At 39.5% G+C, this 118894-nt stretch overlaps 3 protein-coding genes across 13 annotated transcripts; all 3 read right to left on the reverse strand.

Annotated features, from left to right (window-relative positions):
• Positions 1 to 5823: 5823 nt before the first annotated feature.
• RABGEF1 (RAB guanine nucleotide exchange factor 1) lies at positions 5824 to 42452 on the reverse strand. 4 transcript variants are annotated; one of them, XM_087927362.1, is made up of 10 exons: positions 42309 to 42452; positions 34850 to 35038; positions 31195 to 31358; positions 24428 to 24448; positions 21560 to 21726; positions 19992 to 20073; positions 18006 to 18138; positions 15450 to 15541; positions 13450 to 13706; positions 5824 to 12241 (listed from the first exon to the last, which is right to left on the reverse strand). In XM_087927362.1, the coding sequence occupies exons 2-10, from the start codon at positions 35026 to 35028 to the stop codon at positions 11843 to 11845; spliced, it is 1494 nt and encodes a 497-aa protein (XP_087783488.1). In that variant the 5' UTR covers positions 35029 to 35038; positions 42309 to 42452; the 3' UTR covers positions 5824 to 11842. The 4 variants fall into 4 exon arrangements, with proteins under 4 accessions (XP_087783488.1, XP_026564238.2, XP_087783503.1 ...); XM_026708453.2 differs by lacking the exon at positions 24428 to 24448; XM_087927377.1 differs by lacking the exons at positions 19992 to 20073; positions 21560 to 21726; positions 24428 to 24448.
• Positions 42453 to 51304: 8852 nt separating this feature from the next.
• Positions 51305 to 63504, reverse strand: KCTD7 (potassium channel tetramerization domain containing 7). Of its 7 annotated transcripts, none has more exons than XR_015742396.1 (6): positions 60620 to 61525; positions 60133 to 60325; positions 57387 to 57556; positions 56520 to 56698; positions 53745 to 54758; positions 51305 to 53139 (listed from the first exon to the last, which is right to left on the reverse strand). XR_015742396.1 is itself a non-coding variant. In XM_087927397.1 (6 exons), the coding sequence occupies exons 1-5, from the start codon at positions 60733 to 60735 to the stop codon at positions 54382 to 54384; spliced, it is 1035 nt and encodes a 344-aa protein (XP_087783523.1). In that variant the 5' UTR covers positions 60736 to 61528; the 3' UTR covers positions 51305 to 53139; positions 54346 to 54381. The 7 variants fall into 7 exon arrangements, 6 of the variants coding, with proteins under 6 accessions (XP_087783523.1, XP_087783517.1, XP_087783532.1 ...); XM_087927397.1 differs by having other exon boundaries at positions 54346 to 54758; positions 60620 to 61528; XM_087927391.1 differs by having other exon boundaries at positions 51305 to 54259; positions 54346 to 54758; positions 60620 to 61528.
• Positions 63505 to 66762: 3258 nt separating this feature from the next.
• TPST1 (tyrosylprotein sulfotransferase 1) lies at positions 66763 to 105479 on the reverse strand. 2 transcript variants are annotated; one of them, XM_026708595.2, is made up of 6 exons: positions 105282 to 105479; positions 85366 to 86315; positions 75233 to 75431; positions 73899 to 73949; positions 69233 to 69270; positions 66763 to 67687 (listed from the first exon to the last, which is right to left on the reverse strand). In XM_026708595.2, the coding sequence occupies exons 2-5, from the start codon at positions 86208 to 86210 to the stop codon at positions 69253 to 69255; spliced, it is 1113 nt and encodes a 370-aa protein (XP_026564380.1). In that variant the 5' UTR covers positions 86211 to 86315; positions 105282 to 105479; the 3' UTR covers positions 66763 to 67687; positions 69233 to 69252. The 2 variants fall into 2 exon arrangements, with proteins under 2 accessions (XP_026564380.1, XP_026564381.1); XM_026708596.2 differs by having other exon boundaries at positions 105278 to 105457.
• Between the last annotated feature and the right edge of the window lie 13415 nt (positions 105480 to 118894).

Below are 118894 nucleotides of genomic sequence, written 5' to 3' on the forward strand. Positions count from 1 at the left end.
CCGGCATGCAAGAGGTCATCCGGAAGAGCCCCACTGCACATGCGTGCATGCGCCACTGCCCGACAGCTGATTGTCAGGTATCTGGCACGCATGCACAGGGGGCGGAGGTGTGTGTGCAGGAGATGCATGTGCATGCAGAGATGCACTGTGCGTGAGGGGATTGCACGCGCATGCAGATGCGCTGCATGCAACGGGATCATGCATGCATGCGCAGATGCATGGCGCATGAGGGGAATCGCGTGCATGTGCGCAGAGATGGCGGCGCACAAGGGGGAATTGCGCTCCCATGTGCAGGCAGCGTGGGGGAAGCCAGCACGCATTGCCTTCTGGGTGCTGGCACGCTTATGCGCACAAGCGTGCAAGCCTCAATTAATGACATGGCAACCAAAAAAGTTTAGCCACCACTGGGCTAGAGCATTAGAAGAGTTTAACAAGTAATGGTTTTGGAATTGCAGTATTATATTTTGGGCTTGGTTTATGCTATTACTACTATTACTATAGTTTGAGTGTTTTGTTACTTTTGTTTGTTTGTTTGCCTATGTTTTTAACCCTAGATAAGGTTAAGGCTGGTGTCACTATTTGTGAATTAGACCACTATATAAATAATACGAACAAATAAATAGCTCCTAATAATGAATTTAATTCTAATATGGTCTAAAAGGAGGACCTGGGAGAGTGATCAAGCAAATGGATTGCTTCTGAATAATGAACTTCATGCAGGTTATCAGATGTGGTGGGATTCAAAAAAATTTACTTCCAGTTCTGTGGGTGTGGCTTGATGGGCGTGGCAGGGGAAGGATAGTGTAAAATCTCCAGTCTGAGGTGGTATTTGCTGGTTCTCCGAACTACTCAAAATTTCCACTACCAGTTCTCCAGAACCTGCTGAATAACCCCTCTGACCTGGACAAATATTTCCTAAGCTGATTAACTTAAGTCAGTGTTTTTCAACCTTGGCAGCTTGAAGTTGTGTGGACTTCATCTCCTAGAATTCCCCAGAAACCCCGACTTTGGCGTTTAAGCTAATATCCATCAAGGTATCTTATGACAAAGGGACGTCATTCTCTAAATCATTGCTGTACAAACTGCACCATCAAAGTACATGGAACTTTCACTTTAAAGTACTTTACATGTGCTTTAATTGTGGGATTAAACAGGCCAAATTGACAAAGCCCTTCCTTTAATAGCTTACATTTCAAAGGAGACAACGTGGAAGGTATTAAACTGCACATGGCTTAAATTATGAAGACAACAATTCAACATGTACTTCACTATGGAAGCCGGCAGATCTTGCAAATTTTCTCCCAGCATCACAGGAATTCTGAAATAATCTTGTTCTTCTAGGAAGTTTCAAAAGTTGGGAGAATCTGACCACAACAACCTGTTCAAACTTCATATCTGGACCTCCAGAAATAAGTGCATATACGGACCCAAGCATTGATTTCAAATGCATTTTGGATGCATTTGGCCACTATGCAATTTTCCTCTAAATGTGCCAAGTATGACAGATTGTATTGAGATGCATCCAATAAATGAGTCATCATAATTAGACCAGAATTCATTTAGGTAAAACCTGCTTTGCATCCTCAATCCTTAACTTTGAAGATGACTATGAATATTTTTATTAATAGAGGGAGGTACAGTAGCTAAGCAATCTTTTGACAATACACAGGATATTGCCAATGGGTACCAGTATACAGGGTCATCCTTATTAAGGAAAGACCTGGAAATGACAGGACTTGTCATTAAACAACTTCTGCACTCTAAGAGGTTGACAAAGTCAACCCTCCATGCTGGCAAGCTTGAAAAACAGTGCCTTAGGCTGGTGAGGCTTTCATACAGCATTTTGACGATAGGGATTTTTTTAAAGGAAAAACAGGCTCCACAGATGTGCTACTACTTGGACAGGCTGTCTACAAATAAGAAATGCGGTGGCATTTTATAGTTTACAAGTAAGGAATGTGGCGGCATTTTACCTTATATTGTATTAGGTGTTAGAAACTTGTAGTTTCTAACAGGGCTATAGGTGATTTATAAGCTCTCCCTCTGCTTTTATTGCTACTCCCAGAATCCCTGTTGCCCTAATGCCAAATATTGGAGACAAAATTAATATTTGGAGATTATTATTGTGGTTGGTTACAAGGCCAGATGTTTAAACTGTATTGCTTTTTTGTCCACCTGTCAAGTCTTTTTTGTCCACCTACCTTCCAATAGACTTCGAACAGGCAGATGTTGTTTAATAGTATTAAAAGATATCATTGCAAGATGTAAGCTGTTCCAAGTAAAGCTGTTTTTTTTTTTTGCAATTGCCTGGTGGTGAATTATTGTCATGGTTGGTTGCAGTCAGCCAGATGTTTACACTGGATGTGACTTTATCCACAGCAATAGGCAGGTGTTGTATGATAGTGTTGGAGTAAGGGTGTAAGTTGTTCTCTGGGTAAAGCTGAACTTTGTGATTGACTGGTAGTGATTTTATCAATGCTGATGATGTTCCACATGTTTTGGGATTGTAATGCAAGGATCCAAGGCACCTATTGGTACTATCTTTGCTTTCATTTGCCACAGTCATTCTACTTTTAGCATTTGCTAGTCTTTGTGGTTTTGTCATTTTCTCCAGTTCTTTCTATTCTATTCTGCTGCCTCCAAGTTCCACGTCCACTATCCAGATTTGTCTTTCTTATCAACACTTGTTAAGTCTGGGGTGTATTGTGGCAGGCATTTCTCTGTTTGACTTCAAAAGTCCCAGAACATGTTAACATCTTCATTTCCTATTACTCTGTGATCCTATCAGTTCTTGCTTGCAATATTATCATAATTATTGTCACAGGTTAGTTGCATAGTTCTCTGCTATTTTTACACAGAGGACATAATACTTCTGTTGAATTTATAATACTTGATGAATTTATTTCAAAGGAAACTCACATACATACATACAAATATCCTCAAAGGAAAGTTTCCTTTGTGTTGAGCTCAGTTCCTGGGAACTTTGTGAAGTTGTTGTTTCCTTTGCAGTGGTAAAGAGGTCATTTACCACTATCTCCTCTAGAATATACACACTCTCTCTTTCTCTCCAACTAGCCGACAGCACTGAGATTTTCTGCTGCTCTTCCACCCATTTGGCTGCTTTCCTTTGCCTCCAAACTCAGGAATCATCCTTTGTTTACTGATGCTCTATTTTATCTATTTCGTATCATTTTCCCAGACACTGCAACTCTTGAATTCCAATTAACAGCTGTTCTCAGCTGTCACACTTATAAGGTAGTAATCATGAGCGTTGCCTTACATCTCATTCAGAAGTATAACTGTTGCAGTTCACTTCCATCAGTTGGAGGCAGGGAAGTTTAACCCCCTCGAGACCTTTGCTGAGCTGCAGAAAACTTCCTTGGTCTTTGGCTAAAGTTCAAGGCTTTTTTTTGCAAGCCATTCTCTGAGCGCAGAACACAGGCATTTCCCCTAGTCTTAAAAAGGAACAGAGAAATTCTTAGAATTGCACCAAATTTGAGCCTTCTCCCTGTTCCACTATGACAGCAGGCTGTATCTTACCTCAGTATGCCTGAAGTCAAGAGATTATCAGAGCCTAGGGAAAGATGGTTAACACTTCGCAGTCTACCTTGGGCCCTTTCTGGAACTCAGAAACGTGAAATAAAGTGTTTAATTTTGGTTATAATGAGAAGTAGGCTTATGTCAATATAATTGCTTTCACAGCTGTACTTGTTCCCAGAGGTCATGGCCTAATATGCCAAAAGTCTGCAGTCTTGGAACTACGTTTTAATTGATTTTCTTTATTGCCTTGCTTGAAAACAAACACGCCACTTGATAAATTCAAATACTGAACTACACGTTGGATGGACCTCTTTTTAAAACCTCCTTAGGCACAGACTATCACACTTGGGGGCAAAGGAATTTCAGTGACTGTCCCTGGTGGAATTACTTTTGTCTGCCTTGCTGAAGCATACCCTGGCAATTAAGGCTATTCTTGTTCAGTAAGAGATGGAGAATAAAAACCACCTCTATCCAATTTCGCCATGGCAAGCAAAACATCACGCTACTTTATTTCTTTTTTCTGCAATAAAAAATAAACAACAGCCTCTTACAAAAGAGCTTTAAACCCCACCCCCCCAACAATTTAAAAGTTTCCCTACAGGATCCTTTTTTGCAATGGGTTTGGAAACTAACAGCAAAATGACAAACACAGCCGGCAGATACACAGACCTACCTAGAGTAAATGGAATATTTGTCTGTAAGGAAGACTAGTCTCTTTCTACATCTTGTCTTAAATCCAAATTTCAGAGATTTTTTTCTTCAAATGCCTCACTGCATTCTGAATACCATGTTTTGTTGTGAAGCTGGCCTTTTTAAAATCGAAACCTCTGCTTGAATTTACTTTTTTTTTTCTGTTGGTTTAAGCTTTTTCCCAATTGGCTTAGCTCCTTTAATTATAATTGATAGCTTTTAGTCTTCCTGATGCTAGGCAACTCTTATTAAATTGTAATCTCAATGATGTCATCTGGGCAGCCCTCACCCTGATGGGCTATGAATGTGTCCTAGCTGATCTCAAAAAAATGGGCCATCGATTTAGAAGTGCAGTCAAACTGATCAGTTCTCGCTTGAAATGTCTTTTTGAGCCATTCTGCACATTTTCTCCAATCAGCCAGATATCTAAGCTACAAAGTTTATGAAAAGATTTCTTTTCTATCTAATTTTTTTTGGAGATGACGCTTCCTAAATTCAAGGGCATCTTTTTTGGGGGGAGAAAGCATTTATTGCCTGCTCTTCTCCAAATATAATTTTCCCCCGTTTTTCACTGCTGCTTGAAGATGGAGTGAATGGTTTCAGTAATAGTTAACTCTTTTTTTCCCCAGTGGCCATTGCTTTACACTCATATACTGAACTTCATTACTAAATTTGGATGCCCATTGACCTAGTTGAAAGACAATGTCTTTTTGGAGCTTCTCAGACTGCTTGAGTTTTCCACAGCTGTAATAATTTAATTTTAAGTAGCAAACTTGGCCATGTTACTGCTTAACCCAAGTTTCAATTTATTTTTAAATGCGTTACATCTGTATTCCCGGTAGTTTGCAGATTTCAGCCACTCAAATTATCAGCAATGGCCACCTTATTTTTCAATAAAGGAGAATATTTATAGCTCAGGGTTGAAATAAGGGGTCCTTGGTGCTCTCTGAGCTTGGTCGGGGTTTTTTGTAGATGTTTCATTACCCAGGGCCCTTGTGATGTTACCTAGTTTGGGTAATGAAATGTCTGCAACAAGTACCCCTCACCTTACATTTCATATTGAAATAAGAAAAGTCTGAGTACTTTTATAATATAAAAAAATGTTAAAAGCCAAGTTAATATGATATTTGAATATAGTCTGAATATAATTTGAATATAGTCCAAAACTGATGGCTTAAGCAGGGCACAAATCCATCAGCTATCCATCTTTTTTGGTTTCTTATTACAGGTAGTGCTTGTTTAGTGACAAAAATATGGACATTAAGCAAAGTGCTAGTAGTCACAAATTGAAACAACTTTGGTTATATTCTTGTTTCAGCTTTCATTTGCTTTACAGTCTATGAAGGTCAAAAATGTGAAGATTGGTAGCAAAGTTACTTTTTGTGTAACTACAAATGGTCATTATATGAAATAGTTGCTAATTGAGGACTACCTATACTGTCTTTTGGGATTATTTTTCATTTCCCATTCCAGCTCCAAGAGTAGTTCCCCACCCAATCATTCCTCAAAAAGGTTGTTCACCTCTGTGATAAAACAACAATTATATAAGTAATTAGTTCTCCTTCACACTGACATAAAACTCCAAAGACGTAATAGAAACCATATTGGATTTTAATCTGAACAGTACAGTACAGGAAACCTGGCTGGTTAACAAGTGCTGTAGACCAAAATCTCTGTGTTATCAAAAGCCCCTTTCATCATCTACTACATTTAAAATCCTCATTCCAAACAGTTCGTGAATATTTAACTGCCATGAATATTTTATTTTCGAAAAGGGAGAGCTGAATAAAAGTCAGTTGAAGGAACATTACCATCATTCCATTAAATGTGGACTTTCCAGAATTCTGTTTGGGCCATGACAAAGTCAATGGTGGGCTGCACTTTTTTCTTTTTATATATTTTTTATCCCACTTTATTATTTTTACTTATTGTAATAACTCAAGATGGCAATACTCCTTCCTTCTACAACCCCATTACAACCTTGTCAAGTGAGTTAAGCTGAGTGACTGATCCATAGTCATCCAGCCAGTTTAAGAGAACCGAGCAACAACCCACATCTTGATTGTATTCACAGATAATGCACAACCAGGTAGTAACCTGTTTTATAGTTTTGCTGAAAACTACAAAACAAGTACAACTGAAGTGACCTATTTTATGATTTTGCACAAAACAGGTAGTCCTTGTTTAGTGACTGGCTTGTATAGCAACTATTTGCAGTTACAATAGTGATGGAAAAGTAACTCTGTGCAGGTTTGTAAAGCAAAAGAAAGCTGAAGATTGTAAAGTTGTGTTTCACTTAGCAAACACTTCACCTAATGACCAAGCCTCTGGTCCCAATTGTGGTCACTAAATGAAGATTATACCTGTGCTGACTCCAAACTAACCAAATAAGGCAGCTTCACCCATCGCAATAAAGCTAGGTGCTAAGGATGCTCACACCCCTGTGTACAACTGCTGATTCACCAGTACCTCTGTGGCTATTACAAGAAATAAAATATTGGGAGAGACAGATGAACAGGATGTCAGGATTCCAGCAGTTACCCCAATTAAATCATGAGTCAGGATTTGACACAGGATCTGAACCTGACATAAAATACAGATCTGCAGAGAAATATGAAAAACAAGGAAACTATTAGACCAGATCTGGATAACAGCTATGAGAGAAAAGAGGTCACAAGGAAACAATTCATCAAGATCAAATCAGGACCAAAGGACTGCAACCAGAGAAAATAAAGTTAAGAGTTAATTTCCTATACAGCGGGTAAAGATAGACTGGGCAATTTAACTGGTGAGCGAAAGGTTGATATGGAAACTGTGACAGAGGTTGTGGGCAAAGAGTAAAATGACAACCTTTGATAAAGACTCCCATTTCATGCATGCAATTATCTACAAAGCACTCTGATCTTCTCTAGTCCCTGTATAACAGTGAGTATAAGTGGGTGTATGTGTAATACTTAAGCAACAGTAATTAAGCTTATACTGGTTAATAGAGATTCCCCCACAAGCTGTGTGTCCCATGAACATTTTTTTTAACATGTGATCCCTGAACTCTTGTACGTATCTCCATTAAATGTCTGTGAGCCTAATAAATCATATTTCACTACCACCCATTCGCTGCCCCGGCTACGTGCTACCAAGACTCCGCCACACATATCTGCTTCCTGGATTAGGTAGAAAGCAAGGATAGTGGAAGAGAGCAATGCCAGGAAGAGCAAGAAATGAACTTTAAACAGAAGCGTGTAACCAGGCCATTTTCTTGCAAGAGAAAAGAAACAGCACAAGCCAACCTAAGCTGGTTGTGACTGCTGCCGGTGAAGGAATAGGATTTCCCCCCCCCAGCTCAGATACCTGATTTTGCTTCCTTATTGGCCTCTCTAAAGCTGCTTTCTTAGTATGCCACAAAGGAATAAAGACTATCTGGTTGCTTCTCACCCAGTCAGTTTTGTCTCAAGGACTAGAGAGAAAAGGGGAGACAGATAGGCAGCCGAGGGAAAGCCAATTTACTACAAATCTCAACACTTTAGATGGAGGTGTCAAAAGCTAACTTTCCACTAATGGGAAGCAATGTTTCTTGCATTCTTAGGGGGTTCATTGTTTTTAACATCCAGCTGCATTTACCCCGCCCCACTCCAGAAATGTAATTGCAAATTAAAGTTTGCCTATGAGGTACTATAGGGTGCTGGTTGTAGGCATATTTCTAAGCCCTATTTAAACCATTTTTTATGACACAGAAAGCAGGTGGCACACAATCCTTATGGAGAAATTGTGTGTGGCTTTGAGTGACATGAGCAACTTCAAAGCAGAGGATAAAACACTTATCTGTTTACTTAAAATTAACAGTTGAGGATACTTAATATGTTTATAACCCCTGATATTTAACAACACCCTTGTGGCACATACACAAATATCATTTTGTTCCTCAGCACCTTTGGGGATTGTGACAATTACTGTATATACATTGCTAATAAGTTAACTTTGCTAAGTTGACTTTGGGAGGAAACCAGAATGCCCCAAAGGAACAGAAGAGCCACGTGTAGCTTTTGCAGGTTGCAACCCCGCTTTAAAAACCTTGTTTAGCAAGTTACCCTAGGTGTTTTGAAGAACCTTTTCCATCAGTATCAGCCTGCCAGCATTTTGCCTACCACCAAGTGCAACTATTTGGGCAGGTGTGAAATGCAGGGGTGCGGGGTTGCAGTTTCCCCAGAAGTCCAGAACTGTATTTTTCAATCTTGACAACTTTTTAAGATGTATGGACTTCAACTCCCAGAATTCTCAGCCAGCAAGTTTAAAAACATGAATGTGTTATGACCTCAACGTACACTACAGTTGGGATTAGAATTTCCACTGATAAGCGAGGTGGCTGATTTTACAACCTTATATGGCACGGCTGTTAAGCAAATCACTGCAGTTAATGAAACACAGTCATTAAGCAAATCCAGCTTCCCTCATTGACTTTGCTTGTAGAAATGGGAAGTCAGAAATGTTGATCACCTGACCCTGGGACACTGCTATTGGACACTTCCGTGGACCTTTCTTCATACTTGTGGTTAGTAGAGGGGGTGTGCACTAACGTGCCTATCGTCCCTGTCATTGTATTTTTATTCTCTTATTCTTGCCCTCATTTTTGTTTGACAAATTCCAATAACGAAATAAATAAATAGTCATAAATACATGCCAGTTGTCAAGTGTCTAAATTCTGATCACATCACTATGGAGGTTATAAGTGTGAGGAGTGTTCAAAACTCTTCTTTTTAAATGCGTTATAACTTCAAATAGTCAGTAAATAAATGGTTGTAAACTAAAGACTACCTGTACCAATGGTGCTTCTTTGAGTCTCCCAGCTACAGGCTTCTAAAAAAATCCCCCAAAGGAAACTAATTTTCTCTGAACCTAAAGCTACACATGGGTCTTGTATGACATGCCAGACTATAAAATAATTTATCTCCTTTAAACATATAATGAAATGAATGGTGTAGAAAAGTCAACCTGACACCATTCAAGAAGGATAGCAGTGATCTTGGTTCTTTCCTATTAGATTACAGAAAAAAGTAACACTCAATTTTGTAATTGAAATGAGGTCCATTTTTTGCCCCCAAGAGTAATAAGGTATAATAAAAGATACTATTTGATACTATTAGCAGTTATAAGCTTTTCAGGCTTTAAAAGATTTGTGACTAAACTTGAAGCATCAATGATACATAAAAAATTGTAAATCAAGATTTCTGTTGACTAATAATGAGTCATGTCGTACATGGTTTATTTCTGTTGACAGCAATTTAACAGCAGCAGCTATAATGATGCCTTTTTGGAGTGAAATATATACCTGGAAAATCTGAATTAGCACCTAGAGTGTCAAACAATGAGGCCAAGAAACAAAGCTCTGAAAATTGAAAAATCTGATCAGCGTGGACTTTCTGCAGCCAAAGAATAGCTTGTTTACTTCACTTCTACAAATTTAATTGAGGAAGAGGAAAGAACATAAATATTTAACCTTTCAAGAAACTCCGACATTAGCTGAGTTGCAAACTGAAAACCGATATGCTTTTTAAAGCAGGTATACACAAAACATGTCAGTCTTGCAAAAGACCTTATTGCAAAAACAGATAAATACCTGTACAGCTAAAATGTTATAAAGATGGCTTTTTCATATGTTGCCCAAAATCATGGTTTGGAATGAAACACTTTGGAATCCCATGTTTCCCAGGAGTACAAATAAGACTCAGAAGAGTTGAGAAGAGCTTAAGAAAAAGAGTTGATATTTTAAAAGTGTTCTAATACTAAAAACAGGTAACATTGCAAAGAGTTTTTTTCCTTTCCCTTGAATTATGAAGTTTGTTTGAGACTTAGTGATAATCAGGTTATCCAAGATCTTGGATACATGTCCCTGACATTTAAGATTTAGCAATCGGGGAGGGAGGGGAGGACTGCATTTAAATTATATCCTTCAGGAAAATGCTAAATATCGTTTCACACAACTCAACCTGGCCTTTCAAAGAATCCCAGCTCTGCCAAGTTCAAGTGGACCTTTAGCTTAATTTGCAAAGTTAAAAGTTAAAAAAGCATCGCTCATAGACAAATTCAGCATTCCCTGGTGCCCCCCTGTATCTCCCGGACTACAGTTCTATCTCCCCATGTATCTTGCTCAGGAAAACAACTACCATAGTCTAACATGCTGGGGAAGGCTAACTAGTTCATCTAGTTTGGCAAATTCTTGCATCCACACAGCCATGCTAGATCTTTGGCCAAAGAGAGAAGATTTTGACTGGTTGGAGTCACTACTAATACTGAAAAGGTTGGAGGGGAAGGCAGCCATTCACAGTGAGATGTTGATGTGTTATGGGAGGGAGAGAGGGATTCTAGAGATATCACCAATGGGCTTTAAACTGAGAGAATTGGGAAAGCAATGGGTCCCTCCTGAAGGAGATAGCTATTCCAGCCATCATAGCAATCAAGACAACTCCTGGAAGCTGTAGTTCAACAATACAATAATATAGATTCCTATTTTTTTCAAATTCATATAAAAATGTATGTAGTCCACAAAATTGCGTAAGCCAGCTTACTGCCTTTAGGATTGTCCATATTTCTGTTTTCTGATCATTTATAATTCAGGGGATGAATCCATTTAAAAATGTGATTTAAGAAAGCAATCATAAACTTTCTTTTGAACAGCTCATTCTTTGATTTTTTTTTCCAGCACAAGACAGTCTCATGTCGTACTAATCATTTCTTGGAAGGCTCTGCACAAGTACTATGAAGCAAATGACTTTTTTTTTTAATCACTAAAGCACTTTTAGACCCATAATCTTGTATCATGTGATTTTTACAGCAATTAAAACTGGCTCCAGCACTTCACCACCCACAGCTACTATCCAATTCTGCTCTGATCTTCATAAAGGTCTAACTGTGCAATTGCTAGAGACCAGCACAGCAAAAAAGACGCTATTCCAGGCTGAAATTTCAGATAAGAAATTATAAATATTAGGAAATGACTTTAGTCATGTTAGAACTGTGTCCAAATATGTTATTTACTACAATGTAGTGTTTCCTTGCTGTATCCTATTCTAGATCAAAACTATAAACCAAAAACTTAAGAGTGAAGGAATTAAAAAACCTAGTTTCCATTCTTTGCTAAAGGTCATGCTATTAAGACATTGCTCAACATTCAAATCTATTTACAACCTTAAATATTTACTTTACAACACATCTGTTTCTGAAAACAAAGATTAAGAACCCTTTACACTTCTTTCTCAAACACAGCATTCTTGGCAAAGTGTGATAAGCAACTCTGTTTAGGGAGTGAAGATAGCACAACCAACCACCAGTTGATGTTAAAACATGTGCATGCTTCGAAGAAAGCAATCCCCAAAGCATTCCTTAAAAATTATACTGAATTTCTGTAAAAAGGAAAGGTAAATTCATTTCAGGAACACATAAAAATTCAGTCCTCATAGTAACCAACTCTGACTAAAATAAATATCATGGTACACATCTAACAACAAAAAGTACCTTTAAAATGTGCCAATTTTAAATTTGTTTCATTCCTCCCCCCCTTAGCCCATCGGCCAAGCAGAAAAAAACAGAAGGAAGGAATATCTGAGTCCTGAAGCCATTCTCATCCAGCGTAAACCTGAGGTTGCAGCGGAGGGGGCAGTTTGTCATTTTCAACATTTTCAGAGTCAATGGCCGCCAAGGCTGGGTTTGGGGCTTTAATCTCCAGAGGGTACTTCTCCACAATCTCCTGGACTTCCTTGGTGATCCCATCAGTCCAATCAATGAGGTCCCTCTCAAGCTTTTTGGCCTCACTGACAATCCTCTCCTGCCTCTCATTCAGTTGTGAGAGGAGACCAAGGTTCCTGTACATTTGGCGCATCCCCACACATACGTTAGCTGGCCAGTTCTCGGGTTCTTGCTTCTTTGGAGAGGTTTGGCCAGACATATAGCGGTCAAAGTCTTCCTGGCTCAGGTTTAAGGACTGAGCATCCAACTTCTCTATGAAGGCAACAGCACAACACTGCAAAAGCAAGAGCATTGGTTCTTTCAGGTTGCATACAGTTAACATCAACTTCATTCATATGTAAACCATCTGATGCAACTCTTAAAACCTTGATAATGAAACCTTCTGCGGAAGATAGTTTAAATTACTACTTAATAACAATAATACCAATAATAATAAATAATGTATCAAAAATTGCTCAATTTCTTTGATCAGTTTTTTGTTGGAGACCTACAAACTTAATTAGAGATTTACCTGTGCACATAGAATTCCCTTTCTAAAGCTTTTGTAATAATACATACTACAGTTTGTATGTTCTGATACATGCAAATGTTTATGCAACAGCTATGTGTGTGACAGAGTGAGACAAAGAGTGACTATACCACTCCTAGACCAACATTATCTACGGAGCAAAATCTGTAAACTACCCAAAGTCCATGACAATTGAAGTAGTAGATAAATCACACAAATAAATATAGAAAATGCACTGTTATTTTTTAAAGCTTCCATGCCTTCACCTGCTCAAACATATACCAAATGTCATGCTTAAAGGTAGGCCTGGATTAACAAAACAGAAAACTTGTACAAAGAAACTATATTGTGGGTTAATATAATGACCTGGTTTAAAAATGTTAATGTCTTGGCTGGGTTCCAATCAAACAATGAATAGCTAAGTACACAACACCACTGTAGCTCACAAACCCAATCCAAGTTTTCCTAGTTTTAATTTTAGTTCTGTGCAATAATTCAGTCACACTTGACTTGCCATTCCTATTTGGCAAACATGGCAAGAATATTGGAATAGTTATTATTGCATACTTCTTTTTTTTTTTAAAGTACATGCAGATTTTCTGGTATTTCAACAGCAAGAGGCAGAAAGTTGGTATTTTTCAATATATTTAATATATTATTTGAGTGACACACAGGATGTTAGATTTCCTTGATGTACGTGCATCATATAGCATCTCCACAGTGCCTCATAATTGTAGGTTCAAAATCCAGAAAACAGGCCAAGCACATGCTTGCTGATGTAACTATGAAGGCCACAAATAAGGACACCAAACCAGACGAGCCAAAAATTGTTAGGCGCCCAATAATTTAAATAAATAATGATGATCGTGATCTCTTCCATTAAGAGAAAACAAGGAAAATAGGTTCGGTATCTAGCAATATATTTTTCCCCAAATTCCCCTAAAAAAGAGAGTCATGATCACAGATCTACTTACCAGGTTCGTAAAGTAATATCCATCTTCCCCAGTCATCAGCCTGCTGGGATTGCAGAACCGAGTGATGTACTGAATGTTGGACTGCAGGCGAGGTGGGTTGCCCTTCAGGACAATGTAGATGAGAGTGGGCAAAAAGTCATCAGCTGAAGCTGGCTCAGCCTTTGTGGTCCTGATGGCGTTAAAGATGTGCTTGCTGCAGCTAGTGATGCAGGCCAGCTTGTCCCGGGGGACACGCTTTGAGTCCATTTCAATGATGTCTGCAAGAGGAAAACAATGTCAAGAATCAAGGGGGGGCTGCATTCATTGGCAGGGCTCTTTTCACTTTAGTTGTCCCACCCTCCATGTTTAAAGTGTTTATTAAATCTTGCATAGTATCTTTCCTTTCAAGTCTAGAAATCAGGAGACTGTGAGTTTTAGTCTCCTCTTAGGCATGAAAGCTGGCTAGGTGACTTTGGATCAATCATTCTCTTTCAGCTCACAACATTAAGTTTGGGTGATAAGCTGATTGGTCAATTCCTGTTGCAGCCAATGGATCAACGTGCAGCTGGTCTGGGGGAGGCGGGGGAATGGATCCTGCACTTGAGGGAAAATGCTAGGAAAGGAGGAGGAAAAAAAGCCTTATCAGTTAGCAGCCTTGCCGTACAAGAAGAAGAATGCAAGTTTTAATATAAGCAACCCACTAATAAGCCAAATTACCCCAAAATGATTTAGTTTTAAATAGTTTCAATTTTAAATTGTTAGCTACTTAAAAGAATGACAAGTACCAGTGCTATTCTTTGAAGAGAGAATCCTCACATGAATTAAGAAAAAAAGGAATACTTTGAAAATGCTGCTGGCTGCAATATTATCATATGTCCTTAAAATACTCTATATATGTCTGTCCTAAAACTGTTTTACAGAATATATAAGACTCTGCAGGGGGCTCAGATGATTGACAGCTGAAAGGTACAGTTACAATCAACCAGGTTATTTATTTATGACAGCTTTGAATGATGACCCCTCAGTTACTGTATTCGGCCTGCCATACGCAGGCAGTATAAAACACTGTATTAATAATGATTTTTACTGCACCAGAATAGCACAATTAAACATCTAAGTTCAGAGAGCTGCTGAATGACAATTTTCCAGTTGATGAGACAAGATTGAGAATTGCTGTGAGTTATAGATAAGCCACATCTGAATGGCCATCAATTCATAATCCCAATTCTAGAATGATTCAAGTCTCAAGCCAGAACTGCAAGGGACAGACGGCTTGATGACCCAGACTTTTGGCCTTGGGGAAATCAATTGCTATGAAAATATGTAATGGCAGAGAGTAGGCACACCATCAAAAGGAGACTTATTCTAAAATGAGTTTTAAAGAATTCCAGGCAGTTATTCCAGTGGATGAAATGAAATACAAGTAAGCAAGGAAGAGGAGAGGACAGGAAGAATTTCTTAGAAATTAGGGACACCAACTAAGTCTATACAAAGTATTCGGGTCGAATACGGGTCAAAGTATTCTTCTCAACAGTTTGTTAAGTAGTCAGTGTGAATACTTTCCATTCCCATTAAAATCCCCTTAAAAAGCCCTTCCTGGGTGGGGAGCATGGAGAGAGAATGAAACAGGTTGCATTCTCATGTCATTCTGAATTCTGGTTCTACAGCTGTTGAATGTACCAAACATTACCCTTGTAATATTATTCTTACGTGTTTTCATACTAGCATGTATAATGCTTAGCAGAAAAATTAACAAACCGTAATATAGGTTTAGATTAGTATGTATGAACCAGCCACATGAGAAATATATTCTCATGATTTTTTTTTGAGAAATCACTCCTGAACAAGGTTTTCACACAAAAAAAAGAATGTAGACACCATGGGTTAAACTCACATTCTTCTTACTAGCCTTCTGATACGAGACACGTTTGCTCCTGGGATTGACCTGATGATTTTTACTGTGGTGAAAACATTTGAGATCAATAAATATCCCCTCTCCAACCCATCAGCCCTTTACATACCTGTGATAGCTTTCACAACTACATCTGAGACTTCAGGGATTTCTTCATTGACAGGAACACAAAGCATTTGTGGAGTAACCCAGTGCAAAGCTCTGCGGGTTGATTTGAAAGCAAGGGGAGGGGAAACCACTATTACGATCTTTAAAATAGTTACAAACTATAGCACAAAACTCTGTGCCCCCAAAAATTGCTGTCAGGATTCGGGCAGTTACCCCCATGTAAATCATGAGTCTCCAGCCAAACTTCCAAAACTTCAAAAGGATTTATTGGGAATTAAAATGGCCGGCACTGCCTGGGTGTAGCCAACTCTGAGACACATAATTCATTGTTACCCTTGACGCTGGTTTTCCCCTCCACACCCCTGGGTGTATCGTAATTCATATTCTCCAATAGGACACATCCATAGCCAGAGTCATCAATCATGATCCCCTGTTAGCATTTTGCAAGGCAAAAACTTCAGTCACCTAGTTACTATCTTTGAAAACATTTAGGGAATGCACTTTCGGTTTGCAAGCTGCCACACTGCTCCCCCCTCCCTTTCTGTTGACAACTCTAAAAAGACCATAGAAATATTTTATGAGTTGATAGTTGCATTCTGGAAAACAAAAGCAGAGAGTAAATATTTAGTTTTTTAAATAATTAATCTGCTTTTATTTTTTAATTTAATTTCTTATTCATACAGCCTAAATCATCTAGTTCAAGTCCTATAGGGTTTTAGAGACCAATATCAACGTCATGAGAAATCCATTCTTAGGCATGATTTTGATGTTATATATTTTGACTGCCAAACCTGGAAAATCTGCAATCTGTCCTACATCCATCTGATTCAGAAAAGAGAGGTAGTCCTTAATTTACAACTATTCATTTAGCGACCATACAAAGTTACAATGGCACTGAAAAAAGTGATTTACGACTGGTCAATGGAGGAAGCTAATCTGATTGATTAGTTTATCAACCTACATGATTCACTTAACAACTGCTGTGATTCGTTTAACAACCACAGCAAAAGAGGATATAAAATTGGGCACAATTCAATTAATTGCCACCCTACTTAGTAATAGAAATTGTGGTCCCAGTTGTGGTTGTAGGCCTGGCGGGGGGAGGGGGGGAAATTCACTTTGGTGCCAACTCCATTGGTCTTTGTGAAGCCTACAACATAAATGTTAACATTTGGGTAAACTTTTCCTCAATGTGCTCCCATTCATCTATTCACATGTAACTTTGTGTTAAGGAGCTCATTTGTAATCTCCAGTGATACATCCTTATAGACAAAAAAAATGTATGAATAGAAAACCCAATTACAATCAGATACATTATTTTTCTTAATGTGTAACATTGCATAAAATTAGCACCTCGTAAGCTTCTTGTTCTTGCTCTATGCCCTACAAATTGAATGATAGCAGCTGGCCTTATGACATGCTTTTATTTTCATTTGAGTCAAAAAATATATTGGCCAATTGACCAATTGGCCATTTTTATAGCATATGCATATATTTTGCGTATGTAAAAGTCCAAAAGCATTCAATCCTTAAAGAGGAACCATCTATTGCCAAAGAGCTTTCTATATGTCCTAGGCACTTGGTCGGTTTGAGGCCAATCTACTGGGCATAGCAGGCAACTAGGTCAGAAATTGAAAAAGATGACATTTGATAAATCAGGATAGTGAATATATGATCTCTGTACTATTCTTCTATTTTCCTGTCAAAAGTATATTTTGAAATTAAAGCATTTCATTTATTCATTCATTCAGACAGTTTGAAATATGGCATTTTAGACTGTAATGCATTTATGTTTTCTGTCTAGAAATTAATTCTCCAAGCTCTGCAATATTTTTGAAATTACTGCAGAAAAATGTCTGGATGACTTGACTTTTAGATATTCACAGGGAAATAATTTTATTAGTTGATATTTGTTTAGGTAGGTAGTCATGAAACACTAACTACATATTTTTCAAGAATGCAACGAAAGAAAGCAATATAAAACATTGTAAGAAGAGCTTTCAAGATGATATATTTCAAACTGAGTAATCCCCAAGGTTCCTCACATATTGCTCTTTTAAAGAAAAGAGATCAGTATAAAGTTCAATTGGTTTCACTGTTCCCTTTGAGAAATCTAAATTATATTGGACCTTTAAATCCTTCAGAAGGATACAAACGTTTACTGTTTTTCATTGTTGTTTGTATGATGTACCGATATTATTTAATTTTATCGCACAAAAGCTCAATCTGCTAATACTACTGTAAAAGTTTTTTTTTTATTTTGACCATAAATTTAATATTGGTTATTCCAATAAAATAATTAAGGATTGGCATGGCATCTCTCTGAGGAAGGCAATGAACTGAAACATTACACGACATAGATAAAATGGCCTAAAACAGTGAGAGTAATCGTTCCCTGTTGGCAATAGTGCAGCTTTTAAAAGTTCAACTACCTCAAAGAGAAACCTGAGAAAGGTAAGAGAAAAACGGCTACAGCTGGAATCATCCAGGTACAACTAGGTAACAAATGTTAAAGGATCCTGCATCTGAAAGAGAGAAACTAGTCCTAAAGTCAAACCTGATTCTTCTCTGGACAGCCAGATCTTTCTTCTCATCCTCCGTGGTTTCCGGGCAGAAAACGTATTTATACAAGCGGGTCATTATGTATTTCTCCACTTGATCCGTCACTTTTTCCACTTTTTCTGGAGGCACTGAAAAAGACACAGAGATAAAACAAACACATTTTCACAATCACCACAATCATGACCGTAATTGACTATACATCAACTAAAAAGCCTAAAAGTTATATTAAAGCCTAAAAAAATATGAAAAGTTAGAAGATATACAAGACATGGATTAAAACAGAAAGTGTGTGTGTGTGTGTGTGTGTGTACACACAAAATATATACGTATATATAAAAACAAGAGTCTAAAAGAAGAGCTAAGAACATTAGCAAGGGAGTGGGGGAGCATAAAAGTTTTGTATAAGAAAACCATATCAAATTGCAGAGTACTCTAATATGAAGAACTAAGTACTTATTAAGAGAGTTCTAACACATCCAGCTTCTTCCTCTTATCATCACAGCAATTGTTTGAAATTAGACATTTTTTTACCCTCCTTCTATTAAAACATCACCTACAGTAACATATTATTTGAGAGTGGGTATGATGTAGTAGTTAAGATGCTGGACCAGAAGCAGGGAAACCCAGGTTCCAATGCACCTGTAGGCATGGAATGCCAGGGCCAGCCATCCCTCTGAGTCCAAGGAAACTGAAAATCAAAGCCCTCGTTGCACCATTCATTGAGAAGCTTTGCTATAAATACTAGGCGAGCACAGTGCAAAATAAGCCAGCAGCTAAATGGAACCTTGCACTTAGGTGGAATAAATGCCAAGAAGAACCTAACAGAACATTCTTTAGTCTGTAGCCAAAAACTCCCCAGCAATAGCTCCAGTGAAAGTAGAGAGGCTTTTTTCACGGAGTTTTACTTTACCCAGAAAAAAAAAATAGAAAACGATCACAATTGAACCCAAAATTTCCATTGCTAAAGAAAGCAGTTAAGTGAGCTATGCCCCATTTTATGATTTTTTGCCATGGTTGTTAAACGAATCACTACAATTGTTAAGTGAATCATGCAGTTTTTTTGTGAACCTGGTTTCCCCCATTGACTTTGATAATCCCAGGTCCTTGGAGGCTGTAACCATCGTAAATACCTGCCAGTTGCCAAGTTTCCAATTTTGATCACAAACCATGGGGATGCTGCAATGGTTGTATGAACAACGATCATGTCACTTTTTTCAGTGCCACTGTAACTTCAAAAGGTCATTAAATGAATGGTTGTAAGTGAAGGACTACCACTATACCTGCAGGTTTATGTGTACGATTTACACATACAAATAGTCTTTGACTTACAACTGTTTGTTTAGGGACCGTTTGAGGTTACAACGGCACTGGAGGAAAAACATACAACCATTGCAGCATCCCCATGGTGACCAAAATTTGGACACTTGGCAACTGACATCTATTCATGAAGTTGTAGTGTCCCAGTGTCATGTGATCACCTCATGTGAACTTCGGACTAGCAAAGTCAATGGAGAAGCCAGATTCACTTAGCCGCCATGTTACTAACGTGACTGCAGTGATTCATTTAGCAACTGTGGAAAGAAAGGTGGTAAATGGAGTGCTTAGCAACTGTCTTGCTTAGCAATGGAGCTATTGGGCTCAACTGTGGTCTTAAGTCAAGGACTAACTGTTAAACCCCTTTTCAATAAAAATGTAATTTAAATTCTGAACTTTGGGATTCTAGAAAGGCTGAGTTTAGGACTTTCGATTCCTTTCGGCAGCCTTCGTCCATACTGCATTGGTGAAGGATTTCTTCTTGATAAGATAGGGACCAAAATGTGTTCCCCACCAGCAGCATCACTGAGGCAAAAGTCCCCCCCCCCAAGTCCACTCCAAGCACAGACATGAAGAAGCACATTTATAAAATTGTATCCATAATGGTTATTACCCTTCTTTTTCCTGAGTTCCAAAAATAAAATGGGAAAATATGTAAGAACAATACCTTTCCAGCGAGTCTGTAGCTTATCTGCCACATTCTGATAGAGGCTCTGAGCATATTCAGACTGTTCCTCAATACTCAACTCCTATAAAGAGAAATCAGTCATGTGTGCGAGAATGGGCAATCCCCAAATGTGAGATCGCATAAAATCCAAGTACATATTATTCTGTTCATTGTTCATATGGGGGCCAGATTAAGTCCACGGTGGTAGAACTTTTACTCTTCCTTCTGCCCTATAAGCTGTCCTATAGTTCAATGGAGGTCCCAATCTTACAAATAACACACTGAACTCTTCATAGAACCAGACAGCATAAGGCAGGCGCTAGAGGCTGCATATCTTTTTCCAGATCAGATCGTTTATTTTCAGGTCAACCAGTAACTTTAGTAAGATTCTCAGAGAAGATGCAAAGTTTCTCAGAGAGGATGAAAAACATTAATATACATGAAGAAGGGGAGGTTATGTCAAGGGCAATCAGTGCTGAGAAATGTCAAAAAAGATTTGATCATACATTATTTCGTAAGTATACCGGTAGTAAACACATATTTCATATTTCTTGAAAGGGAAGAATCTATACATACTAGATTAGAAAAAACTTTGATCTCTGCATTTCTGTGTTGCAAACAAATCTAATATGAGTCTGCTATTTAAAAAGTAAACTTCAGGTAGTATTCAACTTAGACCATAACAGAGCCCAAAATTTCCATTATAAGTCATGATGGTTATAAGTCGAGGCAGCCACAAGATCAACTCAATTTTATGACCTTTTCTGTAGCAGTCATAAAGCGAATGTAACAGTTGTTAAGTGAGTCTATTCATTCCTATGGGTATTTTTTGCTAGAAATAGCAATAGCACTTAGACTCATATACCACTTGATGGTGCTTTACAGCGCCCCTCTAAGCAGTTCACAAGAGTCAGCATGTGGCCCCCATCAATCTGGGTCCTCATTTTATTGACCTCAGAAGGATGGAAGGCTGAGTCAACCTTGAGCCGGTCATGACTGAACTGCTGGCAGTCATCAGAGTTAGCCTGCAATATTGCGTACCAACTACTGCACCATCACGGCTTTGTCCTAAAGACTAGAAACTAACAAGAATAAGTATAAATCATGATCACATAACTGCAGAATGCTGCAACCAGCTGCAAAAATAAATCAGTTCTGTGACCACAGGAATGTGTGTGTTTGCCAACATAGGACCTCCAGAATTTGATCATAAGTAATTCCGGGAAGTTGGGGGGAGGCATTCATCATAACTTTAAATTAAGTTATCATTAAGCAAAATACTATCTGTATTTAGGCAAAAAAAACCCTCCCCTTAATCTCCTTTCACATAAAAGCAATATACTTTTCTCCTTCTTTAAATATCATGTTTACGGATTGCTTCCCAGGCAGGTCATAATTGAAATTCATTCCATTTCCTGCCAGGCCCCTTCTAATGCTTTTGCTACCTTCACCATGAAAGGTGCTTCATCCTCTCCTTGTACTCCACATCCAGAATTTCACCCCTGCAGAGAAAACCCCAAATGAGTCATCAAGGCCAGCAAACCCCTCACCCTGCAAGAATGGCTCACCCGCTTGCGATGCATCGTGTCCAGGAACAGTTTGCACTGCTTGTAGACCTCCTGGCCAGCCCTATTGTAGGTCTTAAGAAATTCAATGAAGTCCTTGGACACTCTATCGGTTTCAATGCTGACCTGCCTACTGATAGAAGGACTAGGCGCCTTGGCTTCTGGGACTTCTACAAAAAGAGGGAATAGCACACTGTTACAAATAAAAATTACTCAACTTTCTTAGTCAGAGGTGTCTTATGAGCAACAGATGAAAAAGAAGCTATTTATTGTCGGAAAAAAACACTCTACACACAAAACCTTGAAGGCTTATTTTCTACTACTTGTAAGCTAAACTAGAATTGCAGCCAATAAGACTTTCTCAGATGGAAATAACAACCTCAGATGTCTGCTGCATGACAGACACCATTTATCTAGAGTCAATTTTCCCCAGGTATCAAATGTTTAATCAGACCTTGTGCCCATGTCCTACTTTTTAGAAAAGTGGCTGATTAAAGCAATTAACTAACACATGCTACTTATCAAACCTATTCTCAGAGGCAATATATGTAAGCTGCAGTCTTCCATGTATCACTGAGACAAATCTTGTAAAGTATTTACAGAACTAATGTAAGATAGTCCATTAATCTACTATCACTTATAGCATTTTCTGGAAACACTCCTTCTATCTTTGCTCAAGCTGCCATAACTTTAAAAACTAGAGATATAGGATGTGTTTAACACGCTAGCTTCTCCTTCGAACATTTTTCATGTTGGTGTTAAATACAGCAAGAAAAATATACGTAATTACATATGTAGATATGGTTGACTCAGATTCTACTAATAGACTAAAAACACAGCAAGTACTACTTAGTAAAGACTGGAATCCACCACTGTTGATATTTTTACAAATAGTCAGGTGATACAATTAGATCTCAAGAAGGAAGGAGGGGTATTAAGAAAGAAAAACAGAATTTCAAATGTTAATACAAACCCAACACCACCTATGAGGGCATTTTATATTATGTAAACTTTTACTGAAATATGACACTGAGACATAAACAAATAATGGATGCAAAACTTTAAAGGGAATAGCAAAAAATAAATAGCATAACGAACAAAATATGGATGCAAAATTTTAAAGAAATAGAACACAACAATGGAAAGAATCATGGCCTTATCTATAAAACCCATACCAAATGATAACCCAAAGGAAGATTGGTATGTAGTATTTTACAAATGATATACAACTCCATCAGTAATATCTAAGATTGACAGATCATACTGTAATAAATATTGGAAATGTCACGAAAGGAAAGAATTGTTTCAGTGATGTTGGAATGTCTAACTCTGTAGTAATTTTTAGAAATTTATTTTGCTTTCTATTATACTCTGTGACATCGTTCACCATAAATTTAAAGTATATTTCTTTTATCCCTTACTATAATATTATATTAATATAAATTTAAAATGTCAGTTTAAAAATTTTCATTGCCTATTTCTGTCGAGCTAGAATCAATTATCATATTTTTCACCACAGAAATATCATTTCACGTAGTACAAATTCAAATAATACGATTATTTCCTGTGATTCATTAATTGCACTAATGGAGATCTACCTGTATTGCAAAATAGCAGGTGTATAAAAAGGAAGAAGTGAGAAACCTAATAGGGTTTTTTTTCTGTTTTGTCTTTTTCTACTTTTTATTTTAATTCTCCCTATTTAATTCTCCCTAAATTTGCTCTGTACATCTATTTTCCCTTTCATTAACATAACAGAGACATACATACAACGCAACACAATGGAGATTTTAATATTAAATAATCTGCTTAAGACAAAAACCTTTATAATATAACAAACCCTTTCATGCGCATCTCAGCTTTTTTCAATATTAACCTCAACTCTGAATGAAAAAGCAAATAATTGAACAATAGTTAAATCCAACAATTTCATTGTTAGCTGCTCCCTTTTAGCTCTTTATAAGGAGATAATTACAGTCAGAAAAGTGTAATTACATACACAGTCAGAGTCCACCCAGATTTTATTTATTTGGACTTGCAGGATCCAATCTAAGTGGGTCATTGGGACCAGAGGTTTAGTCTTCCGAGCTGGAGCCCATCTTCAGGGAACTTCTTCCTACATTTTGGCAGAGAAACGTTAGCTGAGGATGGGCTTTTGAATCCGAAAGCTCGGAAGACTAAAGCTCTGGTCCTGGTAACTGACCCAGATTGGATCCTGCAACATTATCCTGGGACGTGTATATGTGGACTTTTTTATCCCACCTTTATTGTTTATTATATTCAAGGTGGTGAACTTACTCCTTCCTCCTCCCATTTTCTGCATAACAACAACCTTATCAGAGAAATTGTGGTGGCCCAAAAAAACCCAACCAGCATTCTTCCTGAAGTTCACAACAATATAGTAGATTAAACACCCAGCAAGGTGAAGGACATGACATTTATTTATTTTTTAAATTAATTTAAAATAAGAATAAACTCAATGGCACAAGGAAGCCTGAGAGGAGGTATTAAACTGACACTATATTGTCCATTCCCCAGTTTAGTATATGCCAAGGGAGTATCATGAGACAAGCAGCAAATGAGTCTATATTAGCCAAACTATTCAATGAATGATGCATCCATGGAAATACTGAAGATGAGTTCTTGACATGACAGGCAATAAAAGGGGCAGTGAAATATAATAATGTAAATTTGGTTAACTATAAAATACCCAGCAAGTTGTATGGACCTAATGCATATTCAGTACACTGATATATCTGAATACATTTTTCACCTAGGTTAAAATGCATAGTATTTGGAGCCCTTCCAAAAAGAAACAAAATGCAAGACTAAAAAGTTATTTTATCTAAACAGCAGCATAAATTCACCCACCTTTCAGTTTACTAACCAGCGCTATTCAGAATGAAGCACAGAAGATGCAAATGTAGCAGGATGAAGGGAAAGAAGTAGACAAAGAAATAAAACATAAAGAATTTTAATCAGCACCTCACAAATGCAAGCCAAACACTAATGCATCTAACACAGAGAACCAATGATTAATGTGAGCACAACAAGGAATGAAGAATGCTGAAAGCATTTGTTATGAAAACATGGCAGCTTACTTCACATTTTTTAGCAGGTGGGAATTTATAGGTTTGCTGACAAGTGTCTGAACTCCGAGAAGTCTGATATTGTTGTAAGCTGCCGTAATTCAGCAGCATACAAATTGAAGAAACAAAGAATACTTGGTTTTCAAGACCTATTTGTTCACAAATGATTTGTTACATGCCTATGCAGAAGTTTAAATTCTTTTTAAAATTTCAAGAAATAAATGCAATCATTCACATAGTCATAAGGACAGCAGGTTATTACTATACTCTTGGGTTGACCCTATATGTTAGTGCAAAAAATCGAAAGTGTAACTAAGGCTTATGCAGTATTTCAATCATACGTTTACCATATTTTCCTTTCTCTGCTTCACTCGAGTCAGCTATAACATGAGGTACTTTCTATGATAACATACATTGGATTGTTCCAAGTCTTCCACACATCTTCTATAAAAGACTTGGAACAATCCAATTGGTTTGCTTCCAACCCCTCAAGGAACCCCCAAGACTCTAACTCCTAGCCAATATGAAGTAATGCCTCAGATAGATTCATCAAGATTGCGTCAAAAATCCCAGTTCTTCCTGCAAACTTCCTTAGGATACATGGGGAGTTCTTGCCAATACTAGAGCATCGTATGCTACTGACCTTACACACGGGGAGAGGAGGTTTCTAACCCAATTGCATATTTTAAAAATTACAAACGAAGTCCCAAACATATAAAGCTATAATGATCTTTACTGGCCATTTATACAATAATGCTATTAAATAACTGCAAGAGTTAAATGGCTTTTAGCTAAGCTGCATATTTTATGCAAGGGATGGCAGGCAGCCTTGTATCCAATTTCTATCTCCGATCTACAGTATTTGGCAGAGTTCATGTCCCCAATCTTAGGCTTATATAATTCTTTTTATATTTCCATTTCCAAAGAAGAAACAAGTCCCAAAACACAGCTTGCGTTGCTAAACAGAAAAAGGAAAACAATGCTGTTTTCCAGTATTTCCTAGGACAATTATTAATTCCACATGCCTAAAATTGTTCTGGAAGAGCAAAAAACTCAAACATACAAAAACAAAAAGGCCACAATCATGAAAGTGTCCAGCAGAGCTGCTACAAATGGCTTTTTAAACACCACTGCTTTTAAATTCCTGCCAGGAAAAACTAATCACAATGTTTGCAGGGTACGTGATCCAGTTCTGCAACTATGACTACAGCAGACAATGGTCAAAGTGTGCTACTGCAGCACACGGTGCAATAAAATAAGAGAATGACTTGACAACATGCATAGAGGAGATCAGCAACAGCTATTACACTTGATATCTAATTGAAGCCTGTGGACGCACAGGTAGGATATCTCTAAATGCCAGACAGCAAGACAGTGAGATGATTATCTTTTTATCAGCAGGGCTGAAAGCTAGACCTCTGTTCTGATCAACAAGGAAAGCAGATCCAGCAACAAAATTTCAAGAGTTATATTAATGACATACCTCAGCTGTTTTCCAACAAAGAAAATATTATAAAAGGCAGATAATAAAGCAATGGTACACATTAATAATCCATTGCATTACTTAGAATGGCAAGTCCTTAGTCAGAGGTTACATATTACTCATTGTAAGATGGTGAGGACACCCAAGGGAGGAATATGACTTTCATGCCCCACTGATTCTATTCAGTGGTGGGATTCAATTTTTTTTACTACTGGTTCTGTGGGCATGGCTTGGTGGGAGTTTCAGGGGAAGGATACTGTAAAATCTCCAGTCAGAGGGGGTATTGGCCAGTTCTCCGAACTCAGTGGTGGTATTCAGCTGGTTCGCACCGATTCAGGTGAACCAGTAGCAAGGATTTGGTGTGGGTTGCTGAACCGGTAATAACTTCTGGCTGGCCACGCCCCCAACCCAGTCGCTGCTTGCTTGCCCCCCCCCATCCAATGCTCTCTCACTCCATCCACCCGATACTTGCCCGCCCAGTCACTCAAGGTATTTCTTTTTTTTTTTAACCTCTCAACAAGCCAGGATTCCCCTCGCTTCTTACTGTGATTGGGTGGGCATGGTTTTCTTTGCAGCACCTCACCCCCACCCTGTTTTTTGGGCCTTCCTGGCCTCAGAGCAGCTTCTAGGGGGGCGTTTACAGCCATATGCCTGGAAGACTGCAGATTGGGGAAGGCTGCATTTAGTGTGTGAGAGGGCAACTAAGCCTTTGAAAAAAATCAACTCTGTGAGTCGAGCTCTACTTCTCATGAATCCATGGACACATCCAAACAGTTCTCTCACCAACATTATGGAAGTGGGTTGCAAGTGCTTTCTTCAAGGCCACCTTCTGACTTCCCCCAGTTCTGGTATTTCCCAATAGTCAATATTTGGTTAAGAGAGTAAGATGGCCTTCAGTAGCCTCTGAGCCTAGACAAGATCAGCCAAATGCTCCTAACTGAATACTGCACTTCAGAGTAGCCAATATTTTTTTAAAGATGTAAAACACTCTTTGCAGTCTTCACTACCTTTTCTAACTGCATTTTAAAAAAGGATGTGACAAATCAACTACACAGCATATTTAAAATGTTACTACCTACTTGGCGTTTAACATGCATACTGTTTGAGAAAATGAACTTCCACATTATGCTGTGCTCCTGATGCTAACAGGTAATTGGGCAAGCTTCTTGAGAACTCTAGAAGTTATGGTTGAAAAAGGCTGAGTGAAAAAGTAAACACTAAAAACATTTGGGTTTTATTTTTTATTATAGTATTAGATATGAGAAGTGTAAAGTTTGGTATCTCCAGCATCTTCTGGCTGAATTATATTAAAAAATAAAACCTGACTACATACAGAATAAATTGGTACGATAAAATTCAGAAAAAAGAACCTTAATCTTTCATCAAAACTATTTGGCTTAAAAATATATACAGCAGCCAGTCTGAACAGTCTTTAAAACACTTGACAGAGAGCTGACAGAAGCCATAAATAATCCGCCCAAATGAATGAAAATAAGGAAAAGCACCACAGCATGCATCTGAAATCCCTTAGAAAATTAATTCTGTTAAAACTGGTTCTCACTGTTCTCATCTTTGGAAGCCAGGACAGTAACAAGAATTCCAACAGGAGTGTTTTTTGTTTTTTTAAAAAAGCATAAGATTTTATACTATACACACAGTCTCTCTTTTTTTAAGAGTACACATTTAGTTTTGGATGGAAAATACACTGGAATTGTGTGGATACTCTCTACTGAAATATTAGAAGCAATATTAGAATAGCTCATTTCCAACAGTTAAACTCATTTATTTCTCAAAATACATGAGTAATTTCTGTTTTTTCACTGACCAAAATTTTGGTCTGAGCAAAATTTTGATCTAATTGATCAATAAAGTGCCTTACAATTTGCCTGTTCAAAAAATATTTTATTAATCAAATTTATATAGTCAAAATTAAAATACTTAGATTCAAAATGATCAAGAATTCATCGATTTTTAGCTTTGCTTGAAGATTAATAGATGCAAGGGTTCCTTTATAACTTAACCAAGCAAATATTTAAGTAGAATTTACAGTATTTCCTGTTGAAGGAAAAAAAACAAGGTTTCAGCTCCATAATCATTATTTTTTAAACTCCTTCTATTGTCTATACCTCTCTTTAGCATACCTATTTAGGTTTAGAAGATACGGTAAGTTACTCCTGCCATAATTCTAGCTTGGCTCCTGCATAGCCACTAAAAGAAGCACGCGCACGGTTTGACCCTCTGTGCTTTATTACCTTCAGCAGGAGAAGCAAGCTCCCAAGACGGAGTAAACATCTCCTTCAAATGCCTTAGAAGATTATCAGCACTGACTTCTTCCTCAAGCTGTTCAGGCTTAAAACTGGATTCCTGAATGGCTAGAGCAAATGCAAAACAGCAAGCAGGACAGCCACAGGCAACAGGGGAAATAAAGAAGAAGGGAGGCAACGGATCTAGGGTTCCTGGTCTGATGCACAGAAAGAGGCGGCAGTATAATAGCTTGGACATCTGGGGGTCAAGCACTTTGAAAGTGATGACTGAAGAAGGAAAAACATATTTCAAAACGTAACAAGCGCAGGATGGGCGGCACGTGAAAACAAGCAGTTTTGAGGAAACATGCAACCAGCTCTAAGGTTGATTTAATATTCCAAAATGCATGTGCACATGAAAGATGTTAGTAGCCAAGAGTAACACACACACACAAAAAGCAGAAAGGAGGTGTTAAAGTGCTGACAGTGGAATGACAAGATTTTAATCATGGCCATTGAGTGGATAGGCCAATATCTAAACACAATTTTCTGTTATTCCTTGTATGCCTACCTGAACACTCCACCGTCAAAACATTTCTCTGGACCCACTACTGTTGCTTGATTAATAGCAAGCTGACACTTTAGTCTTTCCAGTTGTAGTCCCAAAGACGCCCCCCACTCAAAAAAAGGCAATAGGGCTTTGTTGTTGTTTTCTTTGAAAACAATTCATTTCTCATCCAAGAAGTTTCTTTAGTTCTTGGGTAAGAAATGAAATATTAAAAAAACAAAACAAGAAAGACCAGTTGCCTTTCGGACAAAGTACCTTTGGAACACCCATGACCTGGATGATTGAGAATCTCCAGAGATATTTTTCAGTTGTAGTAGACAGAATTTGAAATGGTTTTCCAAAATGCACGCTTAAGTCATAAGTGCATAAGTACACCAACGTGCCTACTGTCCCTGTCCTATTGTTTTTTTTTTCTTATATGTACCCATTTCATGTATTCATAACTATGTATATACTTATACCTATTTTCTTGTAAGCGATTGACAAATCAAAATAAATAAATAAATACAAATAAAATAAAGTCCACCACTGCTAATTTCAATCAGCAGCAGTTTTATTCCAGCTGGTGTTGTCTGAATGTTGTTGTAAAATTTAATTTTAACTGCTCCTGAATTTAATTGATACTTGTATTTTGCCATTTTATTGTTCCTTAAATTGTTGATTTTTGTAAAAAAAATGATAAGAGGGTTATAAAATTAAGTAAAAGGTACTTAAACACAAATCAAATTTGACAAATATTTATGCAGCCCTATAAAAAAACTTAGTATGTGGCTTTCATATGCTACTCATTTGTGCTAATTTTAGTAAGAAAAGGGATACAATTACCTGCTTTCATCAGATTGCAAGAAACTTTCATTCACACAGGTCCCTTAAAATTGCTGCACAGCTGTTGTTTTTCTGTGTTTCAGAACTACCTTAATATTTCTGCATGCTAATGTTTGCTTTGTTTAAACCTTTGAGTTTCTTCATATCAGTCCATGCTCAAGCAGTTTTGTAAGAACAACAAACAAATGTAATAAAATCAGTCTCTTAGATCTTCCTTTTTTCCTTAACTTTTTCCCTTCTTTGGTTGACACAGAATACCTACTGAAAGATTTGATAAGAACCCTTTCTTACCTAATCTAGAGTCCTGAACTTTAAGCATTCATTTTTGTTTATTATTCAGAGGACAAAACATGACACTGAATTATGGCTTAAGATCTGAGTCCACAGTCTTGCTTGCTTCCAACAACTTATTGCTCAATATGTTTATCAGTGATTCATCACTTGGAAGGTAGCTCCCTATCTGAAAGTCTCAGAATTATGACTGGTTATCCTAATGACCCTTGGAATGAAAAATCCCTCAGAATTTCAAAGTAACTATTAAAAATGTTTATCCAAATGCTGGACATGAGATCATGAGAATTTCAAAGTATCTAAACCAGCGGAGCTGTTTCACAATCAAATAATGATAAGGGGCACCTTTAACCACAGCACTGACTTCTGATATTCACCAATATTACAAAAATGAAGAGACTGAGGTTCGTTCATACCATCCTCTGATGTACCGATAGTCCTCGACTTACAACTATTTGTTTAGCATCTCTTCAAAGTTATGACAACACTGACTTATGACCAGTCCTCACATGTATGAGTGTTGTAGTGTCTCGGGGTCAGGTGATCAACATTTACAAACTTCCAAAGAGGTTTCAGACAAGCAAAGTCAATGGGGGAAGCCAGATTCTTAATGATTACAACGAAGAAGTTCACAAAACTAGGCACAACTCATTTAGCAACTGCATCCCTTATCAACAGAAGTTCCAGCTCCAGTTGTGGTTGTAAGTCAAGAACTGCCTGTAAGCCTCTCCAGAAGTCTTTCAGGTTCAGCTGTGTGCATTTGCAGGAGACCTACTATTGCTGAACCTGAGAGATTATGGCTTTCTAGAGTTTAGAATGCCATTAAAAACCCTCTTCTGGCCAGTTTTTGGCTCCTAATATTTTAATCAGCTGCACAACTGTTTTAGCAATCAAGGCAGTGTATGTGAAAGACTTTCAATGCTGATGTAAGACACTCTAGAACCTTCTACTACTATGAAACTTCTACTTTCCAGATAATAGTTAGAAGATTCCAAGGGAAATTACTTAGATGGCAGAATGTCCAGAGCAGATGCACACAAGAAATGGAGATCAATGAATCAGATCAGTACGTTCCAAGCAACTTCTTCCATAATAATGTCCTTAAGAAGCAAACATTTCATTTCTTCTGTCTACCTTACCCTTCTTAGTTCCAGGACGCGAAGATGCTCCAAAGAATTTCTTCACTGTTGCCACTTTCCGCAGCTTCTCACTTGTTTTTTTTTCCTCAAATTTTGTGAAAGTTAGTGACTGAGCCCCATGAGTATGAGTATTAGCATAGGCCTCTTCTTCTTCACGCTGTAGTCTACCATTGGGAAGAATAATAAACAGTCTCAGTTCTCTTAAAAAGTATTGCCAAACGACTAGCAACATCCTTATACTATGCTGCTAGACCCAGGCTTCTTAGGGGTATTCAAACTATTTCAATTTCAAAACACCCCATTTCTTGTTCAAAGCAATTGTTTCACATACTTGAAACAAGCTATTTCAACCATTCTGAAAGTTATTACAGTCTGAAACAGTGTATTATAGCCTCAAAATAATTGAGTACATTTCCAGAATCACTGAATTAGATTGTTCAGATTACACAAAGCTACCGGCTAGAGGTGGCTTCCATGAAAAATAGGCACAAAGAAGCCAGACTCCAGAGCTTTGTCTATATTGTGCAAACCAAAGGAAGTGCCAGAATAGAAACTACTGAACCATGATTGTCTGTCAGTATTCTTTTCTTGATGCTCTTCAGAAAAGTGATGAATGCTACATCAATGAGAAATATCATCACAGTTCACTTGGTAGGTTAACATTATTGTTTGCACTATTGTTTACCAATGTACACATTTACCGGTCTGCGCTGCTAAATTTATACTGGTGCTAAGTGACTTATGGAAAACCAAAGACTAGAAACACAAAGCATCAACCAATATACTGTACCTACAAGTGAAACTCAGAAACTTAGAATATCATGCAAAAGTTCATTTATTTCAGTAATGTAACTTAAAAGATGAAACTAATATATGAGATGGACTCATTACATGCAAAGCAAGATAGTTCAAGCCGTGATTTGTCATAATTGTGATGATGGCTTACAGCTCATGAAAACCCCAAATCCACAATCGCAGAAAATTAGAATATTACATGCAATCAATAAAACAAGGATTGTACATAGAACAATATCGGACCTCTGAAAAGTATAAGCATGCATATGTACTCAGTACTTGGTTTGGGCCCCTTTTGCAGCAATTACTGCCTCAATGCAGCGTGGCATGGAAGCTATCAGCCTGTAGCATTGCTGAGGTGTTATGGAAGACCAGGATGCTTCAATAGCGGCCTTCAGCTCTTCTGCATTGTTTGGTCTCATGTCTCTCAACTTTCTCTTGGCAATGCCCCATAGATTCTCTATGGGGTTCAGGTCAGGAGAGTTTGCTGGCCAATCAAGCACAGTAATCCCACGGCCACTGAACCAGGTTTTGGTGCTTTTGGCAGTGTGGGCAGGTGCCAAGTCCTGCTGGAAAATGAAGTCAGCATCCCCATAAAGCTCGTCTGTGGAAGGAAGCATGAAGTGCTCCAAAATCTTCTGATAGACGGCTGTGTTGACCCTGGACATAATGAAGCACAGTGGACCAATACCAGCAGATGACATGGCTCCCCAAATCAACACAGACTGTGGAAACTTCATACTGGACTTCAAGCATCTTGCAGTATGTGCCTTTCCATTCTTCCTCCAGACTCTGGGTCCTTGGTTTCCAAATGAGATGCAAAAGTTGCTCTCACCAGAAAAGAGGACTTTGGATCACTGAACAACAGACCAGTTTTTTTTTTCTTTAGCGCAGGTAAGACGATTCTGACGTTGTTTGTTGTTCAGGAATGGCTTGACAAGAGGAAATACGACATTTGAAGCCCATGTCCAGGATCTGTCTGTGTGTAGTGGCTCTTGATGCACTGACTCCAGCCTCAGTCCACTCCTCCCCAACACTTTTGAATGGCCTTTTCCTGACAATCTTCTCCAGGCTGCGGTCATCCCTGCTGCTCGTGCACCTTTTTCTTCCACACTTTTCCCTCCCACATAACTTTCTATTAATGTGCTTTGATACAGCACTTTGGGAACATCCAACTTCTTTTGCAATTACCTTTTGAGGCTTTCCCTCCTTATGGAGGGTGTCAATGATGGTTTTCTGCACAACTATCAGGTCAGCAGTCTTTCCCATGATTGTGATTCCTACTCAACCAGACTGAGAGACCATTTAAAGGCTCAGGAACCCTTTGCAGGTGTTATGGCTTAATTAGCTGATTAGAGTGGGACACTTTGAGCCTAGAATATTGAACCTGTTCACAATATTCTAATTTTCTGAGATTGTGGATTTGGGGTTTTCATGAGCTGTAAGCCATAATCATCTCAATTATGCCACATCACAGCTTGAGCTATCTTGCTTTGCATGTAATAAGTCTATCTCATATATTAGTTTCATCTTTTCAGTTGCATTACTGAAATAAATGAACTTTTGTACGATATTCTAATTTTTTAAGTTTCAGCTGCATAAGGGTAGGCCAAACATCACCATATCCGAATGCATTCCTAACATGCAGAATCTTTATAACCCTTTATAAGGTAGAGGAGGACCAAATGTCCAAGAAAAGGTTCTATAAAAAGAGACCACCACTGGCAAAGGTTGCCTCCAAGTCACTTTATATGCTATTCCCTCAAACAAGGAACCTTCAGCAAGTTGTTTCTTTCTGATTTCACTAGATAAACAGATTCAATCCACAGAAAGTAGTGTAATTGGTATCTGGTCCCTGAATCATGAATACAGCAACTTTAAAGGTGACAATCAGCATGCTGAGCTGCAACCGATGCAGTTCCCCAAATAATAGTATTACAATATAAGGGCAGAATTCAATGTGCCCCAAACCCAAAACTACAAAGACAGCTTCACTCTATACCAGTATTAGTCAGAACCTCTTGAAGATTGGGAGAAAATCCATTCTTGCAATACCTGGAGAGAACAATTTCAGTATCATAGCACTCTCCTCTGGTAAATATAAAATTGACATATTTTTCCTTTTTTAAGAAAAGAGTGTTTTACCAATCTTCCCCTAAGAAAAATAATAATTACACAAAACTTGAATATAGCCCACCCAACTGTAGCATGGCCCATTCAGTGCTCAATGGGCCACTCAAGCTCCCCCCAAGAAGATGCAGTTTTATGACCTAGAGCAGGCCTGCCACAACTCAAGAGGGTCCACATTGATAAAATCACCTTTTTATCTTTTATGTGTGCATGCACAAACTGGGCTGTGAGCGTGCGCACACTAGTGCCCGTACAATGCTCACAGCGATGCTAGAACCCACACAACACTCACAATAACCCCAGTGTGAATGGGGGGGAGGGTCGCACATGCACGTGCACGCACTGGCCAACCACTTGTGCGGCCCAATGGACAACAGGCCATGGTCTGGTAGTGGGCCACAGCCCACAGATTGGGGACCCTGATCTAAACTAGGATATATATGAAATGTACCTGAAATTTAATTTTAACTAAAAAATATCTGTATCAAAGATGAAAGTTATTGTCTGTAACCAGCTTGACATGTTTCATACTGCAGTTTCATGAAAGTGATCTGAAACTTTTGTTACCTGATACACTTCCAGCCAGTGAACATGTACTCTGCTGAGTCTAAAAATTGTGTCTTATGACCCAAATAATATTTCATGTAGTTTAGCTAATGGTGAAGCGCATATCATTGTTGTTCTGAGAAAAAATAATCTAGAGCTCATCATGTCCTCAGGATAGTCTTACCTCTCAGCAAGCTCCCAGTCTTCCTGGATTTGCTTCTGCCTGGCTTTTTGGTACTCTTCTCTCCAGCATTTGGAACAGTAGCCTTGCCAAGCTACGTTGCCATAGTAGCCACATCCTTTCTTGCAAAGCAGTTCTGACTGATCAACATGGATCCCTCGGCGTTCTGACTTCACACTCATTTTGCTCCTGCTACAAAGAGGAAAAAGGGAGCAATTTTGGCTTCTTTGCACAACTCACAGAAAAAGCAGAGTATTTTGTTTTACAGGTTAGTTCTCGACTTACGACAGTTCATTTAGTGACTGTTCAAAGTTACAAGGGCACTGAAAAAAGTGACTTATGACCATTTATCACACAACCATTGCAGCACTCCCATGGTCATAAGATCAAAATTTAGACATGTGGCAACTAACTCGTATTTATGACAGCTGCAGTGTCCCGTGGTCATGTGATCCCCTTTTGCAACCTTCTGACAAGCAGTCTTTGGGGAAGCCAGATTCATTTAACAACTGTGTTACTAACTTAACGACTGCAGTGATTCACTTAACAACTGTGGCAAGAAAGGTTGTAAAATTCACTTAACTGTTTCACTTAGCTACAAAAGTTTTGGGCTCAATTGTAGTCATAAGTCGAGGACTACCTGCATTTATTAAATTTCTGAGCTGCCTATCTCACGAAAGAGCAACTCTGGGAAGCTCTTATACTATCAAGATGTAATATTCTCCCATTTGCCAAACTTTTGATAAGCTTAGGTAAAAACAAGGAAAACCAAATGGGCTCTGCAATAGTAGAGTATTAATCTATATAGGTAGTCCTCAACTTACCACTACAATTGGACCCCAAATTTCTGCTCAGCCAGGCAGTTGTTAAGTGAGTTTTGCCCCCTTTTACAACCTTTGTCACAGTTGTTAAGTGAATCACTACAACTGTTAAGTAAATCACGCAATTGTTAAGTGAATCTGATTTCCCCCATTCGCTTTGCTTGTCAGAAGGCAGCTGGGAGGGTTACAACTGGTAATCACATGACCCTGAAAGTGCAACTGTCATAAATACAGGTAGTCATTGACTTATGATCATAATTTAGCCCCAAATTTCCACTGCTAAGCAAACAGTTGTTGAGTTCTGGCCCATTTTACAATGTTTCTTGACGCAGTTTATAAGTAGCTGTAGTAACACGGTTGTTAAGTCAACCTGGTTTCCCTGTTGCCTTTGCTTGTCAGAAGGTCACAAAAGATGATCATGCAACTGCAAGACACTGCAACCATCATAAGTACATGCCAGTTGCCAAACATCCAAAATTTGAACATATGACCGTGGGGATGCTGCAACAGTCATAAGTGTGAAAAATGGTCATAAGTCACTTCTTTTAATGCCTTTGTAAATTTCCAGGATGGAAAATAGTTAGCTTATCAACAACTGAAGAAAACTTTCTGGCATAAAGTTCAGTGCCACAGTTTTATTCATTCATCTAAATATCCCAAAATTATAACTCTCCTGCCTCATCTGAGAGATGCTAACCAGAAGTACAATGCTGGCTGCTAAAAAAACAAATCTGTTATATTTATACATGTTACTTTTTTCAATATAGAAAACAGAAAGTGTTCTGGAAGTTTTCCTCTATCAAGTAGGATAATTTGTATGGCGCACAATTGCACAGCAAATATTTCAAAAAGAATTATAAATATAATATAACTTAGAATCATTCCTGATGAACTATTACAAAGTGGTTTGTCATTTTATTCCAACTTACAAATCATTCGCATATACATATACACAAAACACCTAAAATGCATATATAACACACATACACATATGAACTCAAAAACAAGATTGTCTACTCTTTGGCTTCAACTGGCATATTTTCATTATTGCTGATTAATTCATGAAATAGATTTTCATCACTAACACACAGTTTTGCCTTCATTAACAGAAGAGACTGGACTGCCATCTGTCAAAAATGGTGTAGGGTCTGCTTGGCTGGTGGGTTGGACTAGATGACCTACAAGATCCCTTCCAACTCTGTTAATCTGTATATCTGTATCTGTATAAGTTATATTTCTCCCACTGGGCAAATTCTTTTCCATCACCATATAACTACCTCTCACCCAACATCTGTTAATCAATTAAAGAAACCTCTCAGTTCATCGGAAATTGTCCTTAAGCATACTCCATTATTGCCATGAGACAGTCCAGAAACTAAAACAGAGAAACATTTAGGTCATGCTGTCAGTTCTTTGCCACAGGATAAGACTCTTCTGGTATTTCTCAACATGCCTTTCACTATTGATACCACAGTATCAAGGGTAATGTTAAGGAATCCAAACAGCACTTTCCCTGAAAAACTAAAGAAAGTGATCATGCATCACTGTTAGTGACAGTCAAAATTTTGCCATAAGAGAGGTGCAACTATAGAATATCAGAGCTATGGGTGTTCACAGAGTGTCATAAACAATAGAATTTGCCAATTCAGCAGTAGACACTCAAATCCCTAGAATGCTATAGCCCAGTGTTTCTCAACCTCAACCCTTATGGACTTCAACTCCCAACATTCCACAGCCATGGTATCATTATCACATAGGACAAAGTGATTTCACAGCAATTCAACTTTCAAATAATCAGACTCTTAGGCTGACTAGTGTATCTCTGTGCCACACACTCCAAGCAGTATAAGGATTAAAAAAAAAACTCACATGAAAGAATATGACAGTGATCTAATCCCTAGAATTAAAGAGAAGAAACTGATGTTGTTAAGATTTAAAATACAGAGTAGGACCTTTATGCAACTCATCTTAAATACACATTGTAACACGATTAGGCGGAGTCTGGATAATCAAATCACACCCAGTGGTACAATGACTGCGAGGTTGTTAATTGTACAAATTATCAAGTTAAACAAGTCAGCAAAGAAGGAAGTCTTGTGCTTTGGGTACCCACTGAGTTATGACAGCTTCAAATATTCTTCCCAAACACAGTGACAGTGGCCTTTTTGTCCAGTTGCATTTCAGCTATGCATACAGGCCTGGCATGCAGAAGTAAAAACAATGAATGTGTGTCAGTATACTCATATCTGTCTTAGTACAAGACAGAACAAAAGCAGAAAGAAGACAAGCTCACTGATCCTTATATTAGCAAAGCTGCAGAAAAATTCCTTATGCTACTTAAATCTGAAACTACTTAATACTTGAAGAAAAAAAATCCCTTTGTAGCAAGGGAGTCTCCCAGAACTGTGGGAATGTTTGCTCATCCTGAGTCATTCATTTCCATAAACAGAATAATGCAAGAATGTCTCTGGTATGTAAAAAGTACTTGCTCCCTTTAAAGGAGGGCAACTAGAATAATTCCATCCATGACATTTCCTACAAATCCTTTAAAAAATCTAGGAAGAAACCAGACTAGATAGATATTTCCATTCAGAGCCAAATTAGCTTCTTTACCTTCAGCAATCTGACCCAACAACAGAAACTATTGAGGGGGGGCGGGGGGAATTGAAGTTAGGAAGTTTTAGAAAACCTACTTCAGGCACTTTGTACAAAGATCTAGCTCTCTGGAAAAAGCTCTAATGTTAGAAAAGATGGAATGAGAGAAGAGGATGACAATAACATAGAATTCAGGGGTGTCAACCAGTGACCCATAGGCCGGATGCGTCACATGCAGGCCACGCCCAACCCAACTCCACAAAAGGAAAAAATATTGCAATAGTCATGTGATAGCAACATGACGCTATGAGTTGGACACCCTTAACATAGATGGATTCAGTTACAGTCCCTGCAATCCAGAGACTGCAACATTGGAAGACCTAAAAAAACTGAGTTAGAAATATGACTTGAGGGCCAATAAAGCTAACAGGTTGGCAGAATCAAGATAATTTTACCTGAGTAGCTTAATTTTTGTAGATAGTACCCCAAAGATTATAGGGTGCCCAGAGGTTAATCAGGAAATTATCTTACGAAATGCTGAAGAACAGCTAAATTCCTGACTCACAGTGAAAAATTACAAGAGTCCTTCAGTGTTTTACTGATATAAATACTGAGTATAACATAAAAACCTCTATGTATACCATGTACTGTAAACCTTTATGACATCAACTTACAAATATATCATGTTTTATAGGCTAGGTGAAGGGTTAAGTGGAGACAAAAAGAGAAATTAAAGAAAAACAGGAACCAGCATTAAAGTACACACCTATCTATATTCCTATTGCCAAAAACATAAACCAAATTCTCTCATCTTTTATTCAAAAGGTCGGGGGAGGGAGATAATGTAATGTGCAAAACACTGAATTTGATCTTAGTTATCTCTTCCCTAGAAACAGCAATCATAAATGAGAAAGACCAGGTTATCTTCATAGAAGAGGACATTGACATTTCAGCAAAGAATTGTCATTAATCTTATGGAAATAAAATCAGCCTCCTCTTTACATATTGAAATACTAAACCACTCAACCCAATTCAGCACAACCAACACAAATGCTAAAAAAGAATTACACTGTCATACTTCAAGAATATCTCAAAAACCACCAACACTATACAACCACATGGAATCAGCGTAGCACACTAGCCAATCAAAGCCCTTCAAAACATCCTAAGCAAACCACAAAATCCAGCAATCCCAGAAGAAAAAACAGGAGTCATCTAGCACATATAATGTAATGACTGCAACAGGGACAAGACTGGCAGAATGTATCAATGAACATCAAATAACAGTCATAAGACATGATGAAAACTCTTTAATTTCACTACATATACAGACTTAACTATTGTTTCAATTAGGAAATGTGACCATCCTAGACCAAGCCAAATCCAAAAACACCAGGAATTTCTAGCACGCTGGCACTCTGGCAAATAAGCCATCAATAGACACACAGACATTAATAACATCTATAGACTATGTAAAAGAAACAATCCACCAGCCAAAACCTGATCAGCATAGATTAACTCCAGGATTAACATTAGACCAACAATCAAGTAAACAATACCCCAATCAAGAAACTATCAAAGCCAACAGCAAACAGCCAAGGAATCTCTAAGGCCACCCCCCACCCCCCCACAGACATCGATGAGGCAAGTCATTAGAATATAAACTGACAGCAAACTGCACTCCTTACTACTGGTAGTACTGATGATGTTACCAAGTTTGGGTAATAAAACATCTTCAAGACAACAAGCATGCTCAGAGAGCCCCAAGGACCCCTTACTGAACTATTAAGTCTAAGATCAACTGCAACTTATTTTGTCCTTAAATTCTGCACTATTTCTGCTTCCACCTGAATGACTGGCTTCAAGAAACTCAGTATACTATTATAGAAAAAGTTAAAAAAAACTAATTTTAATTAAATTTTGCCCAATTTTGCATGGCTTTGTGTGACTTTGAAGAAAGCACTAGCTTTGTTTAGTTTATAGGCCACCCTGAAGAAAAAATCAGATAGTGTTCACCGTATGAGATTTATCGTATTTGAGGGGATTGAAATACAATACAATAAACCAATGTTTAACAGTATTTTCACATATTAACATGACATCCCACTATAAAAATGGCTTCAAAACACTGGTCATTCATCTCACTGTTCATATCTTTTTGGAGACCATTCCTATGGCTTTGTGGGTTAGGTGTAGCCATGAGGCCTTAGGTATGGCTGTCTGTTTTCATCAATGATAATTAGCTAAAGCAGGTTTCCCTAACCTAGTGCCCTCCAAATGTATTGAAGTATGATATCCAGAAGGCCCAGCCAGTACAGATAATTTCTATGGAGAAAGATGAGCTAAATCTTTAAACTGGTTAATGTTTAGAAACGCTAAGTACTGCAACTAATACTGACTTGGTATAGAAGTCATTACAGCATCTTTCCAAAATGGTATCTATCCCAAATACAATATTCCAGCAATTCCAGGCAATTAGATCAAATATTTCTCTAGCATCCAAACTGACTGGTGGCAGTTTTCAAGGTTTATACTACACAGGATGCATTCCCCCACACATCTATAGCTCTTTCTCTGAAGGGCCGAGAGGATTTTTTCTGAATCAAACATGCTACAAATTAAGCACTGGATTACAAAAATCTATGCCAGGTTTGAGTGCTAATATTATTATTTGTTCATTTGCATTCCACTTTTCTATCCAGAGGCTGTTTCCAGTGATTTCATACATATGTACAAATTTTTACATTAGCATACAGTATGTGATCAAAGTTTACTACTTTAACTGCTATTTTTTTAAAAAGACATCCCAAATTCCAGAAAACTTTCCTAGAACCACATCACCTCTCTTAGTTAATCCTGGAACTCAATCCAATTTTGGAACCTCACAATCAGATTCCTGCCCAGTTTTAAAGACAATTTATAAAAGAGTTCATTATAATGTATCTACCCCACAGCTGTGAAACTATAAATATACCAATTTTCCTTCCCACACACATGAAAGATTCTAGAGTCATCTAATGACAGCATTCTGTATGCACTGTCTTATAAGTGAGAAGTTGGCAACATTCTAGTGGACTTTTTCAATAGCACTATCGAAAATTCAGAACTTATCACAGAGGTAAAACTTTTTGCTTCTGCTGCTATTATATCATGGTTTCAGCAAACATTTTCCCATCTCTCTGAATGTTATGAATTACAGTATAAACTGGCTTTATATTAGTAATGTTTATCAAGCTATATTAAATTAAATATTAAATTATACTTCAACAGAGCCCCATTGATTGTATTAAAATAACATGTTAATTTAAGTAATTAATAACAAGAAATCCCGTGGTATCTTAAAGACCAACAAATTATTAAGTTCTCCCATACTACAGATCATATATACATGCATGCTTAACTGGCTCCTTGCTATTTTTTTTTTTACTGCAAAAAAGAAACTGACATAAGAATTATTTTAATTAACGTTAGCCATTTTTAATAATCCAGTTAAGAAGGAGAAAATCAGATTTCTCTAAGCCAATACATTTGAGAAGGATTAATCTGGGGACAACTGTAACAAGTAAAACCACCTTAAGTGGAAAGAAAACAGGAACAACAGTTACGCCATTCCGAGACGTCCTGGAGAAGGCAAGGTAGAATTTAAAATAGCAGTAGAAACGAAAAGAAATAGGTTTTTTTCTTCCTCCTCTTCTTCTGTTTACATCGCACTTGGACTGCAAGTTTCTCGAAGGAAGGAGTTCTTCTCCTGCAAACTGTAAACACTGATGTTGCCAAGAATAATTTCTTACGATTCTTTCCTTTTCCTTCCATCTCCAGGTGTGACGTAAGTATGCTCCTATTTCGCCCTCCCGTTTGTCTTTCCTCAACAGTCCCGCAAGGCTCCTTGAATATTAACTAACGTATAACGTTAATATCAACGACAATATTACCACAATACTATAATAATATGCTTCAATTAATGTTTACAATCATGTATTAACTTCTAATTTCGGAGGGGACGGAGGTGCGGCCTCGTTCGCTCCCCAAACCCCGTCTATCCTCACCTCTTCTCCGCCGCTTGCTTCCGGGACCAAACCCAGCCGAGGGACAGGCTCCCCTCTCCGGCCTCCCTCCGCCTCACCCGCTGCCTTCTTCTCTCAGCTTCTTCCCGTCCCTTGACGGGTTTACGTCACTTCCGCAGAAGGAAACGGGCATCACTGAGCGCGTTCGTGCCCGAAGCGTCGAGTTCGAAGAGTAAACAAGGGCAAATGAATGAAGCGTTTGTGCACCTTAGACTGGTATGGAGACGGTACGGGGGTGTAAGTGCCTTTGATTTCTGGTCTGTTGTGAAGCAGCCGGCGGAATGAATGAAGAAAGGCTCTTAGGTTTCATTCATTTTCATATTCATATCATCAGAAATAAAAGATACCCTGTTCTCTATCCCCTGCGCCTTTCCTGTGAAATAGCTTTATTAACTTTATTAACGCAAAACGTAGTCACCGAACCGGTAGTAACACGGGTTGAATCCCACCCCTGCATCACACAAAATACAAAGTAGTTTAGATATAACATTTAGAAGTCATCAAAGTGGTATTCAAAATATAGAGATATGATTGTTCAATGCCTAACAAAGTTAATGCTCATTGTATTTATTCAGCAGAACTATTTCAGGGTTTCATGAAGAACAGCTGCCAACTGCAAAGGCTTTATATCAGGTATGCTGATTAGATTATCTCCCCATTTTCATTGGAGATCACGAAGATTAGAGAAGCAAATTTATTGCAAGTGGGAATTTCATCAGGAAAAGACATTGGGCCCCTCCTGCAGCAGGCATGAGAACAGTGGAGAAGTGTGATTTGCTGTCAATTTATATTCTATCTAGTGGCTTGCCCTGTCAGTGTAAGGACAGGCCTCGCCCCCATTTGAACAAGTATAGACTCTTGAAAACTTTGTATTTCAAAGGAACCTTTTACTGAAAAGGGGTGAAAGCAAGTCGTCCAGGTCATGGTTGTCCTAAAGGTATTTTTTTCAAGAGGCAACTGGACTTCCTGTTTTTTCTTTCAAGAAGTTTCACTTCTCATCCAAGAAGTGAAACATCTTTTTTAAAAAATAAAGTTCAGTTGCCTCTTTAAAAAGCACCTTTAGGACAACCATGACCTGGACGACTGAGAATCTCCATAGACATTTAACAGTCAGAAGATAAGATTTTCATCATATCTTCTGATAAATGTCTGGAGATTCTCAGTAATTTCACAATATAGACAGACTTGACCATAATTTCAATTGGGAAAATATAACCATCCTAGACCAAACCAAGTTAAAAAATGCCAGGGAATTTCTAGAAGCTTGGCACACAAATTAACCATCAATAGACACATAGACATTAACATCTATAGACTGCAAAAAAAAAAAAAACCCACCCACCAATCAACCAGACAAAAGGAACAAAAAAATCAAAGCACCTCTCCACCAGCAATCAGCACCCTGATCAGCATAGATAATATTATTTTGAATGTAGGATTGTAAATTGGCAAGCTCATCCTCAATAGTTTTATTCAAAGAATGAAAATTTCTGAGGATGAACATTAGTGGCATATTTATATTAGATTGATCAGAGGCATTAAAAATAGGAAAATTGTCAGGATACATATCAGGAGCTATATTAAGTCTATACAAAGAAGAATTAAAGGTACCTGACAACCAATAGTAGTTAGAACAATAACTATAATTCCCTAGCTTTTTTAATATGTGCTGAGCAGCATTATAATCAGACCAATTGTGAAGCCAAGTGTGTTTAGCGTGACAACAGAAACACAGACCCCTTGTAAATTGACTAACTTTCAAGTAACGCCAACAGACAGAATTCAATTGCATAGGGGGTTTAGAAAATAGCCAAGAGTGTGAAATAGATTGTAATTGTGAGACAATAAATGTAGAAGACATGATCAAGTTAGGGGTAAAAGAAATTTGACCAAATGCCATTGGGGGCTCATAGTATAAAGTAATATTTATGCCATGGGTCATAAACATATATTGTGCATGACAAACCCACAAATTAGGGTTAAGACGAACCACAGAAGTGTCATTTTGAGCAGAAACACCATTAACCATAGACAAGAAAATACAAAGTAAAATTGTAACAGAATTAGCAGTAATAATAGCAAAAACAGCAGCAACAAGATTTTCAGAAATCTGAGGTAATGAGGTCTGTTGCAGTTGTTGTTGAGCTTGATATGTAGTAGATTATGTAGATATGTAACCTGGCCCCAAGTGATGGATTGCGGGCGCTTCAACCTTGGAAGCCGGACTTCTGTGTTCAGATGAAGATTGAAATCCAGAATCGGATTGTGAAGGCCCTGATGCCATGCCATGATATGGATGAACACAGCGCGCTGGAACCCACACTGCTTGTCCAGTAGAAGGATCTTCCACAGCAGCATAACCACAACCCCAGGTGATCAGCAGTGTAGGGCCTTTCCAGGTTGGATCTGGAGCTTGGTGATACTTTACCAAAGGCCTTGCTAAAGATTCAGTAGTGCGAAAATGCAAATTAACAGGTGAGTCTGCAAGAGAATCTAAAAAGGTTAAATAATTCCAAGTATATAATGCTACAGCAGTGAGATTTTGAATCTTTCGCAGATGGTAAGGGCCAGACTCAGTTTGTAATTGTTTTTGAAGCAATGCCTTAAAAGTACGATGAGCTCGCTCAACTATAGCTTGATCCTGAGAGTTGTAAGGAATTCCATGCACTAAAGTAATATTCCATTTCTGACAAAAGGTTTGAAATTCCTTACTAATATAAGCGGGGCCATTATCAGTTTTCAACTTGAGAAGGCCGACCCATTACAGCAAAAGAGGATAGGCAATGAGAAATAACATCTGAAGTACGTTTATGTTTTGAAACAGTAACCCAAAGGAAATGTGAATGAGTGTCAATAGACGTATTAAGATAACAGTATGGCTTAAAGGTTGAAAATTGAGTTACATTCATTTGCCAAATTTGATTAGCTTGGGTTCCTCGTGGGTTGATACCTACTGGAAAGGGAACTGCCAGTTGCTGACAAGCTGGACAAGCACGGACAATATCCTGGGCTTGAGATAATGAAATTTTAAATTGCTTTGCAAGCGATTTGGCATTTTGATGAAAATAAGAATGGCTATCAACAGGATCAACAAAGACGCAACATCCTTTAAGGATTCATCTGCCTTCCAATTTCCTTCAGTCAAGGGAGTATGACTCCCAATGTGTTCTACATACAAAGAATACAAGCGAGTTTCCAAACTATTCTTTAAAGATAAAAACAAGGATAACGAATTCTTATCCAAAGAGAGAGCACAATAAGAAAAGAGAAGAGATTGCATAGCTAAATACACATATTGAGTATCAACAATCAAGTTAATAGGCTGGTCATTGAACAATCGTAAAGCCAAAATCACAGCAGCCAGCTCAGCACATTGAGCTGAAGTCTGCGTGGCAGTAAATTTAGAATACCATTGTTGTTGAATCTGCCAGACAACCACACCCTTTGTAGGTGAGCCATCAGTAAAAACTTTAAGAGCTTTAGAAATAGGATTTTGCACAAAAATGGAAGAAAAGGCCAGATTTAAAGTAGTAGTAACCACTATTCTAGGATCCTTGGGTAAAGAATATAATAAGTTTCCCACATATTGAGAAAAGGCTATCTGATATAATTCTGAAATCATCATCAAATGCTCATGTTCAACTTTTGTAAGAGTGAAAGCTATGCTAATGAGATCCTGTCCTGTAAGATGTAAGGCTCATTTACAACCTTTAATAATTAAATGTTTCTAGGAGGAGTAGCTGACAATCCATTCATGAATGTTGACTGCCTGTGGAGAGGCATTAGAATAAAGATATCCTGTGGGTAAGGGTGCAGTAGGAAGAATAGCTAAACGAAGTCCTATTAAGGATGTTATCCTGTCCACATATCGATGCTTAAACTTATTCAATATTTCTTGAAGGCATGTTCTTTGAAGATCAGTTAATACAACTAGATCTCCTGGTGATTGTGCTCCCTTCAAAGACTGAAATAAGGGCAACATATCACCAATTGTAATGTAGAAGAATGGGCATGCCCAATTAATAATGCCAAGTAATTTTTGCCATTGTACTAAGGTATATGATTTCTGTACTTGTAATTCAGGAAGAATTGGAATGGAGGAATTGTGCAACATTCTATGTCCTAAGTAGGTATAAGGTTCTACCTTTTGAATTTTGTCTGAGGCTATATACAATCCCTGTTGTGCCACAATATCCGTTAACTCTTTTAACAACTTAGATTCATCAAAATCTGGGGCTGCTATCAATATATCATCCATATAATGATAGACTAAATAGGAAGGAAATTTATTCCAAAAGGTTGAAGGGCATTATCCATGAACTATTGACAAAGTGTAAGGGAATTAAGCATTCCCTGAGGCAACACTCGCCAATGATATTGTTTTGTGGGCATGCTATTATTAAAAACTGGGATAGTAAATGCAAATTTTTCTTTGTCTTGAGGCTGCAAAGGTATAGTAAAAAAGCAGTCTTTAAGATCAACTACCAATAATTTATAAAAATTAGGAATTAAGTTAGGATTTGGTAGACCACTTTGTAAAGGACCCATGGGTTGGATACATTTATTAATTTCTCTTAAATCATGAAGGAAACGCCATTTCCCATTTTTCTTTTTTCTAACAAAAACAGGAGTATTCCAAGGACTAGTAGAAGGTTCTATATGACCAGCAGCCAATTGTTCTTGAACCATTTGTTGTAAAGCAGCAAGTTTTTCCCTTGATAATGGCCATTGTTCCACCCAAACCGGTGTAGAACAGAGCCATTTAAGAGAAAGAGCCATCATCAAGAATCAAATGGACATTAAGAAGAGAAAGGATATCACGGCCCCAAATATTAGTATGAATATCTAGAATGTATGGTTGTAGGAAAAAGGACTTACCAGCAGATGTTGTAACATTAATTTCTTGAACACTCTGCCAAGCAGCTTGTAGAACTTCTTATTCCCCACAATGAAGAAACTCGTTTTTGGCCACTGTACTGGCCACTGTAAAGAGGAGATGACAGTAACATCGGCTCCAGTATCCAATAACCCTTGAAATGGTTTTTTATTAAGGAAGAGCATTAACAAAGGACAAGAGGAGTTCAGCTGATGAAGTAAGCTTACAGATAAAGAAGTTGATCCAAATCCTGCATCCACACGATTACCTATACCAGGAGATGGAATTTCATATGGAAGAAGAAGCAATTGAGCAACAGAAGAATTACAAGGAAGAACTGGAGGAAGATTCACCCAAATCTGAATCATGAGGATACCAGTGTAATCTGAATCTATTACCCCAGGCACAACAAAATAGCCCTTTTTGTGTGCAGAAGAATGAGGCAAAATTAAGCCAACTAATCCCGAAGGAAGAGGACCTTTAAATTGAGATGGAACTATTTTAACTTCCATGGGAAATTTAAACTCAATTTCCTCTTGAGTGATTAAATCGATCCCAGCACTACCGGCTGTGGCTGGGGAGGAGTGAGAGAGACTGCTGGAGGAGTCAGAGTGATGGGAAAGGCACGCTTTGGATTCTGGGTGGGTGCTACACCCATTGGCAAGTTTCCCGACTGAAACCGACATTGATTGGCCCAATAAAGTCCCTTTATACAAATAGGGCACTTCTTAGAAGGACGATTCTGAGGCATAGAAGGTGTAGAACGACAGTCCTTCTGAAAGTGGCCAGGCTTCTTACACTTAAAAAAGTTACCAATTGGTCGCTGTCCTTTCTGAATAGCAGCTGCTAACATGTGCATTTTATAAGTTTGTGATCCAATATCCTGGCAGACTCGCAGCATATCTGCCAGAGTGTAATGAGCAGTAGCCTTTAACGGCTGTAAAGCTCTTTTACAATCCGCATTAGCATTTTCAATAGCTAACTGGTGAAGAAGTTCACCAGCAGCTTCCTGATGATCAAACTGCTGTCTAATTGCTTTGGACAGACGCTCAAGTCAGCATAAGGCTCATTGGCATTCTGTCGAATGTTTGAAAAATTTGCTCTAGGTTCTCCAGCTTGGGATACCTTAAGAAAAGCACGAAAGGCACATCCAGAAACAATAGTTAACGTAGCTGGAGGAAGAACAACTTGAGCAGGAATTGTACCAAATGGTCCAGAACCAAATAGCTGCTCAACTGTATATGCTCCTCCTCCTCCTAAAGCAGCAGCTTGAGCATGTCTCATATATTCACTCTCCCAAACCACATATTGCATGGATGTTAAAATCATGCGAAATATTTGCTTCCAATCTTCAGGGATCATTGTATGATCATTTTTTATTCCTTCTACGAGTCCTCTTGTAAAATTACCACTAATCCCATAGTCTGTAACTGCCTTTTTTAAACTCTCTTAAGATCTGATAAGGCAGACCCTCCCATTCTGCTACTTGCAGTCCAAGCTGTGGCCCTTGACCAGGATGAAATTGTACTGGACAAACAGACAGTAATTCTGCAAGTTCTGTTCCTGAGACAGAGGCATCGCTTTTACAAGTCTCTACCATTTTCTGAAAAGAAGACTGAACAATAGAGTCAGGAGGCTTTTGCTCTGTATCTGCAGGAGCTGAGGGAATTGAAGACATATATTCAGGTGAAGAAGGGGGACAAATGATAGCATTAGTATAACGTGAAAGTGGAGGTGTTAAAAGAGAAAGTTCATTGTGACCAAATGTTTCAATTGCATGCCTACATAAATGCCACACATGCAAAATTTCTATTTTTGCTTGAGGTTCAGTATGCAATGTTTTCCCAATACGTTCCCAATCAGTTAATTTTAAAGACCCCTTTTCTGGGTACCATAGGCACTGAGCTGCAATCTCCTGGACCAGCCTTAAGAGATTTCTCTGTGGTACCTCAATATTATTTTTCTTCAACAAATAGCCTAATTCATCTACATGCTTCCTTTGTTCCTCAGAAAGCGAAGACCCCATACTTAGAGAAACCAAAAGGCTGAGAAACCAGAAAGGGTTGAAGGTGCACCAAATCCTTGCTGGATGAAGTAAGAGGGTCCCCGTTCAGGCGCCACTTGTTGTAACGACGAGGCAGTCGAGTTGTTTGATCATGAACAACTGAATTATGATGATCTTTATTGGAGTATAGTCTTGCATTTATATACATTTTTAGTTATCCTCCATCATTGGTTAATTTTGGTTACTGCTTAACTTTCGTTACTGTTTAGTACAGTAATCCATACAATTAATTATCTCTAGTTAAAGTCTAACATATGTCTACTTCCCCTCTCTTATCCTCCTTTATCCATAGATTAGTGACTTTGTTTGCCTGAGTTGTATTTGCTTGGAAACATTCTTTATCAGAGGTTTGCCATCCAAGATTGGAACATTCCTGCAATTACAACTCTGATTAATTGTCCTCACTATGGGAAGTTTCTCCTTAATTCCAGGTTGCTTCTCTCCTTGATTAAGTTTCCATCCATTGTTTCTTGTCCTGCCCTCTGGTGCTTTGGAGAACAAATTGATTCCTTCCTTTTTGTGGCAGCCTCTCAAATACTGGAATACTGCTATCATATCCCCTTAGTCCTTCTTTTTTCTAGTCTAGCCAAACCCAAATCTTGCAACTGTTCTTCATATGTTTTTAGTCTCCAGGTCTTTAATTATCTTAGTTGCTCTTCTTTGTACTTTTTTGAAAGTCTCAACATCTTTTTTGTAATGTGGTAACCAAAACTGAATGTAGTTTCCAAGTCTGACCTTACTAAGGATTTATAAAGTGGTACTTCATGTGATTTTGATTCTGTGCCTCTGTTTATACAACCAAGGATTATATTAGCATTTTTGGCTGCTGCTGCACACTGCTGACTCTTGTTTAAGTGATTGTCCACTGGAGTCCAATGTCTGTCAGTTACTGTTTTTGAGCCAGATTTCACCTAATCTGTATTCTTTTGGTTTTTCCTGCCCTTTCAATTTTATCTTCCATAAAGTTGCTCCATATACTGTAGTTGCTACCTACAGACAAATAATCATGAAGGCTTTCTTATCTTCAATATGTGGCAACACATTTCAGCCACATTTCTTGCAGACCAGTTGTAGCCTAGACACTTGTGTTATATGAACTGAGCCGCTATGATTTTTACTTCTACATCCTCTTAAACTAAAAAACTTGGATTAAAGTACTCAAACTGTGTCCTATCTTTACATAAAGCATTATGTAAGACTTAGCAGAATTCTGTTTATGGATTTAGGCTGCAGATTTATTTTTCAGGAAAGAAGTTTCCTTAAACCCAAGAGACTTCAGTGTGGACATATATGGATGCACTTTAAAAATATACTGACCCTGAATGTTGTTAAATACCTTCTGAATATGTTTCATATATTTTTAAAGCTAAAGATTTCAATTTAAGAATACAGGTAATCCTTGCTTAAGTATCACTTGTTCAAAGACTACTCAAAGGTATGACAGTGCTGAACTAGAATTACAACAGGTCTTTCACATTACAGCCATCAGTGTCTCCATGATTGCACTTGGCTCACAGTTGCAATGGTCAGTATCCCACAGTCATGTGATTAATATTTATGACCTTCAATGCTGGTTTCTGACAAAGTCCATGGCAGAGCTGGCAGGTCGCAAACAGCAAGTGCATGACATTGTGCTTAACAGCCATGCAGAATTCACTTAACTGGAACTGCCAGATCTGCTGTCGTAGTCAATGCGATCCCATATATCATATTTTATGACTGCATCGCTTTGTGAGAGATGCTGGTAATACCATCATTTACTAAGGATTACCTGTTTTGGCTCGCTTAAACAGTTACTTTATGAAGTCCTTCTTCAGGTCTTGGGGAACATCAAGAATATTCTTCACATCTCCCCTCTCTCCCAAATACACATTTATGGACACCAAATTACTGGCTGGCTTTCGTCATAACTGTACTGCATGATTTTATTCTTACATTTCTGCCCCAAGAATGTTGGCTTTAAAAAATGTAGTACTAGGCAGATTAATTCCAGCTCTGTGGAATTGGTCAGATTTAAAAAGATCACTGCAAATTAGATTAGGTAATGAGATAATTTATTGCACAATACTGACACAACATATTTCAATACAGTTTACACATGAGGAGTTTGGAGGAATCACATTTTGTTTTAGCATTGTTTGCCATTTTGACATAAAGAGCAACATCCACATTCCAATTACATTTCACTCTTTTTTTTCTTCCAGATGACATTTTGGCTGCAATTTTATACACATTTATTGAAACCCGCATTTATATATCGGACTGCACAAAAAGATGAGGTACCAATGCATCTGATTAAAATTATTTAAGTGTCTAAACAATAATCATAACAGAAATTACTAAATTGATTTATTACACATTATTTATGTAAAGCATTTATATCCAGATTATATTTTTCTGCACGATAATTTATTTGTATTGAAGGGCAGAGTGAGGAGAGGCTTTAAATTCACAAATCAACGGTTTTAAGAAAATAATAATCCTATGTTTTCAAAAGTAAGTGTTCCACAGTGATGATTCTGTGCTTTTAGGATTGCAGCCTAAATAATTTCTGAGGATCATGTTTTTCTGAATAATTCCTAATTGTAGCAATGTGCAGCATCCCATCTGTAAACACTGCATTGATTGTGGTATCAGTAATTTTAATAAGTATACTAAGATTCTTCTTCACTAATTTTAGATTGCTACATTGTCCAGCAGCTACCTAGGGTTGTTGCACCAACTACCTGGGAGGCCCAATACATCAGAAGATCATTAATCTCCCAGGAAACTGACTCCAAGCAAAAGATAGGCAGCTAGCATGTTAACCCCTAACCATTAGCCTCACAGGTTTTATATATGTGCTACTTGTGCTATGGCTGGTACCCTATTCAATCTCTGCTCAAGAACTATGCACTGCATAGGAGCCCTTGCAATTAGCAACTGACAGTCACCCAAAGTGACAATAAAAATGTCAGAAAAGAAATACCTAATGGGACTATGTAAGTTTGATAGGGACTCATCCAATATTTGATGAACATCAGGATTCAAGAGACAGAAAAGCACATTTTTCTAAGTTTAATTATTCCATTTTCTGAAAATTCTTCAGCCACTATATTTTCCTCCATGGTTCTCTGAAAGGATTCTTCCACCATCTATTTTCTATACTGTGCCCTTTGGTTAGATCAAATTATACCAGAATAATTTTTGAACAAAGATAAATATGCTAAATTAAGGAGCGTATAAAATATGTGGGACCCATTAGTCCCGTGGAATTGGAATTTACCCATTGTTTATACCGTTCAGGCGAAAGCAATTGGAATCACTCATGAATAGGCCCAAGTAGAGTTTATTGTTGATCATCTATATTACAAGAATCTCACCAAACTCTTCTTTCCTTTGGGAAATGGCAACTACAGACGTAAGGGTTTGACCTCACACATTTCCTCCTCCGGATTCTAAGTTGAAATGTCTCTTCACTCCCCCTAGAGGGCCCCTCTCCAATTCTACCAATGGTTCCACGACATTACCAGTTTTAGTTCCAAATTTCTGGCTGTTGTAGCATCCATGCAGTCATATCATGTACTCTTGAGATAATGATGATGGCGGGAACATCCAGCATGGGGATAAAATAAATATGGTCAGCCTAATTATGCTGTGTGGAAAGAGAGGGGGGATATTAGGGTCAAGAGATGGCACCAAATATCAGGAAACGGCAAAGGAGGAGAACACAAATCAGATGGGAAAATCTACCGTTCATTCTGGCTACATCAGACTGCACTACCTTTCTTTCAAAAAATGACCCAACAGATAATAGGTTGTCTTAATAGATCTCCAAAAGGATGGCAACCATTGGTCCAATCGAATAGCTTAAGACCAATGTGAGACTTCGCCTGTCAATCAAGAAGAAGGTGAGCATATGTGAGTGAGCAGTACATCCATCTTAATTTGGCTTAACCTAATATATTATCTTACCATTACTGAAATTATGCATTCTGCTAAGCCACACTTTAACTATCACCTTTGAGTAAGCTGTGATTGGCTGAATTAGTGCAACGTACTGATCCAAAACTGTAGTTTACAAACCATGGTAACTGAATCCACATTACAATAAGCCAAACTCAACAAATCACACTGTAGCTCAGCAGTTGAAGAAGCAGACAGCACTATCGGACCAGGAGATCTGAACTATTTTTCATGCCTCCTCTTAATCTTATCTTTATATTGGGACATAAACAACTCTGATTGGCTCAGTTTCAGAAAATAAACTGCAGACCCATCTCTGCAAGGAAACATGTATTTAAAAATTATCAACAAGTAAAGCTGTCGGTATAAAGAGCAGGCACATTTCGTTTTTGTAATAATTTCTTTTCATTTTTTATGAAGAATGCAATCCAGATAGTTTGAAGAAACCATGACACATCCAACAAATGAAATTATCATTCCTTAACAGAAAGGTGGAAATAAATTAATTTTCAACAGATCTATACATACATACCCCAGCACAGATTTATAGTTAAAACAATAACTTTAAACACAGATTTAAGGAATTTTTCAGCCATTTTCTTCTTTAAAAAAAACATCTCAGTATTCAGATATACTTCATTCTTTTGATCTAAATGTTGTAACAATGAAATCATGAGCAGCAGAAATGGAAGTTGTACAAAATAAAGTGCTGCTATATTCTGCCACCAGATGGCTACTTCAACAGCCAACTGAGTCTCTGCAGAAAGAACCCTTTGTAACATTTCACCCCAGCAAGATCCATTTTTGCAAAGCAGTGCAAAGCAAGTGAGGCAGTTGGACAATGGAGGTCAGCTGTGTGTAAGAGCCCTTTAAACACCTCTGCAAGCTGTGTAAGCAACACGACCCTCCATTCTTATCTATGGCTGTGACTTCTCTAGTATCCACATTAACATGCTTCCTTTTAGCAGGATTTTTCTTCTTTGAAGCAAAGAAGCATAGGGCAAATTCCAGTGAGCTTTCACAGCTAGCTTTGGAGGACAAATGCTCCTGCAAGATAGACACATTCCAACACCTATCAGCAATACCACAGTTCACAGAACCCAGACTGGTAATACACAAAAAAGGTTACACACCAGCCTGCTCTCTTTTATGCTCCTTGTGCTAAGGGCCTACCACCACGTGATCTTGAATTCATAGATTGGGCGCTTGCAGTAGTAATGGTTAATCAAGTGTTTGTCACACACACCAATACATTGGTGGTCCACTGTGATGCCCCTATCGGAAAGGTCTGTCACAATGCAATGGAGGAGGTCGTACACATCTGCCACAGCTTCCCATGGCCCAAAGGACACATCCACCTCACAGTGGTGCTCAAAAAGCTTGGCCTCTCCTTCACTCCTCTCAAAACGGAGGGAGTTGAAAAGTGGGCACTCGTAGGGTGTGATGGGCATCTCTTCTTTGAAGACGCAGATCTTTAGCTTAGCAAATCGAGCTTTCCTTTGCATTGCCCTCAGCTTGGCTATTTCAATGATTCGTTCTAGATGCTCTAAAAAGCAAAAGAGAAACAATGAGTGAAATGTGGTGAGAATGCCTTCCCAGAAACAGTTTTTGTCATTAAATAACTTATTTAGAGTGAAACAAAACAAAAACAAAATCCTCTTGCAACTGGTAGTGGGGAGAAACAAGTCATACAGTCAAACCACTGTCTTGATTCTTAAATGAACACCTCACCTAAATCCTTAGCACATCTTAGCACCTGGCCTAGCTTAAAATGGGGTTTACTGCATTTAGTAACTCATCTCTTCCTTGTGTCTCATTTAAAGTGCTATCCACCTATCCTTGAGCCCACAAGGAACTATTGGCATAAGCCTTGCTGCCAACCCGAATCCCATCCTGCCGCAAGTGTGCTATTACTGAATAGTAACTATCCTCATTCACTATGTTCAACCCAGATTAAGGCAAGGGACTGAGTTGTTTCCTTTCCTTCTATCCAAAAGTCAACTACCTCTTTAAAATGGGCTGGAATAGGAAAGGTGGTAAGCTTTGACGGATGATGAGTAATCCATCTCCCTGCCCACCCCACTTGTAATTGGATGTTAATATTTGGTTTTATCTTATTTGTGTGTGTATACAATAGGTAATTAATCAATGGTATAGCAATTTAATTGTTTGATTTCTCTAGCCACCCTTCTCAGCAAATGACTGTGGGCGGCTCATAATTCAAAACATGTTACAATTAACATCTTAAAACTTTTTAAAATAAGAAAAAAGAATACAAAACAGTAAACAGTAAAAAAAACATTAACACATCTAATTCAAAATATACAGAAAGCAACTCTATCACTGAGGTTTTCAAAAATAGACTGGACAGTCATTTTGACCTGGATGGTGTAAGACTCCTGTCTTGAGCAGGGATTTGGCCTAGAAGACCTCTGAGGTCCCTTCTAGCTTTATGATCCTGGACTAAGATACTTTAGTGTTAGGAAGACTGCAAAACAAAGCAGGAAGGAGTGTTGCCAATGTATCACACAACTCCTTCCTCCATACAATATTTGTAATGAGTACAATACACCTGTTACAATAGTTTTAAACATGGGTTGAGCTTTCTTGCAGTAGAACACTAAACCTGTGGTTAAAAATAGCCTCTGCTAACAGTTGACAAGGATGCAGGAGAGTTGCCCATTGCAGTCGGAGTGACACAGCACACACCACTGTACATGCTTCTTAACTATAAGGAGGTACACACAAGCGTGCAGTGTGGCGAACAGAAGACTATCACTGCATCATAGGGTATCCCTCCATAATACCTGTCAACTGCTCTGAAGATTGATTTTTTAATATTGACTTTATGGCACTAAACACCTAAAACTTTATTGAGTTGCACATGATAGGCTACGAAGTGGCAGTGTGAAAGCCAGTTTGTACTCCTATTCTATACACAGTCACTACCAGCAGCAGCCAGCTGTCATTCAACCAATCCAAGTGTCTGAACCAAGATCCTACCAAGCTAAAGGGGAAAGCACAATTTGAAGGAATTGAACTCTTACTGCCTACCAGGTAAACCAGACAGGAAACATGAGCAGATGAGCTAATTTTACTTTATCATAAGGCTACATTAACAGTTTTGTAAGTCTGAAGGTACAAGGGAAAGTTCCTAAATTCACTAAAATGAGCAAGAGCCAGAGAACAGATAAAATAATGTGTAAAAAACTACCTCAGTATGTACTGATTTTTCATTTTTAAACTTCTAAAATGGTGACTTGGCAGAAGGCAATAAACCACTACAATTGCTATATTCTCAATTTACCTTTGTAATAAGGCATTAAGCCCAGGAACGCCTGCCGGACTTTCTCTCCTTTGAGGGGCTGGAGCTCTTCTAGACTGTCTAGCAATGGTCCTATAGAATAATACTGAGCTTCCTTGTAAACAGACCTCACTCGTTCTCTTGGGGGTAAGTCACCAGATCGTAGAAAATTAAGTACATCACTAAAAACAAAAAGGAAACAAACAGAACTGCTGAAATAGTGGTCACCTGTTCTCTTGTGAGAGATGTTATTGAGTGTAGTGATATTTTTTATTATTATTTTAAAAATGCAATACATTATTCAGGTAACTAAGAAGTATAAAGACAGTTTCACGAGAATAAATTGCATTGAAAGTTGCAGCCTAGCGTTGAATAAATAACCTGAACTGAAACTATAGCAATTGCACTTACTTAGACACCGCTTTATAGTGCTTTACAACCCTCTCTAAGCGGTTTTACAGAGTCAGCATATTACCCCCAACAATCTGGGCCTTGTTTTACCAATCTCAGAAGGATGGAAGGCTGAGTCAACCTTGAGCCTGGTGGGATTTGAACAGCCAATAGTCAGCAGAAGTGGCCTGCAGTACAGCACTGCGCCACTGAGGTTCTAGCAACTAGCAATATTAAGGAACAAAAAATGGATTAGTGGAAATATATCTAAAACACTACTTTCTAAAACACAGTACCTGTTGCAACATGGATGTTACTTAATGAAGTAGCAATCCTTGGCATTCTACTTATTTTCTCTGTGCCTCACTCTGAAGAAAATACGAGTGCAAAGGAAGAAGAGCTATAAGGACAGGATATGAACTTAACCTATTGGTCCAAGTACTTTATGAAAAAAATAGCACATTGTCAAATATTATGTACCCAAAATATGTTCCATCTCTGTCAATAAAATATCTGCCCTCAGCATCTGTTGGGATGTAATGCCGACCACTGAACATGGCTGACAACATGGTGTCTTCATGACGTCTCAGTGTTGACAGCCTGGTCATGAAATGGGTGCCTCCAACATTTAGTGGAACTACTTCAGGGAACTGGAAATAATAAATGGTGTTGAAAATTAGACATAGCATGGAGAAAATAGAAAAATGTTTTCATTCTCACATAAAACCAGAATTTGGATCATTTAATGAACTAGAGGTAGTCCTCAACTTATAACAGTTTGCTTAATGACCATTCAAAGTTACAACAGGCATTGAAAAAAATGACATGGCCATTTTTCACACAACTGTTCCGGCATTCCCCAAGGTCATGTGATCAAAATTCAGGCACTTGGCAACTGACTCATATTTATGACTATTGCAATTCCCAGGGTCGTGTGATCTTTTGCAACCTGTTGACAAGCAAAGTCAATGGGGAAACCTGATTCATTTTACAGCCATGTTACTAACTTAACTACAGTGATTCACTTAACAAATATGGCCCCAAGGAAAATGAGGCAACATTCACTTAACAAATGTCTCACATAGCAACAGAAATATTGTGCTCAAATATGGTCGTAAGTCAAGGAGTCCCTAAATAAAGCCATCCAAGAAAAGTATATCTAACTCCAATGTTTTCTCTTAGACAATTGTGGATATACCTGCTTATCCATTCATAGGACATCAATATTTTCAGTGAGCAGGCTATTTCTTATGAATTTGTTTTTTTTTTCTCTTTTGAAAACAAATGTTGATTTAAAATTTGTATTTAAGGATTACAGATTTCATGATTGGACTGACCTTTGGAGGAAGAGTGTTATAGAAATTACTAATAACAATTGACAATAGAGGCAAGACTGCAATAAGAAGGTCCTTCTTAGGTGATTTCAAAAATAATTAGAGACAATTTTAGAGGGTTTCAATAATTACAAGTCAAACAGCTATATTTTATTTGAGATCATTTGTGGAATGTCTATTTTAATCACAATGCTGGAATAAACATTGTTGGCAGAGGTGGTATTCAGGAGGTTCTGATCAGTTCTGGAGAACCGGTAGCAGAAATTTTGAGTAGTTCGGAGAACCAGCAAATCCCACCTCTGACTGGCCCCGCCCCCATCTATTCTCTGCCTCCCATTGAGTCCCAGCTGATCGGCTGGGTCTTCTTTGGTTGCCCTGCACAAAGCTGGAAAGCAGTTTAGTGGGGTGGGGAGAATGGGATTTTACAGTAACCTTCCCCTGGAGTGGGATGGGAATGGAGATCTTACAGTATCCTTCCTCTGCCACATCCACCAAGCCAAGCCCACCACGCCACGCCAACAGAACTGGTAGTAACATTTTTTGAATCCCACCGATTGTTGGAAACAAAAAGATAGGGAGTTCCTAATAAATCCTATTTCTATCACTCTTAGAAGCAAGTAGGCAGGCTGGTGTGAGAAGAGATAATTGTTTAGGCAACTTGTGCCCAAACCATTTAATAAAATCATCACAATTTTGAATTGTGCTGAAACCAAACTGGTAATTAGTGCAGCTGCGGTAGTTAATGCAAAATCAATCATGTCAATGTCTATTACTACCCATGCTGCTGCAATCTGGATAAATGATGTTTCTAGATAATTGGTGTAAAACTCGCCACATCATGTTGCCGTCACTTGACTTTCGTGACTTTTTCCCATTCGTGGAGCTGGGATGGGTGTTGCTTGCGCGTGATGCATCTGGCCCAAGGGCCACCAGTTTAACACCCATTCTAGATAGTCCTCAAAATAGGTCCTTTATACAGCATTCTGCAGCAAAAACATCCACGTAACATATGTTTAACATGTTTCACCAAGGGCAGATCTGACATTCCCAAGAGCCTAAGCAGGGTAAAAACATACTGTAATTGGGCAGTTGCTAACTGCATGAACGTTGAAACTTAACTCACGACCAATCCCTGGGTGACTGTAAACAGAAGAGACAGAGAAAGGGTACATACAGAAAGACCTTTACTAGGAACGACCAGTATACTCAAGCCAGACTGTCTATCTGCAATAGCAAACTTATCTGTGAATTTTAGGAATTTTCACCCATTCCAAATACTAATAAAATAGATTTGGTATTCACACCTTTCGAACTACTAAGAAAACTGATTAGGTCTGTAAACTGGTCTACTAAAGTTTGCACAGGCCTCTATCTGTGGCTTTTCTTGGGTTCCAAATCCAAGAATATTGTTCAACATGTGGTAGGCTGGCAGCCATTCAGCTAAAATCAACCTCCTTGAAAACTCAGCTTAGCTTAGAACATACATTTAGAAGAATTATTCTTACATGCAAAAGGGCAGTGTAGCACAGTGGTTACACTGTTGGACTGGAACTAAGGAATTCACTCTCAGCCAAAGAAACTTATTTGGTGATTTTGAACCACTTATTTTCTGTCATCTCAGTGGATTGTTGTTGGAAAAAATGGAGTGCTATGTAAGTGCCTGGAGCTTCTGAACAAAAGGCAGGATAAAAGTCTAATTAAATAAAAATAAATACATTTGAAACCTAGATATGGATAACTTGAAAAATTCTTAATTGTCAGAATATTTAAAACCCAGGACAAACATATTCTAAGGATTTGAATTTATTTTAAAGTATTGCTTTAGTGGAGTATTGCTATGCTAGCACAAACAGAATAATGCACAAGGATACAGCATGTATTAAATCACTCACCTGCTGAGGAAGCAGGGGCAGGGAGTGCTCTGCCTGGGTTGCTGTTGGAGTGGCAGGCTCTTGAAAATCATCCTCTGCATCTGAGCTCGACATGGCATCGCCCAGGTGTCCACAAGCTTTGGTCTGCCCTGTGACTACAACCATCCCTCTGACTGTTGTAACTGGGTTTGCTTGGTAGGCAGCCGTGGCAAGGCTAATGGGAAGTTAAAAGCCATGTTCATTCAAGAGCCTTTTTAAAAGAAATCTAATAAGAATGAACCACTATGGGGCAGCAGGCACTCAGAGATGCTCCACATTGGCTGTTTACAGGTGTCACTGCTATTCTCAGGAAGTGAATCACAATCAGTATAGTTATTGCACCTGCAATTATCTACAAGCTCTGAGGGACATGCTGTGCGAGGGCCCCCATTTGCACAAGAGCACTAGGAAACCTTCCTATCAGATTTAATAGCCAACCAAATCCTCAGTGGAAATATGCTTCACTGACCGGTTGTTCAACTTGCTTTTAGTTGCAGGACTGTTATTTGTTTTTCCAAATTCAACTTGTTGGGAATACCTGTTGCTCAGTAGCCATTTGGTAATCCCCAAAGCTGTCAACCACATCTGCTCTCAGACTGGGCAGCCTGTTTTTGGACACTCCCCTTGCTGAAAGTGGTCCCAAAAGCACAGTACACAAAAGGAAATATTCCTCAGCCAGTTTTTGCAATAATCAGCAATTCACAGAAATCAACTACCATTAAGTAGAATTTTACTATGATAAATAGTTTGACAGAAAATATTCCCCAGAAAGTGGGGTGTGTGTGTGTTTGTCATAACACCATGTATAAAAATGTGGGCTGCCAAATTTATGTAGTCGATTTCTCCAGTAGTGAGCAAGAAATGGAAACAGGAAAATAAAGATGATTTTTTTTAACCTGAATTTTTATCCCTTTCAGGGATTGGTGACATTGCTTTTAATTTGCGTTTCATTTTCCTGGTCACTTCAAACATCATGACACACAGTGGAGAATAACATCTGGACTGCAAGTAAGCATTCCTGGGGAGGAAGGAGATTGTTCATGTTTGAAATAAAAAATAAATTAGCTTTATTTTGAAGATATATTTCTTGGACTAGGAATAATCTATGCTACAAAACACACTTTTTAAAGCTCTGATGCCTATAGAAACAATTTTTGTTCCTATTCTATAGCATCAAGGAATTATATACTCATCCTGAATAGCAGCATGAAAGAAAATCTAATGCAACTTTATTCTTACCCTAGGAGCAAGATAGATAGTACCTAAATTTGATTAAATATATATAAATATAATGGGTAAAAGATACAGGAAGTTTACTCTTAGTACACATTTTCAGATTTTGGTCCAAATTTTATAGAAATGCAAAACATTTCATCAGCAGTGTTTTGGTAGTGTATTCTCCCATTTGATATTTGTCACAAAATATTTCTATTTACCATTTTCTAACTTCATCTCATTTTATTTTTTTGTAGATTTTTTGTACAATATTTTATATTGTAAATTGTAGACAAGCATACATCTGACACACCCTTTATTTACAAAATGTTTGTTCTAAACTGATTTTAAAATTATCTCATCTAATTACATGAAAAAAATGTTCTCCCAATTTGCAAGCCACATACCTATTTGCTTTGTCATATATTTTTTGACTGGTGCTTCATAATTTGTGTAAATGAATAAATCTGTTTGTATAATTTGCAAAGTGGATAGTCATATTAGTAGGAGAAACAGCAGAGTCTTTTGGCATTTCAAGCTGTCTTATATTTACTATGACAGCAGCTTTAATGGGCTCAGCCAAGATCCTCTTTTCCTTTTTGCTCTTACTCAATCTTATTCAATTAGACAGAACTACTTACAAATCTCTTTTCCAATTCACAAAAAGATCTTCATAAATCCATCCTACAATAAGCCTGCCCCTATTCTTAATCTTATTGAATTAACCCAAAAGTATTAAGGGATTAAGAACTAAAATATAAAGACTGAATTTGTACCACCTTTTTCCATCTGGTAGATCTTCATCCTCTTTTGCTGCTTAAGGAAAGGCAAATGCAGAGCATAACACCCCTGCTGCTTTATCCTTAGGGACTTGAGCACAGGTGGGCCTTTTTATCTTGTTGATGAGAAGAAGCCTAATGCTATTTCTCAACTGATGCTGTGTGAGGTGCAAATTACAATTACTGTAAGGCACAGCTTTCATGGTAGAATGACACCCAAGCTAAACCATAGGAGAAAGAAAGTATCTGAGCCGCAACCTTGTCTTTAGACCAGGCCTGTCCAACTCCTGGCCAATAAATCACATGCAGCCCTGGACAGCTAGCAATGCAACCTCACAAGATCCTAAACTTTTAACATTTATGTGCAATCATGTACATTATTATATGCTGTCCAAGATAATGTCTCTTCACTCATTGCTGCCCAGGCAAGCCAAAAGGTTGGACACACCTGCTTTAGACTCAAATTCAAATTTCATACAAAAGCTAAACAAAAATTAAAAGCAGTGCAGCCAAATAAAGACAATTACCCTTTACCTCCCCATCCACACAGACAGGCCTCAACTTTACTGCTCCTTGTCCCCTATATTGAAGCCCTAATAACAACAGAAACAGCCACCAGCTGGTCTGGCTCCAAGCTGGCCTTTCCCTGCCTGGAGCCCACTTGATATGGGGCTCTCTACAGCAGCCAACGAAGGTCAGGCTGCTTATAGTCGATGAGGATTGTAATCTGAAATATCTGGAAGTTAAGGTTACAAAAGATCCCTCCAAAGAGAAGGGGCTTCCCTTTTCCTCTCTCATCCACCCGAATAAACGAAATAAGCTTTGCTTGGCAGAAAGCAATCAAAAAGAAAAAAGAATGGGCAAAATGTGACCCTTGCTAAGGGACCACACCCCAAAGGGAAAGGTCTGCCACTTCCACGCTCCCAAAGGGCCCAGAAAGAAACTGGACTTCTTCACCTGCTCTCCCATCCCCCCCCCCCCACACATTTTGTTTTGGCCACACTCCGAAAAGGGGCGGGGCATCAAGATCACTTAGTGATCGGGGCGGAGCCAAGCCGTAAGGAGCTTCTAAGACTGGCCTCCCATCTGCTCACCTGTTGGTCTATTCGCCGATGGAAAATGGCGGCGATATTTGCCGTCGCCGAAGCTGCTCCTCGCTGCCTCCTGGATGAACTGGAGTGATATATCGGCGCTCTTCAATCAAAGTCCGGCTCCCCAACCGCCTTTCCTTGCCCCGCAGGCCTCCGCCATCCGGGTACTTTGGGATTGACGAGAACAAGACAGATTGTAGGCTGTCCAGTGGACGGAGTGAGGCCAAAAAAGCTCCGCCCCCTTCTCTGCTACATCCTCTAACTGGCTCGAGCCGTTCTCCGTCTCCCATGGCGACGAGATGCAGCAACGGAAGGTCTCAGCTCTGACTCTCGCGCTTCTTCTAGTTGCCAGGGAGACGGAGGTTCACAAAGAGCAGCCGAAGTGATGTATGGAAAATTTAACTTGCTCCACCAATAGATAATGAATATGCTTCGTCTCTGTTGTTTGCTACCTCATATTATCATATCTCCCCCTTGAAATGAAGTAGAGCAATTGTCCTGTGGGGGAAAGGGAGATAAACGTTCCCAAGTGATGGATGTGTTCACACAGTGCACTTGATTGTTGAATTAACCGATTTTCTGGATTTGCACAATATGTTGAATGTTTTTTTTTTGAGGGGAGCAACTGGTAGTGCGGTCTACTGAAATGTAATTTAGTATTTGAAATTGCATTATTCAGAAAACAATAGAATAACATAGTAGAAAGGGATCTTGGAGGTCTTCTTTTCCAACCCCTTGCTCAAGCAGGAGATCCTATACAAATGGCTGTCCAGTCTCTTCTTAAAAGCCTCCAGAGATGGAGCACCCACACTTTCTGAAGGCAAGCTGTTACATTGGTTGATTGTTTTCACTGTCAGAAAGTTTCTCCTGATTTCCAGGTTAACTCTCTCCTTCAGTTTCCATCCATTATCCCTTGTCTGGCCTTCGGTGCCTTGGAAAATAGCTTGACCCCTTCCTCTCTGTGGCAGCCCCTCAAATATTGGAATACTGCTATCATGTCACTCCAGTCCTTTTCACTAGACTAGACAAACCCAATTCCTGCACTTCATAAGTACAAAAGTGGATAGTTAAAATGTCATCTTACTTCATTATTTCAAAGTACCTCAATAGACAAAACCAATAAAAAGAAATTGGAATTGACAACAGATCTATTTTAGAGAGAATTGGGCCTTTTCAAAAGAACTTGGTGCAGTCTGTGTTTTAAAAAGGCCTTGGCTTGAAACCATACATTTTCCTAATAAGTTGGGCTTGCACAACATATTAAACCACAAAAATAGTGAAGTTAAAAGTACAATGTTTAATGTTGCTGTGTATATGCATCCGCTAGGACTTTATCAGACATAAAGGAAAAGGATAAACTAGGATATAGAGGTACTCTACTTCCACGAGATGAAATTATAAGCCAAAATGACAAACTAAAAAGAACCAAATGCTTGGTATAGATGATATCTACCCAAGTGGCCTTATAACAAGGATTTTTACTATTAAGCAAACATCAGGAATATGGAGCATAACCTCAAAGTGACAGGAGGGAAGTTCAAAAGTAATGTTAGAAAGTATTACTTCCTAGGAAGAGTAGTGGAGGCCTGGAACCAATTTCCAGTGGAGATAGTGGGTCAGTCATCACTAATTAAATTTAAATATGGTAGGGATAAACACATGTCTATCATCTAACAAAAATATAAAAAGAAAAGAAAACTCAAGGGTAGATGTGATGTATCACTTGGTCTTTTTTTTTTTGTTTGCATTTTTCTATGTTTCTATGAGCATGCAAACATGAACAAGACCTGGATTTTCAAATAGAATGAAAGAATAAAAAATATTTGATGGCAATTAATTTTACTTCTATTTCAGGAATATTGTTGAAAATACTGTATTGTTAAAAAGAAAATAATCGTATAGAATAAAAAATTTCCTGAAATGGAACAGCCATGGATTTCACAGAGGCAACTTTCATTAACTTTCTAAAACAACTCACCTCCCTGGAATAAATTGCAGTTGCTCTTGCAGATTGGCAACAGATTAAAAGACACAAAGCAGTGGGATTAAATGGACTTTTTTTTTCAAATGGGAGAGATACACATAGTAAAATTTCCTCTATGAATAGTGATAGTACAATGTTTTTGAGTAGTGTATCACTAAAATTTATCACTTAAATTGTTCAGGGGATACCATTAGAAAGAAATACTGCAAAATAATCTTTCCAAACTGGGTAAATAGGCTTCAAAATGACAAATGCAGTTCAATATAGTACTTGACTTACAACAGTTCATTTAGTGACCATTCAAAGTTACATTGGCACTGAAAAAAATGACTTATGACTGTTTTTTATATTTTTGACCATTGTGGCAACCCCCTGGTCACATGATCAAAATTCAGATGCTTGGCAACTGCCTCATGTTTCTGATGGTTGCAGTGTCCCAGGATCATGTGATCATCTTTTGCAACCTTCTGACAAGCAAAGTCAATGGGGAAGCCAGATTCACTTATCATGTTACTAAATTAACAACTACAGTTATTCACTTAACCACCATGACAAGAAAGGTCCTAAAATGGGACAAAACTCACTTAACCATCTCAATTAGCAACAAAAAATTTGTGCTCAATTATGATCATAGGTCAAGGGCTACCTGTATCTATTAGCACAAAGTATCCATTTCTATATTAATGGAAAGGGATACTAACTGATCAGGAATAGATATGACAGCCAAAGAAAGCTGTCAGTAGCATTTTGGATAGTTCAATGAAAATATCAACACAGATTGTAGCTGCTATAAAAAAGAAAAGAAAAACTAAGCAATTTCCATGCTTGGTGTCACTAAGAGAGAACCTGAAAATAGAAAGGTGCACAGGATTGAGATATTAGTCACTCTTGTGCATAACCTTTTTTTGAAACTTGGATAGAAGTCCTGCACCTTTTCTAGTCCTTCTAAATCTTTCAGCCTTATTTAGTGCTAATGACAACAATAGGTCTCTCAACTGCCTGCAAGGGCTGGGGATTAGCAACACTGTTAGTGCTGAAGGTCGTGTATTGAAACTAAATTAACATGGATCAAGCTGTCAGTAGGAAAAAAAAGACCAGGTTTTCACCTTACACCTGAAAACAGAGTCTGATCCAGATACTTTTCAGATAATGAATTCAATACTAGAAAGGTCACCTTAAAAGGGCATTCAAGGGGCGTTCAAACACAGGTAAACAATTTGTTCTCACAGGAAAGCCTTCTTTTTTATGTGCCAGACAGATTTATGGGCACACGGTTTTTGAAAAAAGTAAAAAAGACATTTTGTTCTCGAGTTGTATTTATTTTTAAGTTTGTATAAATTTAATTAATAAATTTAATTATTTATTTATAAAACTTGTTGCTATTACTATTTTAATGTTAAATAGCCATATTTTAAATATGATTTTCATGAGTTGATTGGCAGCATAATTAACACACACACACACACATATATCCTCAAATTACTTTTTCTTCCCTTTTTCCAACCTGTAAATCATTTTAATTCAGAAATCCAGACTCAAAAAATTGCCACATTTAAAGCTTTTATTTTGAAAAATAAAATACAAAAGGCTGTTGGATTGTAAATCTTCAAGTTCTTGCTTGCATCTCAGAAACCATTTTTAAATAATTAAAACATAATTTCATAAATCAGCTAAATTGGGGGTGGTGACAACAGGAACAAGCACCATTTTCCACAAATTAAAAAAATGATTGCCTAAGAAAGGAAAAATAATATACAGAGAAACTGACTGCTGTATGGTGATCTAATGATGGATATGAACTACGTGTGGAAAAAACAGTTCAAAGAAAGGTGTATTTAAGAATTAACATAGACATTCTGTGCAATGGTTCATTTCCTGTATTTTGTGAAGGAAAGCAAACAGGCCATTCCTCATTTTTTCATCCTTGTGAAGCCATGACTGCCAATCATCCCTTTGGAAGATATGCACACAAAGGAACCAGCATGCATCAAAATAGACACACCCTGCAATTCACGCATGAGGACTAATGTGTTAAATTAGCAGTCTTATGGAAAGTATCTCAAAAGTTATATCTCACATCCTAAATCAATACTGAATTCAGTTTCTTCTGAGGTTTTTAAAACAATTGTGTAAATGGGAATAAATGCAATTTCTAATTGTTGAGATACAATCTGGCAATGTATCTTCTGTGTATTAGTGTCACAGAGACTAATAGGAGGCATACCACAACTGCATGACTCTTACAACTCCAAAATGTTTTATACAGGAGAAATTCCCACCTGGAGTCCTCCCACTTTAATGACTTGATCCCAGAATCATTTCCTATAAACACCTACAACATTTCAGTACAGCTGCTGTTGGAAGAAAGATAGAAATTTACATGTCATTATGAAATGGGGACATATTCTGAGGAAACAGATCTTTGTAGATTTTGCCATCGTGCTTTCTTTAAAATGACTCCAACATTCCTAGTCAAAATAGAAAACATAAGATTTCAGTACATCTCTTCAGGATAGGGCAATGTCCATAGTAGATATACACTAATTTATGTAGTCTCCCAATCTTAGTACAGTACATAGTCATATGGAACATACATATTTTGAATTAGGCCCAAGACTGTGTCCAAGGTAAAGAATCTAAACAAAACTTCCATGTATTCCAAGTCTAAGAATGTGCAAATTAATAATCTTATCTGTTTCACTGTCCTCAGGGCAGATTTGCACTAATAATTAATGTCTGAATTTTTATTAAATATTATTGCTCTGATTTTGAACTGATTACATTTTTTGCTAATTTCTGGAATTCTTAGGTGGCTGTGACTGTTGGCTTTTTATTTCTTTTAAGAGCATTAATTTCCACCTGGCCACTAAAGTGAGGCTCTTCTAGGAGGCCATTTTATCTTTATAGCTACTTATACGACTGGTCCTGTAATTTGTCCAATTTACATGGCTAGTCCAGAAGATGATGCAAAGCAGAATCAGTCATAGAACATACCGACTGAGTGGAGAGGATAGTTTTAGAACCAAGACATTCAACCACCTCACCTATTTTCCAAAGTTAATAATATTTTGTTTCTGGGAAAGGAGAAATGCTATTGTGCTGTTGCACTTTTCAACCACCTTTGCCCCCAAAGAGCCTGATTGCTGCCACAAAGCAGATCAATCTGCCATTAATAGCAATACAAACTAGTATTTTAACCAAATTATTTTATTTATCTTCCTTGCCTAGTAGTGCTCCTCCAATTGTGGCAAGTAAGAACCCAAATAAGAGATGTTTCACTTCAAAGGGTGTCAAAGCCTTTAACCAACTCACAATTTAGAAAGAGGGATTCTCACAAATTCAGAGTAGGAAGATTTATTGCAATGAGTAAAGGATTAGGTTGCAGAATCTTGAAAACTGGTTTTGTACACTTTGGCTCCCATTCATTAACATGAATGTCTATTATGCTTTATCTTTTTTCTAACTGACTCATTTATAGGGAAGGATTCTAATTATTTGATACCATTATTAATAATGGTATAATAATAATATTATTATTATACCATTATTAATTCTTGTTTCTTAGAGCCAGAAACAACTAGCATGTATGTGCGAGGGGAACTTTTTTACCTTTACCTAATAATGATAATGATATCAATAATATATAACTGCTCTTATTCTGCAATATTTTGGAAATTTCCATTTTCATTGCCAGAGCCAGAAAATTCCACTGAAAAGGATTTCCATCCAAGAAAGGCCACCATATTCAGCTTCCAAATAAATCAACATTCAAGGGTCTCTTCTTCACCAGCAAAGTTATGCTAGAATTCACATGTATTTGTGCACCCATTTCAAGAGGCCTTGTGACAGACCATTTCTAAATAGATTATGCTCAAAGAGCGAGAATAAGGTTGTAAGTTACTCTAGTGATTATAGGTGGCGTATAAATTTAATAATTTAATTTAATAAATATCATGTACACTATGAAATTGTTGCTAAATTAAAGTAAAGAGGATGATGAAACAATTACATACATTAAGTCACATCCATTCTTTTAGTTCACCGCATCAGTCTATGAAAAAAAGAGAGGAGGATAAAGTGTTATTTTTCAAATGTACATTTAAACTATACTTGAATTCAAAATATTTGTATCAACTTCTAATACTGGAACACCATTACATCACCTTGTGGAAATTAATGGTAGTACAGTAAACTCAGGATAAAGTAAACTACTTTCTACAATGCAAGCAGACTTTCTCCACACATCAGGGTAATACTAGTGCAGATGATTTTTAAAAAGGGGTAAGATAAATTAATGGAACATGAATCTGTGCCTACTTGTTCAGACACCTAAAGAAACTACAGTTCCATTTCCATTCCCATCTGTTCAAAGGCAGAATATCTTGGAATTTTAGGTCACTGGGACCAAAGAAACCTGCTTCAGCAGAGCAAGGAAGGGCCTATCTAACTTAGTTTTGGCTAGAATCAGACTTCAATTGTAACAGAACATTTATGGAAACACCCCCCCGCCCCCCACAACTCTGCCCACATAAGGCAAGGGTAACTCCCTGGCCTTTTGACAACTTATCCAAACTTAGTTGTTATGGATAGTTTTTGGAACTTTAGCACTTTAGAGTTGCCCCTACCATAATTATGTATGCAATTCAATTATTGTACCTTATTGCAAATAATTGGTACTGCAATGACTGCACATGTAATCTGCTTTGAGCTAAACTTAGCTAAACCATTTAAAATCTTTGAAATGAAATTCATTACAAGGCAAAAACAAGTTTGCCAAAATGCCAACTTGGGTTGAGATAACACTAGCAATAAAGACCTGGTTGATGGCAATAAAGTACAAAGGACTCATAGTATATCATATGTAAATATCAATACATGATATTACACTGCATTGTGGTATAAGGCTGTTTATATCTGAATGTTTAATTTGTGGTGGATTAAAAACTAAACATGAGGATTAGAGGGAAAAATCCATGGAATGTGGCATTCAATTTTCAACAGTGGTCAGCCATATTTCTAGGAATGTCACAGACCTGAAGAAGATGAGCCTTCCTTGGTAGCTCTCATCCTCTCATCCTTTTGACATAAGAGGCTCTTTTGCTAATGCTTTCTGATTCCTTCAATTAATGGAACATGTAGAGCTTGTGGCCAAAGGTTGTAAGGTGAAAGTCTCTTCAGAGTGCCTGTCAAGCAGTTTATCCAAATATTCTATCCCTTCATATTCTTTTTTTTATTCCATAATCAACATTCTACAGAGGCTGAGCATATTCAGGTTTTCACTGAATTGTTCAGCATCTGAATTTTTATTTTATTCTTGTTCCATGTTTTTTTTTCCAATCACTGTTTCCCAGAAATAATTAGTACTCTTACAACTTTTCTAATCAAACACAACAAATAATGGAAATAATCTCTTTTAACCGGTTGGCAACTTAAAATGCAAAATTTGTAGAACATTTTGGGGGGTATGACACACAAGAATTCAGAATTAAGTATTGGAGAGAAGGAACACTACACAAACCTGAGAAGGAATAAATCCTTTACAACTGCAAATTAGTCAAGCACTGGCCAGCCAAGCCAAAGCATAAATTGATCAAAAAGAATTGAAGAGCTAAGGCAAATAGCTCTTTTGCACATGAGACAGAACAGATGCAGGTCCATACGCAACAGCAGCTTATCAGTAGGAATTCTGGTGCCTGCAGCCAAGAAAGCGGCTGTGTTCTAAAAAAAGACAAATAGCACATACTACTCTACTTTATCAACTCCTTCTTCACTTTAGCTTGATATGGGATTTCCTTTCTACTGTCTTCCTTAGCTGCAATGAGAAGAAAGTCAATATTCACTGGGGATAAAATTGTTCTCATTGATTGTTTCAGAGGCTATTCCCCCCACTGATGAAACTAGTGTGTTATTCCACAAAATGTGGGTGCATAATCTGAGTTTTCAAAGCCACATGTGGTCCTCATGTTTTCTACCAAAGTTGCCAATGAAAGCTAACTTAATATTTTTTTCTTTGGCCACACTAAAAGGCTTCAACTCCCCTTTAGCCATGCCAGCTGGAGATTATTGACAATTGCAGTCCAACATTTTTGGACTATGACATATATCTTAATACACTAAAATAGTTCAATAAATCTGGTGGGTACCAGCTTGGGGGAAGATGAAATAAATGGTAACTGGACTTCCGGTTTGAGTTTCTTCGCCGACAGACCGAAACCTTGATTGTGCACGGTTTCGATCCGTGCTCGCCACCGGAGCGCCCCGAGCTGGCTGGTTTTGGGGCTAAGCCACCCTATAGAGGTGGTGAAGAGGGGGGAGACTGCCAGCAGGGTTGAGGAGAGCCGCATCTCTTCTCCTCAGCTGGCCATTACTTCCTTTCCCGAAGGTGGTTGCAGCGGTGGTCAGAAATGGCCACCGCAAAGAACTCAACCGGAAAAGAATGTGCAGAAGGAAGATAAGAAGAAAAAGTTTTGATTGATTGGGTTAAACTGCAAAAGCAACAACGTAAGGTATGCTGGAATTTAAATTATAAAAAAAAATAACATTGTTCCCAAAGAAGATTTTGAAGCAGTGAAGGAGAGAGGGAAGGGAAAGGATTTGTTTTTTTCTTCCCTTCCCTATACTGACAGCTACGTGACTTAAGCAAGAAATTGAAAAAAAATCCACTTTGACATCAATAGGCATTTAAGCTGAAAATAAAATGTCAAAGGGATAATAATTATTTCTGGATACTTAAAAGCTTTTAAAAGCAGGAAAGGAGAGAAAAAGAATAAAAGGGTAGGATCTGGAAAAATGGAGGAGACTGCCTGGAACTAAAAGGAATTTACAGTGAAACCTCAACAAGATTCCAAAAAGATACATTTTAACTGAAATAACTGAAACAAAATAGTAGAACTGCAGGAAGAGAAAGTGGAAAAAAGAAGCAAGAAGAAACAGCTTTGGATTATTTGGATTACTTGGTGATCTTTGGATTTTTGGTTATTGTATTTAAATGACTAAAATCAATCGGGTGGTTGTTTAAAAGTGTTTAAAATGGCACCACTTTTAGAAGAACTGAAAATGGAACTTAAAAAGTTTAAAGAAGATGCACAAGAAGGGAGAGGTTCTTTTGGCTTCATATTTCAACTCTTAGAAATGGAGATCTGGAAACTATGAGAAACAACAAGAAACGCTTGCAGAACAAGAAGATTGGGACAAAGAAGAAGCCATCTTTAATGATCAAGTAACTTTATGTGGGGGGAAAAAAGGAAAGCGGGGAAAGAGAATGAAAAGTTTAAGATTTGAAAAAATGACCAAAAAAAAGAATAGTTTGAAAAATAAGTATAATATTAGAAAGCAACAGAAGAGGGGATTACAGAAGAGAGAATTAGAAGTAGAGAGACAAGGGGGTAAAAGGGGAGGGAGAAGAAGAGGGGGAAGAAGGAAAGGAAATGAAGTTATAAAGGACAGAAACAAGATATAGAAAAACAGGGAAAAGGTATAAGAATTGAAAGTATAAGCCTGTTTAGAGATAATGGGTGAAAACTTAATTGTAAAAGGGATTCTGCAAAGGTGCATAAGATAGTATTGTTATATTACAAATAGAAATAATTTTAGAAAATATGATTAAAATGATGGATAAAATATTTATCGTAATCTAGTGGAATGTTTGTTAATAAATAAATGAAATAAAGTGAATGAGAGAAATTAAGAAAAGATGGGAACATTTTATATTAATGATTTATAAAATATAAGTGAAGAGAAATATGGGGGGGGGGGGGGAAAGAATTAATTATGGAAAGATTATAAGTGTTCCCAAGGAAGTACGATATTTAATTGAAAAGAAATGTTAAAGATGTTAAGATTTTAATGAATATTAATGATAGAATTGAATTGGAATGGAATGTGTGTTTTATTTACATATATATATATATATATATATAATTTTTTCTTTTTAATAATATAGTGTGTATTTTAAGAATGTACCAAGCAGAATTCGATTGGAAGTTATGTATTATATTGAATGTTATAATCTTAAAGGTATACATTGAAGCTTAAATAAGAGTTGAATGGATAAAATTAAAGATATAAAGGTGTTATACTCCAATTAGTAACTACAGGGGAAAATTTGTTTAATGAGAAAAGATAATATGAAATTGAAACAGGATAGACCAAAGTATAAATATAATGATTTGAATTGAGATGAGAAAATCCAAATAAAGTTGAGAAAATTAAAAGAGGGGAAAAACTATGTAGAAAATGTAAAACAATAATAAAATATGGAACAAAACACAAAAATGAGCATGAATTTGAGTTTGTGTCTGTATGAAGAAGCGATAACCCAGGACCATGCTATTTTCAAAAAAATGTTTTATTTGTATTATGTTTTTTTTTTGTGAAAACCCAAATAAAATTTTCAAAAAAAAAAAGAAATAAATGGTAACTGAGGAATATACAAAAGGAGTGCTTGTTAAATATTTTTGTACATTTATAAAAAAAAACTTGGGTGTGAAAACAATTCAATCCTGCAAGTTGAGGCAGAACCTGCTAGAGATCATTGTTTCTTATAACTCAACATTACTTCACAGGTGAATTCAACTTACAATTCTGACTGTATTCATCTGCATGGCCTTGACTTAGAAGGTCATTGATGTCAATATTACCCTAGATCCTTCGTGAGATGAGGGCTACAAGAATCCTTACCTGTGATATTTCTTTTAGGAAGTCAGGAAGTTGAAATTCACCTTTATAAACCTGGGAGGAAAGAAAACAAACTTTGAAACAGAAATCATGCTCCAAATATTAATACTTTTCCAGGGCCCATTACACTCAATACCTGGTTGTGATCCAAAATATCTAATAGAAATCTGATTATTATATTGCACTGAGTATTAAGCTGATACAGAGAGGCTGTAGGAAAAGAGAACAGCCTACATATATGATTCAAACCACCTCACATGCTTTCTATTGGTCTTTTGAAGTTCAGGAGAGGCTTTTATAAAGAAGGAAGTCCTACAAAGAGTTGTTTTTAAGGAAAAATAAAGTATCATCAAGCTGGGGGGAGAGAGGGAGTCAATAGATGTAGAGATTCTAGGAAGGGAAAGGAGGAAAGCTGCCATGAGTAAACCAGTCATCCAATTTCGTCCAATTTCTATAGAGTGGTAACAGCACATCATGGCCTCTGAGTGAACTAGGATGGATAGCCCAAAAGACTTCCTAAAAAGCTAAAGCAGACCACTACCTTGTGGTTACCAGAGTAACACCTGAGATGGATATATTTATAAAGTCACTAAGAGCTGAGCTCAACTCATTTTTCTTAACTACAGGAGAGATGCTGTTACAAAACCAGGCAGAGTACTTTTACTTCCATATTTCATTCATTCTCTTTCCAGGTTAATGCCCAACTGTTGGATAAGCCAAAATATTTTGTGCATTGCATGTAATTTTGCAATGCATTTACAGTACATTACTGTTGCTTCTGATACTGTTTGAAATATTGCATTTATTATGGTTCTTTTAGTTACAAGACCATAGAGGAAACACAGAGGACATATTCAACCTCTAAAGAATTGGATCTTAAATCCCAGAACAGTTAGGCAGCAAGGGAAAAGAGAGTTAATATCCCAATGCACATGCACATCATATAGAGCAGGGGTATCAAACTCACGTCATAGCAGTGTCACGTGACATATCTGGACTTTTTCCCCTTTGCTAAATTGGGCATGGGCGTGGCCAGCAGGTGACGCATCTGGCCCACTGGCCAGGAGTTTGATAGAGGGGAAAACTGTGCTATGCCAGACCCATTTGAATGGGAGGGTGCTAAAAAGACCTTTATCAAATGCACTCCTTTGAAGGACATAGCAGTGGCTTGTACATTGTTCCCTTCTTGACTTTAATCCCCAACCCCAAGATTATATACTTCCAAAAACAGTTTTCTTTTTTTTTTTTGCCCACATTCTATAAAGCATCTGCCTCATATTTCAATGAAAATGAGATACACATACATATGCGTACACAAATATAACTTAGCAATTTACCCTTCTTGTGTTTTCAAGGACTTTCTGATCCGGTTTCCCATAATTGGGTGGGTTGGCATAGGGGTCGTAGCCAAGCTTCCCCAACATTGGTGCGATCACTGGCATATCCTGAAGGACGTCTGTGGGGATCTTTCCAACCCATTTTGACAAGGCTTCCACATTAACTGGCTTAATAACTTGGTCTGTAGATCTTTCAACTCTGCTCCAAAATATATGCATGGATATATTAATTGATATAGTTGCATGAAAGTTATCCTCACAAAACAATGGGATGCAAGCTCTACCTGCTTTTTTGATAATCTTTGTATTTTGATATGTTCATGCATCTTTGAGTTGGAGAAAACTGAACCAGCCTGTATAGAATCTACGATCCCCATTGCTATTTATTTTATTGCTTTTGTTTCCAGTCATTGCCAATCCCCAGCATAGCTCTATAAATTATGTGAAGTTTGAAGAGTCTTTGGATAAGATCAGAATGGGGGAGAGGAAATCCTATGATGACCTGAAGCCATCGCAGTCATGGACTGGACATGAGAAGAAAGCAATGTCATTGGGTCACAACAGAAGAAGGATGTTGCCAGAATGGGCGTTGGTAGAAGTTACCCTGAACACCTTTTCTATCTGTGCTGCGGGAGAGCCCAGGATGGGTTGACTCCTTCCTATGATGTCATTTAGCTGAATCTGTACTAAGATATAAAAGCCAGTCCCCAGAAGAGAGCCCAGCTTTGGCGAAGATACTTGACAGACTGAAAGGTGTCTCTGAAAGCATAAATGAATACAGAAATATGACTTACCCTCTCCAGATGAATCAAAGGAGGGGCTGGGCTCTCTCGCAGCATAGATAGAAAGGGCATTCAGGGTAACTTCTACCAACGCCCATTCTCCTCCATGCTGCATCGAGAGCCCAGGATAGGACATACCAAAGCTTGCATGTCCACAGGTGCGTCCTCGTCCAGCTCATCACACCGACTGTTGAAGCACTCGAAGCACCCGTCTGCCGAAGGCTGCAGTTGCTGAGGCAAAGACATCCAGACAGTAGTATCTGATGAAAGGAGATAAAGATGTCCACATGGCCGCATGACAGATCTCCTCCAAGGGTGCTTGGGTTGCCCAGGCAGCCGAAGTGGCTACGTTTCTGGTAGAGTGTGCCGTCAGACCTTGAGGAACCAGAAGGGCCGCAGCTTTGTAGGCCTGCTCAATGCAAGGTCTGACCCACCTGCTAATAGAAGAGGCCTTGTGCCCCAAGTGAGAAGGGAAAAGGAAACAAAATGGCTTCAGACTTCCTGAAGGAGGAAGTGCGCTTAATGTATATTCTAAGAGCCCTACCTACGTCTAGCGAGTGCCACTGCTGCTCTAAGTCATGGTGCAGGAGGGGGCAGAAGCCAGGCAACATAATGTCCTGGGACCTGTGAAACAGGTGTTAACCCTTGGAATAAATGAGTGGTCCAGACTGAGGACAACCCTATCATCATGAAAGGAACAAAAGTCCTGTCTGATGGAAAGAGCAGCGAGCTCGGATACCTGCCTGGCTGAAGTGATGGAAACGGGGAACACTACCTTCAGAGTCTGGAAGCGGAGAGACAATGTTCTAAGGGGTTCAAAAGGGGGCTTTGTAAGGGCAAAGCCTGCCAATTTCTGAGCCATAACAGTCTTCTCGCTGCTACTGAAGATGCCATGGCCCTAGATGCAAATTTGGCAGAATTGAGAGTGGCATCTGCAGTGAATTCCGCCGCTGTGATAATCTTATTAAGGCCTTGATGAGATCGAAGGTAGGCAATCTAATCTGGAGTTGGTGCAGCTACCGTATGGATGCCCACGTGAGAGTGCCACAAAATGGAAATGAGGCCAGAACCGGAATGTCAACAGAAGGCACTGCCAGGGCATTGTCCAGGGCTGCACTGATGTTGTAGAAACGCTTATCCAGAGAAGATGGGCGAGGACCTGCTGAAGGGGAAGCGCACTGTTCCTTGACCATGTCCAGGAACAAAGTGGGAGAAGGAGAAACCCCTGCATGCACTACAGGCTTGCAGAAGAATGAGTCTCCCTGGCTAGAGGGAATTCCTTGTGGCTTGGGAGCCACTTCCTCTGGCGACAGCTTGGCAGTGACCAAAGCCATGCTGAGTAATGGCCTGAAGAGAGAAGGATTGAAGACCAATTCAGAGGATGTCTGCTCTGGGTGAGAGTCCTCTTCCTCTGAAAGATTTTGGTCAAAGGTCTCGCCCTCTTCACATTCTGAACCAGAGGAGTAACTGTGTTCAGATGGTGAAGCCCTTCCCTCCTCATCAACCTCCTCCCATTCTGGTAGAGAAGAATGGACCCTGAGGTCCTGGGGCCTGTATAAATCAGGGTGATGAGGCAACTTATAGATTGAGACGGGAGAAGGGCCTGAACCCTTTCTGGAGGTTGAAGGATTTGCTTGAAGCCTTCAGCCAATCCCTGCCTAATGGTCAAAGAGACAACATCTTGGATATCCCCTGGTCTATGCTCAAAGGTAGAGGCAGAAGGCTGAAGGCCCACTGCTGAAGGAGTGAAGGTGGCTTCAGGCCTAGATTGAGAAGAGGTTCGAGGCCTGGAAGGAGAGGGAGGAGCATAGGACCCAGAAGCCTGTTAGAAATAAGTCCCAGATCTGCTTAGATCATGAGGATCATATTGTACTGCAAAGGCCTCAGGAGACTAGGATGGAGGATGGAAAGGCTCAGAGATAACTTCTCCTCCCCTGGGAGGAGGCCCATGGGTATCACCTGAAACATGCTGTAGTTGCACTCCCTTTTGTTGAATAGTTCTGTTGAACTGCCTCTCTAGGGCTGTATGTCTGCGCTTTTTTGCCCTCAACTCAGCTTGAGTTGCCTTCTTAGGGGCTAGAGCCTTAGCTCTCATTTTAGCAGCCACCTCGCTCTGGATTGATTGGGTGCATTGCCTATGACTTTTTCTGTTACTGGGCTTAAGAGACTGTTCCACTCGGCAGGGAAATTCTGCCTGACCCTTATCTTGCTCCATTTGAAGAATAAAGGCTCTTACGATGGAAAGAAACTGTTTGTAAATTTTTTGTATTAAGCCCCTTAGGGTATAAATTGGCCCCCGGGCTTACAAAATGGCCGCTCACCTTGTGGTGGAAGGCTTCAATCCAAGATGGCCGCTGACTATGGGAAACAGGCTCCGAGATTGAAGAATTTCTCCCTAGGCTATAAAGAGCCTCAAGTGAAGTCAGCAAAGGAAAGGGCAGCCTCTGGCCACACGATCAGCTGGCTGACACTGGTATCGGTTTGCTGATCGCTGTTTACGACTGCTCAAACCGCAGGCATGGGGGGAGGTCTACAGACACTGCCCAACTTGCCTGAATAGCACTCTGGCAACACTGCTCCCAACGGTGCAGGAGAGAGAGAGCCCTGCTCTTCTGGAAGAGCAGCTGCCCAGATCCAGGAGCTGCTGAAGCGAGGAAAAAAGGTACTGAAGATCGCTGGTGAGTGCTATCTACAGAACCTCAGCTGGCTGAAGCTGTTATCGGTTTGCCGATCGCTTTTTACAACCGCTCAAACCACAGGCATGGGGAAGGTCTACAGAAGCTGCCCAAGTTGCCTGAACAGCACTCTGGCAACGCTGCTCCCAACCTTGCTTGAAACGAGGAAAAATGGCACTGAAGATCGCTGGTGAATGTTATCTAACAGAAGCTTTCAGAGACACAGCTACTGACTGAAAGGAGCCGAGTCAAAAGCTGGGATCTCTTCCGGGGGCTGACTTTTATATCTTAGTACAGACTCAGCTAAATGACATCATAGGAAGGAGTCAACCCATCCTGGGCTCTCGATGCAGCATGGAGAACATGTTTGTTACATGTTGTTTGCAATAGGTGCACCATGTTAAGTGCAAGTCAAGAAAGGCCTTTAGATTTAAAAAAGGGCTTCCAGATCAGAGCATGTCACATATGTATATTGAGGGAAATTAATGTATTTTCCCCCACGTAGAATAATGAAGTTTTATAGGATAAAAATGGCATAAAAATGAAAAAAAAATGTTTGGAATAAAAGGAATAAAAGTCCTTTAAAAAACCTTAATGAAATATTTTCTTTTAAAATATTTATGCAGTAAAACAAAGCTTATTGATAACTACAGGTAGTCCTCAACTTACAACCACAATTGAGCCCAAAATTTTGGTTCTTAAATGAGATATTTGTTAAATGAGTTTTGCCTCATTTTACGACCTTGCCACGGATGTTAAATGAATCCTTGCAGCTGATAGGTTAACAACTTGGTTGTTAAGTGAATCTTGCAGGTTAACAACCCAGTTGTTAAGTGAATCTAGAAGGTTAATAACCTGGTTGTTAAGTGAATCTAGTTTTCCTATTGACTTTGCTTCTCAGATCGCAAAAGGTGAACACATGACCTTGGGACACAGCAATGGTCATAAGTATGAACCACTTGCCAAGCTTCTGAATTTTGATCATATGGCATGGGGATACTACAAAGGTTGTAACTGTGAAAAATGATCATAAGACACATTTTTCAATGCCATTGTAATTTTGAACGGTCACTAAATAAACAGTCGTAAGTCAAGGACTACCTGTGCTCTATATTTTGTTCCAGACCTAATACTTGTAATTTATCTACAGAAGCAAACTATTATAATTATGATGCATAAATGACTACAGATAGTCCTCTTAATGAATGTATCTTTTCTTTTATGTATACTGAGAGTATTTGCACCAAGGCAAATTCCTTGTGTGTCCAACCACACTTGGCCAATAAAGAATTCTATTCTATTCTATTCTATTCTATTCTATTCTATTCTATTCTATTCTATTCTATTCTATTTTCTATTCTATTCTATTAACTTACTAACACAATGTAGCCCAACATTTCAGTTGCTAACAAGACAGTTAAGTGTGTTGTGCCTCATTTTACGGCCTTTGGGGCCACAGTTGTCAACAATTAAGTAGTTAAGTGAATCATGCTGTTGTTAAGTGAATCTGGCTTCCCCCATTGACTTTGCTTGTCAGAAGTCAGCTGGGAAAGTTACAAATGGTGATCACTTGACTCCAGGATACTGCAACTGTCATAAATTCCCGTCCACTGCCAAGTGTCCGAATTTTGATCATGTGACTATGGGGATGGTGCAATGGTTGTGAAGTATGAAAAACGGTCATAAGTCACTTTTCTGAATAGTTGTAAGTTGAGGAACCACCTGTAGCAGATAAAAGAGTATGAAGATTGCCACCTCTTATTTTAAGAATTTGAAGGCCATTGGGAGGGTAAAAATAAAATTTCAGGAAATGCAGAAACTGGTAGTAAAGTAATAATAGCTCAGAAACTAGGCAGTATCTAAAAGCAACATTTTTATGTGAAGTATCTTTTTCCTGATATCCACAGCTGTTTTTCTAAAATGTAAACCCATGAAAAATGTAAGAGAATATATAATCCTATTTAAATGTCGTGTTGTTCTTGTTTTCTCTTTTCAGTCTTATTTATTTATGTGACCAAATCAAACTGAAAAAATTAAGTTCCCAGCTTTCTTAAGAGTTCAGTAGTTTATACCTTCATTTGTAACAAAGATTTAAAAAAATTAAAACTGAATAAATGTACATTATTGTGCAATTAGAAAGAATTTTACATTTAATAAATATGCAGAAATGGTAGTTTCTAATGAGTAAAGCAAGATATACATAAGACAGTTTATATTCCTAAAGCAGATAAGTGAAGGATAAAATGGATACAATTATTGCACATATTTCCATTTTTCTTCCAGAAAAAAATGAGAAAAATTGTCTTTTTTACAACAACAAATCCAGAAATTTTATATCTCTACTGCATTACCTCTAAATGATCTTATCTCTCTTTAGCAGGAGAGTGTAACCTGAGGCCTCAGCAGGTCATTTCAGCATCAAGAACATGGCTCCAGGGGTGCAATTCAACTGGTGTAATAACTAGTTCGGTGAGAGTGCGCTTCGCATGCGCGCAGTGTTTGAAAACACTGCTTTTTCAGTTCGAAACTTACCTTCTGCTCCAGTCCCAGTGAATAAATCAGCTGAGGAGCAGCAATCTGCTGTGCCGTGCCAAACAGCTGAACGGAAACCCCAGAAATAAAGGACAGAATAGGGCAGGGATGGGTGGGCAGGGCCAAATCATCACCTAGAATCATCAACTAGAATCCCAGCCCTGCATGGGTCTTACTTCATCTCAAAATCATCATTAATTGTAATTTTTGAAGCAATAGGAGGACAAAATTATTAAGTCATTAAAGAACAATCCTGTTAATTGGATTGGCCAACATGATTTTAACTACATTTTAAATAATTTTGTTTTGTTAAATTTAGATATCAAGCCTTTTTTTAAGAAGTTGAAGGCAACCTACAAGGACTGTCCATTTTATGCCCTGACCATCAACTCTGTGAGATGGGCTGAGATGAAAGAAAGCAACCAGGGTTACTTAATGAGTTTCCATGGCAGAGCATGGATTTGAACAGGATCCAATATTTTAACTGTAAACATTGGTCCATATTAACTTCAGCTAACAGTAATCAAATGCAGCTTGTTGCACAATGCATGCTAAGGCTTTAATTGACCTGGTAACAGAAGTTACGTAAACATACTCTGGCTTGTCTTTGAGAAAGGACAGACAGAGCCATTACTAATGGCCTGATTGAATCTGCATCAATATACCAAATATTCAGGATTACCTAATAAAATAAAATTGTCATATGTTTTGGACAGATGGAAGAAAACTCTTCATCTCAGTGTTTCATTACACCCTGGAAGTTAACCACCAAAAGTTTTTAATGGACCACCAACCTTGACAATTTTAATGGACAATGAGGCATGTTCACAATAAAAGAAAGAAAAATATGTAACTATGGCCAATAGCCATGATGGACTAATTAAACCTCCATGTTTAGAGGCAGTTTTATTTCTGAATACAGCTCCCACAGTATCTGGTATGCTGGCTATAGAAGCAGAGGTGCCTGGTATTTGGATCCAAAGAAAGATTCTTCAGATTCAGCAGCTCATAAAAAAAAGACCATGGAAACTCTGGAAAAAACAGCATCTTGAAGGAGGCTCCAACAAGCACATCACAGCATTTTTCCAGCTTCAGATCCATACCTGAGTTAGCTGAATTTCGGATTCTCTGCTGCCAGCAAGGAGGAAAAGACCAATCAAGCATTGAGTAAGGCTGGGAAAAATTCTATCTGAAATCCAGGAAGTCTACAGCCAATCCCTGATTTTGAGCCAGGCAAGCCAAAAACATGACTTGGCATTAAGCTTCTTTCTCCAAGAAGCCTTCACTCTCTCGACTTCAAACACAGGACAGCAACTAATATTCTCTCCCACCTCACAAAAAAACCCACCCTCTACATTCATTTTCAAATTGCTTCTGTCTGTGGCTCTGCTGACAATAATAAAGGGGGAAAAATCCGGTGCTGGCTGTTTCCTTTAAAAAAATGATGTTCTCCCTACTAGCTCCAGATGTTTTTTATTAAGAAGAGGGCAAATGCCAGAGTTACAGTGCTAGTTGTGGCAAGACTCCATGCACCCAGCCTCTCCGCCAAAAGCCACGTTGGCAATGTGTTTCAGCCACAGCGCATCTCTAGCTATCTTGAGTTATTGCCAGATCAGGCAGCCTCTTTCCACATCAATGTCAATCCAGATTTGTTTGTTTGTTTGTTTGTTTGTTTTGGGGGGGAGGGGTTTGGAGGGGTCGAAATGAAATTGTACAGGACTGGCCTCGTCACCCAAACCATAATAAACGGAAGCTAGGCAGCAGGGATCCACTGTGGAGGTTCAAAACTCCTTTGAGTAAGGCTTGGACAATCTCTGGGTACTACTCTAAGTAAATATTGCTCCATATTGGGGGAAGCAACTGAGTCCAATGAAATGAGAGGATAAACCTTACCCTATGTGTACATGTATACACACCCACAGCACAACGAGGGTGCAAACAATTTTCATTTGCTAAGCATTCTTTTTAATGGTCTGCACAGCAAGCTTTAAATCAGTAGATTAATTGAGTTTATCAATTTTTCTCTTTTCATCTAAAAAGAGGGGGAAACATATCCAGGGAGGCCTAATTTTAGGGAAAAGGGAAAGAGAAAGGGGAGGATTATGTGTTACAAACTTGCACATAGAAATATGTATGCAACCAATAAGAATTCCAGCTAAAAGGATAATGGCTTAGAACAGTCACACATGATACACTGCTACCATGATACAGCGCTGTAGGGAGTTCTGGTGCCTTTCAAATCATGAATAATTGAATTATCCAAATAGAGCTAATGACATTGAAAAATTACTCCTACCCAGAAGAACTTGATCAACACAGAGTAATCAATTACACAGAGCTACAATTTTCCTGCGTGTCTGACTGAATGATCCAATTAGACTCAATCAAGAAATCTGTAGCCCTAGAGCTGCAGGCTGCCTCTAGACATTCTTTCTGTAGCCCTTGGGGTTCCCTGATACCATGACTGGTTGCACCTGGTAGTCTAATTTCCTGCTGTTGTGCAAAACACCCAAACAAAAAATCACGGTAGTGACACATACAGAGATGCAGCAGGAATTCCCTTTACCATTTTGGTCGAGTATATACATTCCTTATGACCAGCTGTTATTTTCTTCTCACCAGTACCACATTGTGGCATGTAAGTTGGGACTGATCAGTGGCTTCAATGCCATAAACAGTATTTACAGTTAGCATCTAAACCAGCAGTAAACCACCAGGATCAATTTTTACCAATAGGGCCAACTCTTCCTACCTCTCTAAGAAAATCAATCAAAATACTCTTGTTTGGTCCAGAAATATAGATTAATGATTTTAAGGATTTTTTAAAAGGATTCAAATTGTTTTGTGTTTCCTTTTCTTTTTACTGTGAGCTGCCAAGTACTAATTAGGTAGGAAAAAAACCAAGGAGCAATTCCTCTGTTAGACTAATTCAAATTTCACAAAATCCCTGCAAGTTTTCATGCTTCAAACTTGAAATGATTTTGTAAAATTTTAGTTTGTTTAACAGAAGGAATTTTGTTTTCCTTGTGATTGACATTACTATTATTACTGCTATTATTTTCTATAAGTAAAACCGTTGATGTGAATGTTTAAAACTACTCCCCATCTCCTTTTAAAAAGCAGCACTGTGAAGAGGAGAAATAACGTTTGAGATCCACTACTTTGGTACTTAACTATCAGGATGTCTCTCCTGTTTTCTTTTGCTCTAGTCTGCTGCATATTTGCACTGCTGAAGACAAATAACTACAAAGAAATCAAAATATTCTCTCTCTCTTTCTGCACAGCACCAGCATTTCATATTCTGTTTTAAGACTGCATCAGAAATCAGAAAGTAAAAGGAGGCTTGTTTGTCCTTCAGTCTTGATCCGACTATTGAAAAAATGATCCTGCTGGTTTATCTTACCAACAATAAGCCAGTTACTCCCAACCTGCATGCTACAGGGTGGTCATTGTTGATCATAAGGAATGCATGCACTGAAATGATGAAAAGCCCCATGGGTTTCATGTACATCTCTGCTACATCTCTGCATGAATTACTGCCCTTGTTCTTCTATTTAGCTTCCACTCGGGCAGGAGAACAGTAGGTAATTTTCAAATTGCTAAGCCCAAGTCTCAAGGGAGCCAATTCCATAACAACAACCATTCCTTTCCTTCAAGACCTCAAGGCAGTCTCTCCTCCATTCCTCTCCCCACACCCCCACATACACACCAACCCTGTGAAGAAGGTTGGACTAATGGGTACCCTTTTACCTAATTTGTATATAATTTTAAAATAATGCCATTTGAGAAACAGAGAATTTTTCCACGATTGAAAATGTAACAACAGAAAAATGTTCCATCCCACATCCCTATCCTTTCTGCAGTGAAGGGTAATTCCTGGCATCTGTACATGAGAATTTTTCATGTACAGATTTCAGAAATGTATGGTAATGACCATAATTGGGGGGGGGGAGGGGGGGGGCTGAAAAGTATTTGTATTTCTCTGAATTTTTCAGGATTCATTTTTGTTATTGTTATCTGTAACCCTGACTATAAACAAAATATACCAATCCTTTTTGAGTATTTTAGAGGAAACAAACAGCTGGACAAACTATGTCCAGCTCAAGACTTTCTAAAAACCCCACTCAGGAAGAAGCAGACTCACTTTGATAGGGACACTCCCCCAGCTTTCCCAATCATTTCTTCATGATGCAAAACTGCAGGATTCCACGGGATGTGGAGGAACTTGAAGAGCCTCCTGAGCCACTTCTCGGGGTGCAAGACCAGCTGCTCATAATACACCAACATGCAATGGTCAAGGCCAGCCTCCAAGCACTGGTTATACATGATCTCAATGGCACGATTCCATTTGGTCAGGCAATCCCTGTAGCTATTCAGATCAAAGCCAGCAATGGTGACCTTCCTGGAGATCATGGAATGAACGGAGGCTCGACCATCTCTGATCATCAAAATAAACTTGGCATTGGGGAAAATCCTGGCAAGGTAAGTTAAAGACTTGAGGGAAAAGGGGTCCTTGTTGCACAGGTAAGGTGCTGGCTCCCCGTGCTTCACGATAATTTCCAAGAGGAAGGCCTGCATGGCTGAGTCCAACACCTCGTCTGTGACACCTGCTTCATTGAGCCGCATTTTCTCTTTGCTTGATCGGGCCCACATCTGCTTGAGAGCCAAAATCCGAGGGATGACCCGTGTCTCTTCTCCACAGCGGATGTCCGGGTGAGCATCTAGCATCGCCCGCATCAAGGTGGTGCCACTCCGGGGTACTCCCCCAATAAATATTAAAGGCATATCTTTGTTATAAGCCAATGTGGCATTTTTCTTCGTGTTCTGGCTGGTTCTTGTGGTTGCTTTGGCTGGCTCTAGTCGGGTCAGTTGGCTTCGCTCCTCTATTTGGTGATGGCATTCCATAGCATGTTGCCCCAAGTAGAAGACAGTCACTGAACTAATCACCAAACACACCAGCAAGAGGTTCTGCTTGAATTTCCCTACCATCTTTTGTAGAGAAGCCACTTCATGCGGTTAGAGGTGGCTGGCTGGCCCAAGTCACTGCCTGTGTTTCATGCCATGGAGAATGTGGTCCCAAGAGATCAAGACTTGCTGGAACAGAGAAACAAATAAAGGAAACAAAATGAATCAGAGTACTGTGATTAAATTTAAAGAGCTTCTCTCCTCCCAAACAACATTCCAGCTATTAAAATGATAACACTTGCAATCATCAATGATCGAGAGTTAATGGGATCCAGTAGTTACAACACAAGATCGTAATTTTGAATGTCTATGGAGATTCTCAGTCATCCAGGTCATGGCTGCCCCAAAGGTGCTTTTCCAAGACACAACGGGACTTTGTTTTTCCTGGAGGACCTTTCGCTTCTCATTCAAGAAGCTTCCTCAGTTCTTGGATGAGAAGTGAAATGTCTTCAAGGAAAAACAAAGAAGGTCCAGTTGGAAAGGCAAAGAAGGTTGCCTTTTGGAAAAGCGCCTTTGTAATTGTAATTGGGAAGACCCCGATTCAAGCACACACTCACACACACAAAACCATGAAAAGACCCAACTCAGTCATGAGGTTGTTGTGGGAATAAAAATGAAAGGCAGAGGGGATATAGAGGAAACATTTACATATTATCTTGAGCTTGTTGGAAAAGTCAGAATACAAAGACAAGAATAAACAATCACAGTGGTATCTCTAGGTACTCAGCTGCTTCAAAAGTTGTCAAATTTGGTACTCAACACATTTTGACATAAAAATGTCCCAGTACTCATTGTTTGCTTGGTCTTGATGCACTGTGACAAGAAAAGGCGGACTGCCATGGAGCATAGACAGGAAATTGGCCATGTAGGCAAGGTCACTGCAGAGGGCGGATAGGAAGTCAGCCATGCTGGGAAGGTCACTGACACAGGAAAAGAGACAGACAGAATGTCCTTTCTGGCCAAAACAAAGGATCATGTGTAAATCACATGGTTCGTTTGGCATTCATCATTTTTAATACTCATCATGTCTCCCAGAATCAATTAATGAGAAGTACCAAGGTACCACAGTAAATAATTTTCAGGAAGTTCTGGACAATAAGAGATGATCACAGCTCAAGGGCACAGCATGTGGTTTAAAATGAGGTCAAGGAACCTATACCCCAACAAAGTACATAGAGCCACAATCCTCATCATTCCAATTAGGCCATGCTGGCTAAGCATTCTGGAAAGAGAATCTCATCTATTCTTCTCAAGACAAGAAAGCCACAAGTTTCTACATTCTGGTAGCAAGAACTGTAAGAGTGGAGAATGCTGGCTTAGATCATGATCCAATTCAATATACGCAGGACCACAATTTAACCAAATAATAAGGGTACACAATTTAATTAGAACTACAATTTAACCAAATAATATGGGTATACGCAATAGAATGAACCACAACAAACATAATCAAGCTTAATACCAATTAAATTTAGCATGTTATTGAATATCACCCTAAAATTCTCTGCAGTTGAATCTATGGAAATAGTTTAGTGCATCTACATAACCTGTGTGTCAGGACACTAATATATCTCTGAGTTGATAAGATACAGGCAACAATATGTTGATTTGCAAGATATTATCTAGATTACCATTCTTATCCACTTACAGAGGATAACATAAACATGATTGGAGTAAAACTTGTTGCACTTGTAGTTCACCAGCCCAAATTGACAGACTAGAACACTGGTCCATATCTAACAAAATGAAATTCAATGTAGAGAAAAGTAAAGTCCTACACTTAGGCAAGAAAAACCCAAAGTACACATATAGACTGGGTGAAACCAGGCTCAATAGCAGTAACTGTGAGAGGGATCTTGGAGTCTTAGTGGACAACCAGCTAAATATGAGCCAGCAGTGTGCAGCAGCAGCCCCAAAAAGCTAATGCAATCCTAAATTGTATTAATAGAGGGATACAATCAAGATCAAGAGAAGTACTAATACCATTCTATAAAGCCTTAGTAAGACCACACCTAGAGTACTGCATCCAGTTTTGGTCACCACATTATAAAAAAGATGTTGAGACTCTAGAAAAAGTACAGAGAAGAATAACCAGGATGATTAGGGGACTGGAGGCTAAAACATACAACGAACAGTTGCAGGAACTGGGCTTGGCTAGACTAGTAAAGAGAAGGATCAGGGGAGACATGATAGCAGTCTTCTAATATTTGAGGGGCTGCCACAGGGAGGAAGGGGTCAAGCTGTTTTCTAAAGTGCCTGTAGGCCAGACAAGGAATAATGGATGGAAACTGAACAAGGAGAGATTTAATCTGGAAATAAGGAGAAACTTTCTGACAGTGAGAAGAATCAACCAATGGAACAGCTTGCAATCAGAAGTTGTGGGAGCGCCATCACTTGAGACTTTCAAGAAGAAATTGGACTGCCATTTGTCAGAAATGGTGTAGGGTCTCTCGCTTGGGCGGTGGGGTTGGACTAGATGACCTACAAGGTCCCTTCCAACTCTGATTATCTGTTATCTGTAAGGAAAGTCATAAAATGGGCAAAATTCACTTAACAAATCTCTTGCTTTGCAACAGAAATTTTGGACTCATTTGAGGTTGTAAGTCAAGGACTACCTGTACGTGTCCTTTGGTATGTATGTGATATTGCTTTGTTGGATGAAACTGAATTATCTACAGCTTATGCTAACTAATTATAAAATGCAATGAGGGAAAAATGGATCTGAAAAGTACTGTATCAGATCAAAATTGCTGCATTTACCACAGGTAATGTGGGGGGGAATGATTGCAAGTAAATGACAACAAACTACAGCAAGTAGATGAATTTGTGTATCTCCTCAGAATGTTTATTAAATGTGGGAAATAGATAGGGAAAAGTTTATATGTACCCAAATGATGGGCAGCACAAATCTTTTGTGGGAATTGAGTATTTGTCAAAAGAAGCAAAATTTATCTTATATATACTTTCTTATACGGGTTCACTAGGTGGGTTCTCTAGGACAGAAGTCCCCAACTCTTAGTTGTGAATTGGCACCAGTCCACAGCATGCCAAAAGTTGGGCCAGGCAGACAGCATGTGAAATCACACATCTTCCAGTCTACAGAAAAAAGTCTGTCCACGGAATCAGTTCCCTAGTGCCCAAAAGGTTGGGAAGTGCTGCTCTAGGAGGAAAAAAAAAGTAAATTGTAATGGAAATGGGCTACTCAAGAAGTATGTTGTGCAAAACAAGAAGAGACAGAAGCAAAAATGAACGAGTGATGAATGAATGTGAACTGAATACAAGAATATGAAAAAGCATGCTTCACAAATTTGCGTATCTGAGGTGATTTGATTTGATTTGAATTTGATGCTGAGCTGGTTTCATCAGAGAGAGAGAATGAATTAGTCTACAACTGCAAAACAAATATATGAAAAACGGGAAAGGAAAAACCAATTGAAGTTAACTGGTATTGTGAAATTGGCAAAAAGAGAGAGGCAACAAGTTTAAAGAACAAGAAGCAGTGTACAGAGCAGTAGATGGATATGGGAGAAACAAAAAGGATTTTGCAAAGATAGAAAGGCATAGAGGACTGTAGTGGGGGGTATGGGTATACATTGGACTATTTGTATTTATTTTTATTTTCTCAGTTGTTTGGCCTGCTATGTCTAACTCCTTTTCTGTTTTTCTAACTGTGGAAAGGTACAGCTGAAAGGGGTATGAACAAATGTTTATTCCCTGTGCTTTGCCACCTTATTAGATTGAAATGTGTCCCCAGATCGCATTTGATCACTCTCCTTACACATAATTGGAAATAAGGCCTAGACTAGAGGATACATTTTGCCTTTGATGCAGTTTACAAGTCTCTGAGCAGCCCAGTAATAACAGAAAATTAATAACTGGTTCCAAACCAACAGCTGTATCATTGCTCCCAAAAACAAATTAAAAATCTAGTCTTTTTATCTTCCATTTAGAAGCAACCTTCTCCGGTTACACATAGGTTACAATCCAATGTTCCGGGATGATGTGCAGGAAACGATAAATTCAGTCAGATTTTCCCTCTGAAGAGTAGAGTTGAGGCTCTAGCCTCCCAAAGGAAAAGCCAGTAACCAAATTTTGGGCTGCCTCCATGGGAGGCTCAGTAACTTCATCATCAGGAAGGCCAAAACAGAGGGTGTGGCAAAAGCTGAGTTAGGAGCATTCCAGGAAAGGAAAGTTTTGTTTGTTTGCCCCCTAAGCCAGCAAAGATGTATATATCTGTTATTTTTATTTTATTTATTTATGCAATGTATATGTTGCTCAATCCCAAACAAGGTTTTAAACAGTTCCCAAATATTGCAAAAAAAGGAAATAAAAACAAAATCCAAATAACCATTAATAAAAATAAAAATCTTCCTATTTCACAACATGCCAAGAAAAAAAAAAACAGTAGTACCTATTCTTTTTGAACTTTGGTATTGGAAAAGACTGCTAAGAATACAGGTAAGAAAACAAATCAATAGATCATTGAACAAATCAATCCAGACTTCTCATTCAGGACATAAATGGCCAGGCTATTATTATTCTATTTCAGACATATTATGCAAAGACCTCTCTGGGAAAATATCTGATGCTAGAAAAAGTGGAAAGAATGAGAAGAGGATACTCTGTTACAGTGGTGTGACCATTAGGAGACCTAAAAGAATAAGACAGATGTAGATCATCATGGAGAAAAATCTATCTATGTGGTCACTAGGAGTCAAAAATAACTTAATGGCACATAATCAATCAAACTATCAGTAACTACAAGGAGGGGGCCTAGCTGTCAAGTGCCAGGAGAATCAGGACAGTTCAAATGGGTATAAAGATTTATTGTAAGCTTGAGTTCTTTACAAGAATCTGAAATTAGCGGGGGATAAAAGTAGAAGGAAATCAAGGTGAGCTGGACTTAGATCTCTTGTGGGCATGAAAGGACACATGACTGATGATATATATGACCCCCTCCTGGTCTCATTAACTCAGCCTGGTCACCTCCTACACCAGCATGCTATCAATCCCTAAAGTATTTCCTCCACAGCTGAACACATCCTTGAAGTCACCAGGGCTATAATTTAATTCAAAGAAGTATTCATCACCTGGCTGTCAAAATTAATGTCCTCTTAATGTTTGCAAAGGGGACGGGGGAATGCTATCAGAGGGACCATCAGACTCACATCCTCATTTCCATCCTGCAGCTGAAAAAAGGAGAACCCCAAATTCCAATATGATTGGAAATTCCACCTTTCGAAGTGAAACACAGATCCGCACTTTTAGAAGATGAAGGACTAAAGCATTAAGGGCACAACACAGAGATGAACTGTCTCGTTTCTTGGATCACCCCACTAGCATGTTTTCATTCCTCATTCTGAAATTACACTTAATGGAATACAGACCAATAATTTCTAGGATACAATAAACAGTTATCAGAAATGTGTGAATCAAGAAACAAAATAAACCAAACAAGACACCACACATAAATGGGTCTGATCATTTAGAGAATATTCACCTGGGGAAGATAAGGATACTAAATTACTATCTTATAGGTGGCTGTTGTAAAAAGCCCTGGAAAAAATCACAAAGATGGAGATATTTATCCTTAGCTGTGAATTAAATGTTATCTAGTCAACAACTGTCCCAAGATAACAGTGGAATGATGTAGACTTTTGCAATAATCCGAGACAGTATTTTTCCATTTTAGTAGCTTTCAGTTGTGTGGACTTCAATTCTCCATGCTGGCTGGAGAATTCTAGGAATTGAAGTCCACACACTTAAAAGCTGGCACTGGAGACACACTGAACAGGAAGAACACTGAAAGGTGTAGGGGTCTATTGGATCTATCTTAATCTCACTCAAGAATATACTTTGCACTTGAAAGCTTCTGATAGATATTTAATTGGCAACTATAGCTTTTTAAAGAGAGCATCCCTGCTCAGAAGCAGCATGTTAAGGACTCGAAGCTGTGGTCCCCATTCTGCATGCCAGCCAACAGAAGCATCTGGCTGGGGGAAGAAGGCGGAGCCTCCTTGCTGATGGACCGTAGTTCACGACTCTCTGCAGCTATGGTCCATGCTTTTTCGTTGGAGAGCCCCAATAATTATGATTAGGGGCTGAAGCTGCCTTGGAGGGGCGGCGGAGTAAGGGGAAGCTGCAAGCCAGGTTGAGGGGAGCCACATCTCCCCTCCTGGGCTTGGTCTTTTTCCCCACAAAGACAACTGCAGCAGTGGTTCAAAATGGCCACCCCAAAGAGGAGGACTCAGCTGGATTAAGCTTTGTGCAGGAGGGAAGAAAGAGGTGGATAACATCTGAACTGGGACAACTGGGCAATACAACTAAACAAAAGTACCCCGGGATTAAGGTAACATGGAATTTTTAAGAAAAGAAAAGTGAGCGGCGAAATTACAGAGAGACAGGAAAAGAAATAAGAAAATATTTTTGACGGCTAAGCGGGGCTTCGAACCGGGAAAGGAAGAAGCCGGAACAAAGATTTAACTAAATTGGACTAAAATATTTTGGCAATAAGCAGGCATAAAATAAAGCTGACTTAAGATTGTCAAAAAATAACAATAATAAAGTTTACAAATTGGAGACTGGACTGGGCTGGAATATTGAGGTTCGAAAAACCCTAAACAAAAAAATAGGGGAAAAAGGTAAAGACTTTGTATAATGGAAAGCGCCACGTTTGACAAAAACTTGAGCTCAAACAAAAGGAAAAGCATCCTGTTTCTGAAGGAACTTGTGTGGATATAACACTAAAGAAATATTGAAACCAAGTAAGAATCTTAGAAAGTGAAAGCAGAACCAGAATAAAAAAAAAGCAAGGAAAGACTGACTGTGGGATTGATTGGTATAGACCCTGGGCTGGAATAATTGAGAACTTTAGAAAATTGAAAGAAGAAAGAAGGAAAGTAAAAGTATTTTTTTGTGTGGACTTTAATGATCATAAAATACAAGAGTGTGTAATGATGATACCTCTTTGGGAATTAAAAATGGAACTTAAAAATATGAAAGAATTACTACAGGAAAGAGGCGAATCACTTTGCTCTGTGTTAGAAAAAATGGAAATGGCGATTGAAGAACAAGAAGAAAGAGTTTCAGAGGAGGAGGAGTTGACTCAAAGAGAAGACATTTTAAATAGACAATTAACACAAAGAACACTACAAAGAAGTGGGGAAAGAAGGTTAAAAAGTTGAGATTTAAGAAGGCAATCAAAAGGGGGAACACCTGTGAAGTTGGGAAAGGCAGAAAGACCCAGCAGAAAAGGGGAAAGGAAGATATTAAGAAAGAGAGGGAGACAAACTGGAATGAGAAAAGATATGGGGAAGAGGGGGAGGAGAAGCAGTAAGAAACAGGTGCATGAAATAAAGAAATACGGAAATAGTAAAACGTTGAAAAGAAATTGTTTTTTCAGAGATAATGGTTGATGAATTAAAAAGGGGATTCTGCAGGGTGACAAGGGGTAATAAGAATATTTCTGCAATTAAAAATATTTAGAAAATAGGGTAATGTAGATACTAATAACTTTTATTAAAAATTAAGTGGGGAAAATATGCTGCGGAATCCAAATGAAAAGATGTAATGATTATTATTGTAACTTCTTAAAAATAATGGTTTCTTGGGAATCAAGATGAAGGAATAAAGGTATATTTTAATCATTGAGGTGTCACACTCAAAGCAGTAAAAGGGGGGAAACCTATACTTGTTTTTTTTCTTTAGTGTTAAAATTTGTATTAATCTAGAATTTATAAAAAGAATGTGTAATGGAAAGGAAATATGACAGGCTAAAGAACCAACTAAATTAACAAGTTAATATAGGCTATTAAAAGCAAGGAGAGACATTGGTATCCTTTCTATTATTATCATTATCATCATCATCATCATTATTATTAGGCATAAACACATATTGTTTATCTTTATTTTTAAAATAAATAATAAAGGATTATATTTGAAATAATTGAAATGAAACAAAAAGATGTTTCAATTGAGATTAATGACAGAGGCTAGAATTAATGTGTTTGTTTCTCTCCTTACTGAAAATTTGGAATGGAAAAGGTAATAATAGAATTAAATATGCATATATGAATGTATAATTGCTGTCATATTTGTATGTAAAGATGATCACCCGGAAATATGTTGTCCACTAAAAAGAGATTTTTGTTTTTAATGTGAAAAACTGAATAAAATTTGTTAAAAAAAAAGAGAAGCATCTGGCTGGCTACTCCTGAAAACAGAGCAGCCCAATATCCTGATTAGCTGCAGGAGTCAAGAAATATCCATTCAGGCACAATCCAAATTCAATACCATTTGCTGAAAAAATACAGCCTGGGAGAAGGTGATTTTTAAGCCAGCTTGAGAGATTATTTATGGCTTCTATTTATTAGGGGTTGTGGGGAAGAGTGCAGGTAAAATGTTTTTGAGTTGTTGGCCCCTTTTGAGATGTCAGTAGGCACTGGTTGTACCTTATCACATACTCCTTTCCCAAAGTAGAAACAGACTTGATATCAAAACAGATAATCAAATTAAATTTCCCTGGCACAGAATGCTCTAAACTTCCTGTACTATAACAGAGTACAAGCCATCCTGGTCACAGGAGCCATTCAAGCCCCAGGGAACAAAATTGCCCCACAGAGCTAAGCTGGCAGTTTGACATTAAACTTGAAGAGTCATTTGTACAGAAACAGCAGATGGAGAAGGGAAAGCAGGCTTGAACTTGCCACTCTAACAAAGCAGAGGCAGCAGAAAGCCTTCCTCAGTCATCTTGGGAAATGGATGCCTCGGATCAGTGAACCTCAGCTACTGTACTTTTAACTCTTTCTGCAAAGAATTTCAGAGTGATTTGACAGCAAATATCAATGCTACTACTTTGCTCAATCAGACTAAGGAATCCCAAGCAAATATTGTACTTTTAAAAGCAGCCAGTTGGGTGTGCTCCAAGAGGCCCAGAAAACAGCATTAAGATTTTGTTTTCTGTCTTCAGAACCTGGTATTTCAATATAATGTCTCAGAACATAGAGGTTTCTTTGTGCTTTTGATCCATGGAAGGGAATGAGTCTAATAGTCACCCTTACAAGATAGGAATAGGGGTTTATTTATCCACACCATCCATTTTCTTTCTTTTTTAAACAAACTTTATTGATTATACAAATAAATGTCAAACAAACACATACACAATACACAGAAAAAAAGAAAAAAGGAAAAAAATGATTAGAAACTAGCAATTCTATTATTGACAGCCTATGGTTCCTTGTCTGTTATCAATATTGTGATATATTTACAATACATCTTATTGCAAATATATAATTACTACCTCTTTTATGTTTTACGTTGTTACTAATATATTTTCTATTTTTGTTCTATCCAGTCATACCAGCATTCCCAGCTTCTATAATATTCTGATGTTTCTTTTTCTTTAAGTGCTAAGGTTAATTTATCCATCTCTGCACAGGCTGTTATCTTCTGAACAACCATTTCCTCTGTTGGAATATCTGCTTGTTTCCAACACTGTGCAAAGGTTATTCTGGCTGCAGTAAGAATGTGCAGTATTATATATTTGACTTTTTTAGAGATTTGTCTATTAAATATCCCCAATAAGAATTCTGGTTTTAATTCAATTTGCTCTGCCATTATTTCCTCTAACCATTTTTTTATTCTATGCCAATATCTTTGGGTTTCAGTACAGGACCACCACATGTGAGAGAATGTTCCGTGTTTCTTTTTACATTTCCAGCAATTCGGATTCATGTTAGGAGACATTTTCGCTATTCTCAAGGTACACAATCCATTTTCTAAAAGAAAGCTGTAGATCAGGGGCAGGGGGCATGGGCTCAACCTAGAAAAGGTGGGAAAGATCATAGACAAGCAACCTTTCTCAGCTGAGGGGCACTGTTCACTTTACAGATCAATCTTAGCAGTCCCTGGCCTTTCCCCAGAAGGACAGGCTAACATGGTTCATCCCAACTCATTATGTTTTGGGTTTGGGTGTGATAGTGTTAGCTTGGGAATGGGCATGGTTCAAGAACCACAAACGAAGGCCAAGGGGAAACATGAAACCAGAGATTATCCCACTTCAGTTTGGGACACTCTATGTTTTTTGGTGTCTCCATTGTTGCCAGCCAATAGTTTCCAGGATGCTCTTAAAAAGATATGAAGATTTCCATGCCTTTGATTTGTATTTATTTTTATTTTCTCAGTTGTTTAATTTCTTTGGCCTGCTATGTCTAACTCCTTTTCTGTTCTATGCAATTTTTCTAACTGTGGAAAGGTACAGTTGAAAGGGGTATGAACAAGTATTTATTTGTTGTGCTTTGCCATCTTACTAGATTGAAATGTCTCCCCAAATCGCATTTGATCACTCTCCTTACACACAATTGGAAATAAGGCCTAGACTAGGGGATACATTTTGCCTTTGATGCAGTTTAGAAGTCTCTGAGAAGCCCAGTTATAACAGAAGATTAATAACTGGTTCCAAACCAACCAAATATTTTACCTGATATTTCTAGTTATGACATAAGCTTGCCTATATCTGGGGAGAGCCAGAGATGAGAAACACTTAATGTAAGACAGATCCAGAGGGGCAAAAGAAAAGCAGGCTGTATTACAGGAAGTCCTCCATTTACATTTAACAACATTCAAAATTACTATGGTACTGAAAAAAATGGCTTATGACCAGTCCCTCTATCATGCCTCCAGCATATAATACAGTTGCTTATTTTTATTGCTTTTGTTGTTCCTTAATCTGTGTTGAGCTCCATCTGGTAGCCAAACACAATCTTTCATTGTTTGGAAATTAGTTTGATGAAGTTTGACCCTATAGGGCACCCATATTCCCATTATCTTTCATTCTGGAAAAAAAAGGTGCATCCTGAGAAGCCAGACTCCATTTTGTAATGTTCTGAGGTAACAGAAATCTCTAGAAGAATCCAGCTTAATTTTCCACATGTTCTTCTGAAAACAGAATCTATCGCATACGTAACATCACTGTTTTACCTTATCCTGTTCTTTAATAAAATATCAAGATTTATGTTTACGGTCTAGCTTATTAAAAAATAGCAGAGTTTAGTTGCATGTCGAGCTACCCACAGGGTAATAATGTGTAATGAGAACAGAATACCTTGTACCTACAACCATTACAATGGCCCTCAGATCACAGGAACAGGCGTTTAGTAACTGGAATGTATTTAAGACAACTGTAGCCATTTGCAACCTTCTCAGGGGGCTTCCAACAAGCAAAGTCAAGGGAAAGTTCCAGTCCCAACTATGGTTGTAAATCAAGGACTAACTGTATAATGCTTTATTATAAATATTATAAATAAAAATAAATATTCTGTTTATGAGCCATGTGTGGAATTAGCAATCTTTTTCACAAAGTCCACAGGAGGAAAAAAGATTGGAAGTGGTGGCCCGGAATGGACGATCAGATCGCCAAGTGGGTAAGCTCGTGCCAACCCTGTCAAGAGTCCAGGGCAGCCCCACCAGCTGCCGCACCCACCAAGTCCAGGTGTCTCCGCCATACGCGACCATCCTCCAATTGGACCCGATAGGATCTTGGACCCGTGACGGCCACGATCTGCCTTGGCACCCACAACGGATCTCCTGCGTAGTTCCTTGCAAAAACTGAGTCCTGCAAGGCAAAGTCTCTGGCCTGGCTGTCAGGCCCTAACGGGGTGTCAGGACAGTAATGGGGGTGCAGTCTGTCTAGAGTAGTCCTTAAGCGTCTCCCCATTAACAGTTCGGCCGGGGATTTATTAGTGGTTGTGCATGGTGTTGTATGCTGGCTGAGGAGAAAACGAGATAACTTGGAATGCCAGTTTTCCTGACCGAATCTGGCTAGTGCCTCCTTAGCTGACCTGACAGCTCTCTCCGCCATCCCATTGCTAGCAGGGTGAAAAGGGGCTGTGAGGACGTGTCTGATGCCCAGATTCGTGACATACATACTAAATTCACAGGATGTGAACTGTGGGCCATTGTCGGAGACCAGCGTGTCCGGGAGCCCGTGAGTTACGAAAAGCCGGGTCAGGGCTTTAACAACTGCCTGTGTGGTGGTTGTGGGAAGTAAGGCCACATCTATCCACTTAGAATAAGAGTCCACAACCACTAAGAACGTTTTGCCATGCACAGGCCCGGCCAGGTCGATGTGTACCCGCGACCATGGGGCATTGGCGTTCTCCCACTTGGTGGGTGCGGCAGCTGGTGGGGCTGCCCTGGACTCTTGACAGGGTTGGCACGAGCTTACCCACTTGGCGATCTGATCGTCCATTCCGGGCCACCATACGTAACTGCGAGCCAATGCCTTCATTCGCACGATGCCGGGTGGCCCTCGTGCAGCACCTTCAATATGGGCACGCGAGGAGTGGTTGGGATGACGACTCTGGTACCTCACAGCAGGCATCCCTGGAGTTTTGATAATTCCTGTTGACGTGTTTTAAATGGGGTAAAATCAACTGAACACTTTGTTTCCGGCCACCCCCTCCCCACCCAGTCCAGAACCTGGGCAAGTATTTTATCTTTTTTGGAGTGTGCTGCGATGTCATCTGCGGTCACTGGCAGCTTGAGTTCGTTGACTTCGAAAATTGCGTGCACCAGAGCGGGGTCCTCGACTGGGGTCGGCAAGGGGCAGCGGCTGAGGGCATCTGCGTGGCTTAAAGTCTTACCTGGGCGATAGACCTATTTGAACGAGTAGGCTGCCAGGAACAAGGTCCATCTTGTCATCCTGGGGGACAGTACCTGTGGAGTTTGCCTGTCCCCCGATAAAAGGCCCAAAAGCAGCTTGTGATCAGTAATGAGTTCGAAATGGTGGCCGAAGAGAAATTCGTGGAATTTTTTAACTGCCGCTACTGCAGCCAGGGCCTCTTTGTCAATCTGGCTGTAGTTTCTTTCAGTCATGGAGAAAGTCCTGGAGAAAAAGGCAATTGGTGCCTCGGAGCCATTGGGGAGTCTGTGACTTAGGACAGCTCCTATCCCAAAAGGGGATGCGTCAGCGGCTAGGACCAAGGGAAGGCGTTGGTCGAACTGCATTAAAACGGCTTCTGAGGTGAGTAGCGATTTGACTGCGTTAAATGCATGGGATTCTATGGGTCCCCAGTGCCACGGAGTGTCTTTATCTAATAACCTGTGCAAAGGTTCAGCGACTGAAGTTTTGTGGGGTAGGAATGAAGCGTAGAAATTCAATAACCCCAGGAAGGCTTGTAGCTCCGTTTTGTTGGTAGGTGTGGGTGCCTCGTGGATGGCTTTTACTTTTGACTCCACTGGGTGGATGCCTGAGACGTCTAACCTATATCCTAGAAAGTCCACCTGCCTAGTGGCGATGGTGCATTTCTCCCGTTTGAGCTTGAGACCATGCTGTCTAAACTTCTCTAATACTGCCCTGACCCTCTGGAGGAGTTGGGGCCTATCCATAGCTGAGACCAAAATATCGTCAAAATAGGGAACTACTCCTGGAAGACCTTGGAGAATTCTCTCCATTAGTGACTGAAAAATACCTGGGGCCACGCTAACGCCAAATTGGAGACGTTTACACCTGAATGCCCCTCTATGTGTTACTATGGTTTGTAAATCTGCTGTGTGGCTGTCGACAGGGAACTGCTGGTATGCCTGTGACATGTCTAGCTTGGCAAAAATGGTGCCGGGTTCGAATGTGTGCAACAGGTGCTGGATGACCGGAACAGGGTATGCGCTAACCTGAAGATAACGGTTGAGGGTCGTCTTATAGTCAGCACAAATTCTCAGACTACCATCCTTTTTTAGTGGGGTGACTATGGGGGTCTCCCATTTGGCGAAATCTGTGGGTTCTATTACCCCTTGTTCGAGAAGTTTGTCTAGTTCCGCGTCCAATTTGGGGCGGATAGCGAAAGGTACTCTGCGAAATTTTAGGCGGACGGGAACTGCCTGGGGGTCTACGGAGAAAGAGATGGGTGTGCCATTATAGCAACCCAGCTTGCTGTTAAAGACGTCGGAATAGTCTGAGAATAATGTGTCTACATCCGAAGTTGAGACAGCATGAATCCCTGTTACACTAAGGCCAAGAGAGGGGAACCAATCTAACCCCAAAAGACTAGGGAGGGCACCATTAACCACCACTAAAGGCAAATGGCCTTTGAAGGTTCGGAATTTAACAAGGAACTTGCCTTTCCCGAGGACAGGGATGTTCTTGCCTTGGTAGTCTCTCAAGGTGAGGTGACACTTTTGTAGCTGCTTCCTGGTCAGTCTGGGTTGAATCTCCTTCAGCGTATCCCAGGAGATGATTGAGAGCGCTGAGCCCATGTCAACCTCCATGCTGCAAGGTTTACCTTCTAGGGAAACAGAAAGCTTAATTTTATTTGGCGTTTGGGAAGTGTGGTTAGCGTGGTAGCAAGTATAACAGTCTTCTACTTGCCTTTGGAGGCTGGGAGATGAAGACAGTTTCTGAGGAAGAGCGCGTGCTGCCTGGCAGACTCTTGCGAGGTGACCTTTCTTGTGGCAGTTTAGGCAGCTGGCGTTTCTGAACCTGCAAGATGCCCGGGAGTGGGCACCTCCGCAGGTTAGGCACAAAGGGATCTGTTGTGGGCCACTGCTGTTTCTCTGCCTCGCTCCTACCTGTGGTTGTTTCAACTGCTTGAGGCGATGGATGTCAGAAAATTCTGTGGGGTCAGCTTTGGTCATCACCTCTTCCGAGTGGACGGTGGAAGTACCAGGCTTGGGTGTGGTGCCCTGAATCTCAGCTGCTGACTGGGTGGAGAGTTCAGCAGCTAGGGCTTCATCTACTGCTTGGGAAAGATTTAAATCTTTCCTTGCCAGTAGATGCCTTTGGAGCCTCAGATCTCTTACCCCACAGACGAGTTGGTCGAGAAGCATGTCGTCTAAATAATTCTTAAATTCGCATTGTAGAGCTGCTGTCCTCAGGGCGGCCATGTACTGGTTGATGGACTCCCCCTCAGCTTGCTTCCTCATCCTGAACGTGTAACGTCTTGCAATCTGGGAAGGTTTAGGGGAGTAGTGGTTTGAAAGTGTTTCTTGTAGTTCGTTCCACGGAACGCTTCTGATGTCACGTGGTGCGAAAAGTGCCGTGGCAGTGTCGAAGACTGCAGCCCCGCAGTAGCTAAGGAAGTACGATTTCTTCCTATGCTTTGCGGCGTCAGCTAAACCAATGGCATCGATGTAATGGCTGAAGCGATTCTTATAGGAGTCCCACGTCTCCTCGTTGGGTTTGAATGGTTGAAATGCCGGATTGGCGTTCATCTTGGGACCCTCGGTGTCGCTGGCAGACTGAACTATCTCTCTGGGTGGTCGTGCCCCTAGGGCTTGCGCTATCGTGAGAGCTGGCGGCTGCGGCTACAGCGCCTTAGACTTGCTCAGTGACTTCGGCTTTTGAAAGAGCAGTCTGTATTTCACGCTCTCTGCGCTCGTTGGCGGCTGCGGCTAACAGCGCCGTAACTGACTTCAGCTTAGTGACAGCAGTTTGGATTTCGCGCTCTCTGGGGAGCATCGGCGACTGTGGCTACAGTGCCGTACTTCGCTTGAGTGTCTAGATTCAAACGGCAGCGGTTTGAATTTTGCGCTCTACTGTGAGCGTGGGTGGCTGAGGCTTCAGCGCCGTGACTTTCAGCTCATATCTCAGCGGTTTGAGCTTGGGCTCTCTGTGAGCGAGGCGGCTGCGGTTCAACGCCGTGGCTTCGCTAGAGCGATTTCAGCTCTTTTGAATGCGAGTGCTTCTGGCTAGCCTGCGGTCAGATCCCATCCTCGTCGCCAGTGTTGTGGAGCGAGGGAACAGACAAGGCTTAGACCAGAGCATACAAGTAACAGTCTTTATTCAGGGAATAAAGGGTTGTCGCATCTGCCAGCTAACAAGGCAGACTGCAAGCGAACAACGGCTGGCTCTGCTCGACAGCCGGCTTTTATAGCCGACTGTCAAACGGAGCCAACCAATGGGAGCTGCTGGTGCTCCCGCTCAAACAGCGGACCTGGTTGGGGACTCCAACCAGTCCTAAAGACATAACAGTGCTCATCAATAACAGTTACTTTATAAAACTCTTTTTCTGTAGAAAAATATTTTAAAATTCTGTAACAGACCCAGGTTTATTAACCTGATCTGGATTTTTTCCTTCCAACATCCCATGACCAACTCTGTTCCACCACTAAATTTGGAGTTCAAAAATTCAGACATCCAAACCCAAACATTGAGACCACCAGGAACCAAAGAACCAAGAAACTAATTTTGAAAATTAAGAAACAGTTTCCGCCTGTATTTCTCACCTTGGATTTACTGAAAAGAATTAACAATTTGGGGATGGAGAGGGGGAGGCCTGGATCAGGAAGGGGAGGGAGTAAACTCTCTTTTTTGAATCAGACCAAAATGCTTTCTATCTGGATTATTAGTACCTGACGACTTTGTGTCAATCAGTCAGTCTGAATATATTTCTAAAACTGTTGGACATTTTTTTCTTAACTGACAACTGCATTTAATATATTTGAGGAATTAAAAGATATAAGGTACAGCATATCATGTTTAGGCCCCACAAATGATTTTTTTTCAGCTTTTGATTCCTTTTTTTCTATTTTGGATAACAACAGTTTCAACAGTCAAGTTTCTTTTTCAAATAAGCATGTTGATCTAAAATCCATATATATCACTTCATGCAATAATTTTTATACTAAATCCTGCCAATTCAAACCATCTACCACCCCCCACTCCCCAAAAGGAGGTTGATTTATATTGCATCAAATACCAGGAAATTTGACTTTTCATCTAAATTCTGTCAAGATATTTCTTTACAATTCAACTCCTCCCCTAGCCTTATGTAATGTGAACATATCAGTATTATAACTTTAAATGAATTCATCATTATCCACAAAGAAATATAAGTTCAAACCATTAGCAGGATTTTAGCACCTTCTCCCCCAAAAAACCCTCCCATAACTATTTGAGAGAAACAACAGAGAGTTCAATAATTATTATTATGATTATAAACCTGGCCTAACTCTGTATCACAAGTGTATAATTCCTTATAGAAGGAAAGGCTATACAGGTCACTTACAACAGTTTGTTTAGTGACCGTTCAAAGTTACACAGGAACTGAAAAAAATAACTTATGAACATTTTTCACACTTACAACCTTGCAGCGTCCCTGTGGTCACACGATCAAAATGAGGGCGCATGGTAACTGGTTCATATTTATGATGGCTGGAGTGCCCCAACATCATGTGATCAGCTTTTATGACCTTCTAACAAGCAAAGTCAATGGGAAAATCAGATTCACTTAACAACTGTGCTATTACCTTAACTGTAGTTATCCACTTAACAACTGTGGCAAGAAAGACAATAAAATGGGGCAAAATTCACTTAACAAAAATCTTGCTTAGCAACAGAAATGTTGGGCTCAATTGTGATTGTAAGTCAAGGGCTACCTATACGCAGTCTTGAAACAAGGAGAAAAGATGGATCATGAATCTAATGAGTAAACAGGGCACTGGACTAAAAAGTTTAGTCTGGTCTCAGATGGTTTTCGCTATAATAAGTGTATTACAGCATTGAGCAGGTGGTTGGACTATGTAATTTCCAAGATCCCTCCTAAACATAAAATGATCACTAGGGCTATAACTAGACAGCTAAACGTTATTACTGTATTTTTAACCCTGAAAATGGGTTCATTCCTTAACTACCACACCCTTAAGCTAGTTCTTAAATTAATTCACTTTCTGGACTCATACAGGCAGACAAAACTAGCCAAAGCCTAGGAACAAACTAACCAGAGGTTCATGAAACCTGCTAAGCTATAAAAAAAACCCAAGGTTTACATAAACCAGGAATCACCCATTTATTAAAAATGTATGTTTGATTTGTAATTGAGCATATTCTATAAACGCAGTTGGTCTCTGTCAAAAATCTGCAGCAATTCACCACCCAGCAAGGCACATGTTTTTTTTAAAAGGACACTGTACATCTTGATGTGAAATACATAAATACTTGATACATCTGTAGAATTGAATTTAATGGGTTTGCCTTCTGAAAAACCCATGAAATTACAGTATCAAAACAGAAAGAATAAAATTCTAAGCTGTTTAGCCTCTAGTTAAAGTTTAGTTTTTAACATACTTTGTCCTGTTGCAGATTTGCAAGTCCATATTATAGAAAATAACCAATAAAAATTAAGTACATACCAGATCTTGTTTCTGACTCAGCAATCTTCCAGAAAGATTTGAAGATAAATTTGAAGTACAAAGTCTGGAACTAATATATTAAGTAAAGGCTATTTTTAAAAAAGCAAGCATACCATGCCACAGAGCACTAGCGAAGTACAATTTCTATCTATCAAGGTACAGATTTTCTGGTGAAAATTGATATGACAACAGGGTAAAAGTGGACTTCTTTTTCACTTTCATCAGAAAAGTTTTAGTTTGCTTTTTTTAAAAAAAATGGAGGAATGTTACGCATGCCAACTCAATACCAATCCCCCCACCCCCCCAGTTAAAGCTAGCCAACAGAAAGGAAAACATCAAGGGAGATAAGCAATTTATTTTTCTGCCTTCCCACCCTTCATCTTCTGGACTTTAGCTAAAACCTAACTAGATAACGGCTTTTAAAAAGTGGCTGCGGGGACGAAAAGAATGTTCCCGAGCACAAGCAAAGAAATCTCATCCTTAGAACAACTGATCAGTGGAACGGCTTGTCTCCAGAAGTTGTGAATGCTCCAACACTGGAAGTTTTTAAGAAGAGATGGGACAACCGTTTGTCTGAAACGGTATAGGGTTTCCCTTCTGAGCGGGGAGGGGGTCGGACTAGAAGACCTCCAAGGTCTCTTCCAACTCAAGTTATTCTGACAGCAAAAGGCTGCCTTCTGCTAAACCGGAGCACGTGCAGCGCGCGATTCCTCTCCGTGCGCCGAAATCATGAATTCAGAGCTCTCCTCCTGATGTTGCTTTTCCTTTCCCGATGCATAGGCGAGCAAAAGCGGGAGAAAAAAAAGGCAACGCAGTTCTTTTCCACTGGCAATTAGGGAAAAAAAAAGAGAGAGAGAGAAAGACGGGAAACTACCAGCTTCTGTTGTTGCCGCCGCTGCTCAGCCCCGGGAAGAGCTCTTCTGCCCGGTGTAAACCCCGCCTGCGAAGCCCAGGGATCGCTTCCTTACCTACCAGAGAGCTTCGCACGGGCCCCATCGCCCCGCAGACCGACCGACCGACCGCCGGCCGTAACTCGCTCGCTCGCTCCCTCCGCTTTGCTTCGCCTCTTCTCTCTTTCTCCAAGGCTCGCCAAGACCTTCGTCCGCTCGGTCCGCAGAGGCGCTGCCATGGAAATCACAAGCATTCCCGGATAGGCCGATGTGTCGTCGCGCCCTATTGGCCGCCTCCGAGAGACGGACAGCAAAAGGGGGCGGGATTCTCCCGCCTAGGTCTTCCCCGAGTTCCTTTCAAGGGGGAGCGGCGGGGAGGTGTTGGTGTCCCCCACGTGGAACCCCCAGGGAGGAAGGATGGACTGAGTCCCTGGCTTGGTCTTGCCTGCGCAGCGTTTCTTACGATGGGGGAAAGGAAGTACTGGTTAGCTTTGGTCTATATGGGTCAACCAGCGCCCGGTTTTTCCCCAACTTATGCTTCAGCAACAAAACCAGCGCCCAAGAAATAATGTGGGAAGCGAATGTTGGACTTTAAAGAAGTAGGTGAGAAAAAGTATTGACGTTTCTGAACTTTGACGCTGGAGAAGTCCTGAGCCAAGGACTCTCGTAGAGAGCCAAGAACACGAAGTAATGGGTGGTTGCAGAAATCATCTCTTACTGGAGTTATCATATTTTTGTCATATGAGCACAACTGCCTTTTGAGAAGTTTTTAATGCTGGACAATTAGAAGAAAGGAGAAGAAAAGTGATGACCATCAACAAGGTGGATGGATTTAGTTACAGTGGCAATGAGGAGCACTTCTGGAAGACCTGAATGAGGTTAGGGACAAACATTTCATCCTGAAGAAAATATATCTAAGAAGTTGCTAAAAATAAACACTGACTTAAAAGGCACATCATCACAATGCTTGTGGAAGTCAGTGTCATAATCTCAAGGTGCTGTAGGATATGGATGGGGTATCATGGAGTAAAAAAACTAAAAGTTAGGAGGCTGCAATCTTGGCAACCAATGCTCTGCCCTTTTTTCATGTGTTCTACATGAGACACATGTTAAAGAGAGATGAGGCTTCAATTGCACAATCACAACCATCATTTTGTATTTTTTTTGAGACCTCTACTTTTTGAGACCCACTTTATACTTTACCTGGGGACAGATTGCAGGCTGAAGGATTCTATGTGGCAGATGGATCTAGAGGCTACTGGTGATTCTTGCTGGTAGATTCTTCAGAACCTTCTTGTACCAGCTAAGAGCCTATTTAGTCTCATTCTGCTACCCACCAGATATTTTGGCTAGCCCATAACTTCTTCCCCATTGTGATATTGCAGAGTAAACACTGGAAAATCTATTTTTTGTAGCAACAATCTCTCCTTGTGATTGGAGTGAGCCTGAAACCCTTGCCCTCCTTTTCTTCCCTTGCCCCATCTGTGACAGCATGTACTCTGATCTTTTAACACTCCTTCTCAATAACATTCATTCCACTTTGAGTCAGATGCTGAAATCCTTCTTTTGCAGGATCATAATTAACTCTTACAGAAAATGGCTCAGTTTTTATCAGCTGCTATCTCAGAGATTACTACACTTCCCTTGGACTGCAAAAATCACAAAGAATCCTAGACCAAGTCTAGGTCTAGAAGCCAAGATTGCTAAACAAAGGGTATTACACTTTGGCCATGTCATGCAAGCTGATATGTGCTGGGAATGACCAGCAGAAAAAGGAGAAGGGGCTGCTCTAGTACCCATGGCCTTCTTTCTACCCTCTCACCTCTGCTCCCATTCTGGATATCTGTTTGGGCAGAGATTGTACATGCACAAATTATCTTAAGTTCAAGCAAGAAGATAGTTTGACATATCTACACTTGGCAACTGATCCTGAGACATGGCACAGCAGAGTTCGCTCTGTGTATATATTCATAAAAACAGTTGCTGTCATACTGAGGCTAAGACAGTTACACGTATGTATATATTCAAATTCTTTTTAAATTCTCAAATGATTCCAACAAAGTTGCTATGCTTCTAGCAGCAGCTGTCTAGAAAAGAAGACTGCAACTGAGATTTTGTTTTACTTCCTGCCATGGAAATGCAATTCTCTGCCTGAGTTTCGGACCCATGCATTTGTTGACATGCTCTGCACCCAACTAGCAGGAACATAAAGGGGAGATAAAATGTATACGTATATCAGAGAGAGAAAGAACTTTCAAAGAAATTGCTTGTCATCTAATAGGCCAGGTAAACCAAAGGACACTGGGGAGTTTCCAAAATAAACACATTTTATAGATAATATGAAAAGTAAGCAAGGGAACAAGAAGATCAAATAAATGGACCTTTCTAGAAAATGCAGAAAAAGTTTGCGTTTCAGAAGGCAAGGAAAAGCAAGGTCTCTCGAGTTTTGACTACAGGTAGTCTTTGACTTACAACCGTTCATTTAGTGACAATTCAAAGATACAAAGCACTAAAAGACTTACATCTGGTCCTCACACTTACGACTTACAACATCACATGATCAAAATTTGGGTGTTTGGCAATTCTTCAGTTTGCAGCATCTGAAAGTCACGTGATTGCCATCTGCCATCTTCCCAGTCAGCTTCCAACAAGCAAAGTCAATGGGGAATGCCAGATTTACTTAATGACCATGTGATCCATTTAATAATTACAGTGATGCATTTAGGACTCTGACAAAAATGATTGTAAAATTGAATAGACTCACTTAACAACCATCTTGCTTAGCAAGGGAAATTTTGATCCCAATTGTAGTAAGTCTGCATCTGGAAATGAATAGCATATTTACCCTTCTTCAGGAAACATGTAACTGATACACATCTGACTGTCATCTCACATCTCTAGCTTGATAATATTGCAGTCATATATTTTATAAGGATATAATACTTGCTGCCGTCCTTCCATTTTTTTTCCTTGAAATAAGACAAATGCTACCTGTATGACAGAACTGGTTCTACACAACGGCAAGATCCTCTGTCAGGATGATTGAGCATCATTCTAGAATTGCCAGGAAGAAAAAAAGAGTTCATACCTAAACTAGGAGTGGATCTGAGAAAACAAAGGTTACTGTATTAAGAAACATCAGATGATAATTACTTGGTTGCAAAATATGAGTAGGAAGGCCATTTTAAAAGCATGAATAGGGAGGAGGTTGGAAAGGAGGAAAAGAAGGGAAAAATACAAACAAATGAATTAAAAAGGGATGAGATAAAGAAGAATGTAAATACTGAGGCAAGCAGAGAATGCAAGAGGTTGTCTAAAGCTGGAGAATTTTGAGAGTTGAAATCTATACAGTTTAACATGGTTGAGGCTGAGAAACACTGCTTTAAAAGGTCAGGTCACAACAAGTCAAGGATATAAACTCACACAGCTCAGTTCAGGATCACACAGGTGCAGTTAACTGAGATACTTTTTAATGCATTACTTATTATATTATGGAACATTAATCTGTTTGGTTAGTTTATGGTATAAGATACTGCACAAAAAAACAATTCAGTAACTGGGTTAAGTGTTGGTACAGGCTGAGATGGCATTTGGGAAGAACAGTTGTTTAAGAAGACATTAAGTGGACAAGAATTCATAGCAATGAACAGACCAGAATTAGAATCCATTTGGGAAAAGCAAGAGAAACTATCTACTAACACAGATATTAGAAAAACCGTTAAGGGACTTTTTTTTCTTTTTGAGTGTGGAAATGAAAAGGAGTTGATGGGAAACCTGTCCCATAAAATCCAAATACTGTATGTAGTTCTTGGTAAAGCCAAATCAGTGACTATATTCTTTCTCAAAGAGGGATATAAATTTACATTATGTCATGTCTCCATGTTTAGAGGTTTATAAGGTTTCTATCTCTACCCCTTGGAGAGGGGAATTTCTGTATTTTTATACAGGGAATATCCTGTGTGATGTTTTCAGTCATATTGATTGCAAGGAGTTATACAGCAACAGCAATAGCACTTAGACTTATATACTGCTTCCCAGTTGTTACAGCCCCTCTCTAAGCAGTTTAAGCATCACATTGCCCCCAACAATCTGGGTCCCCATTTTACCGACCTTGGAAGGATGGAAGGCTGAGTCAACCTTGAGCCGGTGAGAATTAGTTTGCAATGTTGCATTTTAACCACTGCACCATCACAGCTCTATGCTTCACTCATGTATAGCTTTGATCCAGCTGCTTCTGTGACTTGTGCCTCACCTATTTCCCTGAAAGAAAAGGCTGAGGAAATCACTACCCATCTCTTTTCACCCCTTTTCTTGGCAAACAATATTAGGCTTCCATGTGCATTTTAGGTGGTGATTCTCTCCCATACTGTATATCCCTTGATCTTTAGTACGTGCTCCTTACTTTCCCCCTGTCCTTGGAGCTATTATATTTACCTGTCTAAGATAGAAAAGCAAGTTGGTCCAATACATGACTTAAATTGAATACTTCAATTCTTTTGAAGTCCTTCCTGGCATTCCTTGTGTAGAATGGAACCAGATCTTCACTAAAATTTTAAGTAGGCATGGCATTGCCATAAAGAGGCAAAGGGAAAAAGTAGCAACTTTTTTGTCTATCTCAAGTCATGGCTGAACATGTTTATGCCCTCTCATAGTATAAATGTTGGCTCCTTGTACTGCTAATGTTTTAAGTCTCTATTCCTATAGCTCTCCTTGTTTTGCAGATTCCCCAGCGAAAGGAAACATCTCTCTGAAAAAGCTGTTCATATGTATATGATGACATCCTTAAGGCACTATAATTATAATGTAATTTTATATGATTATCTGATTCTTGCTTCCACATTCCATCTACTTTTAACACTAAATCTTATTATTATACAGTAGATCATCATGTGCACTTTGAAGAAAACAAGCCCAGGTGTTCTCAACTTGTTAATTTACACCAGGGTTAGGGTGATCTTTGCTGAGACCTGAAGATCTAACCATCAAAGACATGTGCAAAAATGTACTTAGAATTGCTGTACCTACCGAGGAATTAGTTTTCAGATGAGAAACAACTGAGTTCATAGCCTTTTCCACACAAAATTCTACTCTTAGTACCCAAATAGATTTTTTAAAAATCATCCTTGTTGAAATGAAAAAAGCCTTTGAATGTTGCTATTGATTAACAGCATTTGTCTATGCAATAAATTGCACAGAAGATTACTGTATACACATTTGTACTGTATTTGAGTCTCAGAAATATTCCAAACCGAATAGTGGTGTTGGTGGCATTCCTTGTTTAGTCACCACAATTAGGACCTGGAACCTGGTTGTTAAGCAAACTGGTCAATAAGTGAAACAGCAATTGTGCTTATGATTTTACTTCAGCGTACCTTGGCTTTCCAGACCTGTGAAGATTGTAAATGCATGGACTGGAAGCAAAATAGCTTTTACATCACTGTCATAACTGCAAATGGTCACTGTATGAAAGCTGCTCAACAAGGACTACAGTACCTGTATTTTGTTCCCTGAACCAGAACATAAAATGAAATTCTGTGCATGGCTAATCAGCATGCCGAAAAACAGCATGCACAAATGCTGTTAAATATGCATCCCTTCTGACCTGTCTTCTGGTTTTGCATGCTAAGCTAAAGCTAGGTTGAGGGGTTTGTGATTCAGCCTGTTGTAAGGAACCCATCTACAGGTAATGCTTGACTTACGACCAGAGGTGGTATTCAGCAGGTTCTGACCAGTTCTGGAGAACTAGTTGGTAGCAGAAAATTTGAGTAGTTCGGAGAACCAGCAAACACCACCTCTGACTGGCCCCGCTTCCATCTATTCTCTGCCTCCCGAGTCCCAGCTGATTGGCTGGGTCTTCTTTTGTTGCCTTGCACAGGAAAACAGAGCTGGAAAGCAGGTTGGGGGGTTGGGGAGGAAATGCGGGTTTTGCGGTATCCTTCCCCTGCCACACCCACCAAGCCACACCATGCCCACAGAACCGGTAGTAAAAAATGTTGAATCCCACCGTTTATGACCACAATTGAGCTCAAAATTTCTGTTGTTAAGTGAGACATTTTTAAGTGAGTTTTGCCCCATTTTATGACATTTCTTGCCACAGTTGTTAAGTGAATCATTGCAGTTGATAAGTTAGTAACATGGTTGTTAAATGAATCTGTCTACCCCATTGACTTGGCGTCAGAAGTTTGCAAAAAATGATGACCCCAGGACACTGCAACTATCATAAATATGGACCAGTTGCCATGCATCTGAATTTTGATAATTTGACTATGGGGATGCTGAAGTGGTCATAAATGAGAAAAACTGTTATAAGTCACCTTTTTCCGTGCTGTTGTAACTTTGAATGGTCACTGTTGTAAGTCAAGGACTACCTGTACTGTCTTTAGCAAGTTGTCTGAACCAGACCATCATATTAAATTACAGATAGCTGCATATATTATTACAATCATAGACCAACTCAGAAACACAAATAAAATGAAGTCTGAGATAGGAAGGAAAAATCATGGTCAAGATATGAAATATATTATATAAATGGTAAAATAAAACTCAGCCATGTTAATAAAGTCACATTAATCAAAAAGTCGCAACTATGGTCTATTAATATGGGTATTACTTCTGTGTCTGTAAACCACCTTGATAATTTTAAAATAAATTTCATGTTTCTTTCTATACATTTTTTTAACTTCTTAGGTTGCTGACATGGTGGTGGGGAATAAATTAGAAATAAAAAGCATGGGCAGAAATAAAAAGCATGGATAGCTGAAATGGTATAGGGCAGGGCTCACCAACCTTTTGGACCTCAGGGACCACCAAATTCTTAATTTTAAATCCCATGGACCAGAGACCCTGGGAAAATCCCCCCCAAAAGTCTGCAGGAAAATTCCCCACCCTGTTTTCCTACCGATTGATCATTCTTTATTTGGGATCACAGGATACCATCTCCAGCTCCGTTCTCAGGGGGAGAGAGAGAGAGAGAGAGAGAAACTTTTGGCTTCATGCAAGGAAAACAGCAGAAGCAGCAGAAGTCTTTCTTTCTCTCCCCCAAACTCCACTAGAAATGAGCCTCTGTGAGACTTGTCGCGCCGGCGCAGCCTCTTGGAGTAGGATGCCTTGCAGGGTCTCAAAGACTCATTTCTGGCAGAGTTTGGGGGAGAGAAAGAAAGACTTTGGCTGCTTTCCTTGCATGCAGCCAAAAGCAGAAGAGGAAAGAAGCAACCCGGTGGCCAAGCCAGGCGTGTGGGACGAGTGGGGCAAGTTCCCCCCTCTGCCCTTTCCCCCCCTCCCCTCACTACCTCATGTTGTTCACAATACAAACGATGTAAATCTTCTGTTCCTGCAGGCCATGTGGGTGGCGCAGCCTTGTGTTCCCGCACAGCCTGGATTAATTGCTTTAGAAGATGCTTTGGGAGTGACATTTCTCTGCGGACCACCAAAATTTTCTCATGGACCACCAGTGGTCCCCGGCCCATTGGTGGGCAACCACAGGTATAGGGTCTCCTGGTTGAGCAGGGGGCTGGAATAGAAGACCCCCAAGGTCCCTCCCAGCTCTATTCGATTCTAAGCTCAACAGTAATCAGCCCGTCCATAAAACGAGGGAGAAGAATTCTCAAGAGGCCCAAATGATAACTACTGTATAAGAAGAAAATTACAATACAAAGTGCCTGTTTCCCCTGAAAAATAATGCTGATAGTAAGGGTTTTACAAGGCTTAACAATGTCAAAATTGGCAGTGCAGTCTGAATCTGAGCAATGAGTCAGAGGCTGAATGTATTTGCTGAGATTTCTCTTAATCCCCAGAACAAGTAGTTCACATCCTCCAGGCAAAGAAAGGCAAGGGGAGAGCCAAATATTCTTTGAAAAAGAGATGCCTAATGCTCAATGCACAAGCATCTTAATTTTCACTTCATCTCAGTGGGTTCATCTCAATTACTTCAAAAGACTGGGGTATCTTGTTCCCTCAACACCCACAATTAAAAAAAAGAAAGGATTGACAAAAGCACATGCATAGAACGATTTCCACAAACCTTTGCCATTTGCTCAGAGAGAGAGGGAGAGAAAGAACGAGAGAGATAGGAGTGGTGCTATGGCTAGAGGGGGAGCTCTCATCTCACAATCAGAGAAAAACCTCGTATAGTATCTGGACAGTTGGGTATTAAGGGATGAGGCAAATAGATCTACCTAAGGGGAACCAAAAATCCGGGAGATCCATTGAAAAAGGGAAGGATGCAATTGCCATTCTGCATGGTCAATGATCGTCCTGCTGAGCAAATCTGCCTGTGTATTATCAGACACAAAATGTGCTCAGCCCTGATGTTCAGCCCATGTAACCAGAGATCCCGCCCCTGTCATAAGGGACCACCTTGCCTGTTGATGTGAGCCTTAGTGCCCACATTGTCTGTCATGACCAAGACATTGGACCCCACCACCTGCCCAAGGAATTTCCTCAAGGCCAAACGAACCGCTCTGACCTCTAGCCGGTTAATGCTGTGAGCCTGTTCCTGGTGAGACCATAACCCCTGGACCCATAGAGAACCTAGATGGGCCCCCAACCAGATAGGGAAGCATCTGTAGTAAGAATCAGACAGGATTCCAGCTTGAAAGACTGAATCCTACACATGGCCTTGGACAGCACCAATGAAAGGAAATTAATACTTGGCTAGGCAGCTTAACTTTCCTCGGTGAGTGACTGGACCCTGCTTTCTGAAACGGAAGCAGAAACCACTGAAGGGCTCTGGCGTGAAACCTGGCCCAGGGAACAATTCCAATACAAGAAATCATCTTGCCCAACAATTGAGAAAGAAGGTCCAACGGGACTGAACTTTTGGTCTGAACGTGCCTAATCATCCCTTGAAGGCCACACAGCCTCTGTTGGGATAGGAATACTTGACACACACCCGTATCAATAATGGCCCCCAAAAGAAGGAGTCTCATGAGGGAGAAATAACTCTTTTTCTGGTTGATGGAAAACCCCAGGTTCTGTAGCACTGAAATGGCAGTCTGCAAATCCTGTTGAGCACTCTGAAAAGAAGAGGACATTATTAATATGTCATCCAGATAAGACATACCAGAACGGTGTGCAGGTGCACTGCCAAAGCGGCAAGAATTTTGGTAAACACCAGGGAGGCAGAAGATAACCCAAAGGGAAGAGCCCTGTATTGGAAATGTTTACCCTGATAACAGAACCGAAGAAATCTCCTGTGGGAGGAACAAATAGGAACATGTAAATATGCTCCCGTCAAGTCTATTGATGTGAAGAAGTCCCACTGTCGAACGCTCTCCAGAATGGAAAAAAGAGTATGCATTTTGAAATGCCTGTAAACTACATATTTATTTAGTCTTTTCAAATCGAGAATGGTCCTCCACCCTCCCGAGGCCTTAGGGATTATAAAAATTCTGGAGTAGAATCCCAGCCCCTGCTGATCAAGGGGAATCTCCTGAATGGCATCTAGTTCCAGCAAGTGCTGGATGGCTGACTCCATCAAACTCTGCCTCCCAGCATCTCTAGATACTGGGCAGGAAATAAAGAACCTCGGAGGAGTGGAGTAGAACTCGAGTAAAAGACCCGATCTAATGGTAGATCGAACCTAGGCGTCTGAAGTAATACCCTCCTACTGGTCAGCAAACCACGCTAAACAACCACCAAGGGGAACGGAGATAGCACTAGCGCTGGCAACGGAACGGGTGACTTCCTTCTCCTCAAAAGGGCCATTTAGAGGCAAACTGCTGCCTGCCCTTGCCTGAGCGATCAGGAGGTGGATCTTGATGCTGATAAACAGGTCTTGACTGATGATGAAACCTGGAAGAAGACTCTCCTCTGGGCTGAGGACGCTTGAAATAGGGCGCGGCCCGATGTTCCACCCACTTCAGAAGGGAAGGCAGGATTTTCCTTTTGTCCTTGGTCTCAATCAAAAGGGGATCAAGGACTTCCCTGAAAAGCTTCTCCCTTTGGACCGGGGCAGATGCTAATTTCCACTTGAGTCTGCCATCCACCTGCCAGTTGTGAAGCCAGCACATTCGCCTGGCTGCTACGGAGGCAGCAATAGCTTTTGAGGCAAAACTGGTGATTTGAAGGGTGGCATCAGCAGTAAACTCTGCTGCCGCCATGATTTTGTTAATGTCCTGGTGGGCCCGGACATCCGATGGAGGAATTCTTTGTCCCAGTTGCTTCAGCCATTTTATCGAGGTCCTCGTGAAGAAGGAAGCTGCTGAGGAAGCCTTGACAGCCCAGGCAGCAGCTAGATGGGATCTCTGCAGCGACTGTTCCACTTTCTTTTCTTCTGCCTTGAGGACTTCCTCTGGATCTGAGGGGGCAGATGAGGATGAGGCCAAAGCTGCGATCGGAGCATCGACTGTAGGGACCTGAAGTGTCTTGGTCAGCTCAGGTCCCACATTGAAGAACCTGCGATCAGCGGCCAAAGGATTAGGCCCTGTGGCAGCGGCTTCGAGCTGCTTCTTAATTACCTTTAGAAACAGCTTGGGCGAGGGAACCACCTCCTTCCTGGCTTCTGGTTGGTCAAACAGCACATCTGACTCCTCAGGAGGAAGAATGGGAGTGGCCACATCATCCACGTTCTTTAAATTGGCAGTGTTTTGAGCCTTGAATAACAAGGGACTAAAGAGAACGTGTTTAAAACAACCAGAAAAAACAGGAAATTCCTGTGAAGGACCTTCATCCGCAGACATATCGGATTCAGGTCGATCAGGGTTCCCCACCAATGAAGGAGCCACTGATTCTGCAGAAGCTAGGCCTTCAGCCAATGCAGGCACAGGTCCTTGGCTAAAAGAACTAACAGCAACCACGTCCGCACCCTGGATCTTCCCTCTGAAAGATCAGAGGCAGCCGAAGAGTGAAAGGTTGCTCTCTGTAAACCCTCTGATATGCCCTTCCTGATCGCCCTGTCTATCAGGAGTTGAAGATTCATTGGGACATCAGTCTCAGAAGGGTCCATAGGCCGGGATGTTGATGCAGTAGAAGTGAATGGGAGTTCCACCCCCTGATCACTACGTCCATGCACCTGCCAAGGTGCTGCATCTCCCCAAAGATCCTCAGCATGACTGTCGCCTTCAGAATAGATTGGAGATGCGCCTCGTCTGGATACATTAGGGGACCAAGTTTGGAACTCAGGTCTGGAAGAAGGTCCCGCTTCTTCCAAATCTACTTCACTGAGTGCAGCAGGAGAAGAAGGGTGTGCCGAAGTTGCCCGAGCAGAGGCCTGATGCACTTTGGTAATGTGCTTCTCGATGGCTAGATGGTGCCTGGAAGCATCTTTTTCCTCTGCCTTTGAGGCCTTCTTCACAGGTTGTTTCCCCTTGGTGGAAGCAGCTGGAGCCACCTTTTGAGGCTTGGCTGCTTAAGAAGCTCTGGTCTCCCTTAGGACTTCAGACATCGTGATCAGCAAGGCCAATCTGTGCCAGGAGAACACACAAAGGGGTTTATGAGATTTTCTTCAGGGGAAAACTCTATCCCCACACCAACCACCACTTTCTTCTGCCCAAACACACTTCAGTAGAAAGATTTCTCTTCCTACTGGGACTCAAACCCTCCTGGGTCAGTTAGGGCAATATGAATAGACCAGACCCTGCCGGGGACCCAAGGGTCCTGGTCTACCTCAGAATAGGAAAACCAATCCCTACCGGGAAATCAATAGATTTTTAGCGCCTTCGATGTAGTCCGCCGCTGTCACAGCAACTGATGATGAACAAAGGCGTAAGAGTGGTGGGAAGATGAAGAAGATGAAGAAGATGAAGAAGCCAGTTCAAAATGGTCACTGAATCTTCAAAATGGCCACCTGTGTGTCCAAAATGGCCACTGGCCACAAGGAGTCTTCAAAATGGCCACCTATCATGAGGCTTCTATCTTCATCCAGGGAGCATCAGTGCTCTCCCTGGATTCTTAAAGACTTTCAGCAGGCTGAGGAAGGTGAAGAATAAAGCAGCCACCGGCTATGTGGCTGCCTGCTTCACTGCAGGGGGAAAGCTTCCAGCCCTGCAGCAATAAGAGAAGCGTGGCCAACGCCCATGCTCTCAACAAAAAAATGGCCATCCAGCCAAGCAAACTCCTTATCTTGCCGCGATTGGTGAAAAAGCAGCTTCACGGCTCATGGAACAGCCGCGGAAGCCTCCTCTCTTCAAAAACGACCCTCCGGTCGTTGGAAGGGCAATATTCGCCCGGGAGGGCTGAAAACAGCCTCCATGGCCTCTTCAGGCAGCTCCGGATCCCCGGAGCAGTCCTCAGCTGTTTGGCAGCTCCAATCACCAGCTGAGAAGCAGAGCGCCAATTTTGAAAGTAAAAGACAAATGGAGGCTTTTTTTCCCTTAAAGGGAAATCCACACTAAAAGGTTGCCTTTGGAATTGAAAAACTCCAAAGACAGGAGAGGCAAAACCCACATCCTTAGCTGCTAAGGACTGAGCATAAACTGGGGAGGAGTCACCTGGAGTGAGCGGAGTTAGGCTAATAAGCCTTTTGCAAACTCAGTCCTAAGCAGCCAAGGAAGAGAGAACTGCCCATCTTGACCTGTCGATGCCTTACAAGGGAAAATGGTTGAATTCAGTTTCCTTCTTATGCAAAATAACTACAGTATATTTGATTGTTCTCTAGCTCATTCTTGTTCACTTTCTTCTAGGATAAATGACTGAGTGATCACAACATTCCAACCTTATTAAAGGAAGAAGTTGATATTAAACCAATGACAAAAATAAACAGAATGTCATGCCCCTGGTGGAGCCAGACTCTGAGGAAGAGGAGGAACAGCCAACAGGGAGTGGGAGTGTGGCTCCAGGAGTGGAAGAGGAGGCTGGGGAAGAGCAGAGGCCAGCTGAGCAATCAGAGGAGGATCCAGGCCCATCCCCTATCCATCCTAGGTCACGCAGGGAGGAGAGGATCAGGGAAAAGCGAGGTCTACTCAGGAGATTACCATGATCCTGCTCGTGGCTTGCAGCTGAGAGCCCATGTATATAAGTTTGTAACTGCATCGTCAGAATTGCTAGAGTCAAAGTTTAGTGTTTATTTTGAACGAGGTTTATCTTTGCTGGTGTTCTTCCCATGGACTCTCCTCGGTTACCTTCCTGGAATGTATGACTAATTTTCTTGGCCTGCTTCGGAACTCTCATCAATGTGGTTTGTTTTGGTTTTCTTTTTGCCACATTATTTACTTTTGTGACTTTAAACTGTGCCTAATAAAACAGTGAAGTTAAGTTGAAGGCCTTACCGGACTTTAATGTATGTTTTGGGTTTGGGGTTATTTTGAGAGACTACGGGTCATCACACAGAATGATTGTTGATGAATTTTCAACATGTTCAACATTTATATATGTCGCATATAGATTGTTTTTTGTTGTGCATTGATTTGTGAAATACCTTCCACATTTGTGTGAGAAGCTATGCTGAAGTCCCAAGGCTATATAACCCACTCAGAAATTTGGGGAAAATGTCCAGGAAAAAATAATGAGAAACAAGGCGTTACTTTGCAATAAAATGGAGGAGGCCAATAAATGTAATACATAAATAAATATTCCCAAGAAAATAACTTTTACATAGGCATAGCCATAACTGAGCTCAATTTAAGATTTTTTTTTTCACGTTTAGCTGATCCCACTCTGCAGAGAAATCACTGTGTAGTTACAATATAAGGCAATAATTTAAAAATAGTTTTCAAATGTTACTTTTTAACAATGGACATCTTAACTTTGGAATTCCTA

This window comes from Pseudonaja textilis, chromosome 1 (genome assembly GCF_049901715.1).
Source record: "Pseudonaja textilis isolate UNSWEBS1 chromosome 1, rPseTex1.2, whole genome shotgun sequence".
NCBI classification, from domain to species: Eukaryota; Metazoa; Chordata; class Lepidosauria; order Squamata; family Elapidae; genus Pseudonaja; species Pseudonaja textilis.

What these genes read in the sequence shown, in the direction of transcription:
- RABGEF1 (XM_087927362.1), bottom strand. Translation starts at nt 35,028, where the DNA reads ATGAGTGTGAAGTCAGAACGCCGAGGGATCCATGTTGATCAGTCAGAA. An exon ending in GCTGGTTAGTAAACTGAAAG is followed by an intron (nt 21,727 to 24,427) that starts GTGGGTGAATTT and finishes CTCTTTTTGTAG; the next exon opens with AAGTCCCAGAAGCCAAGGCG. An exon ending in GCTGTCCAGAGAAGAATCAG is followed by an intron (nt 15,542 to 18,005) that starts GTTTGACTTTAG and finishes ATCAACCCGCAG; the next exon opens with AGCTTTGCACTGGGTTACTC.
- KCTD7 (XM_087927397.1), bottom strand. Translation starts at nt 60,735, where the DNA reads ATGTGGTTGACAGCTTTGGGGATTACCAAATGGCTACTGAGCAACAGG. An exon ending in AAAAGCAAGTTGAACAACCG is followed by an intron (nt 60,326 to 60,619) that starts GTCAGTGAAGCA and finishes ACTTCCCATTAG; the next exon opens with CCTTGCCACGGCTGCCTACC. An exon ending in CTTAATGCCTTATTACAAAG is followed by an intron (nt 54,759 to 56,519) that starts GTAAATTGAGAA and finishes TTTGCTTTTTAG; the next exon opens with AGCATCTAGAACGAATCATT.
- TPST1 (XM_026708595.2), bottom strand. Translation starts at nt 86,210, where the DNA reads ATGGTAGGGAAATTCAAGCAGAACCTCTTGCTGGTGTGTTTGGTGATT. An exon ending in GGGGGAGTGTCCCTATCAAA is followed by an intron (nt 75,432 to 85,365) that starts GTGAGTCTGCTT and finishes ATTTTGGAGCAG; the next exon opens with AGTTGAAAGATCTACAGACC. An exon ending in TCCTTGAAAACACAAGAAGG is followed by an intron (nt 73,950 to 75,232) that starts GTAAATTGCTAA and finishes CTTTCCTCCCAG; the next exon opens with GTTTATAAAGGTGAATTTCA.